General features: G+C 68.0%; 6 protein-coding genes and 1 long non-coding RNA gene across 85 annotated transcripts; 2 read left to right on the top strand and 5 right to left on the bottom strand.

The window, feature by feature from the left end:
• Nucleotides 1–22,173: 22,173 nt before the first annotated feature.
• On the top strand, nucleotides 22,174–24,480 carry LOC127486901 (uncharacterized). Its single transcript, XR_007913452.2, has 5 exons — nucleotides 22,174–23,182; nucleotides 23,274–23,394; nucleotides 23,483–23,617; nucleotides 23,701–23,826; nucleotides 23,918–24,480. It is a non-coding gene; the product is annotated as an uncharacterized lncRNA (long non-coding RNA).
• Nucleotides 24,481–47,447: 22,967 nt separating this feature from the next.
• Nucleotides 47,448–52,766, bottom strand: MRPL23 (mitochondrial ribosomal protein L23). 2 transcript variants are annotated; one of them, XM_070058393.1, is made up of 5 exons: nucleotides 52,643–52,766; nucleotides 51,146–51,268; nucleotides 50,665–50,747; nucleotides 50,007–50,080; nucleotides 47,448–47,656 (listed from the first exon to the last, which is right to left on the bottom strand). In XM_070058393.1, the coding sequence occupies exons 1-5, from the start codon at nucleotides 52,657–52,659 to the stop codon at nucleotides 47,495–47,497; spliced, it is 459 nt and encodes a 152-aa protein (XP_069914494.1). In that variant the 5' UTR covers nucleotides 52,660–52,766; the 3' UTR covers nucleotides 47,448–47,494. The 2 variants fall into 2 exon arrangements, with proteins under 2 accessions (XP_069914494.1, XP_069914515.1); XM_070058414.1 differs by lacking the exon at nucleotides 52,643–52,766 and adding an exon at nucleotides 52,212–52,282.
• Nucleotides 52,767–62,039: 9,273 nt separating this feature from the next.
• TNNT3 (troponin T3, fast skeletal type) lies at nucleotides 62,040–76,279 on the bottom strand. Of its 48 annotated transcripts, none has more exons than XM_070047340.1 (17): nucleotides 76,106–76,279; nucleotides 74,165–74,203; nucleotides 74,025–74,038; nucleotides 73,611–73,628; nucleotides 72,566–72,583; nucleotides 72,437–72,466; nucleotides 71,647–71,667; nucleotides 71,412–71,426; nucleotides 69,694–69,712; nucleotides 67,727–67,772; nucleotides 65,449–65,565; nucleotides 65,293–65,370; nucleotides 64,959–65,072; nucleotides 64,748–64,857; nucleotides 64,577–64,667; nucleotides 63,256–63,296; nucleotides 62,040–62,280 (listed from the first exon to the last, which is right to left on the bottom strand). In XM_070047340.1, the coding sequence occupies exons 2-17, from the start codon at nucleotides 74,179–74,181 to the stop codon at nucleotides 62,226–62,228; spliced, it is 804 nt and encodes a 267-aa protein (XP_069903441.1). In that variant the 5' UTR covers nucleotides 74,182–74,203; nucleotides 76,106–76,279; the 3' UTR covers nucleotides 62,040–62,225.
• Nucleotides 76,280–77,676: 1,397 nt separating this feature from the next.
• PRR33 (proline rich 33) lies at nucleotides 77,677–83,025 on the top strand. The gene is made up of 2 exons (XM_070059663.1): nucleotides 77,677–77,746; nucleotides 81,016–83,025. The coding sequence occupies exon 2, from the start codon at nucleotides 81,029–81,031 to the stop codon at nucleotides 82,313–82,315; it is 1,287 nt and encodes a 428-aa protein (XP_069915764.1). The 5' UTR covers nucleotides 77,677–77,746; nucleotides 81,016–81,028; the 3' UTR covers nucleotides 82,316–83,025.
• Nucleotides 79,855–109,893, bottom strand: LSP1 (lymphocyte specific protein 1). 25 transcript variants are annotated; one of them, XM_070059230.1, is made up of 12 exons: nucleotides 99,741–99,947; nucleotides 94,930–95,003; nucleotides 89,239–89,352; nucleotides 87,536–87,691; nucleotides 85,890–86,022; nucleotides 85,535–85,621; nucleotides 85,246–85,289; nucleotides 85,005–85,086; nucleotides 84,009–84,143; nucleotides 83,656–83,733; nucleotides 83,427–83,529; nucleotides 79,855–80,268 (listed from the first exon to the last, which is right to left on the bottom strand). In XM_070059230.1, exons 1-11 carry the CDS (start codon nucleotides 99,804–99,806, stop codon nucleotides 83,440–83,442), a joined length of 1,059 nt encoding a protein of 352 aa, XP_069915331.1. In that variant the 5' UTR covers nucleotides 99,807–99,947; the 3' UTR covers nucleotides 79,855–80,268; nucleotides 83,427–83,439. The 25 variants fall into 25 exon arrangements, with proteins under 25 accessions (XP_069915331.1, XP_069915391.1, XP_069915416.1 ...); XM_070059290.1 differs by lacking the exons at nucleotides 94,930–95,003; nucleotides 99,741–99,947 and adding an exon at nucleotides 109,735–109,893; XM_070059315.1 differs by lacking the exons at nucleotides 94,930–95,003; nucleotides 99,741–99,947 and adding an exon at nucleotides 109,735–109,892 and having other exon boundaries at nucleotides 85,005–85,083.
• A 5,764-nt stretch (nucleotides 109,894–115,657) lies between these two features.
• TNNI2 (troponin I2, fast skeletal type) lies at nucleotides 115,658–118,025 on the bottom strand. 5 transcript variants are annotated; one of them, NM_001082783.1, is given in 8 exon segments: nucleotides 115,659–115,835; nucleotides 115,927–116,103; nucleotides 116,204–116,293; nucleotides 116,376–116,504; nucleotides 116,597–116,638; nucleotides 117,015–117,021; nucleotides 117,211–117,240; nucleotides 117,770–117,821. In NM_001082783.1, coding segments are annotated over 7 exon segments (549 nt in total). In that variant the 5' UTR covers nucleotides 117,219–117,240; nucleotides 117,770–117,821; the 3' UTR covers nucleotides 115,659–115,739.
• Nucleotides 118,026–118,854: 829 nt separating this feature from the next.
• SYT8 (synaptotagmin 8) lies at nucleotides 118,855–129,456 on the bottom strand. Of its 3 annotated transcripts, none has more exons than XM_070059762.1 (9): nucleotides 129,176–129,456; nucleotides 120,793–120,900; nucleotides 120,519–120,688; nucleotides 120,197–120,286; nucleotides 119,961–120,119; nucleotides 119,708–119,875; nucleotides 119,510–119,615; nucleotides 119,280–119,413; nucleotides 118,855–119,154 (listed from the first exon to the last, which is right to left on the bottom strand). In XM_070059762.1, the coding sequence occupies exons 2-9, from the start codon at nucleotides 120,887–120,889 to the stop codon at nucleotides 118,921–118,923; spliced, it is 1,158 nt and encodes a 385-aa protein (XP_069915863.1). In that variant the 5' UTR covers nucleotides 120,890–120,900; nucleotides 129,176–129,456; the 3' UTR covers nucleotides 118,855–118,920. The 3 variants fall into 3 exon arrangements, with proteins under 3 accessions (XP_069915863.1, XP_069915801.1, XP_069915831.1); XM_070059700.1 differs by lacking the exon at nucleotides 129,176–129,456 and adding an exon at nucleotides 123,053–127,846 and having other exon boundaries at nucleotides 120,793–120,904; XM_070059730.1 differs by lacking the exons at nucleotides 118,855–119,154; nucleotides 119,280–119,413; nucleotides 129,176–129,456 and adding an exon at nucleotides 123,053–127,869 and having other exon boundaries at nucleotides 119,510–119,637; nucleotides 120,793–120,904.
• Nucleotides 129,457–133,126: the final 3,670 nt, after the last annotated feature.

Below are 133,126 nucleotides of genomic sequence, written 5' to 3' on the forward strand. Positions count from 1 at the left end.
GCCTCGTGCGGGCAGAGGGGCTGCGTGCATGCTCTCTGCTCATCTCAGGCCTCCCTTCCCGCACAGGATGATGGGAGCCCAGCCGGGTGCCGTTTCCGAACCGAACTTCAAAATGGGGTTCTGTACTTGGGAACCCCGAGACTGAGGTGCCACCCCCTCCTCCCCCATCGCCGGGGCCCTCACAGTCCCCAGCAGCCGAGCCTCCCAGCCCGGGCTGCCAGGGCCTCCTGGTGCCCCTGCTGCCAGCTCTGCACGTGCCGACCGTGCCGGGAGCAGCGCCCCCTAAATCACCGCCCGGCCCCTCCACAAAGCCGCACTGTTCCGAGGGCTCGGACTGGGCCTCAGCGCCCTGCGGAGGCCCTGGCAGAGCGGTGGCTCCCGGGGAAGCCGTTCATCACCCGGAGGCCCCGGCCTGCCCGCCGCCGTCCTTGGCCAGGACTGTGTTCACCGCCGCGGCCAGCGCGCTCTCCCCGCCGGGCTCGCTGGCCCTGGAGGGATCCCACCCCTCGTCCCCCACACGGAACCCCAGGGACCAGGGGTTCGGAGCCGGGGTTGGGGTGGGGAGTTCCACATTAAGAAATCCCCAGAGGCGAGCCGCCCACGTGCGTGAGGCCCACGGTCACTCCCCGGCAGGGCCCCCGCCGGGGGCCTCCTGGTGCATTTCGAATGAGGGTTTATTGACACAGCTTTTCAGGAGCACAGACACGGGTCCAGTGTGCCCCTGTCTGGGGCCCGGCTGCTGACACACTGGGCCGCTTCAGTGGCCGCCAGGGCAGCCGCTCCAGATGGGCACCGCTGGCCACGCGGCCGCTTCCTGGTGGGACGTGTGTGGGCGCCACGCGTTCCTGGGCCCGTGGGGCTGCAGGGCGCTCGGGGTGTCCAGGCAGGCCGGCTGGACGCAGCACGACTCGGAGGCTCGGGCTCGCTCTCCTCCAAAGCTCATGGCCGAGAAGGACGCTCGCTGTCCCCCTGGGCCTCAGGGCCTGCCTGGTGGCTGCCCACAGCCACGGCGAGCGCCCTGCAGACGGGGCCCCGAGGGCCGGCCAGCTCTGCCCGCCGGCACACGGGTCCTCTCGGCTCCTCAACTCTGGCTTCTGCCTCTAGGAAACCTGCTGTCCACAGCTCCAGAGCGAGCGGCCAGACCCTGCAGGCCAGAGAGACTTCAGCCCCACGGCTGCCCCACTGCACACAGGGGAAGTCGCTGGCCCCTGGTTCCCACTGTGCCCGGTGGGGGAGGGCAGGGGTGGGGGCTCCGGTGGCCCTGGCTCTGTTATTTGGGGAGGGGCTCCAGCGAGGGCCCGGGAGAGCTGTCCCTCGGCACCTGGGCTCTCGGCAGTGGTCAGGCATTCTCAGCCCCGACCAGGGTGTCTGCCCCAGAGGGCACAGCCCTCGGCAGGAGCCCCGCACTCCACAGCGGCTGGCTCCGTCTCGCCCACCCCCCTCCTCCCTGGGTGGGGCGGGGAGGGTCTGCCGTGGGACCTCGCTGGACGCTCTGGGTGCCAGGGACAGACGCGGAGGAAAGGCAGCGGCCTGCCTGCCACACGTCACTCCCTGCACATCAGCGGCTCAGCTCATCCCGTGCCAGCCCCACCTGTCAGCGAAACCACGGAGTCTGACTGACTGTGCCCCCACCCCCCCGCAGACCCCAGGCTGGGCCCCCGCGGCAGAGGTGGGAACCCTGAGGGGGAAGGTGGGGAGGGCACAAGGACAGGGAGGAATGCTGCAGCCACCTGTGCCCATGCCCGGGGGAGGGGCCGGCTCCTGGGACCCTCCCAGAAGGCTCTGGGGAGGCCATGAAAGCGGGGATGGAGGGGGGCCTTGAAACTGCCCAGGGGCTGAATTGGTGAGCTCATGGCAGAAAGGGCAGCTGGCTGGGCCGGAGCTGACCTCTTCGCCCCCCTCCTCGTCGCCCTTTTTGGGGTCTCGGAGCGCCTGGCTGGCGCCTGCCCCGGCAGAATGTCTACATTCCTTCCTGTTTGGGAAGAGGACGGGGGACCAACAGCGGGCCCCAAAATAGCTGCTGTCCTGCTGCCCACGTGCCTGTGCAGACGGCTGTGCTGACTGGCTTCTGTCAGTGGGCACAGGTGGCCCTGCCACGGACAGGCCCAGAAAAGGCCGGCGGCCTCCCCCAGTGCACACGTGACAGGGCAGAGCGGGCGCCGGGGGTCGGCACCAGGCCCAGGCGGGGCTGCCGTGGGTGACTGGTCCAAGGCAGTGCAGAAGGCAGGGGCATGCCAGTCAGAGGGGACAAGGAGCAGGGGAGAGGGGCACCGGGGCAGGGAGCAGGGGGAGCTGCATCCCCCGGCAGCCTCCTCCTGGCCCCGAGCCACCGAGGGTACCGGGTGGCCCCGTCAGCGGGAGGAGCCCCCAGCTTGCAGGAGCATCCCCCCAAGGCCCACGCCATCACAGTGCCACCCAGCACCCCTTCTCCTCTGGCCCGAAGCCCGAGGCATCACAGCCCGGCTGCCTGCCCCCTTCCCGGCCACCTCGGAGGCCTGTGCCCTTCTGGGGTCTCGCGGGGCTCCGCCCTCCCAGCTGTCCCGGTGCCCACATTCCTGCCTCTCTGGGAAGAGGCTCCAAGACTCCGAGGATGAAAATAGCCCTGCCCTGAAGGGGCCTTGCACGGTGAGGTCCCCTGCTCCCTCTGCCTGGGCCGGGGGGCTCGGGGAGTGGAAAGGACGTGCGTGGTGGGCGGGCGTCCCGTGCGCGCCAGGTTTCTCTCCCAGAGGCCCTGCCCGCGCGCACGCTCGCCTGCTAAAGTTTCGCACTTTCAACTGCTTCCCCCTTCCCGTGTTTGCTGTCCTTGGTCCGGCCCGGGTGGCCTGGGAGCCGGCTCCTCCGAAGACGCTTCCTGGACGCCTGGCAGCGTTCTCCCGGGGCCCCGCTCCCAGCCCAGCGCCATGCCCACAGGGACGGTGGATGCAGAGGCCCCAGGCTGCGGCGGGGACTGGGGCTGGGACCACGGCACCTGCCCTCTGCCGCAGACAGACACGCTGTGGTGTCAGGGCGGCCAGCGGCTGTGAGGCCTTCCGCCTGGCACTGCCCTCGGGCAAGCCCACCGCCCACTCTGGGCCTGTTTCCGCATGTGTCGAGTGCAGCAGTGAGACTGGACCCACTTGGTGCGGCAGGAAGGCCTACTGGCCGCAGGTCCGGGTCTGGACCGGCCACCAGTGCCTCCCTCCTAAGTACCTGCCACCCCCCACTGCCCATCCCACCAAGCCAATGCCTTCGGCCAGTGCTCAGCCCCACCCTGTTCTCCCACCAGCGCTCTGGAAGGCCCCCCGGGGGGGCACACAGGAAACACTGGCAGGAACCTGTGCCTTGGATGGGCTGGGCCCTCCCTACCCACCAGTGCCAGCAAACCAGCACCTGGCCCTGCGCTGACCGGCCGTGGTGGCGGCAGGGACGGCCCCGGCCAGCCGGGCTTCAGGGCCGTGGCAGGGGGAGGGGCTGTGCTGCTAGGGTCTCAGCTGGGACTCCCAGCATGCACCTAAGAGCAGAAGGTGGCCCCGAGGAGCCCGGGGCACTGGAGTGGGGAGGAGGGTCAGAGCGCCGGAGACCCCTGGGGCTTTTCTCGTCCTCTCTGCCTGTCTGCACGGCACAGGGTGGGCGGGCGGAACAGCGGGGGAGAGGACAGGAGACGTGAGCACGCCCCACGCACAGGGGTGGCCGTCCGCTGCGTGTGCACCCACCCAGGCGCCCCGGCCGGCAGCCCCTGGAGGCCAGGGAGGCCTGCGTCCCCACTCCACCAAAATCGTCAAAAAGGAGAAAGGCAAGCGCAGTGCATCCCACAGGCACCGCTGGTCCACACGCGTGGGAAAGCCGACTCGGGGCACCACACAGCCCCACGTGGCACACCCACACTGGTGCACGCCCACGTGGCACTCACATGGTGCACGCCCACGTGGCACTCACATGGTGCACAGTCACGTGGCACACTCACATGGTGCATGCCCACGTGGCACGCTCACACTGGTGCTTGGCCCCACCTGGCGTGGCACACTCACACTGACAGTCTCACTGTCAGTTTGTGGCTCAGGTCTCCGTGGCTGTCCTGTGTGTATTTGGTGACTCGAGCCCTGGAGCAGGCACCCAGCGAGTCCAGCTGTTTCTCCAACCCCACCTGCTACAAGGCTGCTGTCCATGGGACGGCCCCTGGCCACCTGCAGTGTTTGCTCTGACGAGAACTGAAGCCCCATCAGCCTCGTGTCAGGCTCTGGAGCACGTGAGGCCGGGGCGATCTAGAGCATGCCCAGTGCCGGTCTGCGACGGCCAGGGGGGGTCTGAGCCGAGTCCCCCAGGGGTCTGCGACGGCCAGGGGGGGTCTGAGCCGAGTCCCCCAGGGGTCTGCGGACGGCCAGGGGGGGTCTGAGCCGAGTCCCCCAGGGGTCTGCGACGGCCAGGGGGGGTCTGAGCCGAGTCCCCCAGGGGTCTGCGGACGGCCAGAGGGGGTCTGAGCCGAGTCCCCCAGGACAGGACTCGGGGCAGGACAGCCTGATGCAGAGGGGTCAACCACCCTCCCAGGGCCTCCCCCAACTCGGGTCGGGGAGGAAAGACTTGGGGGTAGGCAGCTCTGTCCCAAGGCCTCCCAGTGTGCGCAGCCTGGAGCCAGGGCAGGCGTGAGGCGATGGGAGCCGGGTGGCGGCCGCAGGAGGGAGAGGAAGGGGCCACAGCCGAGCTGGACGACGGCCAGCACAGCCAGCACAGCCTCGGCCAGCCCCTCCCTCCCAGCGCCCCCAGCTCATGGCAGCCCCCTGTGGGGGGCTCCCCCGATCCCCCACCATGTGGACCCCCAGCCTTTGCCCAACCTGGGCACTGAGAGGCAGACCCCGGGCCACTCCGGGACCCCCACCATGAATCCGCATGACAGATGCCTCATGTCCGGCTTCTGAGCCCCGGGACCTTCCTGGCTCAGCAGCCCACGGGGAGGTGGGGGTGGCCGGTCCTAAAGCACCTGACTGGACAAGGCAGCTGAGAGACAGGCTGGGCACCAAGGCCCTGTGTCCAGCAGGCGGGCCATGGAGAGCCCCCACCCAGCAGTCCCAAGGTTGCCCGGAGCGCGCCCTGGGGTATGGGCAGGGGGAGAAAGGCCTGCGGCCACGGGACAGAGGTGCGTGCAGTGCCTGAAGTGGGCAGGGAGGCCATGGAGAGACCCCTGGGCAGCCCCGAGCCCTCGGCGAGGCGGGAGGGAGGCAATCGCCAGGCAGCACCGGTGGCTCCCGACCGGGCCAGGAGCGGACAGCCAACGGCGGGTCTTCCCCGAGAGCCTCGTCGGGGCCCCGCACCCGTGGGGAGCAGGACGGGAACGCGCACGCAGGACACACGCGCATGCGCACAGAGGGCCTCGCTCGGGCACCCAGGCAGCTGCCCGGGCCCCGAAGCCCCCAGGGGCCGCCTTGGACCTGTCGCTCGGGCTGCGGGGCCGGCGCCTACCGTTCTCCAGGGTGGGATTAGGGAACGGCGCATTCCAGCGGGTGTTCTCCGAGCGCTGAGGACTCCTAGTGGGAAATTTACCTTAAAAGGGGATGGGTGTCCTGGAGGGGCCACTTCTGCGAGATGGAGCATGTTGGGGAGAAGGGAAAACAAGACTTAATCCCCGCCGCCTCCCGAGCCGAGCCCCGGCCTGCGGGCGCCCCCGCCCCTGTGGTGGTCCGGGGTGGGGTGGGGGGCTCCTGGCCAGGGCTGCCCCCTGCGTGTCAGGCGGGAGACCGAGGCCTGGGGGCGAGGGCAGGGCAAAGGCCCGCAGCTCCCGCGGGTGCAGCCGTGCCCGCCGTGGGGGGCGTCCCTGGGTGGGCTCCCCGCTCCCCGCGCGCGCCATCATTACCGGGAGCCATTTATAGGGTGCGCTCTGTACACGCTCGCACTTTATAAGCCCTTTTATTAGTCGTAAAAGGCGGCAGGAGGGGAGACGCGGGCGTGCTGGGGTTGGGGCCTGCTCCGAGAGCCCCAGCGCCGCCCTGGGCCTCCAGGGCTCGGGCGTGGCTGGGGGGCGAGGGGGGCCCAGGACCCTGTGCTTTGGGGCTTTAAAGGGGGTATGAGGGTCCGAGCTGCGTACGGAGGGGTTCCCGGCTCTCTGAGCCTTCTTCAAACGTCACGCTACACCTCACCTCCCTCTGCCTCCCCCACGCCCCGGGGTGCATGCCCGGGAAGCCCCCCAGGCCTCCCCAGAGCTAAGCCCTCGAACCCCTCTCCCCAGCCCCGTGGGGCCCCTCCTCAGCCCGGGAAGGTGCCCCGTCCCTGCCCCCAGGGCCGCTCCCCCCAAACAGCCCTCAGTCGGCTGGTGCCCAGCTGCCCGGCTTCTCGTGTGTTGGGGGGCTGTGGGGAGAGGCAGGGAGGCCAGGGCAGGCCAGTGCGAAGGCTCTTCCAGAAGCTGCTGGCCGGGCACTCGAGGCAAACTCTAAATCCTGAGCCCCAAGACAGGCCCGTGGGGGAGCCCCCTCCCCACGGCTCGCCAGCGGCCCTCCTGGGCTTGGGGGCGCTGCCCACTTTGTCCCAGCGGGAGGGAGTGACTGCCCTGGCCTGGAACCGGGGGCCTGGAGTGCACAGGGGAGGGTGTCGACCCCAGCGCCAGGCTGGAGCCCCAGGCCCGGCCTCTCGGGGGTCTCCGTGGACCCTGTTCCTGAAAGGGCCGAATGGGGAGGGGGATCCTGAAGACACAGCCCTAAGGGCTGCTGGGCCTCCCCTCCCATCTGGGGGGCCAGGGCCTCCCCTGGAGCGGGGGCGGGAGGTCCGAGTCTTGGTGTCTGCCCAGAGGCGCCCGGCGGGCGGCCCCCCTTCCCCGACCCGAGGTTCCTGCAGGCCGAGGCGCGGCCTCCCCCGCCAGCGTGGAAAGTTGGCCCTAATCAATAAGGCCGCCCGCTGAATAAATCACTCTCGGGGCTTAGCGCTGTGTTTTTGCAACGGCTACAACCATAATATTAATAACAATGCCCCTCAGAAACCTGGCTGGGAGCAGGGGCCACGCTGGCGTCCTCCGCCCACCCACCCGGCCCTGCGGCCACAGCGGCCCGTCTGGCCGTTCGGGCAGCCTGGGGGGCTCAGACCCAGGCCCACCCAGGCAGAGCCGGGACCTGCCTGCCCCGCCCCAGGACGCCCGTGTGTGTGCAGGGGGATGGGGCAGCCTAGGAGGGCCGGGATGCCCCGGCCAGGGTGGGGCAGGGGAGACAGTGAGGCCAGCGGCGGGAGCCGAGCGTTCACGGCGGCGGGGACAGAGGAGATGGGGAAATGGAGGCAGAGAGGGAGCAGGGGACCGGGCCGGCGCACAGGGCTGGGGGCAGATTCACCCCCCCCACACACACACACCCCACCACCACCGCCATTTCTCTGGAGTCCGTCCTGCCCCCAGCCCCCGACCACCCAGTCCACCCCGTAAGGGCCTGAAAACAGCAGTGGCGCCATCTTGGATGGGCTGCCCCACGGGGCGGCCACTGTGGGCCCAGCAGGCAGGGGTGCAGCAGAGCCGACCTGGGCCCAGGGACCCCGGCCCCAGCCGAGCCGGAAGACGGCCCTGGGTGGGGGGAGCCTGCCCCCGACACACAGAAGCCCCTCCACCCCCAGTTAAAAGGGTTGATCTTCCGGAAGACCCCCTGAGGAGGCGGGGGCGAGGGACAGCAGGGAGGCAGCAGCTCTGGCCCAGTGAGGGGGGGCCCAAGGGGGCAACTCCAGAGTCCCACTCCCGCTGCCTGCCCCTCGCCGGGGGAGAGGGTGGCCCCCGGAGTGGGCAGCTCCTGGAGACATCAAAGGCTCCCTGGGGTTCACGGAGGTCAGAGGGGAAAGGTTGCGGCCCTTGCCCTCCGTCTGACCTCAGCCCCTGGAAGGGAGAAGGGGCTGAGGGAAGATGGGCCGCAGCCGGCACAGCCCCTCGGCCCCCGCTCCCCTTCCTGGACAGAGAGGCCCGGGTCTCCGCACGCGTGCGCGGCTGCGCCCCTCCCGTTCTCTCTCTCTCTCTCTCTCTCTTTCTTTCTTTCTTTCTTTCTTTCTTTTTTTGCAAAAGCAATAGAAAACAAGCACCATCCCCGGCCCCCTCCAGCCCCTTACCTCCCACCCCCAAAATAAACCCAGGACTGCGGCTGCCCCCCCCCCCCGCAGCGAGAAAGCCGGCGTGGCTACAGCCCTCAGTGCAACGCGAAAAATAAATTCTTTGTGTTATGACTGCAGGGGAGGAGGGGGAGAGGGAGAGGAGGGGATGGGGGGCAGAGAGGAGGGCGAGGGGAGGGGGGAGGGGAGGAGGGAGGCACGAGGCAAAGAGAGGTTTTGTTGTTTTCTCATTTGTCCAGGACCCTTTGGCCTGGGCACCGAGGTGCTGAGCCAGCCGCGGCCCTGGGGCCCGCCACGGCCTAGGGCAGAGATGGGCTGGTGGAGGAGGAGGAGGAGGAAGGAGGACCACATGTGGAGCAGGGCAAGAGGCCCCAGGGACCCAGCGCCCCCCCACGGCGAGGGGCACGTGGACCACGCTGGGGGCAGGGACGAGGACACGGAGCCCCCGACTGGGCTGCTCCAGGGTCTCGTGGCCTGGGCTCCCTCCTTCCTTGGCACCGCTGAGGCCTGAGATGGGAGGGAAGAGGCCCCCGCAGGCTTGGCCCCATGCGCGTGGGGCGTCTGCAGCGCCCAGGTCACACCACAGGGCTGGGGAACTGGAGCGGCCCCTACAGAGCACAGCCGAGGGCTACTTGTCCAGGGTGGGAGCCGGGGCTCCGTAGCCTGAGGTGTTTCCCCAGAGCCACAGCACCCCCACGGGCCCGCAGGGGCCCCCCGGAGGAGCATCCGGGCACCCGCAGTAGAGTTCATGCATTCTGGGAGCCCAGGGGTCTCGGCTGCCCCCAGATGCCCCAGGAGGTCTCCCAGCAGGGGCCAGGCCTCGGGTTCCAGCACAGAGAGCCCGCCTCTGTCAACAGCCCTGCACCACGAGGACCTGGCTCCGGCCCGCCCGGCCCGCCCCCGGCCCAGGATGGCTCCCGGAACCCCACGCTCCGCCAGACCTCTTGGTCCAGCACCATCTAGAGGGACAGGGAGACCTAACCCCCACGAGGGCCTCCCAGGCCTGACCCCAAGCGCCCCTAGCCAGCCGGAAGACCCCAGGCAGCCTAGGGTCTCGGGAGGCTCTGTGAGAGTTGCTGGGGAGGCCGGGGTGGTGGGAGGTGGGCGCCAGACCCACCGCCCACGTCCGTTGCGGGCACTTCTGCAAAGCGGAGACCACACGGGAGGGGACGCCCCTGGGCTGCGTGGCTGTGGGCATGCCAGTCCCCAGGTGGGGGGAGGGGCGGGGCCGCTTCCTCCACAGCCAAGGCCGCGGCCCTCTGGGGGTCCCAGCCAGGATGGGGCAGGTGCTGTGGCCTCGCGTGACTTGTCCCGTCCACGCCCTGCCATCACCCAGCCAGAGGTTGTTGCTGACGGCAGCCCTGGCCCAGAGGCGAGCTCGGGCGGGGGTGTGAATCCCAGCCCTGCCCCCTCCTTGTGGCTAAACCATGGATCATTAAAGGGCTGGATCCCCTACCTACCCACCCAGGGCTCTGCCCAGGCCAGGGGGTCCCGGCGGTGTCCGGCATCCCAGAGCAGGCAGGGAGAACGCGGGCCTGCGTGTGGAGTTGAAGCCTGGAGGGGTGTAGTCGGCCACCCCCAGAGCCCGGCTCGGAATGAGCAGGGCAGCTGTGCCCACGGAGGGCGGGGGGGGGGGTGTCTCACTGGTCAGACGGAAGGAGCAGGCAGAGGTGTGGGGGGAAACTGAGGCTGCCGTGGTCGGCGCAGGCCGCGGGGACGAAGCCACACCTGGGGTGGCCCCGTCTCACAGCCCAGCCAGCCGGCTGCTCCCAGGCCACTGTCCTGGGCTTGCAGACGGCGGCATCTCCCTGTGTGTGTCCAAGTCCACCCTTCTCCTCACAGGACCCCCAGTGCTACCGGGTGAGGGCCACCGACATCAGTCGCCTGCCAAGGTCCTGGTGTTGGGGCTTCCGGTGTGGGTGTGGGGCCCATGGGTCAGCCCAGGACAACCTGGAGAAGGAGGGAGCCTGAGGACACCAGGAAGAGAGCAGGGGCCCCAGGGAGGGTTGGCTGCGGGCACCGGGGTCCTTGGCCCCGTGACGGTGGGAACGAGGCTGGGGCCCAGGTGTGCCGGGCAGCGAGCACGCGAGCACGAGGCGCTCCTTCCTGTCCAGGCCCCACGAGGGAGGCCCAGGGATGAGAAGCCAGGAGGAAGGGGAGACGGAGCCTGGAGCTGGGCTGAGCTGTTGGACGCCAGTGTGGGAAGCGGCCTGGCCAGAGCGGATGTGAGGGGGACCCGGGAGAGGAGGCTGGGGGCTGCACGTGCAGAGAGACGTGGCCCGTCCACCGGATCCCGCCGGCCTCGGGGACCTGGGGCCCTGCCGGCCAGGTGGGGCCCCGGCCAGGGAGCGACAGGAACTGGGGAGCTGTGTGCAAAGCTGGGGCGCCCCGGGGAGGGCTCCCCAGCGGGGCTCCAGGTGTCGGGAAGGAGGTGCGCAAACAGGCGCTTTCTCCAAAATGGCCCCGCCATGAAGGAAGAGCCCTTGGACTCGGCAGTGGGCCCCGGGGGCCACGGTGCAGGGTGCCCTGGCAGGGACGGCGGGGCCACGCACCGCGGCCTCTGGGATGTCCTTCTGCCCCTCCCTTCCTTCCTCTTCCTCACACCCTGGACGCCCCCTTGGTGCAGGACAGAGGGCACCAGCCAGGGTCAAGGTCTGGACAGACCAGGCCACAAGGACGGTGAACTCCCGGTTCAGCTGGCCCCAGAGCTGCGCTCCCGGGCACTGCCTGTGCTGTGCCCGCGGCTGACAGACAGACACTGGGGCAGGCAGGGAGGCAGTGACTTATCCCACCTGCCCTTCTGGGCGGTCACCACCCGGCGTCAGCTCAGGGTGTGGGGGCCTAGCTCAGGCTGGGAGAGGGCCCAGCTCAGGGTAGGTGGGCTCAGCTCAGGGTGTGGGACCCAGCTCAGGGTAGGTGGGCTCAGCTCAGGATAGGGGGGACCCAGCTCAGAGTGGGGGCTCAGCTCAGGGTGGGGGCCCAGCTCAGGGTGGGGGCTCAGCTCAGGGTGGGGCCCAGCTCAGGGTAGGGGCTCAGCTCTGGGGGGCCCAGCTCAGGGTGGGGGCTCAGCTCTGGGGGGCCCAGCTCAGAGCGGGGGGCCCAGGCACCTGCAATGTCGAGGCCACACGCACCTGAGGCTACGGCAGTGCCCATGGTCTCCCACCAGCCGTGCCCAGGTGCCGGTGAACATGACTTCCGGGTGTTCAGGGCGCCGAGCTCCCAGGCAGGGCCCCAGGAGTTCAGCGAGAACAGCCTCATCTCCAGGTCAGGGGCCGGTGCGGCCCACCCACCCCCAGGACTAGGGAGGGGACCCCGTGGCAGGAGAACACCAGGCCGCAGCCCGCGGCTCCAAGGCCAGGCTGCCGTGCTGCCCAGGGGGGCCCTGTGCGCCGTGGGCCTGCTTGGCACAGACTGTGGGAAGGGAGGCAGGCAGGGCCCCGGATCCCGGTGACCCCGTATAAGTAAGGAGGGTGGCAGGGAGGGGCTCAGCCTGGGGTGATACAGCCCCCCCCCCGGCTCCCTGGTCCAGGCCCCCCATGTGCGGCTCAGTCTTCTGGAATGTCTGTGGCTGGAACTGCCAAGGAGAATGGACAGGGCCCAGGAGCAGGGGCCCAGGCAGGTGGCCGGCGGCCCCCATGGACACGGCTGGGGAGGTTTGGTCAGCCCACGCCTCAGCACTGTGGCCAGCGGCCAGGCCTCTGGCCCATCTGTGCGGGCCCCTCTTGGAGGGCCTGTGCTGCTGAGATGGCTGAAATATTTGTTTTCCAAGGATTAACTTCCAGATGATTCGGGAAGGGGCCAGGAGCAATCCACGGGGCTGCGGGAAGGAGGCCCCTGTCCCCTCTTGAGTCCGGGCCAGGAAGCCGGCCCCCAGCCCTGGGAAGGGCAGGCCGCGCTCGGCTCGCTTCCCCACATCGCTCCATCCGCTCCTTCCACCCGCTCAGCGACTCGGCTCGGGCTCCTGCCACGGGCGAGGCCTGCGGGCAGGCCCTAACCACCCCCGACCCCTCGTCAAGCGCCCAAGTGCCAGCCCTGTGCGCAGTTCTGCCCAGGGCACCCCTCTCCCTCCTGGTGACGCTTTGTGCCCCCGGGTCTCTCCTGCAGCACTGGCAGAGGCTGGGGCGCCCCCCCCCCCGCCAGGTCCTGCCTTCTAGACGGGTCTGCCACCTTTGCTGCATCAGGACACCAGTGCTCCGCGGGGGTCTCTGAGAACAGAGAGCACCGAGAATGAGAGTGAGACACAGCCAGAGAATGGGCCGGGACAGCAGAGGCCAAGGCACCTGCAGGTTCTGGGCTTGGAGCTGGAAGTGGCAGCCGTAGGCCGCCCCAACCGACACCCCACAAAGCAGGAGCCCCGCGCTTATCCCTGGGGAGATGGCTCAAGGCTGTGGCCCCAAGCAGCCTTTGAAGCCACAGGCCCAGATGTGGCCCCTTGCGGTGGGGCAGGGCAGAGGTGGAGGCCCTGGGGCAGGAGAGGCTGGCGGATGGGCGGGGTGTGCCGTGGAGCGGAGAGGCAGGTGTGGGAACCAAGCTCACCAAACCCCATGGCTGCCGAGGATGGCTGGGGCCGCCAGCACCCTGACCTCCCCACAGGTCAGTGCTGGGGTCTGGTGCTCAGCGGCAGAAGCCGGAGCGGAGGGTGGGAGGATGAGCCAGGCCGGCCCTCCCTCGGGGGCCCTGCTGCTGCGGGACACTGTGTGGGCCACATGTGGGGCCTGCCATGCCGGCCACTCTGCTGCCCTGACTCTGAGCGGTGTTGAGAACGCTCATGCGGCTGGCACAGGGCTCCCACCCTGCCTGTCGCTGGCTGCCCACTTCCCCGGGCCAGCACTGTGACTGCCGATGCAGGGGACCCTGCAGGGCTCACGCGTCTCCCCACTGGGCACCTGGAAGGTGGCTGGGGACGTCCTGGGCAGCAGAGCCGGTGAGTGATCCTGTGGGCAAGAGGCCATGCGTGGCCATCCTCGGATTGGAGGGGCCACAGGGAGCCCCCCTGCTGTCTCTTGGGTTCTGGGTGGGGCCCACGGCCAGCAGAGGTGGCTGCAGGGAAAGATGGGTGAGAATGGGGGCAGCATGAGGCATCGGGGGACCTTGGAGATTTCTGGATCTGTGTCTCGCCACTTTGCACTGGTCGAAAGATGCCCCCTAAATCACGTCTCCCTGGGACTGGTGCTGTGGCCTGCGTCGGAGGACACCACACGCCCATCCAGTAAAGGAGAAAGGGTGCGGCTGTAGTCGGGGCGGGCGGGGGCTTTGGATGTGGAGCCCCAGACACGGGAAGAGCTTGGGGGGGAGACTGTCCCCTGGAGCCCGCTGTGTCCCCGCCACTCCTGGAACAGGGACGTGGGAGCTGTGTTCCTGCCGGCCAGGCAGCTGGGTCTGTGAGGCGCTGTCACGGGAGGGAGGGGGGCAGGAAGCCAGTGGGCAGCTCCAGGGCCCAAGCAGGGGAGCCAGGCCTGGTAGTGCCTGGGGGGGGCAAGGGTGACGCCCCCATGGCACAGCTTCTGCTCACACTGACTTCAGAGGCCCAGGGCCGCTCCCCACCCCCGGGCGGCCATGCAGTGCAGATGGCACTGAGAGGCAGGGCTCTGGGGACAAGGTGCACAGGGCTGCTTCCTCCCACAGTCCAAGCTCTGGCATGTGGATCACATCATTGACTTGTGCCCAGGGGGCGGCACCATGTGCACCCAGGGGATGGCCCCCAGCGAGAGGCCAGTGCCCAGGAGGAGACGGGGGGTGTCAGGTTGGTGGAGGGGAGTACTCACTGGCGGAGGGTACAGGGGTGCAGACTCGCAAGTGGGAGGGGGTTAACACAGAGAGGAGGCCAGGACCTGGGCAGAGAGGAGTGCTATATAGAGACTATACCAGGATGCTGATGACACCAATGGGGGTTAGTCATGGATGGGGTTAGGACCCTGTGGAGGTCACCACTGGGTAGAGGTGTATACAGTGGAGGTTAGTACTGGGTAGAGGTGGAGGTGTATACAGTGGAGGTTACTACTGGGTGGAGGTAGAGGTGTATACAGTGAGGTCAGTGCCGGGTGAAGGTGGAGGTGTACACAGTGGAGGTTACTACTGGGTGGAGGTGGAGGTGTATACAGTGGAGGTTACTACTGGGTAGAGGTGGAGGTGTATACAGTGGAGGTCAGTGCCAGGTGGAGGTGGAGGTGTATACAGTGGAGGTTACAACTGGGTGGAGGTGGAGGTGTATACAGTGGAGGTTACAACTGGGTGGAGGTGGAGGTGTATACAGTGGAAGTTACAACTGGGTGGAGGTGGAGGTGTATACAGTGGAGGTTACAACTGGGTGGGGGTGGAGGTGTATACAGTGGAGGTTACTACTGGGTGGAGGTGGAGGTGTATACAGTGGAGGTTACAACTGGGTGGAGGTGGAGGTGTATACAGTGGAAGTTACAACTGGGTGGGGGTGGAGGTGTATACAGTGGAGGTTACTACTGGGTGGGGGTGGAGGTGTATACAGTGGAGGTCAGTGCCGGGTAGGGTGGAGGTCTATACAGTGAGGTCAGTGCCGGGTTGGGGTGGAGGTGTATACAGTGGAGGTCAGTGCGGATGGGGGTGGAGGTGTATACAGTGGAGGTCAGTGCCGGGTGGGGGTGGGGGTGGAGGTGTATACAGTGGAGGTCAGTGCAGGTGGAGGTGTATACAGTGGAGGTCAGTGCTGGGTGGAGGTGGAGGTGTATACAGTGAGGGCAGTGTGGGTGGAGGTGGAGGTGTATACAGTAGAGGTCAGTGCAGGTGGAGGTGTATACAGTGGAGGTCAGTGCTGGGTGGAGGTGGAGGTGTATACAGTGGAGGTCAGTGCCGGGTGGAGGTGGAGGTGTATACAGTGGAGGTCAGTGCCGGGTGGAGGTGGAGGTGTATACAGTGGAGGTCAGTGCAGGTGGAGGTGGAGGTGTATACAGTGGAGGTCAGTGCTGGGTGGAGGTAGAGGTGTATACAGTGGAGGTCAGTGCCGGGTGGAGGTGGAGGTGTATACAGTGGAGGTCAGTGCAGGTGGAGGTGGAGGTGTATACAGTGGAGGTCAGTGCCAGGTGGAGGTGGAGGTGTATACAGTGGAGATAAGTGCTGGGTGGGGGTGGAGGTGTATACAGTGAGGGCAGTGCCAGGTGGGGGTGGAGGTGTATACAGTGGAGGTCAGTGCGGGTGGAGGTGGAGGTGTATACAGTGGAGATCAGTGCTGGCTGGGGGTGGAGGTGTATACAGTGGAGGTCAGTGCCAGGTGGAGGTGGAGGTGTATACAGTGGAGGTCAGTGCCAGGTGGAGGTGGAGGTGTATACAGTGGAGGTCAGTGCAGGTGGAGGTGGAGGTGTATACAGTGGAGGTCAGTGCCAGGTGGAGGTGGAGGTGTATACAGTGGAGGTCAGTGCTGGGTGGGGGTGGAGGTGTATACAGTGAGGGCAGTGCCAGGTGGGGGTGGAGGTGTATACAGTGGAGGTCAGTGCGGGTGGAGGTGGAGGTGTACACAGTGGAGGTTACAACTGGGTGGAGGTGGAGGTGTATACAGTGGAGGTCAGTGCTGGGTGGAGGTGGAGGTGGAGGTGTATACAGTGAGGGCAGTGCTTGGTGGGGGTGGAGGTGTATACAGTGGAGGTCAGTGCTGGGTGGGGGTGGAGGTGTATACAGTGAGGGCAGTGCCAGGTGGAGGTGGAGGTGTATACAGTGGAGGTCAGTGCGGGTGGAGGTGGAGGTGGAGGTGTATACAGTGAGGGCAGTGCCAGGTGGAGGTGGAGGTGTATACAGTGGAGGTCAGTGCTGGGTGGGGGTGGAGGTGTATACAGTGAGGGCAGTGCCAGGTGGAGGTGGAGGTGTATACAGTGGAGGTCAGTGCGGGTGGAGGTGGAGGTGTATACAGTGGAGGTCAGTGCCGGGTGGAGGTGGAGGTGTATACAGTGGAGGTCAGTGCGGGTGGAGGTGGAGGTGTATACAGTGAGGGCAGTGCTGGGTGGGGGTGGAGGTGTATACAGTGGAGGTCAGTGCCGGGTGGAGGTGGAGGTGTATACAGTGAGGGCAGTGCTGGGTGGGGGTGGAGGTGTATACAGTGAGGTCAGTTCCGGGTTGGGGTGGAGGTGTATACAGTGGAGGTCAGTGCTGGGTGGAGGTGGAGGTGGAGGTGTATACAGTGAGGGCAGTGCTGGGTGGAGGTGGAGGTGGAGGTGTATACAGTGAGGGCAGTGCTGGGTGGAGGTGGAGGTGTATACAGTGGAGGTCAGTGCCGGGTGGAGGTCGAGGTGTATACAGTGAGGTCAGTTCCGGGTTGGGGTGGAGGTGTATACAGTGGAGGTCAGTGCGGGTGGAGGTGGAGGTGTATACAGTGAGGGCAGTGCTGGGTGGGGGTGGAGGTGTATACAGTGGAGGTCAGTGCGGGTGGAGGTGGAGGTGTATACAGTGGAGGTCAGTGCCGGGTGGAGGTCGAGGTGTATACAGTGGAGGTCAGTGCGGGTGGAGGTGGAGGTGTATACAGTGAGGGCAGTGCTGGGTGGAGGTGGAGGTGTATACAGTGGAGGTCAGTGCCGGGTGGAGGTGGAGGTGTATACAGTGGAGGTCAGTGCCAGGTGGAGGTGGAGGTGTATACAGTGGAGGTCAGTGCGGGTGGAGGTGGAGGTGTATACAGTGAGGGCAGTGCTGGGTGGGGGTGGAGGTGTATACAGTGGAGGGCAGTTCCAGGTGGAGGTGGAGGTGTATACAGTGGAGGTCAGTGCCGGGTGGAGGTGGAGGTGGAGGTGTATACAGTGAGGGCAGTGCGGGTGAGGGTGGAGGTGTATACAGTGGAGGTCAGTGCCGGGTTGGGGTGGAGGTGTATACAGTGAGGGCAGTGCAGGTGGAGGTGGAGGTGTATACAGTGGAAGTCAGTGCGGGTGGAGGTGGAGGTGTATACAGTGGAGGTTACTACCGGGTGGGGGTGGAGGTTACTACTGGGTGGGGGTGGAGGTGTATACAGTGGAGGGCAGTGCCGGGTTGGGGTGGAGGTGTATACAGTGGAGGTTACTACTGGGTGGGGGTGGAGGTGTATACAGTGAGGTCAGTGCGGGTGGGGGTGGAGGTGTATACAGTGAGGTCAGTTCCGGGTGAGGGTGGAGGTGTATACAGTGGAGGTTACTACTGGGTGGGGGTGGAGGTGTATACAGTGACGGCAGTGCCGGGTTGGGGTGGAGGTGTATACAGTGGAGGGCAGTGCCGGCTGGGGGTGCAGGTGTATACAGTGGAGGTCAGTGCGGGTGGGGGTGGAGGTGTATACAGTGAGTCCAGTTCCGGGTGAGGGTGGAGGTGTATACAGTGGAGGTTACTACTGGGTTGGGGTGGAGGTGTATACAGTGAGGTCAGTGCGGGTGGGGGTGGAGGTGTATACAGTGGAGGTTACTACTGGGTGGGGGTGGAGATGTATACAGTGAGGGCAGTGCCGGCTGGGGGTGGAGGTGTATACAGTGGAGGTTACTACTGGGTGGGGGTGGAGGTGTATACAGTGAGATCAGTGCCGAGTGGAGGTGGAGGTGTATACAGTGGAGGGCAGTGCCGGCTGGGGGTGCAGGTGTATACAGTGGAGGTTACTACTGGGTGGGGGTGGAGGTGTATACAGTGAGGGCAGTGCCGGGTGGGGGTGGAGGTGTATACAGTGGAGGGCAGTGCCGGCTGGGGGTGGAGGTGTATACAGTGGAGGTTACTACTGGGTGGGGGTGGAGGTGTATACAGTGAGGGCAGTGCCGGCTGGGGGTGGAGGTGTATACAGTGGAGGTTACTACTGGGTGGGGGTGGAGGTGTATACAGTGAGGGCAGTGCAGGGTGGGGGTGCAGGTGTATACAGTGGAGGTTACTACAGGGTGAGTGTGGAGGTGTATACAGTGGAGGTTACTACTGGGTTGGGGTGGAGGTGTATACAGTGCAGGGCAGTGCCGGGTGGGGGTGGAGGTGTATACAGTGGAGGTTACTACTGGGTGGGGGTGGAGGTGTATACAGTGGAGGTTACTACTGGGTTGGGGTGGAGGTGTGTACAGTGGAGGGCAGTGCCGGGTTGGGGTGGAGGTGTATACAGTGGAGGTTACGACTGGGTGGGGGTGGAGGTGTATACAGTGGAGGTTACTACTGGGTTGGGGTGGAGGTGTATACAGTGGAGGTTACGACTGGGTGGGGGTGGAGGTGTATACAGTGGAGGTTACTACTGGGTTGGGGTGGAGGTGTGTACAGTGCAGGGCAGTGCCGGGTGGGGGTGGAGGTGTATACAGTGGAGGTTACTACTGGGTGGGGGTGGAGGTGTATACAGTGGAGGTTACTACTGGGTGGGGGTGGAGGTGTATACAGTGAGGGCAGTGCCGGCTGGGTGTAGCACCTCTGCATCCTGGGCTTGGACAGGCCCGTCCTGTCTGGGTCCGCCCGGCCCGGGCTGGCCGTGTGGGGAGAGGCGAGGGCTGGCCCTGTGGGCGCTGGCGTGCGTCCTCCTGGCCTGGCCTGCACAGTGGGGGTGTGCATGGGGCGGAGGGGCTGGGCACGGGGGCCAGGCCTGCAGGCTGCCCTGTGGAGGTGACCGTGGCTCTCTGCTGACCCTGCTGCTGGACACACACTGACGTCCCACTCACCGTCGCCCTGACCCAGCCCTGGACGCCCCAGGCTCCCTCCCTCGTGCGTCCTGACCTGGTCTTACTCCAGGCCGTCTCTGTGACCTGGGTCTTGTTCCCTGCGGAGCCCTAGGCTCTGTGCACCCACAACGGGGTCCCAGGCCACTGTCCTGCTGGGTCACCCCCGGTCCCTGCACCAAGATCATGAGACCCTACCCTAGGGCCCCCAAAGCCCAGCCCACCACACAGCCCCTCCTCGGAAAACATCCCGGTTGGCTGCCAGCAGGTGCCCGGCCCCTGAAGCCCCTCCCTCCACTCTGCCCCATGGACTTGCAAATGCTCCCTGCGGGGTGCCCAGCTTCCAGCCTGCTCAGGCCCAGCTGGGAATTTCCCAGGGAACTGGGGAGCAGGGAGATGCCCCTCAAGCCCCCGGAGCGCTCGGCTCCAGGCCTGGAGCACCAGCACGGTGCTGTCACCCATGTGGACCCCAAGGAGCAGCCCCCAGTGAAGGGGCACCAGGCGCTGCCCAGGAGTAAAAGCCTTGGCCAAGGCTCCGGAGCCCTGAGCACTAGGAGAGACTGCGAGGTGTCCCCTTGATCTAGGGACGAGCAGAACCAGGACCTCAGGGGACCTGAGCCCAGGGTCCAGAGGGAGCCCTGCGCAGGGGTCCTGGGGTCTGCCGTGCCGGGGAGCACGGCTGGGGTCTCCCTCTTCGGTCTCGGCGGCGTGGACCCCAGTGAGCCCGGCTCGCCCTGGCAGTGGCACGGAGTCGGTCGCGGGTGTCGGACGCAGAAGGGACCGCGAGATGGCAGCACAGACCCGCACATCCTGGCTGCCCAAAGACGGCAGGGGCTGGGGTTCGCCCGTGGCCGTGGCCGCGGCCCGGGTCTCCGAGACGTGATTCCGCAGGGGTCCACGGGGGTCGTGGCGGGTGGGGGTCGCTCTGGGGATCCAGCCCCCGTCACCACCCCATAAGCCCCCAAGTTGCACTGGGGAAGCTGAGAGACGGCAGAAGTTGGGGAGCATCAGGGTCCCAGAGCCTTGGGGTCAGAGGGCGCCCACGGGGTCGTGGCAGGCATGGGAGCACGAGGGGTCTCTGGGGTCTTCCGTTTCGGTCTGGAGGTTCGCCCCGCGGCAGCGCGGCGGCAATGTGGTTCTGGTGTTGGGAACAGCAGTGGCCGCAGGGCGGCAGTGCAGATGCTCACGCGGCAGCTCCGAGATGGCCGAGGCCGGGGTTTGCCGGCAGCAAGGACCGGGTCGCGGCGGCAAGGACCCTGTCGCCGCGCCAAGTGCCGCGGTGGTTCACGCAGCCATCAGGGGTGGGACACGTGTGCTTTTCTAGGGTCTCTGCCTTCGGTTTCGGGCCCCCAAATCAGAAAACCCGCATCAGCCCCGGGATGGCGTGGGTTCCTTTGCGGGTGTTGGGGGCTGCAGCACAGACCTACACGACACAGCCCGCAGGCGGCCCACAGCTGCGGCCAGGGTTCGCCCACAGCCAGGTTCCAGGTCACGCAGCCCGGGCGTCCCGTGGTTCCTGAGGGTCGCTCAAGGTGAGCCACACCAGGTTTCCAGCTTGGGCCACGGGTCCGCTCGGCACGAGTCCGCCGTCAGTATTTCTGCGTGGGGCTCGGGTCACACCTCGGGGCACCGTGACCGCGGCAGCACTGCTCTGACCCGAGCCGCAACCACCGACCACCGCCGGGACAGCCTCCCCAGTTCCCAGCCAGCCGCGGAGCCCTGGAAGTGGCTGGGGCGGGTCCTTGGGGTTAACAGCTCCCCTTCAGCTCAGGGTTTGAGATGCTAATGTGGGGCTTTGAGGTGCTAAAGAGCTGAGTGGTTGCCTGAGCGCAGGCCGGAGAGCCTGGGGGTCCCTGCGTGGTCCTCTGAGACCGTCACACCCGCCCTACGTGTGTGTGTGTGTGTGTGTGTGCTAGTGTGTACAGGTACATGTGCCAGTGGTGCCCAGGAGCCACACTTGGGTGCGGGACAAAGTGGGTGCCCCAAGGGACTTGAGCCCAGGGTCCAGAGGGAGCCCTGCGCAGGGGTCCTGGGGTCTGCCGTGCCAGGGAGCGCCGCTGGGGTCTCCCTCTTCGGTCTCGGCGGTGTGGACCCCAGCGAGCCCGGCTCGCCCCGGCAGTGGCACGGAGTCGGTCGCGGGTGTCGGATGCAGAAGGGACCGCGAGATGGCAGCACAGACCCGCACATCCTGGCTGCCCAAAGACGGCAGGGGCTGGGGTTCGCCCGTGGCCGTGGCCGCGGCCCGGGTCTCCGAGACGTGATTCCGCAGGGGTCCACGGGGGTCGTGGTGGGTGGGGCTCGTTCTGGGGAACCAGCCCCAGCTGCCGCCCTGATAGGCCCCTGAGCTGCACTGGGGAAGCTGGGGAGACGGCAAAGGATGTTGGGGTGCAGCAGGGTCCCCATGCCTTGTGTGATGGTGACCGCGGCTCTGAGGGACCCCTGCCCGCGGGATCTCGGCAGGCAGAGGAGCACAGAGGCCACCGCGCCTAGCGCAGGAGCGTCTCCGCGGCCGCCCCCTTTGACCACGGTGCCGACCGCTCGGCGAGCCCGCGTCCGGGTTTAATGGACTGCAGTGACCGCGAGGCGGCAGCACAGACTCGCACGTGGCAGCCAGATTCCAGCTGCCAAGGTTGAGCGTGGGGTCCTTCTGCATCCTAGTCGAGAATCTAACCACGGTTAAGTCTGGAGTTTGCCTTTGACCACCTTGGGGTCCGTGCTCGGTGGGCGTTATGGGGCAGGGGGTCCCGGGAGGAGCTGCAGCCCCTCTTGCTTGAGGCCCTTGCCATGGGGGCTGCCGGTAGCTCCAGGTCCCCCAGCCCTGGGGTTCCTGCCATGCCCACCCACTAGTGCCTCCGCCACAGCACCCGAACCCCAGACTTGGTGGGAACAGCGGAGGCTGGCGCGGCCGGGACGGCGGGGGAACTGGTAGCTCACCGGACTTTGTTCCACCCCTGACTCAGCGGTGCCCCAGGCGAGCCGCGTACAGAGAGGGAGAGGGGTGGAGGGACCCGGGACGCGGGGTGGGGGCTCCTGGAAGACACCAGACAGACGGGACCCAGGACAGGAGCCGGCCGCCCGGCTGCGGGGGCTCCAGCACCCCCAGCGCCCCCGTCGGCCCAGGTTGAGCGCTCCAACCCCCTGCCATGGGAACCCTACAGCAACCGCGAACTCCAGCCCGGACTCCTCACCGGGGACCAGGTGCACGCCCAGCACTGGCTTGGTGCGCTGGGGGTGGGAGTTCTCGACCCACGGGGGGGTTTTGGGGACAATGCCAAGTCCTGTCTGAGGGATGCCAAGGGAGGGGTGCGGGGTGAGAGGGACGTGCGCTGGAACGGTCGGGGCGGAGGTGGGCCCTGCGGGGGCCCCCCGGCATGACCCTACTCTGATTGGCTGGCAGGGCAGGGGCGGGAATTCTGGGCGGGGCCATCCCAGTTAGAAAAAGCCCGGGCTAGGGCCCGAAGAGCAGGGTGTGGGAGGGGGGTGGGTGGGTGGGTTGGGGGGTTACGGGGGAAACTGGGGAAGATGGGGAGCAGGAGGAGAGTGGTGGAGTGTGGGAGGAGGAGGGCTGGCTCGGGCAAGAGTGGCGAGGAGCCGGAGGGAAGAGAGAGGGGCCCGAGCTAGCGGAGAGGAAGGGGGTGCCATCCATTCATCCCGGTCACTTTTTGGTTTCAGGACGTGGCAGCTGGTCGGACAGGGGGAGTCGTCGGGCAGGGTGCACGCCGGAGGCCTGGGGCAGCGGAGGTGTAGCCGGCAGCGTGGGCAGGTGAGTCCCTTCCCTCCCCGGCCCTGGCGCCCGGGCCTCCGCAGCCAGGAGGTTTCGCAGCGTGAGGGCCGGCGAGGAGAAGCGGCTGGCCTCCCGGCGGAGCAGGACAGAGCGCAGGAGAGCGAGCGCAGGTGACATCTTCTCGGGGGGAGCCGAGACGGGGCGAGGCCGGGGGGGGCCCTGTGGGCCCGTCCCGGGAGGAAGGGACATTGCAGGAGGGCAGGGCAGAGAGCGGGCTGGGCTGCCAGCACGGCGCAGGGAGCGCAGGGCGGATCCCAGCAGGTGTGGGGACACCCCAGGCCCCGGCGGGACAGGACGAGGGGGGAGGGCACAGGACACTAGACAGATGGGTCGCCAGCTACCACCACATCTCACCCACCGCAACCCACTTAGAAGCAGGTACAGGAGACGCCCTGGCTGGGCATTCCCAGGCCCGCGCCGGGGCGTCGAGGGCTGGAGAGCGGAGAAGAGGGGCAGTGCAGCGGCGTGGCAGAGAGGAGGTGGCCGCGTGGCACTGCAGCCCAGGGGCTGAGAGGGGAGGGCCCACAGTATATGCCCTCCCCGCTCAGCCACGGGCGCTGGCACGACAGACAGTACCAGGGGAGTCAAGGGCACAGGCGAGGCCAGGCTAGGCGAGACGGGCGAGGTGGCGTGTGTGAGCACTTTCAGGGGGGAGGTGGGGCGCAGGCAGGGGCAAGGAGCGGGGCGCTGGCCTCCAGAGCCCGCGGCCAAGGCGGGCCTTGCGGGCAGCGACGGAGCAGTGATCGGCGCCTCTGCGTTCCCGGTGGAGACCACGGTGAGTGCCTGTCCCGCCCGCCCCCGCAGTCACCTGCTCCTGGTCTGCCTCCGCCCCGCCCAGCCAGCACCTCCTCCATTCTCCCCTGCAGCGAGGGGGAGCTGTGCCCGCCGGCCACGGGAGGCTCGGACGCCAGGTGCAGGCGAGCCGAGGGACATGACATGGTCCGGTGTGACGGTGAGGACAGAGGGGCTGGCCGTGCGGCCTTCCAGGTGAGTGTGCGCCTGTGCCCGGGTGTGCAGGGTGTGTGGCCCCGCCCTGGCCACCTGGCTGAGCCCGTCCCTCCCATGTGTTGCCCAGAACATCCTCGGGGGCACCGCGGGGGAGCTGCCATCAGGAGCGAGTCTCTGTCCCTTCCGTCGCCCAAGGAGCTGACACACACACACACATACCCACTACTGCTGCTCTCTGGACCCTTGGAACTCTCAGAGAAAGGTGAGGCGCCCTCCTGCCACACTGGGCGGGGCCTGGGGACACCCACCGCTCCCCCGTGACCTCGAGACCCCCCCAAACTGCAGAAATGGTGCTGCCCAGCTCAAGTCTGGGCCCTCGAACCCGGGGACTCGTGAGTCCGTCCTGTTGTGAATCAAGAAGACTTTGCCTTTGGAACCTCGACACAGCCTTGCTCAGGAGTCAGCTCCCAGGTGAGCGCCGGCCCCGCCCATGCCTGTACCCCCACCCCCGCCCGGCTCTGCCGCGAGCCTTGTCAAGCCTAAGCCTTGTCTCTCTCCGCAGGTGACGCCCAAGGAAGGAGACCTCGCCCACACTGCCATCAGCAGCAGCAGCAACGCCCCCACCCCTCGCCCCCTGCCACTCCACCTGCGCAGCCACCCTGCGGCATCCGGGTGCTCCCGGAGCTGGGCCCTCCGCGGGGTGGCCCCCACCGCCTCCCTCCTTTCTTTCTTCTTCTCTCTCTCTCTCTCTCTCTGCCTGAGTGTTTGCCCTCCCATTGCCTGAGAGACTCGGAGCACCCCTGACTCCGCCCCCCATCCCCTCCACGTTTATTTTGCACTAAGTCGTCGGCACTGGTCTGGAGTCGGCGGCGGCCCTGAGTCTCTCGCGCGCGTGTGCGAGCCCTTGGCCAGCCCGGCCCCGGCACCTGCCTATCCGCCCATCTCTGTCCGGGGTCCTGGGCGCTGGCCGTGTGTCTGAGGCCTCGCCCCCACCTCGCCTGGCCTGGGTGCTCCCGCCCAGCGGAGCTGCCTTAGAAGACCCACAAGGCCCCTCTCGCCCTGTGCCCCTCCCCACCAGGGCCCCAGCAGGAGCCCTGGCCTCATCAATAAACACAGTTCCGGCAATTCGTCTCAGGGACGCCTGAGTCCCGTGTCTTCTTGGCTTCGGATGGGGTGGGAGGGGGCACACAGACAGATCTGGGGGCAGCGGGGTGGGGGGAGTCGACAGCAGGCCCCATGTGGGGATCTCTGGGATGAGTGGGGGGCGGGTGGCATCTTTGGCGATGAAAGGGGTCGGTGAAACTCAAGATCACTTCGTGGGGAGTGGGCATAAAATGGTGGGGGGGACACACGGGACAGCGTCGGCCACGCCACACCAGGAGAACCACGTGGCCTCAGCCTCCCCCTCTGGCCAGTACCTTGTCCTGTTCAGGAGCCCCCTCCCCCACTCCCCACCACCCCGCAGCTCTGGGGCTGAGCCCAGGCAGACCCTCCCCTCACTGTCGGGACCCCCACCCCACCCCCAGCTCTGGGGCTGAGCCCAGGCAGACCCTCCCTCACTGTGCTGGGACCCCCACCCCACCCCCAGCTCTGGGGCTGAGCCCTCACAGACCCTCCCCTCACTGTGCTGGGACCCCCACCCCACCCCCAGCTCTGGGGCTGAGCCCTCACAGACCCTCCCCTCACTGTGCTGGGACCCCCACCCCACTCCCAGCTCTGGGGCTGAGCCCAGGCAGACCCTCCCCTCACTGTCGGGACCCCCACCCCACCCCCAGCTCTGGGGCTGAGCCCAGGCAGACCCTCCCCTCACTGTGCTGGGACCCCCACCCCACTCCCAGCTCTGGGGCTGAGCCCAGGCAGACCCTCCCCTCACTGTGCTGGGACCCCCACCCCACCCCCAGCTCTGGGGCTGAGCCCTCACAGACCCTCCCCTCACTGTGCTGGGACCCCCACCCCACTCCCAGCTCTGGGGCTGAGCCCACACAGACCCTCCCCTCACTGTCGGGACCCCCACCCCAGCCCAGCTCTGGGGCTGAGCCCAGGCAGACCCTCTCCTCACTGTGCTATGGGTAGGAGTGGGGGCCAAACAGAGAGGCAGGGATAGGCACAGGGGTCGGGGCAAGGATGGCCTGGGGGCGAGGGGGGCAGAGGTCGGGGTGAGGAAGGCGCAGAGGGGCTGAGCCGGGAGAGGTGGCAGGGGAGTCTGGGACAGAGGGGTCCTCGCTGGGGTCTTGCTCTGGGGCGCACGTGCAGTGCCCTGTGGACTCGTGGCTCCTCCACAAGAGATAGCAGCCGGCCCGAGGCCAGAGCCCATTCCAGGCCCTGACCTCTGGGTGCTCAGCGGTGCAGACCCCTGGAACCAACATGGAGGGGAAGGCAGGGTTTGGGGGAATGAGGCTGACGCCCTGCCTGGGCGCCCCACTGCCCTGTCCCCTTCCCCAGAGCTCAGAGCAGTCAGGGAGGTGCCTGGACAGAGGGCCGAGACCCCACCCCACGGGCGAGTGAGTGAGGGCCTCAGTCCCTGGGCCCCTCCCCCTCCGCACAGGCCCTAGGGTCTGCTGGGAATGCAGGCTGCTCCCTGGGAAGGCCTCCACCTCCCTGACCCCGGCCCCGGTGATTCTCCCAAGTGGGGGTCTGGCCGCAGGATGAGGCTGCCATCTATTAGGTGTCGAGAGTTGGGTCTATAAATGGCCTTTATTATAAACATCCGACCCTCTGCAGGGAACATCAAAGCCGGCTCCCCAGGGGGTGGCCCGAGGGGGCCCGAGGGCGGAGGGCGTGGGAGCAGGCTCGGCAGGGAACGGGCCGGGAGCAGCGGGCGCCCTGAGCTGGGCCTGCTGGGACTCCAGTCCCACTGCACGCTGTCACTCTGGGGCTTCCACCTGGGGAGCGGGACAAAGCCGGGCGAGCAGAGGACCGGCCGGGAGTGCCGGCTGAGGCCCCGCTCGGCCCGCCCTGGGTGTGACCGTACCCCAGGAACGCAGTGCCTGCACCTCTCTTGGGCCTCCCCCCATAGAGCAGTGCTGAGGGCCTCCCGGGGCGGGGGTGGGGGCACAGCTCCTGCCAGCAGGTGCAGGGGCAGGGTCCCCCCAGTCCCCCTCCCGGGGTGGGGTGGGGGCCGTGTTTACCTTTGGCCCAGCTTCCTGCCTTTCAGAAGAGGGGCTTAGGGAGGCTCCAGGACAGGCTCGGACCCCACCCAAAGCTGCTGTGCAGCCCTCAGGCTCACTCCCAGAGCCGGCTCGCTGTGGGGGAGGGGCGGCCGGCGGCCCAGGGGCCTGGAGATCTGGGAGAGAGGCTGGGGGGGACCAGCTCAGCGGCCTCCCCCACCCCGTGAGGGGTCTACGCCAGGCCCCACCCCACCCCGTGTCCCCAGTTACTGTTACGTGGGGGGAAGCTGCATCAGTGTTGCCACGTCTCCACGTGTGTGTCTGACAGTGTCTCCGTGTGTGAGTGCGTGTCTCTGTGTGTCTGCGTGTGAGTCCATGCGTGTGTCCACATGTGATTGTGTGTGAGCATGTCTCTGTATGTCTCCACGTGTGACAGTGTCTCCGTGTGCGAGCACGCCCCCCGGGCACCTGTGAGCAGCTCAGTGTGCCCAGCCGTGTGCTCCTGTGGCCAGGCCTGTGGCTGATGCTGGCCCCAGGTGTGGCCATGGCCATGTGGGGCCCATGGCCCCTGCAGTGTGGACCTCTGAGCCTGGGGGGTGGGCCTTCCTGGCAGGATTTAGCGACCCTGGGCAGGGATTAGGGGCTGCCTAGGTGGGGGTGGGGCGGGGACATATGTCACCCCATGGGGTGAGGACAGAAAATCCCAATACCACAAAGGAAACAAATCCCTTAAAGGAGCAAAGGTGACATGCGGTCTGGCCAGAGTCCGCCCCGCAGGTCTGGAACCAAACAGGGCTGGGGTGTTGCCCCCCCCCACCGGCGCTCCCGGGCCTCCCGCAGCTTCCTACTCTGCAGAGCCTTGACGGGGGACCCCAGCACCCCAGCACCGCGGCCCCAGCCGCCCGTCAGGCCGAGGGGCACCTGGCCAGTCTTAGAGCAGGCGGGTGTGGGAGACCCCCTGCTAGCCCGGTGAGCCCGAGCCCCCGGCGGGGCCCCGCAGGAGGGGGCAGGGGGCCTCGGGAGGAGCGGGGCCTCTGCTCTTCCTGCCCCTGGCCACTCTTCCCCGCTCTCCCCTCTCCCCTCGGCTCCCCAGCCTGCTCCTGGTGACACTGTTGGCCCCTGGCCAGGGCTGGCGGGGGGCCCCCTTCCAGGAAGCCCACCTGCGGGCGGCCTGCTGGGAAGGGGCCTGCTCTCCTGGTTTCCTGGAAGCAGGCCTGCGGGTCTCTGTTCCTTGTCAGCACCGTGCTCGCAGAGAAAGCACACACTGGCCCCCTTGTCCTCCCGGGCCGGCCCCATCTCCCCACACCTGGCTGGGCGCGGGCGGGCAGCGGGGCGCCAGGGCAGGCTCCGGCCCCCGCCTGCTGCCCGCGGCCTCTGCCAGGCACGTGCCGAGGCCCCGGACGGCGGGCCGGGCTCTGCGCAGACCCCCGGGGAGCGGGATGGGCGGGGCTGTGGGGTGGGCGGCTGCAGGCCCCTGCTGCCTGCCTGGAGGTTTCCCAGGGGGCTCCTGGGGTCTGGGGTGCAGAAGGCCCACGGGTGGGCAGGTGTGAAGACTCCCTGGAAGGCAGACGGCCTGGAACCAGAAATAAGGGGAGGGGGACGCAGGATGGCGGGGAGGCGGGGCTCAGCCTGACAGAGGCCTGCTGCGTTCAGCAGCCAGGGCGGGGGGCACCCACGGACAGAGGGGCCGCAGGGGTCAGGACTGGGGGTGGGGGCCTGGGGAGGCGGTGGCAGGCCCATCTCCGCCCTCCCCCAGCCGCCTGCCTGCCTGCCTGCCGGGAAGACTGGTTTATTCAGGTGGCACTGGGAGCCGCCACGTGCAGGCAGAGCCCCCGGCGGCCCCCATTGGCTGCCCGTGACATCACCGCGTTGACACCCCACCCGCAAGGTCTGCGGGGGTTTATGGAGTGGGACCCGACCCCACCCCGGCCCACACACTAGCCCACTGTTTGGGGGTCTGGGGGGAGGCCGCGCCACAGTGCCCTGGCGCCACTGGCTTTTCCACCCGCCCCTAAGAGCCCCGGCACGGCGGCGGCTCCAACAGCGGAGCCTGGGGGCTGTGGGCCTGGCCTCTGCCTCCACCGTCTGAGTCCACGGCCTTGAGGACTCGGTGGCTCTGGGGGGCCCCTCCCCTCGGGACCTTGGAGAAGCCCCCTCTGACCTCCCCTCTGGCGCTGCTCTGGGCCGTGGGTCAGCAGCAGGACAGGGAGGGTGGCCGTGGTGGCAGTGACACTCCCGGGGGCAGGAGGATCCTGCAGGAGGCTAGGGGGGGCCCTCGGGGGGGCTCTCGGGGTGACTGGGGCCTCCCTGAGCCCCACAGGTCCCTCCAGAAGTGCCTGGCTTCCAGCTGCAAGGGTGCAGCAGGCAGAGCAAGCGCTGGGGGCCTGGAGCTGGCCCCAGCGGACGGAGGGGGGCCTCGCTCCCCCTCCCCACGACCTCTGACCCTCGTCACGCTGGGGGGTCTGATTTTAGGCCTTTGCCTCCCCTCTCCGTGGAGGCTTCTGGCTCCCAGCGGGAGGCCGTCTGGTTTCTGGGACCGACTTTCAGCGCACAGGAAAGCCAGGGAGACCCCAGCCTGCGGGGTGGGTGGCAGGAGGGGAGAGCGGAGAGGCTGGCCCTGCCTCCTCCTCCACTCCACGTCCATCAGCCCGTCACCCAGTGAACAGCGTCCGTGGCCCTCGCAGGGCCCGAGCAGAATGGGGGAACTGCCACCAGCAGCCCCAGGCCCCCCCAGCTCCCTTGTCCCCATCCCCACCCTGGGTGAACGGCCTCCCAGGGCCTGGGGCAGAGGGCATGTGTGCCAAGAGCAGCCCTCGGGGGACACTGCTGTTTGCAGTTCGCGGATGTGAGGAGATAAAGAGGCTGTTTTCCCAGCAGGCGCGGAGCCAGCAGGGGGCTGTGGGGCCGGGGGTCAAGGCTCTGGGGCCTCTCTGGGGCCGTGGACTCCCCTCCTGTCCCGCCCCTGCGCTGAGCACGAGCTGAGCAGCTGCACAGCACCCCCCCGCCCCTGCACCCCGCCCCGCCCCTGCGCCCGCTGAGCTTCGTCGCCCCAGCCTCTCCTGGGTGAGCGGAGAGGGTCCTGCTGTCTCCATCCCCCAACCCAACCATAGCCCCTGTCCCTGTGTCCTGTGGCTCAGCCCCTGCCCAAAAGGGCCCTGGGCTACAGCCGGGCCGATGGTGGGGAGGGGCCTAGAATGCCAGAATTGAGGGTTACTCACACACGTGCCACGGCGAACACGCATGGGGGACCTGTGTGGCTGGTGGGCGTGGCCTGGGGACATGGTTTCAGGTATCCCATACCCACCTGCTCAGCCCACGCTTGGGGTCCTAGAGTGAGGCCCCCCACTTGCCCCTCTGGGCCTCCCTCCGTGGGGAGGAAACAGTCCAGCGGTGGACACGGCCAGGGAGCCTGCAGCCGGCCCCAGGGGGAGGCCCCAGGGAGCACCGAGTGCCCACTGCCTCTGCTCACCCAGGGGCTGATGCCCACCAGGGCCCCCAGGGCGGAGGGTCTGTGCGCCCTGTCCACTCCCTCCTCTGAGCAGCTGCTACGGCCGCTGCCTGGACTCCTGGGGTCAGCCCCGTGGTGGGCTCCCTGGGGTCTTCTGGAGAAAGGTGGGGCTGCCTCCCTGCTGCCCTGGGGGCTAGAGCCCCCTGCCAGGGGAGTCTGGGGTGGGGGCCGCACGGGGCAGGGGGCCACAGTTGGTTCCAGTGCAGCTGCCCCAACCACCCCCCCCCAAGTCTGCCCCAGAATGGAGGGTGGGGGTGGAGGGAGGAGGAGAGGAGGAGAGGCCGAGGGTGCTGGGGCCGGCGCAGGAGAATGACGCTGGTGGAATGGCCAGCAGCTTCGTCCCCAGGCCCTTGGGCACTGAAAAGCTGTGTTCCAGGGCCCGCGCTGGGCGCAGCGGCTAAGCCATGGCCCGCAACGCCGAGAGCCAGTAAGAACGCTGGTCTGAGTCCCGGCCGCTCCTCTTCCCCTCCAGCTCCGCTGTGGCCTGGGAAAGCAGCAGAAGATGGCCCAAGTGCCTGGGCCCCTGTGCCCACGTGGGAGACCCAGAAAAATCTCCCGGTTCCTGGCTTTGGCCTGGCCCAGCTCCAGCCGCTCTGGCCATGTAGGGAGTGAACCAGCAGATGGAACATCTCTCTGTCTCTCTGTCTTCCCCTCTGCCTTTCAATTAAATAAATAAATCTTTTCTTAAAAAAAAAAAAAAAAAAAAAAGCTGAGATTCCAGAGCCCTCCGCTGCCTCCGCGCAGCAGGGAGCAGCCCTGGGCCTGGCCGGGCCCCTGTGTCTCTCTCTTAGCCTCAGGCCACGGCAGGCACCTATCCCGGGCTGGGAGTGCCCCAGGAGCCTCGTGGGGGCCTAGGTGGGAGGCGCCAGCCCCAGCAGCCTCGGGAAGCACTGTGGCTGTGCAGACCAAGGGCAGAAGCAGGCCCCAAAGCCGGGCACTGGGGCACCGTGGTGTCCAGTGGCCGGGAAGGGGTATGCTCTGGCCTCCCCGCACCAGACACAGGGACCTGGGAGGCAAAGCTGCGTCTGGACGCAAGCCCTGACATAGTGGACACACAGCGGCCTCAGGCAGGCTGCTCCTCGCTCCTGCTGACCACGGGGAGCCCGAGAACCCCGGGAAGGGCAGCCCCTCCCAAGGGGCAACCCCCTCCCAGGTGGAGACCGTGGGCCCAGATGAGTGAGGGAGGCGGGATCCCGGGCAGGGAGACCCCAGCCCACAAAGCCGCCGTCCTTCCTCCCACCTGGCATGGCCCGGGCGTGCACAGGGCAGGTGGGGTGGAGCCATCCCTGCGAGTGGACACCACGGGCACCACCGTCCAAGCTTCAGGCAGGGGCTTGGGTTCTGCACACCCCAACACCCCCTCCCCAGACACGCCCCAGGTCCTGGGCCACAGGCTATGTGGGAGCCACGGCCCACCCTGGGGTGGGGACACTGCAGGGGCAGGGGGAGGACGGGCCAGGGGCAGTGCCACGTGGCAGGGGACTATTGGCACCGTGGGGCAGGAGGAGGAGGGACCGCACTGGCTATGGGCTCCCCAGGAACCCCACAAGGCTTGTGTGTGTGTGTCCTGCCTCTCCACGGTTCTGGGGTGGCCACTGGGGTGGGGGCCTGGGGGACGCCGGTCTGGCCACGTGGCGTGGCCTGCTCGGGAAGGTCAGAGGCCGCTCTGACCCGGAAGAGCCCCTGGCCACCTGGGCGACTGCAGGCAGGCCCCGTCCCCGCCTGCTGCCCTCCGGGAGACTCGGTCAATCATAGCTCTGTTTATTTTCCAGTGACATTTCTTAAGAAAAACAGCCTCCCCTCAACGCTTGACCCTGCGTCTGGAATGCGCGAGGCAAACAGCTGTCCCCTGGCCAGACCCTGCACGGCCCCCCGCGGGGGGCAGGGCCGGGGGTCATGCAGCGGGGACACTGGCCGGCCGGGGTCTCCCCAGTGGGGTGCCCGCAGTCCGCAGCCCCGCTCGGCCAGGGCCACACACGCACGCACGCACACGGGGTGGCTGGTTTTGGCCGGCCGGGCCCGGCGCCCTGGCGCGTGCTTTCTGAGGACCCTTGCGGCCATGCGTGTGCCGCGCAGTGGGCAGCTTTCGCGCCTCTGGCGGGCTGGGCTCCCGGCCACCCCGGGCTCCCGGCCACCCCAACCCTCCTCCGGGCGCCCTCCTTCCAGGAGGCGTTCCGCGGCCACTCAGAACCCACAAGGGGCTGCCCCCAGCCCCAGCCCAACCCAGGGGACACCGAGGGTCCCAGGCCTTGTGTCCGCAGGCCCTGCGGGTGGAGGCTGGATGGCCCCTGCCCTAGGCCACTTCCAGGAGGCCTGACCCCCGGCCACGTGCGAGGTGGCCCTTGCTCCCGCCTGGCGGGCAGTGAGCCCCTGTGTGCCCCCCATGGCCTGAGGCTGGCCGGGGCCCTCTGATTGGGTGTCTGGACATCAGCAGGCCTCCCTGGGGCCACACCTGACCCAGGCCCTGACCTAGCCCCTGAGCCTGGTTTCCAAATCTCACTGCTGCTTTCTCGACCCCTGTGACCCCTCCGCTGACCCCGGGGGTACCCTGGGGCTTCCTGGAAGAGGCTCCTGTTTGCCCACGGTGGGGCTGCTGGCTGTAGCAAGGCCAATCACAGGAGGTGCACAGAGCTCCCAGCCAGCCCCTCCCCTGGGGTCCCAGCCTCTCCGCTCCCCCGCAGGCAGGCAGCCCCTCCCCCACCCCCCAAAGGACCTGGCCCTGGGACCCTAAAGCTGCCCCGGGATAAGGATGAGCTGCGAGGGTGGGCGGGGGTGCTCCCATGCCCCCCTCCCTGCTTCCTGTGCCCCAGCCCACAAAGCACTAAAGGCCCCAGGCCCCGCACATCAAAGGCCCAGGAAGCGCTTGTGTGGAATTAAGTGTAAACCTCCAGGCATGTGGCTTGCATTTCCAACACTGCTACAGCTTGCTCTGCAGCAGGACAGGCGGTGGAGGCTGGGAACCCACCACCTCTGGCAGGGCGCCCCCGGGGCCCCACGCGGCAGCCTGAGCCTGGGAACTGCAGGCGCCAAACGCTGGCCTGTCCAGCTACAGCGGCCAGGGGGCTGTGCACGGCAAGCCCATGCAGAGTCCCCCAGCTGGGGTGGGGGAGCCCGAGGGACTGTAGCCCAAGCCCAGTGGGGGCCCTCTCCTCAGCCCGGGCAGGTGCCAAGAGCCCCCAGATGGCAGGAAGCAAGGCCCGAGCCACACTTCCCAGGCACCACTCAGAAGGTTCCAGGGGTGGGGTGGGCAGATCGATGGGGCCGCAGGAGGAGGCCCCCAGGAGTCAATGACCCGGGGCCTCGTCGTGGGCCTCGTGTCTGCAGAGCTGGCCGAGCAAAGACCAGCAGCCGGGGGTCAGGGCCGCGCCGCGGCCCCACGCCTCTCCCCACAGCTCTGCTGCCGGGGCTCCCCGCTCTAGGACCCCCGAGGCGGCCCCCCACTCTGGCCAAGGCTGCCCCGGGGACACTGGCAGGGCCCCACTCTTCCCAGCATGGGCAGCATGGGGCTCTGCCTCCAGGGGGTTGAACCTGGAGCTGGATAGGGAGCTGCAGGCAGCTGAGACCCCCACCCCACCCCCACCCTCAGTCTGGCCTCCCAGGGTACCGACTGACGTCAGCACAGCCCTGAAGGAGGAGGGGGCGTCCGCCTCCCTGGGGAAGGCCCTGAGACCCCAGGAGAGGGGCAGATAAGCGAGGGAACATTGGGGCCTGGGTAGGGCTTGCCCCTTGGCCCACGGGCGGGCAGGGGCGGGAGGAGGGGAGGCCCCTGGCCCCTCCGTGGGAACGGCCGCCACCATCAGTCTCGGAGGGCTTAGCCTGGAGGGACCGGGCTCCAAGAAGCAGACACACAGCTGCCGGCCCCCTCCCCGAGGGAAGCCCCCCACTGCCCGCTACCACCCTTGCTCCCGACCCTCGCCAAATGGAGATTCGGGGGCCCCTGAGATGGGGCTGTGCGGGAAGTGGCCGGGGGGCTTTGCAAGGGGCCTTCGGCGCCAAGGACCCCCACCCGGGAGCTCATGGCGTCCTCCCAAGCCCCCTCTGCAGGGTGGGAGGCCTGACGAGGTAGCCAGCAAGCTGTGGGGGAGGGGCTAGGTTCTGGGGCTAGACTAGAGGGTGGTGGGAGCGGGGAACAGGCTGACGGATGGGGACAGCTGCCGGCCCTTGCGCGGACGGGCCTCCTTCTCACGCCGGAGCCCCCCGGCTGCCCCATCAGTCACGGCCCACCCAGGACCGTGCCGAAGGCATCCACATCCCACATCCCTAATCCTCCCGCCCTTCTTCCAGAGAGTCCAGGCGTTCGGCACATTTTCCGAATTCTCAGGCCGTTGCTGTTCCCTCCTCAAATCCCTCGCTGCCCCCCACAGCCCCCCCCCTGCCATGGGAAACGCTGCCGCCGCCCGTGTCCAGGCTCCGGCCCGGGGCGGGCCCGGGAGCAGCTGGCCGTGCCCGGGCAGCTGGGAGGCACGGGGCTGCCAAGGGGCAGAGCCGGGATTACGGGGGCGTCATGGGACAGCCACCAGGCGGCTACCCAGAGTTTCTGGGGGCCCCAGGGAGGCCCTGGGAAGATGCACACGGGACTCCCAGCTGGACACAGGCCCCGCCCAAAGCGTCCATCTGCCCATGCCCCAGCCCCCTGGCTCCAAGCATGGGTGCCAACGTGTCCAGCCAGGGTCCTGCCCGAGGAGCCCTAGGCCAAGGCTACAGGGGTTCTGCAGGGTGGGCTAGGTGCCGGCTGTGGTCCCACGCCCCCACCTCGGCGTGCCTGGGTGCCTGGGAGGCCGAGGCTGAGGCAGAGACAAACTCCAGGCCCCACTGCTGTGGCCTAAGTGGTCATGCGGGCCTGGCCTGCAGGGGGAGGGCAGGTGGACTGCTGATAACAGGGGCTTTCTCTGCCTGGCCGGCAGTGGGGGGTTGGACCCCTCCTCCTCCCCCATCCCAATCAGCGCCTAATTGCGCAACTGGTGCTTTATCGGCTGCCTTCCCGCAGTTATCCTCAGATCTCAGCGCAGCTCCGCCTTTGCTCCCGCCCACCCCCCACCCGGCCTCCCCTGCGGGCCCCTGCCTGGCCGTGGGGCTCTGCTGGCTGCTGTTTGGGGGGGGTCTCACTTCCTTGCCTCTCCTCTCCTCTCTGTAGCAGTAAAGCAACATGGCTGGGGGAGCCACGTGGCCGCCTTTGCCCTGCTGGGCGTCCCTCTGCCTCCACTGTGCCAGGCCCACAGCAGCCTGGGCTGTCCATGGCCTGCACCCTCTCCCTCAGAGCCCTGTGCTGGCCACAGTCAGCCACCCACTCTGTGACGGGCGGGGGCCGGGAAGCTGGAGGCCTCAGGCCAGGGCGGGGAGAGGGGGCAGGTGAGGGACCACCAGAGAGGCCTTGAGGTCCTGAGCCCCCTCCTGAGAGCTGGCCGGAAGTACACAGCCCGGCCCCCCTGGCCTGGCCCTTCCCACGGCCCCCCGGAGGTAAAGCACACCTCATGTAAGGGTCACCGGGTTGCTCGTGTTTGTGTGTGGACGTGGACACACAGGGCAAGCAGCTCCCTGCAAGCCACAAGGCACGGACGCCCCCACGGGAAGCAGCAGGCAGCGCGGCGCGGGCAGGACCGAGGGCCAGGCGGGGCTGGTCCCAGGTGACCGGCTGCCCGAGCCCGGGGCCTCGCCGCCCCACTGCCCACCTGCCGGCTGAGGGGCCCGCACAGCTCTGACAGCAGAGATGGTTTCACCTCCCAGCCTCTGGTTGTCATTAGCCACTGCCGGTGGGAGGCAGGCCGGGTGGGCAGGCTCAGCCCGCAGCCAGAGGATGGAGGCGCACGTGGGGCCACCTGGGCCTCATTAGCCCGGAGTGGGGAGAGGGGAGGAGGAAGGGCCCGCCCCAGGCTGGGGAGCCCCACCCCCTCTCCAAGCTGCACTGGGGACGTGCTCCGGGCCCACCCAGGGCCCTGGGGCCCTCTGCGGCAGAGGAGGCCGGAAGGAAGGGTGGGGGCTCAGAGCCCTGTCCTCCTGGTCCCCAAACTGCCCCTAATTCTGATAGGCACCCAGGAAGGAGCCCCCCGCTCTGCCCCAGCCGCTGCCCAGTCCAGCCTCCCAGGAGCTGCCGACAGTGACAGCCCCCAAGCAGAGGGCGCAGCTGCCCCGGCCGGCACCCAGAGCCCCCCGCGTCCCAGCCGCACCCTCAGATCCCAGGGTAGGGGGGGCGGCTCAGGTCTGGATCAGGTCTGCAGGGTGTGCCTGGCTCGAAGCTGCCCCCCCCAAACCAACAAGCTGAGGCCGGCAAGGGAGGCCCTGGGGTCCACACCCAAGCCCTAGGACCCCGCCTTGAGGGTCCCCACACCCATCGGTAGACCCGGTGGCCCGGCTGCAGGCGGAATGTGCCAGATGGCTCCTGGGAGAGGCAGAGGGCGGGCGGGGCCGGGCGGGGCTGACCTGAGCAGGGGACACGGGGCCTCTGGCAGCATCACCTCAGTGCTCGGCCCCATTGGGCAAATCTGCACTAAATGAGGCGCAAACCGGCGCCAAGGGAACAGGGATGTGTGCTTCCTTCTTAATCCCCTTGGCCGGGCGTTTCCGGGCCTGGACAGCTTGTTGGAGGGGAAGGCTGCCCAAGGGCATACGGGCACCCGCCCGGGACGCCCCGGCAGTGACCAATCCCCGGCCGGCCGGGTGCGTGCCCCGCACCCCGCGCCTTTCCCCAGCCTGCTGGTGGGGGAGCGGCCACTGTGGGTCCCCGAGGCGAGACGCTTGAGGATGGGCTGCGTCTGCGGCTGAAGGCGCACGAGGCAGGGATGGAGGACACCTTCGCCGTCCCTGCGGCCCAGCCTTGGAAAGTACCCCCCGCCCCCAGGCCCCCCGGCAGGGACCTGGACACCACGGGCAGGAGCCTGGCACGGCCACCACCGGGCTGGGGACAGGTCAGTTCCAAGGCATCCAAGCTGCAGCTCTGGGGGTGAAGACGGCAAGTCCTCCAAGATCGGCCCGGGCCCGACCCCCGGGGAGCCCCAGGACTGCCCACGATGGCCAGGCGGGAGGCGGCCCCCACACAGGAGGTGGCAGCAGGGAACCCACATCCTCACCTGGGAATGGCCACCAGCTGGGACCTGGTGCTCTGAGGCTCCTGCTGGGGCACCAGGAACTGCCCCTCAAGCCCACCGCCGGCCTCCACGGGGGTCCTGAGGCCCCTCCGACCTGGCTCCCCCCTCCCGGGGCACAGGAAGGCTGACGTGCTCACGGGCAGGGAGCCCCGACTTGGGGAACCGCTAGCCCAGGGAGTCGAGGTCCCCACAGACCTCGGCTGGGAGCTGGGTGCCTCCCGCTCCCCATCCCCGCCCCCTCCTGCCCCTCCATCTTGAGATCAACAGCGCCTAACACTTTTCTGGGGCTTCCTCCGGACGGGGGACAGGGAGCCCGGGGGCCCGGGGGAACCTGCAGGGAGCAGACCTGGGCCCGAGCGTCCTGCTCTCTGGCCACTCAGGCCACTCGGCCCGGCCGGGGGTCGAAGCCCCCAGTGGTGCCGGGCAGTGCTGCCCTGGACCTCCAGACCCTGAGCCCTGCCCAGGGCTCCCGAGCCGAGAGCAGCCCACGCCCGGTCGCTCTCCACACGTCCACGGCCCCCACCCCGGGAGGCCCTCCATCCCCCCCCACCCCGAACATTCTGCTTGCTTCCTGGACCCTCCTTACACAGTGATGGGCAGAAGGCAAGCTCAGGATCAGAGGGACTCTGGGCCCGCGGAGATGGTGCCCTGGGGACTTGGCCAGGGGCGTGGGCGTTGCGGGGGGCATGGGGAGCCCAGTGGGAAAACCCGGCTGGGATGGCCTGGAAGCAGGCAGGCCAGGGCGTGGCTGGACGGTGAGTGGTACCCTGGGGTCCGGAGCTCTGCGTGTGGCCACACCCCCGACTGCTGCGGGAGAGATGCTCCCTCCTGCCCTGGAGTCCCCGTGGGCAGTGCTGCCTCCTTCACGGAGCGGCCCCGGGGTTCCCTGTGTCCTGTGAGCCCCCAGCAGGAGTGGACCGTGGGCCTGCCGCTGGCCCGTGTGCACAGCCGACCCGACGCCCGCGCCAGGACCACCGGGATCTTACTTGAGCACGAGGGGGATCCCGCCGGCCAGTCCTCCGGTCCAGCCCTCTGGGGCCGTGGCCACCCTCCTGCCCGGCCCGCAAGGGCTCTGGCCATTTTGCTCCTCGCTGGGTTGTGCAGGAGGCAGGGCAGAGAGGGAAGAGGTGTCCCCAGGGGCAGGGTGGACAGGCTGCAGCACGCAGGGCCCGTGGGGAGGGCAGTGTGGCCGTGCCCCTGGCACCCGGGGCCCGCCGGCCCTGCTGGCCTTGGCCGGCTCCCCCCGCCCCCGCCCTGCCGGTGTGTGCCCTGCACCCGCTGGCCTGAAGCTGCCTGCTGTGTGTGGCGTTCGCAGAAACTGCTGACCCCCTGATCAGGCCCTGCAGGTCAGGCTGGGCCCGGAGGGACAGGAAGGAAGATGGAGCCCCCGCGCCCTGCCCGGCCCCAGGCACTGGCCATCCATCTCCTGTTTCCAGGGCACCCGGGGACGGCCTGGCCTGCACGCCTGCTGCTGAGCTTCGGGCCTCACTGGGAGGACGGGGAGACGTCCAGCCGCCGGCCGCGTGGCTTTGTCACCCCCCTGGGGGGCCGTGGACAGCCCATCCCTCTTGGGAGCAGAGGAGATGGCTTCTGGACCGAGCTGCAGGGCCCTGTGCAGCTCTGGCCGGCGGAGAGCAGGAAGGAGCTGAGATCGGGGCAGGCTGGGCCTCCCCTCCACGGTTCGCCCCTAGGGTGATTCTGTCCAGCGTCCCCACACCCACCCTCCAAGCTGTGCACCTGCCGTGGGCTGCGGTTGCAGGGCCCGAGAAGATCATAGCTGGGGGGCGGGGGGCTTGACCTGAGCCCAGTGATCCCCCCAGGAAGGGGTCATGAGACAGAGGAGAGGGGCCCTGGCTGGGGAACAGGACTGCGGGTGACCCCTGGGAGCCGAGCAAGGCCCAGGGTGGCCTGAACAGTGCAAGGTGGGGACTGGGAGGGAGGAGAGGTGGGAGGTGGGGCTGGAGGGTCACTCCCTGCCCCAGCCCTGGGGGGTGGGGGGGAGGGAGGGGCAGTGTCCAGGCAAGGGTCCAGGGAAGATGAGGCCAGTAACTGGGGGGACTCTGGGCCACGGGCCTCAGGGGATGGGGCATCCCGCTGGGCTGCAAGGGAGGCCAGTGGCCCCGGGGCACTGGGCTGGGGTGAGCACCACGGCTGCCCCGCCCCCGCCTCCCCACCCTCCCGCAACTCCCGCTGGATTTCATCAGGTGCCACCGAAACCTGGCTGTGACATAATGAGGCAGGCAGGGGTCGGCGGGGTGACCTCCGGTGGCCCCAAATCAAAATGACCCGGCAAACAGGCCCGGACCCTTCAATTAGGAAGAAACACAAAGAGCAGGGTTTTCCCACCGCCCGCCGCACGCAGGGCCCGAGCTGAGGGCCCCCGCGCACACCACACGGAGGGTCCCCGGCCCCCCTGGCCCGGCCCCTCGGGGAGAGTGGGGGCCGGCACGGCGCCGGCCAGCGGAACAAAGGATGGGGCTGGCGGGGGGTGGGGAGGAGCAGCCGCACCAGCCGGCAGAGGGACCCCCACGTGGCCAGGGCAGCAGACTGCACGGCTCCTCTGCCCCCTCCCCTCCAGGTGTTATGGGAGGGGGGAATACTTTTGCAACTGCGGGCTGGGAATCTCAGCTAGAACATCTAGTGTCAGAAACCCAGATAAGACACAGCCCTGGGGTGGGGAGGGAGGGAGCGGAGCCCTCCCCCCAGCAGGAAGCAGCCGGCTGGGGGAGGTGCACTGCTCACTCCTGAGAGGCCCTGGCGGCCCAGTCTGAGGGTTCTGGAAGGGCGGGGCGGGGGGCGGCGTGCCCTTCTGGGTGCCCTGGGCTGCCCGGCCTGGACGCCGCTGTGCCCGGGGCTCAGGTTCCCGAAGATGCCTCGGCTTGCTGACCCCTGGTTCAGTGCCCGATTTAGGCTCCCGCAGGGCTCAGGTTTCGGACAGCTAAGCCGGAACAGACGCCTTGGCCATCACCGCAGGCGACCCTTGTCCGGCTGCCACCTGGTCCCACAGCGCCACCCTGGGTTGAGGTTTGGGCATGTCCCACCCTGGCCTGGGCTTGGCTGTGGGTCCAGGCTGAGGCCACACCGGGGCTGTGGGCATTGAGGATTCGGGGCTGCCCAGGCGGCCCAGGTGCCGGCATCGGGCGGTGGGGGGGACGGCGGGCAGAGGACCTCAGCACTCACTCTCCCCTGCACCCCCGGTGAGAGCCCAAGCTGTCCAGGCCAGAAGGCCCCGGGCGAGGGCAGTGCAGGTCCCCCGGGGGCAAGGCTGCTCGTGTGCAAGACCCTGTGCTCTGGGACCCCCTCTCGGGTGGGGGTGGTAGGCAGGTGCCCCTTCAGGGACTCGGCCTGGTTTCGGTCAAGAGGCCCATCGGACAGAGCCTGAGGCCAGCGTCCAGTCGTCCAGCCGTGCTCCTCGACCGCCCCCACCAGGCGGCCGGGCCACAGCGCTTCCCCCAGAGACCGCCTGGCTGGGACCCTGCCTGCCACCCTCCGCTAGCCTCAGGCCCTGGCGTCCGATGGCGGGGTCTCCTTAACGGACAGGGCTGTTTGTGCTGTGTGCCCAGGAGCACCCGGACGCCGTTCCCACACCCCCCTGAGCTCCTGGGGGACCCCAAGACCTGGCACGCTGGCCCCAGTCCGTGGGGGTGGGCAGAGCTGGCGGGGCACCAGCCTTGGGCTGCTTCTCCCAAACCTGGCAGTGCCCCCCTCGTTCCAGGCCCCGGGAGGTGGCCCCTCTGTTGTGGTCTGTTTGCCTGCCCCTCCCGCCCGTTGCCCCGGTGAGGGACTCACACCTGGGAGGTGACTCAGTGTGCCGGGTGCGTGCGCCGTGTGGCCTGCAGTAGCACCCGGCCGCCTCCCAGGACTCTGGAGCCTCGGGCCAGCCCCAGCCCTCGGCAGGAATGTTCCATGAGCCTGGGGGCAAGCATGGGACCCCACGTGTCGGGCAGAGCCCGCCAGGCTGGCGCCTGCCTCTCCTCCTGCTCACCCTAGTCCTGGGGTCCTCCGGAGCCCTGTCTCCCTCGTTCCCGGCCCGCTGTGCCCCTCCACACCTTGGGGTGCTCCCCCCACTGGCCCCTGATCCAGGTCCCACTGCACACAGAGGGGGCCCCGGGGTGGGGAGAAGTGGGTGAGGACGTCGGCCCAGGGAGGGGACGTGGGTGACCGGCTCAGCTTGGGCGGCAGAGACGGACAGGCCGGCCCGCCGACCCCTTCCCAGCCCCCTTGCTTGGGGGTCTTCTAGCTGAGGGTCAGAGGCCTCAGGGCAGCAGCCCCCAGGAAAATCCAAGGTCGGCCGACTTCAGAAGCTGCCGAGTGCCCGGGGCCAGCTTGAGTGACGGGGACACCTGTGCCCTCTGCACACAGCGGCTCCTATTCCGGCCGATGGCGTCGCGGATGAAGGCATTCCTGGTGCCCCTCCTGGCGCCCCCCCAACCCAGCAGCTGTCGGCTGCCCTCACCCGGCACAAGTGGCCGTGTTCCGCCAAAGCCCCTCTGAGGCTCGGAACACATAGTTTCCCCATTATGTCCCCGCGGAGGGGCCTGGCGGATTCAGCTGGGGGAGGCCCGGGGGCCGTTCTGGGAGGCGAGGACGGGCGGCAGCTGCTCCTAACCCTGCGGGCCTCCTCCGGGGCCGCCTGCCCGCCTGTTATTTTTAGGAGTTCTCTTCTAGAGCGCGTGAGGCCCCACCGCCACCAGGTCGTCCCAGGTCCTGGGACACCGCGTGCGCCGCCCGCTTCTAGGCTGGGGGCTGGGGGCCCAGCTCCCCTGATGCCGGGGTCCCGGCTGCCTCCAGCTTCCCAGCAGGGAGCCGGTGGTCCTCCCTGGAGTCCCCACATCCCCATCCTCTGGGCCGCCACAAGACTGGGCTCAGCACTGCCACCCAGGGCCCCACAGCTGTTGGGGGGAGATCTTGCGGGAACCCAGGAGGGCAAGGAGGGCGCACACCTGGACGGTGGCTTTTTCCATCGTGCTGCGGGAGACCTTGGCCCAGAGCCTGCAGGCTGACAACAGGGGAGCCAGCAGGACCCCCAGGGGGCAGGGCCAGCACCGTGCACCCTGCATCGGCGTCCTGGCCAGGGACAAGACTGCATGAGAGGTAGCCATGGGTCCGGAGCCTGGTGCTGGTGAATTGTGAGCACCCGAGGGGAGTGAGACGCCACCGGGGTCCCAGCTGGGCCCTGATGGGGCGGCAGCAGCTGCCCACAGGCACAGGGAAGTCGCTGGCATCTCGGGGCCTGGGCGGGCCGGCCACGCCACCTCCTGGCCAGGCCAGGGCCAGCACACAGGGCCAGCGGTGGTGCCACCACGGAGGAACCAGGGTTCCTTCCTCTGGGCCTGGACTTCTGGTGCCCTAGCCCGGCTACACTCCGCCCCACTGTGGCTGTGTGGGGGACAGAGAGGCCAAGCAGTGCCAAGGAGAGGGGGTGTGGCTGCTGGGATCCTGATCTGACACCCCCAAGAACACAGGGCTCCCCCCGTCGGCCTGGCCTTCTGTGTCCCCCCCACCGCCGCCCCAGGCCCCCAGCACCACGGCCTCCATGTCCTGAGAAAAGATAAGCCTCAGACAAGGCTCCATGCTCGCAAGGCTGCAAGCTCAGGGTGGACACCAGGACCCTGGACCTCCGGCCCCGGGCCATACCCCACAGTCCTTCCTGCCTCAGGGTGACGGCCGGACACGGGCAGGGTCTGCACCGCCCCCGGCCCCTGGGGAAGTCCGCTGCCCTGGCAGGCCGCCCTTCCCACTGCCTCCTCGGCCGTGGCTGTGGCAACAGAGCCGTGAGGGCCACCACACGGGGACTGGCAGCCCCTGGGGTTCACAGGAAGTGGGCGGGGCTGTAGCCCCGGCTGGAGCTGAAGGGGAGCTGCCGTCTGGGAGGGCCCTTTCCCCAGGGATACCCCTCATTCACTCACACATGCACATTTGCACACGCAGACACCACGTGACATGTGCACATGCCTGCACACATGTGTGCACGTACACTCATACCCGCGTGCATGCACACCGGTGGGAAATGGCCGGCCCCTCCCCCTCGGGCAGCAGGCATGGGGTTTTATGAGGGCTACAAATCAGACATCACACACTTTGTGGCTGACACGGGTTTATAAGAATCACTGAGGGCCCTGTCCCAGAGGGAAGCGGGCACGGCGCGTCCAGCCGCTGCCGACAGGACCGGGATGCGGGCTGAGCACCCCCTGCCCTGCCCCCACCGCAGGGACGGGCTGCACCCAGGGACTCAGGGATGGGGGCGCAGCAGGCAAGGAGAGAGCAGGGGACCCCCTCCCGGCCAGGCAGCCGGCGCAGCTCCGAGATGCACCTCGCAGGCACCTCCTCCTGCCCGGCACGTGGCACCCCTCCCCAGCCCCCACTCCAACACCCCCTAGCAGACACGGGGCTCGGGGGCCCGGCACACAGAACCTTGGCCATCCAGGCCTGTGGGGGCACCCACACTTGGAGAGGGAGACAGCACTGCCCGCCACGTGGGCAGAGAAGGGACAGGCCCGGCTTGCCCGCCAGGGTCCAGACCAGGCCTCATCCTAGGGCCCTCTTGGGGGAGCCCTGAGCAGTGGCGGGCACGGTGCAGTGCCAGGGCACGGTGCAGTGCCAGGTGGCATGGACAGCAAGACAGGGGAGCCTGCTGGGACCCGCTGGCCCTGCCCTCCCAGGGACGTGGATGCCACGGCCGCCTCTGTCCTTGCACAAGGGTCGGCTGCAGGCGCCAGGGTCTTGCTTCTGGGACACGCGCCTGGGACCCTCCTCACCCGCCTCCAGAAGTCCCCGCGGAGGGCCAGGGGAGGGGACAGCCCCTTCACTGCCCGCGTCCCTCGGTGATGGAGGGGGCAGGGTGGCTCTGTCTCGGGCGCGCTCACTTGCGCACGTAGGCAGTGCAGCCCCAGGGAGCCCCCCGGGGGCCCCCGCGTCTGGCGAGGCAGAGCCAGGGCAGTGCAGACGTGCAGAGGAGGCCCAGGGATGGGAGCAGAGCACAGCCAGGCCTGGCCGTCCCCGGCGGTCACAGAGCCAGGGCCCCAGCGTCTGCAGAGCCCGAGGCCAATCAAAGCCAGATGTGGCTGCATCCCGCACGCTGATGCCTTGGACCGGGAAAAGCCTTATTGACAAAGAAATAACGCAGTGATCTGGGGGGATTGGTGCTGGGGATGATCTCAGGCGGGGTGGGGGCGGCAGACGCAGATGCTGAACAGGACTCAGGCGCTGGCCTCCAAGGCCGGGGCCTCGCGGGGTGCAGCTCCCGGGAGCAGAGGAGCCCCGGACACCTCGTTCCCCTCCCCCAGGGTGCAGCTGGGACACAGCGAGGGGGGCTGGTGGGGAGGGAACACGGCCTGAGGCGGTGGCTGTGCCACTGTTGGTGCAAAGATGGTGCAGGTATCCTAGCCACAGACGCGAGGACAGCCGAGGGACGGAGCGAGCCCGGGCCAGCACCCCTTCCTCTCTCGGCACGGAGGCTGCCCCCAGGCCCTGTTAAGGCCTTGGCAGCCTGCTCTGCCCACCCCAGTCATGCTGCAGACTGCCCCCCCACCTGGGGGTACCCCGTCTTCTGGCGTCCGTGTTCCCTGTGACAGGCAGGAGCAGCCCAGCACGGCCCAGAGTGGGGGGCAGCCGGGGCGCGCCCGGGCGGAGGGGGACCGGCACAGTGGGACCCTCTGCATCACGGAACATTCCTCGGCCCTAGAAAGGGAACCCTGAGAGCATGTCATAAAGGGCCACGTGTCACAGGGCTGCGGCCACCGGGAAGATACAGGACAGGGACCAAGGACAGAATTCTGCACTCTGGAACCGCACTGAGCCACGGGGTCGCCCACGTTACGTGGGAGTCCTGTGCGGCACAGAGAAGGAAGCCCCGCTGCCGCTGACCCGGGGGCGCCCAGTCCTCTCCCCAGCGCCACCTGCCCCAAGCCTCCTGTCCGGGAGGAGCAGCCAATGGGCAGATGCGCAGCGGCTACTCAGCCGGCCTCCCCTCCACCAAGCCATGGCCGGGGTTGGCGGATCACTGGTCACCGGCCACAGAGGACACGGACGCTAGACATGGATGCTAGAAGATGGGGTCCCCCCAGGTGCGGGGCTGCCTCCAGCAAGGGGGTGAGGAGAGCAGGGTGTCCAGGCCCCGGGCCCTCCAAGCTTGGGCCCCTGTGGCTTGTTCCCTGGCCATGGCCTCCAAGGCCAGGGCCACAAAGGAGAGCCAGGTCCCAGATGGTGGCTGGCCAGCGGGGTTCCCCTCCCCCAGGGCACCCCGACTCTTAGCTGGAGCTGCTGGGGTCCAGCGTGTCCACCATGGGCCAGGGAGCACGTGGGCAGGCCTGGGGCAGAGGGGTGGCCCCTGCCAGCACCTCACCTTCCCTCTGGCACAGTGAATGGGCGACCCCTGCCCAACGACCAGTCGACCCTCAGCCCAACAGGAGGCGGCCCCCGGGGGCAGGAGTAGGGGTGAAGGCAAAGGCCCCCCACCACGCCGGGGGGGCCCGGGACCATGGGGGCCAGGCCGCTGCTGTCAGAGATGGGAGAACCCAGACTGGTGGGGCCCCTGGGACTGGGCCCGCTTCCAAGGTCCCCGAGCAGCCAGCATCCTGCAAGCCCCTCCCTCCCCGGCCAGGCCTTCTTTGTGCCGCTGTGAGCAGAGCTCCATGGGAGCTGGAGGGGGTGCCCTGGGGGCCCCCCCGGATTGGACAGAGCCCTAAGGCGTCGTGGGGTGCTGTGTGTGTTGGCTGTGGCCGGGGTCGCTCCCTGAGAGGTGAGAGCGGCCACTGTCCACTCCCTCTCTCCTCCCTGTCACTCACCCCCTCTCCTGTCTCACCCCCACTCTGCATGCTTGCAGGGGGGACCACAAGGTCCCCTCTTGAGGCCCCGCTCCCAGCCGGCCCCTTTCCGGGGCCAGCAGGAGAAATGAAAGGGCCACTCCTGAGGCTGCTCCCAGCGCTCCTGCCCAGACGGCCCCAAAGCACGCGGGCCCAAACTGCCCGGAGCTGGGGTTGCCCGCTGCACCCCCGGGGAGCTGCCTGGACCCGGGACTGGGGGTGCGGCGGCTTGCCACCCCTCCCCCAGCCTGGCCCTGGTGGGGAGGAAGGGCCTGGTGTGGGGGACGCTGGGGCTGCCACGCGTACAGCACAGGCTGGGGTGGGGGCTGGGCCGGGGGCGGGGTCTCCAGGCAGAGCCAGCCAGAGGAGGAGTGGGCTGTCGGGGCCCTGATGGACTGCGACCTTGGCTGCACCGCCCAGTGCCCCTGAGGCCCAGAGGATGAAGCACGGCCCTCCCCCCACTGCGGGGGGGGGGGGGAGGGTCCCGGGGCTTCAGGGCCCCATGAATTATTTCTCTAAGGAAAGCAGTCGCCGCCATTTCTCCGGCTCCACTTCCTGACCCTCCCTCCCTTTAAGTCAACAGTGGAGGGGGAGCTGGCCCGGCCTCCACCCTCCAGCCCAGGGTGTCTTGCGGGCTCCTGTCTCCTCCGAGAGACCCCTGGGGGGCTGCCCCACAGAGGAAAGGGCCAGTCCCTGAAGCAGGACCCCCACCACCAACCCTGAGGCTGCTGGTCCTGGGGTATGTGCCCCCCGGCCCCGGGCCCAGGGGTGCAAGGCCTGTCCCGAGCACCCAGCTGGGTTTCTTTGCTCCCTCCCAGATCTCTAAACCAGGCCCCTCAATCTCAAACCCACTCCGGGACGCATGCAAACACGGGTAGACACACAGCCTCCTGTGTCCCCTGTGACACATCTGTGTCCACGCGCGGCCCCGCCGTCCGCACACCGGAGTCCCCCCACACCGCCTGTTCCCAGGGACCGTGTGCAAACCATGGTTGCATCAGAAGGGCCCGCCACACCTGGGTAGCCCCTGCAGGGCCAGCTGCACCCAACGGACGTAGCCTGGGCCCAGCACCCCCGAAGACGCACCCCGGCACCGAGAGCCACCTCAGCCACTGGGTGCCCAACGGGGCAGGGCTGGGGCTGCGGCCTGTGTCGACCCAGAGATGAGAGCCTGCTGGGGTCTGCCAGGCGGCTCTGCCCAGGACCGTCCTCACACAGACCCCGATGTGTCACCGTGCTCTGGCCGGGGTCGGGGCGCCAAGGACAGGCATACGTGGGGCCCTGGGGACGGCACTGCCGCGTGGGGCCTGGGCCGGGCGGGAAGCGAGGGCAGAGGGTCCGGAAGGTGCGTGTGCAGTGGGCTGCACGTCCCAGGCCTGCCGGCCCGGCCAACTCCAGGGCCCCGTCCCCTGAGCAGCCCGCCCTCTCCCCGCTGCAGCCCCTCCTCAGACCCCTCCCGCCAGCCGACCTGGGGATCCCCTCCCTGAGCCGGTCGGGGGCCGGAGGGCATCGCCTTCCCCTGCTGGAAGGGGGCTCCCAGGCTCGGCGTGTGCCTGGGCCCCGCGCGTGGCAGGAAACCGACTCCTCCTGGTTCCAGTACGACTTTTATTTGAGCTGCCCCTGGGGTGTGTGTCCCTGTCACAGGCTGAACCAGCCGGGAACCCCACCACGCCGGGGGTCGGCGCTCAGCCGCTGCCGCTCGGCCTGCAGGAGGTGGTGCCGGGCGTCCTCAGGGCCGTCCTGGGGGCCCTGCTCCTTCACGGGGAACAGGTCGGGAAAGGTGAAGCGCTGTCCGTGGGCCTGCGAGAGGGAGCAAGGGGACTCCGGCTCAGGCCCCCGGCCCCAGCCCCTCACGCGGGAGGGAGGTGAGGCCGGAGTCCCCGGGCAGGGTCCCTGCCTGGAAAGTCAACACGCAGCTTTTATCCAGCGGGGAAGCCACTTCCTGGGGACAATGCCCCCTTTCAGGGGAATTATCTCCTTCAAGCCACATCTGCACCGGGCCTGGGCTCATTAAAAGTGGCCCAGCAAAGGGCCCATTCACCAGAGCCCGGCAGCCCAGCCGGGCTTGGGGCAGCAGCGAGGCGCGGGGAAACACGCAAACAGCGTCTGGTGCCATGCTAGAACTTTCCATCCAAACACCGAGCGGCCTCCACCCACATGAAAGGCGGCCCTCCTCCCCGTGCGGAACTTGGCACATGAGACAGAGCGCACAGAGCAGCGTACACGCACACAGTCTATAAATCAAGGCTGGCTTTGCAAATTAGCTCTCGCTGCGAGCTCAGCGCGGCCAAGTCCCGCCCGGGGCCCCCGAGCCTGTGGGCCGGGGAGGGATCCCGCCCGGGGGTGGGGGTGGGGGTCGGGGGGCCCAGGCAGACTCAGGGGTGCCACCGCAACCTGCCAGCAGCGCTGGGGGCGCCCGGACCCCCGGCTCGGGAAGACCCTCCCGAGGAAAAGCGGCACCGTGCACTTGGCTCCGCAGACCCCGGGTTTGGGCAGGAGCCAGGTGTGACGTGGGGCGGCCCCGGCCCCGAGCACGGAGGCCCAGGACTCGGGCTGGCCGAGCCACGTCGCGCGGGGCGACCGGGAGGGGAACCCCAGAACTGACACTGTGGAAGGCGAGCACGCAGGCGGCTGGGGGTGTGGGGCTCCCCCGGGGAGGACGGGGCAGAGACTTCCTGCCGGCCGGCCGCCTCGCTCTGCACACGAGCCCTCATGGCCGCACGCGGCTGGCGGCCCGCTCACTCGATGCGCCTGCTGCTACGTGGGTGACCCGGCGCTGGCTCACGGGAGGCGGCAGGGACAGGACAGCGGCTCCCACAGGTGGCAGGGGCTGAGCACCCCTACTCTGCTCCCCTGCCCTGGGCAGGCGCCTGCGGGGCTTGGGGGTCCCCGCCGGGGCGGGGTGGGGGAGCGCAGCCCTCTCAGCCTGCACTTCTGGAAGCGGGGGCGGTGCCCACCAGGGCCGGGGGACTCCCAGCTGCCCGCCCACCCCAGGGAGGGCGCGCCGGCCCCCCGGGAACGACGTGAGGGCTCGGGTGACTGACAAGCCACGTGTAACCATAGCTCGCCTCCGAGGGGAGGCGCGGGGCCGCCGACCGCGTGCCCGACAGAGACAGATGGGCCTGCCCGCGGGCACACAGACGCCTTTATAAGGACAAGGCAGCCTGCTCCACCTGGATTGGCTGCCTGCGCGCATGGAGGCCCCAGGCCCCGGTCACGGCGGCAACCGTGCCTGTCAGTCAGGAAAGGTGCCCGCGCCCTGCTCCCCTGCACCCTGCCTGAGGCCCGGGACAGGCCGGGCGGGGCGTTCCTAAGAGCGCTACTGCCACCTCGCGGCCCGGGCAGCCACGAGCGCAGGGAAGGCAGGAAGCGCCCCCGCCCCCACGGTGTGGGTTCCAAGACCCTCCCAGGGGGGCCTCCCAGGGGTGGGGGTGGGGGCTCCGCAGAGCTCAGGGACCCCGCGGCAGGGCCGGCTCTGTGCCTCTGGGGCCCGGGAGGGCGCGAAAAGGGACGAGAGAGAAACCCGTCTGGTTCCGCAGGGGCTGAGCGCACCATCTCCCCGGACAAAGCCCGCCTTCTGAGGAGTCAGAGGCCAGGCGGGGGAGGGGGCCACGAGGCAGCTAGAATCTGGGCCACAGCCCTCCCCAGTGCACAGCGCTGCACCCCAGCCCCCCACAGGCCACAGCCCCCAGTGCACAGCGCTGCACCCCAGCCCCCAACAGGCCAGAGCCCTCCCCAGTGCACAGCGCTGCACCCCAGCCCCCCACAGGCCACAGCCCCCAGTGCACAGCGCTGCACCCCAGCCCCCCACAGGCCACAGCCCCCAGTGCACAGCGCTGGACCCCAGCCCCCCACAGGCCAGAGCCCCCAGTGCACAGCACTGCACCCCAGCCCCCACCCGCAGGGCTGGACTTGGGGGACCAGTCCCCCTCTGTGGTGGCGTCTGCCCGCAAGATGTGGCGCTGAGCTTGGGTGCCTGGAGCCGGTCCAAGGCGTCTCGCGCGGCACGTGGGGGCCGGCAGTGCTGGACGCTGCTTTCTGTCAGCCCAAGCCCACCAGGCACATCCAGGCCGCCAGGAAGTCCCGAGGCCCCCGCCCCCGCAGCGCCGCAGCAGCCCCCTGGCTCCCCCGCCGGCCGGGCCCCGCTCACCAGCTGCACGTAGGCCACCTTGTAGTCCGGCTTCTTCAGCCGCACGTTCCTGTGGTCTCTCTTCCTGTTGGAGCCTGCGGGGAAGTGCGGGGGACCTCACCCCAGCTCCCAGCAGGGGCCCCTCCACCCCCACGCCCAGCCCCCACCTGGGAGCAGCGCCCCCACCACCCCTGACAGCCTCACGGCCCAAGGCCGCCAAAAAACACGGCTTTGTTAAAAGATAACACATTTTTTCAAAAGCATTTAGAAAAGAAAGAAAAGTTAAAAACGAGTATCTTTGTTAAAAAATCGGTGTCTAACTGACCAAGGCAACTTCTCCGGGGTTGGGCCCTGAATTCGAGCCCCCGCAGGGCAGGCCCAGGCCCAGGAGGCCCTGCGGGGACACTGGCCAGACCAGGCGGGGAAGCCCCTGGGACCCCCGTGCGCCCCGCAGACACCTGGGAGGCAGAGCCGGCTCAAGCAGCCCCCACGCAGGACGGAGCCCGGCTGCTGCAGGCTTGTGGGGCGTGAACCACTGGGTGGGAGACCCCCTCCGCCTTCCAAATAAAATAACACAAATTCAGAAAAAAGCCAGAGGGCAAGCGAGGGGAGGGAGAGGGGTGTCGGGGGCACAGAGGGGTTCTGCTGCCCAGCCTCGGCCCGGGCGCCTGCCACTCACCGTGCTGCACCCGCGTCCGCACGGCGGCCACCGGCACCTTGTAGATGCTCTGCAGGTAGTTCCTGAGGTCCACCCTGGTCATCCTGGGGAGGCACGGGCAGGGAACGGGCTCTGGAGTGGGGCACGCACGGACACGCCCCCCCCCCGGCTCCACCCGCTGGACACTGGGCCCCCCGGCCGTCTCCTCCACACACTCAGGCTCGGGGCGGCAGAGGGGTTCTCACTCGCCAGGGTCCCTGGCTGCCCGGCGCCCGGCTGGCCCTGGAGCCGAGCACTGGCGCCCGGGGTTAGCCTAGGCTCCCCGGGTCAGCACCATGGCTGCCTGGCAGTGAGCTCAGAACCTGAGAGGCCACTGTCTCGGGCGGTTCCGCCAGTGGCTCCCGAGCCCCGGCCCCGGGGAAACTCAAGACCAGAGCGAGCCGGGGCGCCCACCAGCAGCACCGGGCTCTGGGCAGGAGGGGCCCCGGCGGGCAGGCCTTACTCCATGGGGATCCGGAACTGCACGGTGTCCTCGGGCTGGGCCGTGCCAGGCCGCACCAGCTGGATGAAGAAGTTGGTTCGGAAGATGCGGAGCTGGGGGCCCCCCAGCTGGTACAGGGGGTACCTGCGCAGATTGGGGTCCCAGTCACACACAGAACCGGGACTCCACACCCAATGGGCCCGCCCGGCCCAACCCAGCGTGGGTCTGGGGGCAAAGGGGCCACGGACCCCCAGGCAGGGCCAACAGTGACCTATGAGACAGGCGGGGACCCCACGCACAGGCTCCCTTGTGGGTGGGGGGCCCTTGCACAGCGCAGGCTGAGCTGGGCAGGTGGCGAAAGCAGTGTCCCCTCCCAGGCCAAGGCCGCTGGCCGCTAGGGCAGGCGCCCGGGAAGCAGCGTCTGAGAGCCTGGGCAAGGCAGGTGGGGTGGCGTGGGCACATGGGGACCGAGCTGGGGCCCTGCACGCGGCCAGTTCTGGGCCAGCACCCAGCACCATGTTGGGGGGAGCACGGACGCTGCACTGAGCCTCGGGGCCGCCACGAAGGCCACCGGCTTCTAAAGGGAAGACGAGGCAGGCGTGGGGCCCCAGGGGCCGGGCTGGCCGTCCTGAGCCTGGGGTGTTGACTGCGCCGGGCAGCCCAGCTAGGACCAGGGACGCTGGCCAGGCGGACACCGCAGGCTGGCCCCCGCCCCGGCCCCGCGAACTCTGGGGCTGCGCTGCAGGCTGGGCGGTGGGCAGTGGAGAAGCAAGGGCGGCTTTGAGTGGGGGAGGGGCCCTGTCTCACCCCCTCCCCCCAGGTCGGGCCGCCCTTGGACCCCTGGTGACTGACTGTGGCTCTGCACATGGACAGTGTGGGGACCCGCCCCGTGCCGGCGGGAAAGGGGGTGCAGCTGCGTGCACAGACCTCGGCTCCCCATCTAACGCCGAGGGGGGCGGGCCTGCAGGCCCGAGGCCGGTGGGGGAGGGCGTGGACTGCAGGCCCGCCCCCCACCCGCTCCAAACCCCGAGGCCCACGGGGGACCCCTCCCCGCCGTCCGGAGGCCCGGCACGTGTGGCTGGCCCACCCTGCCCCGCTGGGGTCGCCCTGCGCGCCCTGGCCACCTCCAGAGGCCTTCCAGCCGCAAATGGCTCCTCACTTCCGGCCCCCACCCCAAACCGGGCCCCACAGGGGCTCACGCACTTCCCACCCTGGCCCGCGGCACGCGAGGGGCTGCAGGGGCGCCCGGGCCTCGGCAGGGGGAAGCCGCGCGGGGGTCCCCAGGTTGCCCCCCCGCCAGGGGCCCCTCCGACCCTTCTTCACTCGGGGCTGCCCCCAGCCACCCGGGAAGCCCCGGCCCCCCGCCAGGGCTCGCAGGCGGCCCCGCCGGCCTCGGGAGGGGCCGAGGCCACGCGCCCCGCGGCCGTGCGCGCCCCAGGCCCGGCCCCGGCCCCCAGCGCGGCGGCGACCCCGGCCGAGCCTCCCCGGCCCCGCCCCCGCGCGCGGACCCCCACTCACAGCACGTTCCGCGCCATGGAGCCGCACCGCTTCCGGGCCGGCAGCGGAAGGAGCGGCTCCCGGCCGGCGCGGTCGCGCGCGGACAGCGCCCCCTGGCCGCAGGAGGCCGCAGCCGGCCCGCGCACGCACGCACTGCCCCTCCGCGGCGGGCACCGCGCCTCGCATGCCCACCACGCGCGGGGGGACCCCGCCGTCGTCCGCACTCCGGGGCCCTGTCTTCCACGACACACTACCGCACGAGGGGTCGCCGCGCCCCCTGGCTTCGGACGGCTCAGGGCCTCGGTGGGAGCAGCGCCCACCCCCAGCCCGAGACCTTGGGGCTTGTGGGCGTGGGGTGGCCGAGGGGTGTCCACGGCCGGGGTCAGATGCCCTCTCTCCCCTGGCCTGGGCTGCTTGCCCCTCCCTCCCCTCCCTGCCCGTCCAGCCGCCCCCGACACGCCAGGCCTGTCCACGCAGCCCCTGGTGGCCTCTACTGCTGCCAGGGCCCGGGAGGAGGCTGGGTGCTCCGGCGCACCTGACTTCTCCCACGCGCCGGCGTGTGCCCTGGGGAGCCCCGTTGCGCCCGTGAAGTCTGCCATGGGGCTGGGGACGTGGAGCCAAAGGACCCTCGCAACCAGGGCGGGGAGACCGGGCCAGGGCGGGCTGGGCCTGGGGCTCTGAGACTGTAGTGCCCCCCTTAGGGGTGCACGTGATGATGGCTGGGACCCCCGGGGGTCCATCCTGTAGAGGGAGCAGCTGCTGGCAGCAAGAGACCCGCCTGGCTGGGGTGGCTGGGTCCATGCCTTGGGGGCTGAGCCACACCCGGCCAGGGCCCCAGGAGAGCTGGGGGGCTTGGGAGGGGCGTGGGGGTCCCAGGAGGGCGCCACGTTGCAGCCCGCGGGTGTGAACTTCGGCCTCAAGCTGGGCCGTACCTGGAGCAGGGCGGAGTCTGCGCAGGGGGCTGGGGGCTGGAGGGAGCAGGCTCAGCTGCCAGGTTCTCTGACGGCCCCACCGGAACCGGCCTGGCCCCCAGGTGGGCAGGGTCTCGCCCCCCACCCCCACCCCGTTCTCCACCCGGCACACCCTGCCGTCCGCCCGTCTTTGGCGGTTGGCATAGAGGAAGCCCAGATGGATTTGAATCCGCCTGAACCGCGGACGATTTTGTTTCTTCTCCGTTTCTGTAACAGACGTTTTATTTATTTAATTTTTTTCCCTCGGAATGATTGGAGGCTGACTGATGGAAAACAGAGTTCCCAGAGCCCCCTCCCCGTCCCCTCCCCGGGCCTCAGAGCTTGTGCCCGTGCGGTGCCCCGTGTCTGTCGCCGTGTCGCTGCCACCACACCCCAGCTCAGCCCTCCTGTGGCAACCAGTGACCCGGGCGCCATCGGCACAGTTTTGCCTCTTCCGAGGGGGACCCCCACGGGGTCCCCCAGCCACTGGCCTCGCCGGGCGGGCCCTGTGCACGAAGCCTCCTCCCGGCCTCGGGGAGGCCCCAGGGAGAAAGGGGAACGGGGTCCCCCGTTTGTGTCCTCGGCCCACCAGGTGCCACGCAGGCAGGTGGTGATGCACACTGTGCCACAGACGCCGCGTGTGGACCCGAATTTCCAGCTCACTTGGGCCACACCTGGGGTCAGGACGTCTGGGTCCTATTGTCAGAGGGGCGTGGTCATGGCTTTCGGCCAGGAGTGACAGCTGCCAGCAGCCGTGATGACCCTGTGCCGTCCTAATGGGCACGCAGTTCCTAAGTGCCGGCACAGGCGCTCATGGGTCAGGATCTGCAGGGCCCAGATGGTTCTGGTGGATGAGGGACGGGTTAGAGGGTCACGGACACGGGGGGCTGCACAGTGCCCTCATTCATTCATTCATTCAATCATTCATTCATTCACCCCGTCGATACCCAGCGGGCCAGCGTCCTCCACAGTGAAGCAAGGCCAGGACTCCCGGGTGCAGGGGGGGCATTGGAAGTCTTGGGGGACAGCAGGCCCCCGGGCCCTGGGCAGCAGGGACACCACGGGCCCCTGGGCCCCCTTCTCTCTCACGGCATCAGAGGAGGGTGGGCTCTCAGGAGCAGGGTGCGGGGCGGGGAGGGCCCCGGGGCCTCCTGCTGCCTGGCCCGGACTGCAGGGGCAGGGGCAGGGGCAGGAGGGACCCCGCCCACTGCAGGTTTGCGGCTCAGGGAGGCAGGCCCTGCTGCCACCAGGCCTCCGTGTCCTAGCCCGGACCTGGCACAGGCCTCCAAGGGGGCAGGGGGCGCCCTTCCGGCTTGGTGCTGGGTGAATGGCAGGGGACGCCTGACTCAGGCCGGGCAGGGCGGGGAGGCCGTCCCGTCCTCCTGCCCAGCACGATGGTGGCCTGGGGGCCTCGTGTCTCTGAGCGCATGTAGCCACCGGGCCTGGTGGGGTGGCAGTGGCTGGACACGGGGACAGAGCGTCTGCGGGGTCTCCCTTGGACACAGGCAGCTGCTGCTGCTCCCCAAGTGTCCGCAATACCAGGGCTGGGCCAGGGTGAAGCTGGGAGCCAGGGGCTCCACTGTGTCTCCCACGTGGGTGGCAGGGACCCAAACACTTGAGCTGGCACCTGCTGCCTCCCGGGATGCGTTAGCAGGAAGCAGCGTAGCCGGGACTTGAGCCAGCGCTCCTGGAGGGGAGTGGGTGTCCCACGGTGGGCTTGGTGCCCGCCCCGGGATGCCCTGCTTAGGGGCATAGCTCGGGCACACTGCACTTCAGCCGCCCATCATTGCTTCTGCTTGGGGTGGGAGTGAGGCCAGCCCTCGGGACGCCTGCATCTCATATCGGAATCCCTGGGTTCGAGGCCTGGCTCTGCTCACTGCACCCTGGGAGGCTCAAGTGCTGGGGCCCCTGCCACCCACGTGGGGGACCCAGGTGAAGCTCCTGGCTCCTGGATTCGCCCGGCCCAGCTCTGGCTGTGGCTGGCATTTGGGGAGTGAACCATTGGGTGGAGGATCTCTCTGTGTCTCTCTGCCTTTCGTGTAAGTAAACAGAAAGGGCCACGCTCACATGGAAATCTCTGAAGGACAGAGGCCGACCTGCGACATGCCCGGGGCCACGGGGCAGGGCTGGGCCTGGCTTTCGCAGGCCCTGCCGGGCCCTCGCGTCACACGCGGCCGGCCTGCATGGGCCTGAATGTGGCCAGCGGGTGGTACGCTCAGTCCCTGCTTCAGCCTCGCCTGTGGGCCCGAGGGCTGCCCGGGACTCGACCCTCCATGCCTGACGTTCGAGATTCCAATCTGTCCCCTGCCGTGGAGGTTTGCGGGCCGCCCTTGGCTGCTCTGCGTCAGCTCTTGACCAAACACTAAGACTGTTTCTCCCGGTCAGGGCCCCGTCTCCCGACCTGTTTGCCCTTCCTGGGCTGTGTGCGTCCAGTGTCATGGCTACAATAGTTCTGCCCAGTGTAAGCTACAAAGCCCCCTTGGTTCTTAAGTTTGATGTGTAGACCGGGACCCTTGTGGGGTGCATTTTTGTAAGCCGTGGTGAGGTAGGACCCGGGTTTGTTGGGTTCTGGGGCTTTGGTTTTGCTTGGCTGGTGACTGGGATTTTGTCAGCAGTCAGTGGTCTGCACTGGCAGTGTTCTGCTTTGCAGCATCAGCGACCTGTTCTGGCTGCCCTAGCTCTGGCCCTGGGTGGCAATGCTGCGAGGATTTCTTTCCCAGGGCCGGGCTCTCAGGAGGGAGCAGGGACGAATTCCATGAACAGAGCTGGTCCTTGGGAACAGCAGACGCAAGGGACTCACAGGCAGCCTCCGGGAGGGGGGCGGGGGGGCGGAAGCTTTGCAGGCTGAAAAGAAGACATTTATGGGCGCCCTCTGATGCCCCCGTTGATTGATCTCAGGGCCTGGAGGCAGGGGCTGGCGTCAGCAGCTGGGTGCGGGCGCCCGGGCCGGGGGGCCGAGTTCCGGGCAGAGCATCTTACGTGGATTGTTGATGTCCTCAAGAATGTCGAAAACAAACTGCTTACGTGTGGAGCCCAGGGCATGTGGAGGTCGGAAAGGAATGTCCCTGGACGGTCCGCGGGCCCTGGGAAAGTCCTTATCTCGGACGGGCAGGCCTGGGCCGACCCCGTTTACTGCTTCCCGGCTCCAGCTCTGTCTGGCGCAGCGCGGGCAGCTGGCTCAGCACAGTCACAGGGATTGGGGGGCGGACAGCTTAGCAACGGTCACGCACGCAGCTTCTCGGACCCATGGCGTCTGCTGGGCTCGCGGCCGAACTGTGCTTTGGACCCTGCTAGGGTACTGGCCTTGGGTGGCTCAGCCGCCCAGCGGCGGCCCCCACCTCTGGGTCCCCTGCCCCCTTCTTTTTACGGGTTCCGTTGCGTGACATGGCTGTGCTTGCGTGCGTCAGCAGCCCCCGTCTTCCTTTCCGACCCGTCCGCCTGTTGCTCCTTTTTTGAGCCTAATTGCAGGAGCAGCAGCCTCCAGGACAACACCGGGTGGGAGTGGGGACAGCAGGCGCCCCGGGCTCCTTCCTGTGCCCCTGGGAACGCAGGGTTCCCGCTGCCACCGTGGGCCCTTTACGAGGTCCGGGAGGGGCCCCATGTCCCTAGCTTGATGAAGACTTTCCTTCCTTCGTCAGTGGTGCACACTGTTATTTTTCTGTGTGGAGTCGCCCGTGCCTCCTTTTGTTCTTGGTTCACTGGGTGACGACGCTGCGGTCACCCAAGCAGCCAGGGTGCCGGCCAGGCCCTGTGCTGCCGGCCTGGGCTCTGACTGCTCCCAGCGGCTCTCAGCTCTGCCCTGGGCTCTGACTGCTCCCAGCGGCTCTCAGCTCTGCCCGCGTGTTTGTGAGGGAGCCGGGTCTGCACTTGGGCTGTGTTGCCTCCGATTCTGGTGTCAGGGTGCTCTGGGCCCGGGCCGGGCCACGTCCCCTCCTCCTCGCTGCTTGAGGAGTTTGCTGTGTCAGGGGGAACCCAGGTGGGCCTGGAGCTCGCTCCGTGGGAAGTCGCCGCTGCCCTCTCGACCCCTGGCAGACACGGGCTTATCCAGCTTAGCTGACCCCGTGGGATTCTGACCGCTTCTAGAAGTGTCCATTTCCGCTAACTTGTCAGACTTGATGTGCATGGCGCTCCTTCATTCTTCTGCAGGCTCCGGAATCCGCCGTGCCACCTCCCTGTTTCCTGGCTTTGCTCACGTCTGCCCTGTTTTGCTGGGATTTGCAGCCAGTTATGGCTTTTTTTTTTTTTTTTAAATATGTGTTCTGTTATTTTCTGTGCCCCCAGATTCTGCTTGATCTTCAGGGTGCCTCGTCTCGTCCTCTGGGTGCAGCCCCCTCCTCTCTGATGCCCTTGGGGTGAGGGGCTCCCCTGTGTGCTTTCTGATCCCGGGCTCTGGGGGTGCTGGGTCCCCAGGGCTCCCCAATGCCCGTGCTGCTGTCTCTCAGTTGACAATGCTGCCCCATCTCCTTTTTCACTTTTCTTTGACTTGTGGCTTATTTATATGTTTTTTAAAAAGATTTATTTATTTGAAAGGCAGAGTTACAGAGAGAGAGAAAGACAGAGATCTTCCACCCACTGATTCACTCCCTGAATGGCTGCAACGTCAGAGCTGGGCCCTTCTGAAGCCAGGAGCCAGGTGCTTCCTCCTGGTCTCCCATGCGGGTGCAGGGCCCAAGCACTTGGGCCATCCTCCACTGCTTTCCCAAGCCACAGCAGAGAGCTGGAGAGGAATGTGGGGCAGCCGGGACTTGAACCGGCGCCCACGTGGGACGCTGGAGTCACAGGCAGAGGCGCAGCCGACTCCATCACAGCGCCAGCCACTCGTGCCTTATTTAAAAGTGTGCTATTTGTATCCCAAGTGCTTGGGTTTTCCGGGGATCCTTCTGTGGTCCCCATTAGCGATTTATCATCTAATCCCGGCACAGCCAAGACACCCGCTGTGTGATCCCTTTCAGCTTACGAGGACTGCTCTGACTGCCCTGGCCCGTGCTCCGTCCGTGTCGGGCCGTGTCCCCGAGCCCTTGAGGGACGGGCAGTGCTGGGACGTGTGGACTGGCAGCACCGTGCCCGCTCACCGTCTCGCTGCTGGCCCTCGGCTGCGGCCCTGACAGCTGGGAGAGAGGGGGCGGCCTCTTCCCGGCTCCCTCGTGAGGTCCCGGTGTCGGGGGGAGCTGATGCCTGCGCCCCCGTCGCTCTCTGGCTTTGTTTTTGACAGAAAAGTGTTCTTTGCACACTGAGCTCCCTAATGCTCCGGAGTGGACTTGGGGTTTGGTGCGGAGACCCCTGCATCCCATCTGCTCGGCTTCCCCCACCCCCAACACCGCCGCCGGGACCCCAGACTCAGGCTGCAGGGCTGGGGGGGGGAGCGCTGAGGGAGCTGGGGAAACTTTGCTCCAGGCTGGGGTCTTGGCTTCTGCAGGCCGCTGGCTTGGGCCACCGTGGGGGCCGGGGCTGCCCATGCTGGGCCCGCCGGGAGCCCGGGGACCAGGTAAGTGGGGGTCCTTTGCATTCCCTGAGCCCTCCTGCCTACGACCTCTGCTCTGCAGATTCGAGATCCTCCCCCAGCCCCAGTCACCCCCACCGGGTTTTTTGATTGAAAACTGATTATTGTTCAGCGTCAAACTCTCTACTCCCAAAACACACTGTGTGCTTTATTTTATTTATTTTCCTTTTTAAAATCTTATCTCTGCCTCCCTCATCCAGGTTCGTCATTTTCTCCACAGCCCACGCATTTCTCTGTATGCAGAAGGGGCCCAGCGGCACGGGCTTGGAACGTTCTCTGCACAGGAGACGTGCCGGGGACGCAGGGCCCCACCCCCGCCCTGCCAGGCACGATGTCTTCTTTGTGTCACTCACAGCTCCGGCTAAGATCTCAGTTTATCCCTAGCTCAGCAGGCCCAGGCCGGAGCGCTGCGACACCTCCGGTTCCCGTGGCCGCCTTGGCCTCTTGTGGCCTTCAGCTCGCCCAGTCCTGCTTTGTCTCCTGGCCGGCTGTTGGTGGGAAATAATAAAACACACTGATTTACAGGATGTCTTGTGCCTCTGGCTGCCTTCCTGGGCTCCCTCGCTCTTTCTGAAGCCTCTCCCGCCGGCCCCCCCGGGACCCCAGGAATGCGCGCGGGGGACCCCTCCTCTGCAAAAGTTATACATCTCGTTTCCGTCTGACGTCCCCTGCATTGTCCTGGGCTTCCAGACGAGGGCCGAGCGGTAATGGCAAAAGCAGGCGGCCGCGCTGGCTTCCCCGGCCGGGGCTGCGGGGCCCGCGTTCCCGGGGCCGCACTGATAATGGAAGGGCTTATTTATAGTTCTCCGCAGTTCCTCCGCTTTTGTTCTGTGTTTTCCAGGGCTGAGAGCTGCCTGGTAGCAGGGACCCTTCCCCCTCGCCGGCAGCCATGGCCCGGCTGAGATAAACCACAAAGGGCAGAGAACAGCGGGAAGGGCCCCCGCCCACATACCGCAGGCCGGGTGGGGGTGGGGGGCTCGCAGGGGACCCCTGCCCCGGCCTGCGATGCGCCTTTGAAATGTGGAATCCTGAGAGATGTTTGCGTGAGCAGCCGCCAGCTGTTTCTCCTGCCGCAGCCTCACGGCTGGGGGCTGGGGGCTGGGGGCTGGGGTCTCAACCGCGTGCAACCCACCTATGAGCACACCACACGGGGCCCTGGGGTGTCTGGAGTTTCCCTGATGTTGTCACAGTCACCAACAGTGATCTGCCCGCAGCAGGGGAGCCGCCAGGCTGAGGGGTGGCCCTCTGCGTTGCTGACCAGGGACGGCCAGGCTCCAGCTGAGCCGTGGGCTCCTGCGGCACCACTGCCCCCTAATGTCTTGGGACGTCCCGTGCTTGGTTTTTGTTTTCAAAGATTTATTTAGTTGAAAGGTAGAGTTACAAAGAGAGACAGAGAGGTTTTCCATCCGCTGGTTCACTCCCCAAAGGGCCCCAGCAGCCGGAGCTGGGCCAGGCCAAAGCCAGGAGCCAGGAGCTTCTTCCTGGTCTCCCACGCGGGTGCAGGGGCCCAAGGACCTGGGCCGTCCCTCCACCGCTTTCCCAGGCGAGAGCAGGGAGCTGGGTTGGAAGTGGAGCAGCCGGGACTGGAACCTGCACCCGTGTGGGGTGCTGGCGCTGCAGGCCACGGCTTTACTCGCTGCGCCCCAGCGCCGGCCCCTGCCCCGTGGTTTGGACGCACGGTGGAGGCTCATGCCTGCTTGCAGTGAGTGGTCAAGGTCACCCAGTGTTGCAATCCAGAACAAGTGCCGCCTTTGCTCTAGTTTTGGCTGCCAGGTTGCGGCCATTGTGGAGTCGGGGCCCCTGGGGTCTGGATTTGCCAGGCAAGGTTTCTCCATGCCTGGCTGCGGCTCCCACACTCCGCTGCCCTGCTCAGGGCGCCTCCCGGGCGGCCCAGGGTGCGGGTTCCTCTGAAGGGGGTCACCGGGGAAGGCGGTCACGTGCACCACTTTCAAGCCACCCTTTAAACTGCGTGAGCAGCGGGCAGGTGCGCACTCCCGCGACCTCAGCCCCCCACCTTCCTCCGTCCAGGGCCGTGTGCGCGGCCACAGACGGCGCTGGCCGGACGCCCCCGCCCCCGCCCGCTCGCTGGTGCCCGGAGAGGACGTCCTTCCTCGCCCCACCGCCCTTTCTGCTTTGCTCATCTGACTTCTTGTAAACTTTCGCTTCCCCTCCAGGTCCTTCCCGCCCTTGCTGACCACTCGCACTGGGCCTGTGCGTCCGCTTGGCCCCTCTGGAATTTCTGATTCTGCTGACCCAGATGCCCTGTGAGGCCAGGTTTCGGTCAGGCCTCCCGGTGAGCATCTGATTAGGGGCCTCGGCCTCCCCCAGCGCCCGGGGGACATCTGGTCACCCAGGCCTGTTCTCAGCAGGAATCCTGCTGGGGCAGTCCGGCCAGAACCCCACCCGCCGCCCTGGCCTTTCCTCCTGTGTTTCCTTGCTCTCCATTCCCGACCCCCTCCCTCCCCTTTCTGCCTTCCTCAGGGCCGGGGTCGCCATCCCCTCAGCGGGGTCCACGCCTGGGGACGGCACTGCTGTGTGCGTCGGGGTGCACAGGGGCAGGCACTGCTGGCGCAGGGACCTCGGCCCCTCGGCCCCTCGGCCCCTGGCCTGGGGAGCGGGGTCTCCTCCCCAGAGCCGTCAGTGCCTGCGGGTTGTTCTGTGACTCGCATTCCCCGCGCGTCTGCCCGGTCAGGTCAGGCCCTTGGCCCTAGGGGCAGCGGAGCCCTTCAGAACTGCGTCTCATGATGCCTGCGTCCTGGCCCAGGGCCCCACCTGTCTCAGGGCGTCTCCCTCACCCCTCCCTGCAGAGCCCCGGGCAGGGCGTCAAGGCCCAGTGTGCACGTACGCAGCCTGGCAGGTGGACGCGCCCCGGCCTGTCCCGGGCTGTCTCCTGATGCTGCACTGAGGTGGCCCCTAGCCCCCTCGCCCGTCTCGCCCTGGCCCCCTTGCAACAGAGCACACGGCGGGCGGAAGGGGTCTCAGCTTTATTTGCAGATCCCAGGGGGTGGGGACAGCAGGGACAGAGACGTAGGGGGGCACAGAGGTGGCCCCTAAACCCTCAGGATCACCACGGAGCCCCAGCAGGAGCCAGGGCGTGGGCCTGGGAGTGCGAAGGGGCGAGGGTCTCTGCCGCCGGAGGGTCTCAGCGGCCGCTTCACTTCCAGCGCCCGCCGACCTTGCCCTTGGCCGTGGTGCCAGCCTTCTTGCTGCTGTAAGTGGGAAGCGAGTCGTTCTTGAGAGCCGGGGTCGGGCCGAGCCCTGGCCCCAGCCCCAGCCCCACAGACCCTCTGCCCTAACAGCCTGGGCCCCTCCGGCTGTGCTCCCGGCGAGGGCCCGGCCCGGCGCCCGACTTCCTTGGCACACAGCTGGCTCCTGTGCAAGCTGCGTGGACTCACCTGCGCCTGGGCTGGCGGGCGCGCACCTGGATGGTTAGTGTGGTTAGGAGCGAGGGCCGGCGCAGCGAGCTGGGGCCCCTCCCTGCCCTGTCTTGCCGCGGCCACTGCCTTCCCCGCCACACTGGCCTGCTCGGGTCTGCGGCTCAGGCCCGAGAACCAGGCGGTGGCTGCGAGGGGAGCGTTAGCCCTGGACACGGACAGGGGCTCAGCAAGGCCTCCGGGCAGCCGAGGCCAAGCTTTTCCACGCATGCTCTTGCACACGCATGCACGCATGCACACACACACACACACACACACAACTCTCCAAGGGACCTGTTCCAACCCCTGACCTGCACAGCAGGGACCTGGGGCAGGGCGGGGCTGTGGGGACACCGTGACCAGGGAGCTGGTCCCTGGGAGTGGCAATGGAGAGAGAACCCCTAGAACACAGCACCCCCAAGTAGCCCTGGAGCTACGGAGCTCCTGGGGCGGAGACGGCCCACGGGACATTGGTGGCTGGCACAGCCGTGGGGTGGACCTGCTGGGGGGGGGGGCTCCGGCCCTTGTCACAGGACCACTGTCCCGCCCCCTCGTCCTGACGCCCCAGCCTGGGCCCTCCTGCGTACAGGTGAGGAAGGAGACTGCTGGCCCCAGGGCACGGGGTGGTGATGGAGGGGTGGTTAGTCTTTGTTACCGCCCTGCTGAGGGCCGGCCGCACTGGCCCTCTCCTGGGCCCCAAATGGCCGGGCCGCGGGTGGGCAGGCGGCGGCCAGCCCCGTGGGCAAGCCAGGGGTGGGCCAGGCTACTCACTGCTTCTGGGCCTGGTCGATGCGGCTCCTAAGGTTGGTGATCTGCAAAGGACACAGGACTCACTGTGGCTGGGCCGGGCCTGGCGTGCGCCCGGGAGCCCGCGGGGTCCTCACGGCGGCCACGCAGCCTCCTGTGCTGGCCCGAGGGCCGGCCGCTCCCTCTCGGACTCCTGGCTCCTCGCGCGGGGGCTCGAGGCTCCGACTGATGCTGGTCTGCACTGGCCCCGCTCCCACACAGCCGCTCAGGAGCCAGCCCTTACCTTGCAGCCTGGACGTGGGGCGGGGGCCTGGGGTGGGCCCCTCCTTCCAGCCCGGACCCCCTGCTGGCCGCTGAATCAGGGCCACCCCAGGGAGGGGGCTCCCCTGCCCCTCGTCCCAGGGCTCCCTCCTGCTGCCTCGCTGGCTGCCACCAAGGGCATCGGGCCTCGGGGGCCAGCGCGGCAGGCAGAAGGGACCCCTGGGCATAGAGTGGGGGGGGGGGACAAGGGTCCAGCGGGCTGCGGCCCCCGCCGCCAGCGTCCTTGGTGACCTGAGATTTTGCCATGCAGTGCACACCGCGAGCCGGCCCGGCGCGGGCCTGGCTACTTACAACTTGGCCAGCATCTCCACCCTGGCCCGGACATTCATGATCTACAAAGACCAAGACGGTTACGGGGCTGGGCCCCTCCGTGCTCAGGGACAGCAGGGGCCCTGGGAGTGCATCTGGGGGCAGGGGTCCCTGACGCAGAGGGGACGCTGGGCCTGCCCCGTGGAGGGCCTGGAGGGTGGGCGGTGCAGCCCCGCCAGGGCACAGCTGCGGGGGTGTGGCCCTCCTGCAAGTGCTCAGGTGACGAACCTGGGGCACAGACCAGGGGCCACAGCCGGCAGCCACCGGGCGGCCCCGACCAGGGGCTCCCGGGAGACTCCCTGCTTAAAGAGGCCGAGCACCTGCCCTGTGAGTGAGGAGACCCCCGTCCCACCCAGGCGGCGCCAGTGGCCATGTGCGGGGGTCGCCAAGACTGCACCTGCCTTGCAGCCCTGCAGGCCTTCCCCAGCCGCAGGTGTGGGTGGGTGTCACCCGCCTGGCTCGGTGGCTTCAGGAAGTGCATCCCGAGATGGCTCTGCCAGCCCGCACCCTCGCGTCCCTTCCCCGCCCCCAGGACCCAGGAACTGGCGGCAGCGGGCGGGGGTGGGCGCTGGGCGGCTGGGAACAGCTGACCAGGCCTTCCCAGGCCCAGGTGCCCCGCGCAGGGGCGGATCCGGAGGGTGACGGGGCGGTGGCCCCGGCTGGCGGGGGGGGGACGGGGCTGGAGCAGCCCAGGGCCAGAGGGGCCTGGACTCACGTCGTATTTCTGGCGTTTCAGCTTCTCCCCAAACTCGAACTTGTCGGTCTCGAGCTGGTACAGGGTGTCCCAGAGCTCCTTGGCCTTGTCCCTGGGGAGGAGGGAGAGGGGCGTTGGGCTGGCCGGGCGGCGGGGGCGGCCGGGGCAGGGGAGGCCGGCGCGGGCGCGCACCTCAGCTTCTCGTCGCTCAGGTGGTCGATGTTTAGCGGCTTGCGCCTCTCGGCCAGGATCTTCTTCTTCATCTCTCGGGCCGTCTGCTTCTTGCCTCTCTTCTGGTCGGCCTGGGAGGGGACAGGGCCGCAGCGGGGCCGGGTCTCAGGGGGGGCCGGCGGCACCAGTGAGGCCTGAGGGCGCTGCCCCCGGACCTGAGCGCCCGGCTCACCTTGGCCAGGTAGCTGCTGTAGTTGGCGCCCATGGAGGACAGCGCCTTCTTCTTCTTCAGGTCCTCCTCGGCCCTCCTCTTAGCGTCCTCCTCCTCCCTCCGGGCCTTCTCCTCCTGTGGAGACCCCCGCGCCCCAAGACCCTCAGGGCTGCACCTGCCTGGGTTTAGAACTTTCTGGAAGGAGGCTCGGGGGGGGGGTGGAGGGGACTGCAAGGCGGGGACCCTTAGCCAGAGGCCCCGAGCAGGGCCTGGGCGGAAGGCGGGGGCGCCCTTCCTGGGGGCTGGCGGAAGCAGGGGAGCCCCGTCCTGGGCTGGGGCCCGGGGGCCGCCTCACCGCCAGTCTGTTCTGCCGCTCCCGCTCCTTCTCGGCCCGGATCCTCTGCTGCTCCGCTCTCTCGGCCCGGCGCTTCTCCTGAGGCCACACGGGGGTCAGCCGGGCCCCGCCGCCCCCCCACCCCCCGCAGCGCCAGGGCTGGGGGCTGCCACTCACGATCCTCTCCTTGAGGGCCACCAGCTCCTCCTCCTCCTTCTTGCGGGCCTCGAAGTGGCTGTCGATGAGCGCCTGCAGCTCCATGAGGTCCTTGTTCTGCCGCTTCTTCTGGATGTCCTGTGGGCGGGAGTGGTCAGCCCGCCATCCACCCACGGAGAGGCCCCGGCCCTGCAGCCGCCTGCAAACTAAGACTGGCAGGGGGACTTTGGCCCCCCGCTGCCGCCCTCCCAGCCACTCAGGGTGAGCCGGGCCCTGTGCAGCCATGAGGTCAGCAGCATCCCTGGCCTCATCGTCCCCCCAGAGGCCCCACACGGACCTGGCGGAAGGCAGACCGGAGAGGGCACATGGGTGTGTCAGCAGAGGTGGAAGGGCGGAGGTGGGCGGACGGATGGACAGGTGGACGGATGGACAGGTGGACGGGTGGACAGGTGGACGAGTGGACAGGTGGATGGATGGACGGGTGGATGGATGGACAGGTGGACGGGTGGACGGATGGGCAGGGGGACGGGTGGACATATGGACAGGTGGACAAGCGGATGGGTGGACGGATGGACGGGTGGACGAGTGGACAGGTGGACGGATGGACAGGTGGACAGATGGACGGGTGGACAAGTGGACAGGTGGACGGATGGACAGGTGGACAGGTGGACGGGTGGATGGGTGGATGGATGGACAGGTGGATGGATGGACAGGTGGACAGGTGGACGGGTAGACGGGTGGACGGGTGGATGGGTGGACGGATGGACAGGTGGACGGGTGGACGGATGGACAGGTGGACGAGTGGATGGGTTGTGAATGAAGGCGTGGGCAGATGGAGGGATGGATGAGGTGGCTGGATGAGTGGATGGGTGGATATGTGGCTGGACTGTGGATGAGTACGTGGGTGGGTGGATTGTGGACTGTAAAAGAATCGATAGATGGATGAGTGGATGGATGGATGTATGGATGGGTGGGTGGAAGGATGGATGAGTAGATGGATGGATGGGTGGGTGGAGGGATGGATGGGTGGGTGGAGGGAGGGATGGGTGGATGGATGGAGGGATGGATGGGTGGGTGGAGGGATGAGTGGGTGGAGGGAGGGATGGATGAGTGGGTGGAGGGATGGGTGGGTGGGTGGAGGGAGGGATGAGTGGGTGGAGGGAGGGATGGATGAGTGGGTGGGTGGAGGGATGGATGGGTGGGTGGAGGGATGGATGGGTGGGTGGAGGGATGAGTGGGTGGAGGGAGGGATGGGTGGGTGGGTGGAGGGATGGATGGGTGGAGGTATGGATGGATGAGTAGGTGGAGGGAGGGATGGATGAGTGGGTGGAGGGATGGATGAGTGGGTGGAGGGATGGGTGGGTGGGTGGAGGGATGGATGAGTGAGTGGAGGGATGGATGGATGGATGGGTGGAGGGATGAGTGGGTGGAGGGAGGGATGGATGAGTGGGTGGAGGGATGGGTGGGTGGGTGGAGGGAGGGATGGGTGGGTGGAGAGATGGGTGGGTGGAGGGAGGGATGGATGAGTGGGTGGAGGGATGGGTGGGTGGGTGGAGGGATGGATGGGTGGGTGGAGAGATGGGTGGGTGGGTGGAGGGATGGATGGGTGGGTGGAGAGATGGGTGGGTGGGTGGAGGGATGGATGGATGGGTGGAGAGATGGGTGGGTGGAGGGAGAGATGGATGAGTGGGTGGAGGGATGGATGGGTGGAGAGATGGGTGGGTGGAGGGAGGGATGGATGAGTGGGTGGAGAGATGGGTGGGTGGGTGGAGAGATGGGTGGGTGGGTGGAGGGATGGATGAGTGGGTGGAGGGATGGGTGTGTGGGTGGAGGGAGGGATGAGTGGGTGGAGGGATGGGTGGGTGGGTGGAGGGAGGGATGAGTGGGTGGAGGGATGGATGGGTGGGTGGGTGGGTGGAGGGAGGGATGGGTGGGTGGGTGGAGGGAGGGATGAGTGGGTGGGTGGAGGGATGGGTGGGTGGGTGGGTGGAGGGATGGGTGGGTGGGTGGAGGGAGGGATGCATCGATGATGGGTGGGTTGTGGGCGGGTGGATGGAGGATGGAGGGATGGGTGGGTTAATGGCTGGATCGTGGGTGGATGATGGATGGAGGAGAAGGAAGGGGCTGTCTATTCTTAGGAGAGTTTCCTCTGATCCGGGAATGAATTATGGCAGAGCTGCCTGGAGCCGGGACCACCCAGCTCTGCCTTCCTAAGAGGGGGAGGCCTCCTGAGGCCGTGCCTGGAGCCTGGGGGTGGGGCCTGCGGGTGGCCAGCACATCGATCTGGGTGCAAACTTACATCGAAGTCTACTTTCTCTCCTTCCGGGATCTTAGGAGCAGTGAGTCTGCAGGAGAGAGGAGGTGGGGGTGCTGGTGAGCAGGTTGGCCTGCCCCGGCCTGCCCCAGACCCAGGCTGGCGCCAGCACCCTCACGCTTGGCCTGAACCTCGCCCTTAGCAGATGGATAGCCCTGCGTCCCGAGAGCCTGGCCCCTCGGGAGGATCTCAGCCGTTTTACTTTCCTGGGGACCTGGCCATTGCCGGGCCCGCCTCACCCTGGGCCCGTTCAGGCGGGCACCCCCGGTTTCTTCCCCAACACCAGCGGCCAGGTGGACCAAGGAGGCCTCCCGGGCCAGGGCGGCACTGGCCCCGTGCCCGAGAAACGCACACTGCTCTGCGGAGCCGTCGGCAGCCTCTCCCCAGCCTTTTTTTCTGGGGGCCCGGAGGAGGGCGGGGAGGTGGCTAGGAGGAAAGTGCTTTGAAGAGGAAGCAAGCCCCCACCCCAATCCATTCCAGATGGAGCCAGGAGTGAGCGACAGCGAGAGTTCCTTAAAAAGAAGCCGAGGCAGAGAGCGGGGTGCAGCGTGGGTCAAACGGGGCAGCACAGGAGGTCCCTGGGAGGGAGGGAGACCAGATGCCGGCACGCAAATGAGAAACGGATGCTTGCGGAAGCATCGTGCGTCCGAGGAAAAAAAAAACCAGCGGCCCAGACCGGGAAAAGCGCTTTCCCCAAACCCCGGGAAGACTTGGTGCCCGCGTGCAAACCGAGGAGTAAGAGAGCAGGGCGAGAGCGAGGGGCTCGGCCCACGGACAAAGCCGAGGCAGGACTGCGGGGCCGGCGGCCATCAGGGCGGGCGCGCCTGTGGCCCTGGAGGGCAGGGGGTGGCACGGCAGCCCAGCCAGCCGTGGGGAAGGCAGCCCAGCGGTGGGGGCCCCGCGCCCCCAGGCCGGCCGCGCGCTCTGCCCGGGTAATTCCAGTTCTGGGAACGCAGCCTAAGGCAACAGCCCTCAAGAGGGAAGAGACCTTGCCCTTGGCGTTATTTATGATCGTAAAATATTAGGGCAAGCCCGGGAGAGGTTAGCAAAATGCCGGTTTGTCCAATTGATGGAATATTATGTGGCCATTCAAAATATTTAAGGAGACTATGTGAAAACATGGAAAAATACTTATGAATAGTGCTAAGTTTTAAAAAAGCAGATCTCGAGGTCATATACACAGCATGGTGTTTGAAAAACACACAGGGTTGAAGTCTGTTTTCCAAGCCCGACGCATGGAAAAAGAGCCGGGAGAAAGGAGGCCTTCTTCATGTCCCCCGCCGCCACGGCGGCCGGCCCTGGGCGCAGACGCACAGGCGAGCTTTTTAACGTTTTTTTCTTCGTTTGATTTTCACGTATTTTCCAAATTTCCCTTAATGAGGTGTTTTATTTTCATAATGAAAACACAAACAATTTTTCTAAAATGAGAAAATATCTTGGGAGCCGGCCCCACGTTCTGTAAAGTGCAAACGCGGCGGCCGCTCTCCCAGGAGCCCCTGGGGCGCACCAGCCGGGGCCCCCAGGTCCTTCCCACAACCGGCACCAGGGGAAGCTGCGTTCCAAAATCCATCTCTGAGAGACCCCCGAGAAGGGGCTCAGGGGCCCCCCCGAGAGCCCCCACCCCACCCAGGCAGCTCCTTCCATGTTCACTTGCACACTCAGAGCCCTGCCTGGGAGACCCCCACCCCTACCACCAGTACTGGGGCTCACGGAGTGGGGTCCAGAGAGGCAACACCTCCGACCTCTCCTCTGCTCCCGCCTCTTCCTTCCTCCCGCTGACACCCACCCTGCTGGACCCCTCCTCGCTTTGGCTGTAGCCTCCTCTCGCAGGAAGCCCTCCTGGCTTGCCCTGGGCCTCCCCAGTCAGTGTTCTGGGCCACCTCAGCATCACCCGTCCTGTACCCCTGGGCTTCTCCCCTCGCACCCCAGCCCTGGGCCACGCTGGTACTCACTTGGGTCTTGGCTTCTCTTCTGGAGACCCCAACGATGCGGCATGGGGAGGGGGAGAGAGAGAGCAGGTGAGAGACGGGCGGGGGGCTGCAGGTGGGGGCCTACTGGGTTCCCACCCGCGGGGCCGCCTGCCTCTTCAGCTGAGCCCACCCTTTCCCTCCGGGGCCTCGAGAAACAAGAGGGTCTTGTCTCACTCCAGGGTCACAGGAGAGGGGCTTGGGGTGGAGACACAGAGGGGCAAGGAACACAGGAAAGACGAGGGAAGGGGGCGGGGGGGCCAAGGCGCACGCGGGCGAAGCGGCGAGGCCAGGCCGCAGAGCAGGGGGCAGAGCCGGCCGGCCGCGACGGGGACAGCGGGCTCTCACCTTCCTCCTCCTCCTCCCGCACGTCCTCGAGGGCGTCTTCGTGGCGCGAGGCACAAGCGCACGTGCGAGAGAAAAGCCGCGGCTGCGGGCAGCGTCCGGCCACGCGAGCAGAGCAGCGGGCGCCCCCCTCCCCTGCCCCGTGCCCAGGCCTGGCCCCAGGAGCGCCCCTGGCCCGGGCTGGCGACTTCTGTCTGGGGACAGGGTGGGCGCAGCTGGGTGCCAATGAGGACCCCCGCTCGGGATGGCCTGGCTGTGAATGGCGGGGTCTCAGGGCCCTGGCTGGCAGTGCCCCAGCGAGTCTGAGACCACCTCCACCTCCTGCAACACGGGGCCCAGCCTCCGCCCTGGACCATGCCTAAGACCCTGACCCCTGCCTTCAAGGTCCTTCCATCCGGGGGCAGCCCCGAGGCCACGCCTAGACAGCCTCTCTCCCCCAAGCCCAGGCCAGCTCCATGTACGGCCTCGGCTTTCTCTCCCCTCTAACTCTGAGGAGGCCGGGCCAGGCCTCTGTGGACCACGGCTCCACAGCTCCTCCAGGCCTGCACACTGCCTGGGCTGACCCTGCCGCTGTCCACGGGTGCCGCTTCCTTGGACAGGGCCATCCACGCCCTGGGTTCCCTGGGGAGGTCCCGGCCTGGCCCGGCCCGGCCCGGGCACAGCTGGGGGCTGTGGCTGGCCACTGTCCATGCACACACAATGCTCTCACCCTCGGGGGGAACTCAGGCCCAGTGGGGAGGACCCTTGCTGCCTCGGGGACTGCGGCTGTGCCCACAGGGGGCTAATAGCCCTGCACCAGGGCCCCTGACTGGACTCTGCCTTCCCTCTGCCCAGCAGCCCCCGCCCCGGGGCCCCCCCATGCCCGCCTGGGTGTGTCTGGCAGGAGAGATGCAGGGCCTGAAGCACTGGGCGTTTGCACGCATGCCCTCGGCCACACCGGGTCCCCAGCGTCCCGCCCCGGCCTCAGCCTGACCTGCTGCCTCTCCCCCCGGCCCTGCACTGCCCTGCGGCCTCACCCGCTCTGCTCCCCTCCTCTGGTCTGGTCCGGAGCCAGGTGGAGGCCACCTGCCCTCTTCGCCCCCTCTGCTCCTCCCCACCCCCACCCTGGCAGACCCCGAGGGTCCCAACGGATACCCTGGCCTCAGCACTGCCCGTCCTGCTCCTTCCGCCTCCCTGCTGCTGCCCAGGAGGGGCCCTGCTGCTCCCGGCTCCGACTGCTCCCTGCCAGGGGCACAGAGCCTGCCCGTGCCAGCCAGGCGCCCTGGGCCATTGCTCCAGGCTGCACCGTCCCACTCTGTGTCCAGTCCAGAGGCTTCACGGGGGGAGGGGGAACAGGTGCATGCAGTGGGGGGGCCTACCTTCGTGGACTTCCTCTGTGGAGCAGTACCATGGAGGGCAGAGAGAGAGAGAGAACCAGGAGTGAGCAGGCCGAGTGGGGAGAGTGGGGGAGGGAAGGGGGGGAGGGCGGAGGGGCGGGGTCCGAGCAGAGCCAGGCTGTGAGTAGGTTACGCGGCCCTTGTTCCTTCTTGCCCGGCTCCTGCACGCGCCCCCGTGGCCATGCGTGCCACGTGGCGGGGGAGGCGCGTCACATACCTGGTACATGAACTTCGGGGGCTAAGGAGGGCCGTGGAACAAGAGGCCAAACCGCGGGTCAGAGGTCAAAGGAGAGGGATCCGAGGTTAATGGAAACAACCAGGTGCCCCTCCAGCCCAGGAGGGGTGGGAGGTGTGCAGGAAGCGAGCAGAAACCGGTCAGAACCAGCCTGGGTGTCCCCGCCCCCCGCCGTCCCAGCCACCACATCCCCAAGGCCTGAGGTCCACAGAGACTTGAGTTCCTCTCGCTGCCTCGGGGTAACCAGGGCCAGGGTGCCGGGGTGCCGGCTCCCGCCTTCCCCAGCCCCGCCGCACCATGGGCCGAGCAAGGCTGCCTCGTCGGCTCCCTACTCCCTGCCGTCCCTCTGGACACACCCCCTTCCTTTGCTCAGCCTCGGAGGAGCTGGGAGCCCCTGGGGCAGAGGGCAGCTCTGTTCACCCTCCTGTCTACACCCCAAGCAGTCCACAGTGAGGGTGGCACCTGGCCTGGGGCCCCGGGCTGGCCAAGGGTTCGGCCACCAACGTGGGGACCCTGGGATGGAGGGCTCAGCCCACACCCGGCCCATGGTCTTCCCACTGCAACCTGGGCAGATGATGGCCCCAGGGAGTGGCCGGGCCCCGGGGTCCCACACCCTTTCTGGTGAAGCATCGGCTGCGGTTAGTGGGTTACGTGGGGCCACATGTGGGGGCCCCTTGGCTGGCTGGGCCTCGCTGTCCCCCTGCCCCCACCCCGCGAGGCTCCAGCCAGGCCCCGGGCCCCACATGGGGACCAGAAGTCCTGTGTCTCGTACCTGGCTCATGGACTTCTGCAGGGCTGGGAGCTGGGGCGTGCAGGGCGGGAGGAGAGAGGAGAGGTTAGAGGAGGCGGCTGCTGTGGGGGGAGGTGGGCTCAGGGCCGGGCCGGGCTGGGCCCCACTTACCTTCCTCCTGGGCCTCTTCTGAGCAGGGGGGAAGCCCGGCAGCAGGAGGAGGTGGAGAGAGAGAGAGAGAGGCGACAAGGACAGGTGTTAGGGAGGGGGCTGAGAGCCTGCCTCCTGGAGAGGGAGCCCGAGGGGCCCCCGGCCCGAGCAGGAGGGCCCACAGGGGCTCCCACCAGAGGGTCCCCGACGCGGCCTGGGGTATGGGACCCGAGTGTCCCTGTGGGGGCCTGGCCTCCCCCCACCCCGACGGAGGTGTGGGGCACCCAGAGGCTCTGGCTGAGGCGCCCGCTGCAGACGGCTGCATTGTGGCCCTGGCCCAGGGCTCGGGGGCCCGCCTGGGGCGGCTCAGCCTCCTGGGGCCTGGAGAGCTGTGGCCGGCCCCAGGGGGCCTTGGAGGACACCTGCTGCTGTCTACCTTTTTGGAAGAAAAAAAGTGCTTTGCTCACGCTGTTAGGGCAGCCAAGTGTTTTCAAAATCTTTTCACAACATAGCACCCAGCACTCCACGGAGGACGGCCCTGCCTGGTACAGGCACGGGCGCTCTGGGCTTAAGTGGGTGCCGGGGCTGGGAGAGCTCCCGGGCACGACTGAGCCGCAGGCCGGGAGGGTCTCAGCTTCCAGCCCAGGTCACAGCACCGGGCAGCGGTGGGACAGGGACATAGAGACAGAGACACAGAGACAGAGGGGCAGGGGGACAGGGAGGGAGAGAGACCCTCCCGCCCAAGCCCTTGGTGTTAATGAGTGAGAATCTTAGTGACCAAGTCCCAGCCCCCCGCACACACCATGGACACACAAGGATGAGTGCATTGCAGCCCAGGGAAGAGGAGAGGTTAACGGCGCTGGAGACTTAATTAACGATCGAGTCGTGAATCGTTAATCTCATGATTGCATCATTAATCGTTAATCCCGTTAACGATTGATGATGATCATTGGTGAAGGGTTAATGGTGAGGAAGGCGGCGGCTAACGGCCCAGCCCGAGGAGGAGCGGGCGGGGAGGGGCTCCGCTAGGAGGGGAGGGGGAGGGGCCTGCGGCTGCCGGGGTTACCTTCCTCTTCATACTGCTCTGTATTGGGGTGGAACAAAAGAGAGGGCCATGTTAGCCGGGGCCGGTCCCCACGGGAGGAGGACCAAGGACCAGCAAGTTCCATCCCTGGACAGGCCAGGGATGGCTGCCGGGGCCCTCGGGCTGCAGGAGGAAGTGGGGAGGGGTCGGCTGGCCAGCGGTGGTGGAGGGGGATGAAGCCAGGAGGTGGAGCTGACCCTCTGTCTCTTCTGCCACGCCGGCGTCCACGCGTTTGCAGGGCGAGCAGGTGGAAGGGGGTGTGTTGTGGGAGGGGAGCCCGGAGCCCACTTTTGGAAACGTGGCCAGGCTAGGGGTCCCCAGGGGGCAAGTGCTGTCCACAACCAAGCCCTCCCCAAGGGTGCAGCTCTAGAGAGAGGGAGTAGTGGACACACTCACCCTCAACGTGTTCACTGCAGGAGAGAGAGAGAGAGAGAGAGAGAGAGAGGCTGGGTAAGGCAGCTTGCCGGGGACGCTGGTCCTCGGGTCTCTGCAGAGGCTGAGGCCGGAGGGGAGGGACGCTGGCTGGGGGTACTCACACTTCCTCGTCAGACATGGTGGCTGCTGGCTGCCGGCTGCTGCTGTGGAGACAGGGCCCACGGGGTGGAGGCTTAGAGCTGCTCCCCTGGAGGTGGAGGGGAGGCCCTGGAGGGGGTTGCAGCGGGCAGGGGTGCAGGTCCACTCTGCCTGGGCAGGTCCACCCCATGCTCTCGGGGAGGCCTCATCAGGCCGCTCCCAGCCCTCTGCACCCCACATTCTGGTCCCCGGCCTGCAGCGGGGGGCCCGGGAGCTCCAGGAGGAGCCAGAGGGGGTGGCTCCATCCAGGGCCTGTCCTGCTGCTGGGGGTGCTGGGGGCGCCCTGATGGAAGCTGACACCTGCTTCTTGGGGGCCTCTCTCCAGTGGGCCACTCTTCCAAAGCCACAGGGTGTGGCCATGGCTCTGTTCTCTTGTCCCCTTCTCCACCACACCTGGAGGCTGAAGCCCGAGCTCTGTGCTGCTCCCAGCCCAGAGCCCTTGGGGGAGGCCCATGTGTGCCCCTGGGGACCGGGTGGGCGGAGCCCCAGCTCTCCCAGGCCCTACAGATGCTCTTGTATTTGTCACCATCTACAGGAAGCCCCCGGTGGGGGCAGGCAGGCGTCCCCCATCTGGGGGCGCTGGTGCGGGGTCCGCTGGCGCCCGGGACCAGCCGGCTGCCCCACACGCCTGCACCGTGTCGGCCGGGGTTTGGCCAGATGAGCTCCGTCACGGCATCTCACAGCCCACAGGCAAACCTGGGCTCTATAACTCCCCCCACCCCCAGCGTGGTCTCAGGTGGGAGCTGCCCTCCAAGCCCCCAGGACGACCAGGCCACGTAGAGGCTACAGCCCGCTCTTCCCTGCATCCCGCCCAGTCCCCCCACTGGCTGCTGCCATGTTGACTCATCCAGGGGCCCCTCTGGGGGGGTAGTGAGGGGCTGCAGGGCCTGTGGGGGGGTAGCACCTGTCGGCCCCCGGAGGGTGCCAGGGCTGGGTTATTTATAAGGCGCCAGCAGCAGCTGAGATGTCCAGAAATAGCAAGATGCCTCCACCCGAAACCCAAGACGGTGGGGTGGTGCCCCGCCCCCAGCCCTCCCCACTCCGGCCCTGCAAGGTGCCCCCAGAGGCCCTCGCAGCGGGAGAGTGCCAAAGTCCACTTTCCAAGCAGGGAAATCGAGGCTCCTGCCCACCCCGGGGTGCTGTTCCCTGCACTGGCATTTGGGCGGGAGTCCAGCTTCGGCTCTGCCTGCAGGGTGGGGTTGGAGGGCGAGGTCTGGCTCCTTGGGCCCAGAAACCATTCTTCCTCCTGCCACTCACCTGCTGTGGGACATGGCCACGCCCCTCGGCCGTCTCCCCACCCCATCAAAGTCACCTCCCCCCAGCCTCCGGTGGGCGAGGGTGCCCAGGCGCTGACCTCAGCAGGGTAGGAGGGGTGGGCGGGGTTCCTGCTGAACACCTGCTCCCCCCAGCCACGGGCCAGGTGGGACAGGAGCCCAGCACCCTTCCTCCCTCTGTCCGGCTGGCAGCCTGGCCACTTGCACCCTGACCTCCACCGCTGGGGCACGGCGAGGTGGAGGTGAGAACGGCAGTGTTGGAGGCCAGGGCCACGCAGGGGCCAGAGCTATGCGCACTCCCTGTCGGCTCCTGGGAGCGCCCCTGGGGAGGCCATGGGGCGCTGGGCAGCTCCCTTCGCGGGTGCTCCGCCTCTCCCACTCCCTGCTGCCCCTGGCTGTGGCCTCCAGGTAACCCTCACCCTGGGCCTCCTCAGGAAACCTCGGCCCCAGCCGGCCTCCCTCCCACCGCCGTCTGGCGCAGAGAGCGACAGGTGTGGGGCCAGCCCCTCAGGCTCAGGCCTCCCTTTGCCAACCCCGAGCCCCAGAGTGCCCCCCGAGTGCCAGGTGGCCTGGCCCCTGCAGGAGGCCCCGTCTGCCCCTGCCTGGCGGGCGGCTGTCGCCGGTACCCACCTACGGGTTGATCTGAGAAGGTCTGAGCTCCCTGTCGGTGGGACGGGCTGCAGGCACTGCCTGGGCCTCCGGCCCTCATGTTATAGGGACACCTGATCTTCCCCATCAGCCCATTGGCCAGCGGCGGGGTAGCCGGGCGTGGGCAGGGGCAGGGGCTGTGCCATGCAGGCCCCTTACCAAGTATAGGAAAGGATGGAGGAGGCCTGGAGGAGGCGGCAAGGTCCCCCCCCCCCGAAGTGTCAGCTTCTATTTTTACCTCCAGCAGCCGACTTGGTCTTGATGGACGGGGCGGGGGTGGGGGGGGGCGGAGGAGGGTGCTGGGTGGCCCAGGGGACAGAGCCCAGGGCTCTCCTTGGGTCAGGTCACCCTGGGGACCCCCAGAGCAGGGCCCCCCTCCCTGAGAGGTGTCCCACGGGAGTGGACATTTTACCCGGAGAAGGGTCTGCCCAGTGGGGGCTCCATCACATCCAGGGCCCCCGCCTCTCCGTCAAAGGAGCAGCTTTGTGTCCCGGGGACCCCTGGGGACAGAGGACCCTGCGTCCTCAGCCCTGTGGTGTCGGAGCCCTGCTTCGAGGCTGGGCTGCTGCGTGGGTGGGCGCAGGGCAGCAGGCAGGAGGGGTGCCAGGCAGCGGGCTCTGCAGTGCTCCCCACGGCCGCTGCCCCCCCTCCCCCCGCTGCCGCTGCAAGGCCAGGGCCAAGCCTCTGCTGTCTGCCTGGGGGCGCCCGGTGTGGGGATCTAGACCTTGGTAGGCGCAGAGCAGGGGGACGCTCAGGGTGGACAGACGTTCCCTGGTGCCAGCCGAGCCTGGGCTGTTCTCCATCCAGGCTCCCAGGTCGGGGAAATCGAGGCCCTGAGTGGCGGGAGCGGAGCCCTCCCAGGGTCTGCAGGTGGGCACAGCCATGGGGTTGGGAGAGCTGCCCAATCCAGGACTCACGTCGGGGTCCGCAGGGCCAGTGCCTGTGGCTGGTGAGGCCCAGGAGGCAGGCGAGGGCCCTGTGTTGGATGAGGGATGAGGGATGGCCCCAGATTCCTTGAGGCCCCGTGGGAGGCTCTGCGGGGCCTCACCTGAACCCCCCGTGCTAGAGATAAGCCGGGGCTGGGGCAGGTGGGTCCACCTCGCCCCTCTGCAAAGTCTCCCGAGGTTGGTGCCCTGGGCCCCCTGCACCAGCCCTCATCCTCAGATGGCCGAGGGTGGGTGACCCGCGCCCCTGGTCACCTTGGACTGGCTCTCTGCCCCCCAGGGTCCTCTGTGGAGCCACTGCACCAAGGCCCTGAGCGGCTCCTAGTCCTGGGGAGCCAACAGCACCCCCAGGTCGCTCCCCAGGCTCAGCCACCAGGACCTTCAGCGCATGGCCAGGTGCCCGTGTCGGGGCAGGCACTGGGGACTCAGGGAGGTCTTTGGGGCGTGCCCGCCCTTGGGGGCACCAGGGGCCCTGCAGTGACCCTGCTTGGCCAGCAGGGGAGGGTAGCTGCCCGCTCAATGGGCCTCGGCCTTGGCAGGTGCCGTCCTGTGAGGTCAGAGGGACGGGCAGGTTTTATTTTGGGTCTGGGCGACCTCTCCCTCGGGGCACGGGGCCTGAGGTGCAGCAGGACGGTATAGAGCGGGCACCACGGGACCGGCCACGACAGGCCTTCAACAGGTAACCTCACCCCGGTCCCACCTGACCCGGAGGGGGCAGGGCGGGGACCTCCCCGCGGGGGCAGAGAGGTGACTGGAGACTGTCTGAAGTGCAGGCCAGGGACGGGGTGGCCCAGCTGGCTGGGCTGGGGACTGCCTTCCGCCTGGAGCTGGGCTGCGCTGGGCCTGGCCCCACGGCAGGGTCGGGGCTGAGGACACTTCTGGAGGTGGACCCAGAGCTGCGCTCAGGAGGCAGGGAGGTGGCAGTAGGAGGGTGAATGGCCTGAGTGCAAGGGTGGCCCCCAGGGTGGCCCCCAGGGTGTCCCTCGCTGTGGGTTCCTGCCCCCAGGGCACGTGGCTGGGGGCGCCAGAGCCCACAGGACCCCAAGTCTTCCCTGGGTGCCCCGAGCTGACCCAAGTGTCTGAGCGGGCCCAGCCTGCCCACCCCTCCCCCCCGGCTCGTGCCCTGCCAGGCCCAGGATAGGAGCCGCTGACGCAGCACTGTGGACTGAGCCACCCCAGCCACGAGGCCGCTGCCCCCATGCCCGCATGCCCCCTGGGTCTTGCAGGTTCGTTGATTTTTGTCTGCAGACATTGTAGGTGCTGCGTGGGCAGAGGACCCGCGAGCCCCTGGGCCTGGGGAGCCTCTGGGAAGCAGGAGTGGACATCCTTGCGGCCACGGGGTGGGTACCGCACCCAGAACCCGAGCTGGGCCACGGCCGGGCCACGGTCAGGAGGGGCAGACCTGGCCCAGTGGCAGTGGGACCACCCGCGCTCAGTGTCTGGCGCCGGCCGTGGCCTGTGGCTGCTCTGCCTCTTGTCCTTGGCCACCACGCCACCCGGGTTGGCCAGGAAGACAAGGAGCCTTGTGGGGGAGCCCCCAGCTGGGCAGACCATGGCCTGGATGCTCTGTCAGCAGAGGGGTGTGGCAGAAAGCCATGCCAGCTCCCCACACATGTGGCCGTGGCTCTGGGGGCCATGCCAGCTCCCCACACGCATGGCCGTGGCTCTGGGGGCTGTGCCAGCTCCCCACATGTGCGGCCGTGACTCTGGGGGCCATGGCAGCTCCCCGCACCTGTAACCGTGGCTCTGGGGGCTGTGCCAGCTCCCCACATGTGTGGCCGTGACTCTGGGGGCCGTGCCAGCTCCACACACACGTGGCCATGGCTCTGGGGGCCGTGCCAGCTCCCCACACGTGTGGCCGTGGCTCTGGGGGTCGTGCCAGCACCCCACATGTGTGGCCGTGACTCTGGGGGCCATGGCAGCTCCCCGCACCTGTAACCGTGGCTCTGGGGGCTGTGCCAGCTCCCCACACGCATAGCCGTGGCTCTGGGGGCCGTGCCAGCTCCCCACACGCGTGACCGTGGCCCTGGGGTGTGGCCGTCCTGCGCTGTCCACGCTTGCGCAGCAGAGTGTGACTGAGGCCTCTAGCGAGCAGCTGAGTGGCACAGACCATCAGACGCCAGGGCCCCAGCCCCAACGGCCCCGCCGAGCAGGAAGCAGGGGCAGCAGCCCCGTCTCCCACCCCCACGCACCACGTCCCTTCCCACGTCCTCCACCTCCTTCCTCTTCTTTCCTTCTTCCCCTCTGCCTCCATCACCCAACTGTCCACACGTCTTCATCTCTCACCTGTCCATCCACCCGTCCACCCATCCACCCACCCACGCACCCACTCATCTGCACGCCCATCCACCCATCCACACACACACACACACACACACACACACCCGTCCATCCCTCTGCCTGTTCATCCGTCCACCCATCCACGTACCCATCCATAATTTACCCAGGCATCCACCCATCCACCCACCAACGCTGCACTGGCTAGGTCCGCAGTGCTGGGATGGAGGCTGACCCCACGGTGGCTCTTGCCGTCAGGGGGCACAAACCAGGGTGTAGCTCCCAGGAGCACGCGGCCTCAGGTGCTGGGAGGCTGCGCCATGACAGCGGGAGGCCAGGCCCCAGCCGCGTGTGCGCCTGACTGAGGCGAGCACGCCTGAGATCCTGCAGGAGGCCACAGGACGGGACAGAGGGCCTGGACCTCAGGCCACCGGGCGCTGGGCGGGGGCGGGGTGGCCTGGCCGCTCCCCCACCCCTCCTGGAGCAGTGAGTGTGGGCGGAGCCAGCGCATGGGGATACAGGGGTCGTTTTATTATGCAGGACACAGGCAGGCGGGGGCTGCAGCGGGGAGGGGGGAGGGAGGGACGTGGCGGCCTGAGCTCCTGGCGCAGGTGTTGTGGCTGTCGATCTGGGCGTCACCTCGCGGGTGCCCCGGGGTCCGAGTCGGCGTCCACCTTCCCTGGGAGCTCTTGCCTCTTGGTGGGTGGCGGGCCCTTTAGCCAGGGCTCAGGGGTCTCTGTTTCAGCCCTGGGCTGTGAGAGGCAGGGCTGCTGGGTCACACAGAGCGAGAGCAGCGAGGCTGGGGTAGGCCTGGGAGCAAAAGGCGAGTTGGAGGGCCAAGGCTGTGCCGCGTTGGCAACAGGAGGCGCCGTCTGAGCTAGGGCGGGGGAGGGCACAGCCACCTGTACCTGCAGGCCAGGGTACCTGAAACACAGGCGGGGGTGCAGGCCCGTGAGGCCGGGCTGAGGACGGGCCCCAGCCCTGCCGGCCGCCGGGCCCAGCCGCCTGCTCCCCCTGCACGCCCCTGGCCTCTCTGGCTCACCCTCTTCCCCCTGTCGGGAGCAGGCCCCCAGCCTCAGCCGCCACCTCGGAGATCTGCTCCCTGGGCCGGGTCTGGGGCCCTGCGGTGGGTGGGGGAGGCTGCCCTCCACTTGCCCCCTGCTGCCTGCCAGCCTGGCCGACCCCCGGGGCCAGGCCCGCTGGAAGGCAGCCCAGGGAGGCCTCCTCTGGGCCCTTCCCCCAGCACACAGCTTGCTCTGCGGCAGCCGGGGGGCCTCCCTCCTCTCCAAGCCAAACCCCCCGGGCTCGGCCCCAACGCCATTTGTCAATGTCCTTGCAAACACGTGGCGCCCAGAAACGCAGGCGGCTTGGCCAGGACCACCCCGGCCAGAAGGGCTGTGGGGGGGTCCCGTTCAGCAGAGCTCAGCGAAAAACGGCTCCCACCTTCCGGCCCGGGCACCGCCGCGGAGGCCCCCTGGCCGCCGGCCCTGGCCGCTGGCTCCCTCGGACAGGCGCGCCTGCGGTCGGCCCCGAGACTGCGCGGCGCCCCTCACGTGTCTGCGGGCGGCCGGCTCTTCCTGCCCGCGGCCACGGCCCCCGGCAGCCAGCCAGGCTCAGGCCTCCCACCTGGGCTCGGGTCCACCCCTGACCAGACCCCTCTATCCCTCCCAGTCCAGGCTGCGCCATGTTCATCTCGGCCACGTCGGTGTCCCTGGAGGCGGGCGGCGCCGGCGCCCAGGGGCCACCCGGACCCCCGCCGCCCCTGCTACCCAAGCCCGGCAAGGATAATGTCCGGCTCCAGAAACTGCTGCGCAGGGCGGCCCGCCGAAGGACCGCGGCGCCAGGGCCGCCCGCCGCGCCCTTGGCCTTCCGCGCCTCGCTGTCCCCCGTGAGCGAGGCCAGCCACGACCCGCCGGAGACCGCAGCCCCGGTCCCCGCCGCGCCCCGCTCCCCGCACACGCCCGTGGTCCCGCACGCCGCCTCACCCCCGCACAGGCCCGCGTTCTCCTTCCGCCTCAGCGCGCATGCAACTCCGGCTGCCCCCACCCGAGAACCCGCCCGCGCCCCCATCGGCTTTGCCTCTGTGCCGGCCCCCACCGCGGGAGGAACCCATGTCACACATGTGCACCTGCGGCTGTCCCCGAACCTGCACACCGGGACCCCTGAGCCCCCCAGGATGGCCCCAGGAGGGGGCCCCAACGGCAGGGACCAAGACACAAGCCCTCTCAAGCCCCCGCCACTGATTCCAGTGGCTCACATCCGTCCGCTGCCCACGGGAGTCCCAGCAGCCAGTCCCCAGCCCGAGGAGCCACCTGTAGCAAGGCCGCCGTCCAGCTTCCAGGCCACAGTGCCCAGAGAAGGTGGCACCAGGGTTGTGGTGCCCATAGCCCCCACCTACCGCTCACCCTGCAGCCCGGCTATGGCCCCCGAGGCTGTGAACACCCAGGATGCCCCAGGGGCTGGCCCTGCCCCAGAAGCGGGACGGGTGTCCACGCCCCCCCGGGTCTCGCCCCCTCCGGGCCCCCAACCAAGCCCCCAACCGAGCCCTGTCCCCAGGATTGCACCCAAGCCCCAGGTCAGCGGGTGGACGCGCCTGAAGAAGCAGCTGATGGAAGAGACGGAGGAGCCCCGGTTTCCGGAGCCCAAGCTGGAGCCCAGCCTGGGACCCCCGCAGCAGGAGGCGCCCGCCCCAGCCGGCCCTCGGCCCCCAGCCTCCCGGGCCTCCCGGATGTGGGACGCGGTGCTGTACCGCATGTCCGTGGCTGAGTCCCGCAGCCACCCCGGGGGGCCCGAGGGCGGGCAGCGGCCCCTGTCTGGCCTCTCTCGCCTGCCTTTCCTGTGCAGGCCTAGATTCGACGCCCGGAAGCTGCGGGAGGCGGCCCGGCCCCCTCCCTCACTCCACACCATCCCGGGGCTGCCCCGGCAACCCATGAACTTCAACCGGACGGCTACCGGCTGGAAGCTCCCGTGAGGGGGCGATGGCCGCCAGGGCCCAGGACCAGGCGTGGACAGAGGGGCACTGCAGGGGGAGGTGGTGGTCGGGGAGGAGGGTCCAGGTGGAGAGGAGGAGGATGGTGGCTGGAGGAGGAGGTGGCTGCAAGGACAGAGCGGGGTCTGCGCGGAGGGTCTGTGGGGGGCTGACGGGGCCATCTTGGGGAGGGGTCTCCTGGGGGCAGAGGGCAGGGTCAGCTCGAGCCTCTGCTGCCCTGCAGAGCTAGGGGACCGGCCTCCTGTTCCTTGGAGGGTAGGACTCAGGCCCTGGTGCTGTTGCCTGTGGCCACAGCATGGCTGCCTGGCAGGCGGTGGGGAGTCAGATTCCCCCCATCCCGGGGCCAGGGTGTGCAGCACGGAGACCCCAGGCCTGGGTGGGCGTGAGCAGGGCTATGAGGAGGAAGTGGTGGGCAGGCTGATCCTAGAGACCCAGCTCCGGCGCATCGGGGGCTGCAGGCCGAGGGGCAGAGTGGGGGTCCACTGAGGGGAGCGGGCGCAGGCGACCAGACGTGCCTCGGCCGGGGACGGGCCGCGTGCTCAGCGCCAGGGCTGGGACCACAGCAGGGCCTGGGGGAGCAGCCCCCAGTGTGCAAGGCTCCCAGCTTTGCGACGCTGTCAGCCGCGGGCAGGGGAAGGAAGCGGGGGCTGTGGGTCTGGGGCCCTGGCACTAATAAACACAGCTGACCTACAGGGCCGCCACTTCCTGTCTTCACCAAGGGCTGGGGCTGGGGACGTGCGGAGCCCCACGCGGCCCTGAGCCGGGGAGGGGCCCAAGCTGGGGCGGGAGACTCCGAGACCGGGTCCTGTCCCTTTGGAGACTCTGGGTCCCTGCGATCTTGGTGGGGATGCCAAGTTCCGGAGGCTCCGTGCCTGCCCCCACTCCCCTAAGGTGCCCGGCTGACTGGGAGGACGCCCCAGGGAGCCGTGGGTGTCCCTGTGTGGGGCCCTGGCTGGCCCTGCCGAGATGGATGCGGGTTCCCGTGTGGGGTGAGGTGAGGGGGTCGGGCTGTGGGCCTCCGGGCTCCCTGTGCAGCCCCTCACCCGGTGGAGTGGGCCCGTGCACCCCACCACTCCCCCGGCCCTGCACTCACCGGGGACGGCGGCCTAAGGGGCTGCGCCCTCGTCCACCAGCACCTTCTCGTACTTTCCGTGCCCAGTCGCCACGAACTTGTACCTCTTCCCAGACGGGGTGCTCTGCCGGGGAGGGGCCGAGAGCGAAGGTGAGAGTGGCCGGCGGAAGGTGCCGCTGCCCCCAGGAGGCCCTCCCGGTGACACAGGGCAGCCCCCCCGCGCCCCCACCCAGCTGCATTCAGACCCCACCTTCAGTGTAGACGAGGTCTTGGAGCCTTCCTTCTGCTCCCAGAAACTCCTCTTGCTCATGTCTCCAGCCACAATGTCCTGGGTGCAAAGGACAGGGCCGTCATGGGGCGCTGGGCGCTGGGCTGTGCGGGAGACCCCAGGGGAAGAGGCGCTACCTGTGGCCACTCAGCTGCTGCCGCCCGGCCCCCTCCACGCCGACGAGAAGGGCCAGGCCAGCCCCTCCAGCTGGCCAGCGCTCTGCCCACCCTCACCTCGTCCCTGACGGCCCCACACTTGCGGTAGCACGGGCGCGCCTTGTAGCTCGAGCCCACTCTGTCCCCCCGGGCCCAGCCCTGCCCTGGCAGGGGCCCTACCTTGCAGGAGGTGGCCTTGGCTGCAGACTGAGCCTGCACCTCGCCTGTCTCCCAGCGACTCTTGGTGCTGGCCACGGCCATGCTGGGCAGCTCTATGGAGGTCTGACGGGCTAGCCTGGGGGTCCGGCCAGCAGTCTGCAGGAAGACAGGGCTGGGTGGCTTTGGTGGCAGGCCACCGTGGGACACGGGGGAGCCTGTGAGGACAGTGCAGGTGCTTTCCCAAGCTGGGGCCAGGCCGAGTACCCCACACGGCCTCCTGCCTTTGTCTGCCCTTACAGGGCACACTCGTGGCATCCCAGCCAGGGGCTCCTGGCACGGGGCTGGAGGAACCTGGGCTGGATGAGGGGCACTGAATGGCTAGAGGGGTGTCGGCTGGGTGGAGGAGGGTAGGGGTGAGGGGTGTCGGCTGGGTGGAGGAGGGTAGGGGTGAGGGGTGTCGGCTGGGTGGAGGAGGGTAGGGGTGAGGGGTGTTGGCTGGGTGGAGGAGGGTAGGGGTGAGGGGTGTCGGCTGCATAGCAATGCAGGCGGAATAGAGGGGCATTGGCCGCGTGCAGGAGTGGGCGTTGAGTAGATGGGTGCGCAGTGCTGGAATGAGTCGGTGTGGGGCAGTGAGTGGACGGAGGGCACCGCTCGGAGGGGCCTGGGCTGGCAGGGAGCCTGGCAGCGGGATGAAGGGCCGCTGCCCGGCCGAGAGGGTCCTGGCTGGCTGGGGCCGTGTCGGGGGCACGGGCAGAGGTGGGCTGCGGGAGTGGGCCGATGGAGCAGCGTGGATGGGGTGATGTGTGTGGGTGAAGCATTGCTTGATGGAGTGAGCCCCGATGGAGGGGACGGGGACTGGTTGGCTGCAGGGGCGTGGGAGGGGTGTTTGGTGGAAGGGAGACCCTGGGGAGCCAGGGGGCCGTGACTGGATGGGAGGTGGGTGTTGGCCAGATGGAAGGCTCTGTCAGGTGGCGCGAGTGCGGACGGGGAGGAGCAGCACAGGGGCCCCGGGCGTACCTCCACGGCCTGGGTGTACTGCTCCAGCCGCTCGTCAATCCTGGCGACGGGCAAGGTGGGCTGGGCCTTCTTCGGGCTGCTGCTGGAGGGGCAAGGGGCAAGCCTCATGTCCCCCGAGTCCTCCCGTGTGCCCCGAGTGCGCCCCGAGCCTGTCCTGGATCCCGCCCAGGTGCCCTCCCTCGCACTGCCCCCCACCCCTCCCTGGAGAAGGTTGTGCTCTGGGCTTGGAGTGCCGTCCAACCTCTTCTCCACGGAGCGGCTCAGGGACTCCGTCCTGTCGACGAGCTGTGGGCGGAGGGAGCACAGAGGCGTTGGGGGGAGAGGAACCAGAGCAAGGCTGTCGCCCCCTCTCCCCAGCGCTCCCCGTTCTCATGCCCCGGGGGGTCCTGAGTGCTGGGCCCTGGTGGGGGGTGGGGGAGCAGCGGGGCAGCACGCAGCACAGGCCCCTGTCCTCCCAGGGCCGACTCGCAGGCTGAGCTGGGCCACAGAGCTGGGAGGGGGCAGGGGAGCAGGCCCTGGACTTGACCTACTTTGCCGGTGGGGCTCAGGGGCGGTGAGCGCGGCTCGTCGGGTGCCTCTGCAGGCGAGGGGCTGGGCGTCCGGGGCTGCTGACCCTCCTGATGGTGGCAGTGAGAGCCCATGCTGACCCGGGGCCACCTCTTGGGGCCCTCCTGCCCGGCCCGGGGTCTGTGGGAGTGGAAGCTTTCCCACCCTGGGCCCCAGCTCCTGGCTGGCCTGGGCCCGGCCGGGCTCCGGAAGCCCCAGCCTCAGGGGAGCATCCCCTGATCACGGGGCAAGGATTTGCTCAGGGGCCTCCGGCCTCACCCTCCCACCCCCACCCCAGAAAGGGGCTGCAGAGCCCAGAGCCCAGGGCACAGCGGTCACCTCTGCCCCGTCAGCCTCCGCCACCCCTGCGTTGCACGGGCGCGTGTCCCCTGGGCCCGGCCCCTGCTGGCTCAGACACAGCCCCTCCAGGTGGTCCTTGGCTTGGTTCACTTCGCCACCGTCCTGCAGGGGCCTAGTGGGTGGAGAGGGAGGCAGAGTTCACACGGGGCCGTGAGACGGCTTGGTCCCTTTCCCAAGCCTCGATTTCCCAACTCTCAATGGAGGCAATCAGACCAGCCGAGTGCCGTGGGGTCCTGGGACCCCAGCCTCTCTGGGCCTCTGCGTTGAGGCTGGAGACCCCTCCCGAACAGCGGCCACTGCCCCGACCTCCCCGGGCAGCTCTCTGCAGACCAAGAGGCACAGACCCAGAGGCAGGCTGCAGCCCCCAGGCCCGCCCCAGGCTGTGTTGTTCCCCGGGCCGCTGGCCTTGCTCACTGTGGGGGCACGGGGCTCGGTGGGAGTGAGTGAGGGTCTGTGGGCGTTCGGGGGTAGGTGGGCTGGGGCCGAGGCCGGGGCAGTGCGGGGAGGGGCAGACCTCCGGCCTCGGGCGGGGAGCCCTGCCTCTGAGCGGGGCTGAGATGGAGAGGAGGCTGGGATTCTGGCATTTTCCAGGGTTTCAGGCTTCTCGGTGCCTGTGCCAGCCAAGACCCAGGCCCAGCCCGCCCAAGGTGGGCCGGGGTCGGAGCCAGCGGCAGCCACATGGGCAGGCCCAGCATGGCTGGGGGTGGGGAGTGGAGGCGGGAGAGCCAGGCTCACGCAGTGTCAAAGTGCCCCCTGCTGTCTTTCGGGAGCAGCGCAGGGCTCCGGGCTCAGGGAGGCCAGCGGTGGAGGGGGCGACTCAGGGAGTTGGGGGGTGGTGGGGAGGGGGCTGCCCTGCTCAGAAACGCTGGGCATGGGGGTCCCTCGAGGGCAGGAGGGGAAACTGGAGCCCGGGCCCCCAAAAAGCCGTTGGCTCTGGAGGAGTGGAGCTGCTTGTAGGGTGTGGAGGGGAAGACTTGGCCAGCGCTCCGGGCCGGCTTAGGGGCCTCTGAGAGGCCCGGAGGCCCCCAGATCAGCGAGGGGCTGCGGCCCCCTCCAGGCCGAGGGGGCCCCTGAGCTCCCAGCCCAGCACGCCAGAGCAAGGCTGCGACCCCCACTGCCGGGCCCACAGGCCTGGGAGCGCGGCTCTCTCGTGAGAGGGGGGTGTGTGGGCTGTGTCAAGGTGAGGCCCCTCCCCCACCCCGGCCGCCAGGTTCAGACAGCACGCACGTCCACACATCTGGAAAGCGTGTCCCCCTGCCGGCCCGCGGCCTGCACATCTGGAAATACCTGCTCCCCTCCGTGGGAATGGAGTCCAGCCAGCCCCGAGGGAGGAAGGGGCGGGCGGCCGGGGGCTGTGGGCCTCCATGACGTAAGTGGGCTGCAGCTGCGGGCTGGCGTGGCCGGGGGCCCTGGGGAGCCCAGGAATGAGGCTTCCTCACTGCCCCCCCCCCGCAGCCCCCTCGCCGGCCGCCCTGCAGTCTAGCTCTCTTCCTCCCTTCCCTCCCTCTGCCCCTGTCACGGCCGCGGGGACGTTTTGGGGGGCTGGCTGGGGAGGGGGCGTGCAGGCCGTGGCTCAGACGCAGGAGGGGAGCCCCTGCCCAGACGCCGAGCCCACCCCCACTTGCCTGCTCTCCTGCTCCCGCTCTGGGCTCTCGCCCTGAGCAGGGTCCCCGCTGTCCGAGCTCCCCCAGGACTGCTGCCGCTGCTCGGGCCTCTGGGACCAGTCGCTGAAGCCCTCGTCCTCGTCCGGCTCTGGGGCCTGCAGGGGCTTCAGGCCGGGGCTGAAAGTGCGGGAGATCGGGCTGGGTCCTGCATGGGGCTCACTGACCAAGCCCCCCGCCCCATGCCCCTCGCCAGGACCCTGGGCTCCGGGTGGGAGACCTCGTCGGCCTCAGAGGTGGCTCTGCGGGCAGGGCCGTGTCTCTGTTGAGACTGGAGAGCCCCTGAGGACAGACCTGTGCCTCCCCTATCAGCCCAAGACTCTCTGAGGGTGGACATGAACCTCCTCCATCAGTCTAAGGCTTCCTGAAGGCAGGGCTGTGACTTCCATCCGTCTGGGGCCCCCTGAGGGCCTCCTCCATCAGTTCAGGGCTACCCGAGGGCAGGGCTGTGCCTCCTCCATCATTCTGGGTCTCTGTAAGAGTAGTGTTGTGCCTCCACCATCAGCCTGACTCCCTGAGAACAGAGCTGTGCCTCCTCCATCAGTCTGGGGTTCCCTGAGGACATGGCTGTACATTCTCAGTTGGTCTAGGGCTTCCTAATAGTAGGGCTGTGCCTCCTCCATCGCTCTAGGGCTCCCCAAGATAGGACTATGCCTCTCCCATCCATCTAGGGCTCCCTAGGAGCAGGGTTGTGCCTCCACCATTAGTCTGGGGCTCCCTGAGGGCAGGGCTGTGCCTCCTCCATCAGTCTGGGTCTCTGTAAGAGTAGCATTGTGCCTCCACCATCAGTCCAGTGCTGCCTAGGAGCAGGGCCGTGCCTCTGCCATCATCCTGCCTCTCTGAGAGCGATGCTGTGCCTCCCCCATCTGTCTGGGGCTCCCTGAGGGTGAGGCTGTGCCTCCTCCAGGAGTCTAGGGTTTCCCAAGGGTAGGACTATACCTCTCCCATCAATCTAGGGCTCCCTAGGAGCAGGGTTCTGCCTCCACCATTAGTCTGGGGCTCCCTGAGGGCGGAGCTGTGCCTCCTCCAGCAGTCTGGGGAGAACACGCCTGTACCCCCCGTCTGGCTGGGGTCCCAAGGCTGCCCCGGCCTCCTGGGTGCCCGCACGGCTCGGGGCAGGCTGGGCTGTGCAGGGCTCCGAGGCTGGGCGCCCGTGGGCCAAGCAGAGGCCGTGACCGCTGCAGCGCCCTGCCCCGCCCCAAGCTGCTGACTTGAGAAAATGGAACAGAGTGGGGCCTGGGGGAAGGGGAGCATTATTGGAAAAACAGCCCAGCCCAGCCGCGGGGGCCCCCTGGGCCCAGGGAGGAAACGCGGCGGCCCGTGGCCGCCAACTTGGACGTGGCGCCCGTGAGTCACTGGCAGTGGGGAGCTCGGGCCCCTCAGCTGGGGTCAGCGGCCGTCCAAGTACAGGCTGGGACCACGTCGCCATCCAGAGCCCGAGTCAGGGACCTGGGCGGGCGGGCGGGGCCTGGTGGTCGCTCTGCTCTGCGGCCCCTCCCGGAAGCATGCAGTGGTCAGGGTCACCAGGGCTGCTGACCAGCTCTGAGCACACCCCCACGCCCACCCTGCGCTGGCTCGGGCCCCCTCGACCCCATCCTGTTGCTGGGACCCCTCTCTGCACAGGCATGGGGCCGCAGGAAGTGGGGGTCGCGGCCCGGGGGGCTTACGGGATCTCCTGCTCCGGGGCCTGGCCGGCTGCGCGGTGGTCCTGGGCCTGCAGCTGCTGCAGGGGCTCACGGGCAGTTTCCTCCTCATCCTCTGCACCCCACTGAGTGGTGAGCCTGGGGGCACAGGGCGGCAGTCAGGCCCCAGCAGGGACAAGGGGCCACCTGCACCCCAACAGGCTTGCTGGGGCCACGTGCTGAGGACGGAGGACAACCCCTGCCCCTGCCCCTAGGCCTCAGTTTACCCATCTCCAAAACAGAGGCCATGTGAGACGGGTGGGAGGGCGGCCTCTGGCCCCAGGGGGTGGTCCCAGGGTGACCCAGATGGAGGCCTGAGGAAGCCCCGCACCCCGTGGACACGAGGACAGCATGGCTGCTAGCGGTACAGGGAGAGCTGACCTTGGCCAGCCGAGCCCTAGCAGCCTGGGCTGGGGGCATTGCGGCCAGTGGGGAGGGGGCAGCCGGGCTGAGAAGAGCAGCCCCCCCATCCTTAGCTTAGATGAAAACCAGGCACTTGCCCCTCACTCACAGGGCCCTGGGGCGGGGGGCCGTACAGCACCCCCACCCTTAGCTCAGCGCCTCGTGGACACTCCCTGGGCCATTTCAGAGACGGGAAGACCGAGGCAACAGCCCCGACTGGGCACAGCCATCCTTAGACCTGACCCAACTCGTCCACTGCTGCCCGTCACCCAGAGCCAGAGCCCAGGGCTAGGGTCTCTCCACCACAGGGTCTCCTCTCCGGCCCGTGTCCGCCGCATGACCCCGCGGCTGGCTCCCCGCCGGGCCTCCAGCCCCCTGGCCAGGCCGTGTTGCAACACACGATCTGTCTCTCTCTCTCGGGTCTCCCCTAAGCCTCACAGATGAAAACCAGGCGTCCTCACGGGCCCGAGGCCAAGGGCTGGCTCCCCCACTGCTGCCACGTGGGGCTCCAGCTGCAGGGCCTCCGCTTCTACCTCCGCACCCCCACCCCCAGCCCTACCCCCAACCGAGTCTACAGCCTGGGCCCAGGACGGCAGACCCTCCCTCCTGTTCTCGTGCCCCTGCCCCGCGCACAGGGAGAAGCGGGGCTTCCTGCGTGTGCAGCCCTCGGCTGGGCTGGGGGCCGTGGGGCCAGGGAGGCAGAGCTGGGGGGCTCCTGGGGCTGCAGCTGAGGCCTGCGGGCAGGGCCGTGCCCCCTGCGTGCGCCCGCAGCCTGCCAAGCGCAGGGACCCTCTTCGGAGGGGCTGACCTGGCCACTCTGCTCCCCAGACTGAGTCTCTGTGTGTCTGCACCCACGCGTGTCTAAGTCTGCAGAAGTCCTGGAGTGTGCACACGCGTGTGTGCAGCTACCCAGAGGGCCATGGGCTCCCTGTGGGGGCTCCCTCCTGCTCCTGGTACCCCAGGGGCCTTGGTAAGCAGCAAAGAGCACTGAGACCCCAGCTCACACCCAACACACGAGCCCACGAGGGAGCCGGGGCCCGGCCCCAGAGCACACACATGTGCACACGGGCAGGAGCAGGCACAGCCGGCTCACACCCGCCCACATGCGCCCGTGTGCATTCGCGCCCGCACCCACACATGCACACACACGCCTCTGATGTGTGTTCATACATGCTCACGCTGTCTCTCGTGAGTTCACACACACGCACACATGTTCTGTCACACAGACACATGCACACACACATGTGCACGTTTCTCACACACTCACACATGTGCTCACACGCGGGCTGAAGCACGTGTGCTCACGGTGCCTCTCACACATGTCCATGTGTGCTTGTACACACCTCACACACAATTTACACGCTCTCACACACGTGCACACACACGACTTGCTGTCACACACACTCGCAACACCCACCCCACACACATGTGCATACAGCAGTCACACACACTGACACACGTGTTCATACACAGATGCCCCGTGCATGAGCAGACCACCCTGTGGGGCTGGGGCCTCCTACTCGGCCCCAGCCTGGGGCACGGCCTCCGGGACCCCCGGCCGCCTGCCTCTGCTGGGGGGACCAGCCCAGCTCCCAGCCCCATGGGCAGTTCAGCGGCCCCTCTGCCAAGGACGTGGGGGACAGGGCCGGGGGTCTCCTGGTGCTCCCCCCTCAAGTGCCACGCAGAGCAGCAGCCCGCGGGGCCCCCAGCTGCTGACCCAGCAGCCTGGGGACCAGGCGGCCTCTGGCCCCGTCCCTGCCTCCTCCCTCCCTGCCTGCCCCAGGATGTGAGTCATGGGCCCCCTCCCCATGACCTCACCCCCTCACTATTCCACAGCTGGGCCCCGTTCTGGGAACTGAAAGGGGGGCGGCTCTCCTGGGGTGGGGTGGGGGCCTCTGGCCTGGGAAAGGCGCCCCCCGGCCAGCGGCCCAGACCCCTTGGCGCGCGCGGCGGCGCTGTCAGGCTCTGGCCCGCCGGCCGGCGCAGCTGTGGGGGATTTGCTGTCCCTGTGCAAATGCAATTAGGCCGTTTCCTGTGTCTGCTCTGGCTCCCGCAGCCCGGGGCCAGCCCGAGGGGCCGGCTGGGGGCCGTGTGCCCCGCGCCCTCACAGGCCTGGGGCCCGCCCCGGGGCCCGTTCCCACGCAGGGACGCCACGCAGACCCCAGCCCGGCTCCTGCGCCCTGCACCCCAGGCCCTCCAAAGCGAGGGGTGGGCGTCCTGGGCTGGCCCCCGCGGTGCGGGGCGGGGGAGGGGGCTCCACAAGGGGCTGCAGCCCTCAGTCCCGTCCCAACCCTGCCCCCGACTGGCGGCGTCTGCAAAGGCCCCTGCCCGGCAGCTCAGCTCCAAGGCGGCGGGTGGGGGGTGGCAGGCGGCACGGGGCCCCACCAGCCGCCATGGTCTCGGTCCCGGGGGGTGCCAGCCGCCCCTGGGTTCTCACGCACCGTGGCTGGGGAGGACACTTGTCCCTCAAGGGCCCGCAAGGCCCAGGGCAGGGGAGGAAAGATGGCGTCTCCCAGAGGGGAGAGGCCCAGCAGCCCGCAATCCCAGCACGAGGAGGGCAGAGCGTGGGCTCTGGGGGAGCTGGGGCAGTGGCTCTGCCCCATGGCTCTGGGCACCACCCAAGAAGGGCCACCAGGCCCAGGGTTGCACAGGGCAGGAGTCCTAGCTCTGGGGAGGGGGCAGCCCAGGGAGGGGCCACAGGTGCGGCTCTGCCCTGGTGGGCACCTCGGGGGCACCGTGTGGGCAGGCCAGCGGCGGGGGGTGGGGGGAGGGCAGAGCCCTGGGGATGGCTGGATGCCCACGGACAAGACCCCAGCCCCGCTGCCCAGGGAGCTGCCTGCGCGGGCAGAGCTGACCTAGAATTCAGATCCCAAGGAGGAGCAAGAAAAGTGGGGCTGGGGCCGAGGTGAGAGGAGGGGTCCCTGTGGCCCGGGGGACCCGGCAGGCCCTCGCCGGGTCAGGAGCAAGCCCTGGCTGTGCTGGGGAGGCAGTGCAGCCGGAGGGGTGGGACCTAGGGGCACGGAGCAGGCTCAGGGCAGAACAGAGGGGAACCGACCGGCTGGCCGTGGGGCACGGGGACAGGGACAGCGGCAGCCCAGCACTGCCCTGGGTCCATCCGTGTGAGAGGCAGAGTGTGGGTCTCGGACTTGGGGGAGACATCGGGACCGGCCTGGGCGCCGCTGCCCTCGGGGAGGGGACAGGGAGCTGGCTCAGCAGGAGGCCGCCTACCCTGGGGGGGGATGACCTCGGAGAGACCCTTAGGGCGGCAACCTGTCAGGCTCAGAGGTGACCAAGGGCAGCTGGGTTGGGGACAAAGGAAGCTGTGGCCTTGGCCAGCGTCACCCCAGCCCCAGGGCGCCTCCCCGGCTCAGCGGTGCTCCCTAGGTTGGTGGCAGACATGTGGGGGGCACAAGAACGGGAGTCCCCATCGCCTCACCCCCAGCCTCTGGCCGCCTGCACACTCAGGCAGTCCCTGGGCCTTGGACTGCGTGGGCCGCCCTGTGGGAGGTACTCAGCCCTGCCTGGAATGCAAGAGGTGCTGCCACGTGGCACACGGGGCTGGGGCAGACTGTGGGGGTGGCTGGGACTGCCCCTGGGGGGACCAGGATGAGGCCACACCCAGGAGGAGGGGGTAGCGTGGAGGCCAGAATCCTGGGGCTCCTGGGGGGCTAGCTCGACCTGGAGAAGCAGGGGCGGGGCTCTGGGGGACGTAGGCCCGAGGTAACCAGTGGGGAGACCCCAGCCTTGGCCTCCATCCAGCTGGGAAAGGAGGCGGCCGCCCTCACCAGCCGGATAAGAGCTGAGACCCTCAGAGAGCAGGACCAGCTTTTGGGATCACATCTGGGAGGGCTCCCCAGAGGAGGGGGGCACTTGGGCCCAGTCAGCAGCTGGCTTCACTCAGAGCCACGGGGCACAGATGGGGGTGGGGGGTGGGGAGTGCTGCCTGCAGGGGTGGGGGGTGGCCTGCGCCTTCAGGACACCCAGCCCCGTCCCCCGGGTAAGAGGAAGTGGCTGGGGAGGGAAGCCCTGCCGAGGCTGAGCCGCCCCCGCCCCATCCCGCGGGGAGGAGGCGCTGTGTGACCTGGGCAGGCGGTCATCCCCCAGGTAGAGGGACAGCAGCATGGTCAGGAAGCTTCGCGCCCCCTCCTCGCCCCCAGCCCCATCTGCACAACACAAGAGACCCCCCCACACCCATCTTCCTCTGTGGGGCCATGCCTGGGGGGTCTCGTTGAGGGGCCTCCACCCAGAACCCCCAAAGCCAAGACCCCTCTAGGGCTGCGTCTTGCAGTCCATACCCCCCAGCCCCACTGCCCAGAGCTCAGCCGCCGAGGGGCCGCCAGGGGAGCAGCCGCCCCTGCCCAGGCCCCTCCCCTGTCCCTGGCTGGATCTGCCGTCCCTCCTCCCGCCCCTGCTGGCTCATGCAGACAGCCGCCGCCATCACCGGGGGCCCTGGCCCACCACGGGGCCCCTCACCCCACCTGAACCTCCCAGGGCAAGGGGCCCGCGGGCCCCGCCCACCAGCTCCCTTGCCACTCAGCCCTGTCCTGCTTGTATAGCCGTGCCCCGGGTCTCTCCAATGGGGAGGGGGCTCTTACTGACATCCCAGCGTCTCCAGGGGCTCCAGGCCGGCCTGCCAGGGCCCTGTGCCGTCCCTCCTTTCCTGGCACCTGATCTCCCCAGGTGCTGGGGACCCACCCTCGGGGGAACGTTCCGGCCTGCCCTGACGCACCCACCCAGGGGGGCCCCTCTTCCCAGGGAGGGAGGGACCAGCAGGAAGTCTGCTCTGAGCACAGCTGTGTGGCACCTGGAGTCGCAGTGGGCGGGTCCAGGCCGGGGCCCAGGGGAAGGGCCCCCCCCACTTCTCGGCTGCAGCCCTCGGCAGCACACCCCTCCTCCACCCGCCCCACCTGAGCGAGGTATCTGGGGCGAGGTCAGGATACCCCACCTCCTGCAGCCTGCATCCCCACATCCAGGCCCAAGCCCACTCCCCCAGCCCCCATCTGTCTGCCTGCCGCCCTCCAGGGTTCGCGCCCACTCTGCGGATGGGCAGGGGCCCACGCGTGGAGGCCCCAGAACCTGCCTCATGGGAGCGCCCAGCGCCCCAGGCCCCAGCCCCTCGAAGATCCCGCGTTTGATCAGAAAATGGAGACGCCCCAACCTTGCTGGCGCAAGGCTTCCTGGGGCTCCTCAGAGGCGGGGCCTGGCCCCGTCTGTCCTGCCCTGCGCCTGCTGTCCCACTGACCAGCCTGTCACCTCCCCAGACTGCTGCCCTACCTCTCGTGATGTGCTCCGTGGCAGCCTCCTCGCCGGGGGCCGCGGCTCCTCTGCCCCCTGCGGCTCAGGTCGGCCTGCCCGGGGCGGGGGCCGGGGTCGCAGGTCAGGGCTGCCCAGCACTGCTGCTCCTCCCCCCACACCCCGCTCCTGCGAGTCCCTGCCCCCAAAGCCAGGGCGACGGGGCGAGGGGGTGCCACCGACAGCACTCCGGGAGAGCCGGTGGCTCCCTCGGCTGAGCTGCTCTGCCGAGCCTGGCCGTGCTCCCGACGCAAGGCTTGGCACGCGCCCTGACACGCGACGGTGCTGGCGCCGGCTCGAGGCTCTGCCATCCTCCGCTCTCTCCTTCCTGGCCGGTCGTCCCCAGATCCGCCTCACACCCGCCAGCCCTGCTCACGGCCGCTGCCCTGCGCTGCCTCCCTGCGTGCAGCCACGCGCTCAGACCCGGCTGCCCACCTGGGGCCTGGCAGATCTGCCTGGCATCCCACTGCCTGTCCAGCTCCTGGCCGCCGCCAGGACAGCCCCTGGCCCCAGACACAGAAGGGACGTCTCTGCCTCCGGCTCTGAGCAGCCGGCACCCACTGATGCCCCCCCCAACCCCCGCCATTCCTGGGCATCCGGCGGAGCCCCGGGTACCCGGCCCGGTCGCCAGCCCCTCCTCTGTGGCTCCCTTCAGGGTCCAGTGGGGCGGTCACTTTGGGGAGCCAGGGAGCCGGTGGCCAAACAGAGATCTGGGGCTCTGCACCGGGCTGGCCCTCCCCCAACTGATGCTGCAGACCCCTGCCCATGCCCTGAGACCCCTGCCCACCACTGAGCCTGGGGAGAGGGGGAAAAGGCCAGCCGCCATGGGCTGTGGGAGACCCAGGTGGACGTCTGGCTGTCACAGCTGAGGTCCACGGCTCTGCCTGGTCCTCTGCCTGTGACCCATGGCACCGGCGCCTGGATGGTGGCAGCACGACCCGCAGCACCGAGGACAAGCACACCGAGGCTCCCAGCCACCCACCCCTGGGAACTGGGCACAGGAGATCAGGTTGGGGCCCCTGGGGAAGTCTGGGGGCCCCCGGCCAGGGCCAGACCTCCCACCGCCACCCAGGGCAGGGCCCTTGCTGCCGCCTCCCGGTCTCCTGGGGTCTCTGCCTCCTTCCTCCCCTTTCTTTACAGCCCTGGCACAGGGTCAGGTGGTGCCACCTCCGCTCCTTTGGGTGCCCTTCCCGGCCTGGGGTCCCAGTCCCCATCTGAGAGGGGACACGGGAGGTGCAGACCCCTACGTCCTACGTCCAGTTACGACAGCCACGGCAGCCCCCCACCCCCCGCCCAGGTCTCTGCCTGTCGGTCTCTTGGCCACTTCCTGGTGGCCTTCTCTCCCACCCGGCCCGGCCCTGCCCCGCCCTGCTCCCATCCCCGCCACCTCGCCATCTCCCCTTCTCCCTGGAGGGGCGCAGCCCCAGCCCCACACCCCCCCCCCCACCTCCACAAGGGTCCTCCCTGCTGGTCGCAGCCACGCTTCCTCCCGGGGACACACGTCCTGCACACCCCACCCCGGGGGTCTGCCATGCAGCGCCCTCTCCCGGACCCCGGCTCCACCGCTGCGCCCACCTGTGCTCTGCCGGCCTTCACGCTCAGCGCCGAGCTGCTGGAGCCGGACACGGTGCCTGGTGAGGCTGGGCCCCTCCAGCCGTCCTGGGAGGCCCAGGTGCCACCCTGGGGCTCCGGCAGGGGCGTGGGTGGCAGGCAAGTCCCCAGGTGCCCGCGGCACCCTGGCTGCCGCTGGCTCCCGATCTGCCCAGCTCTGATTCGTCAGCTGGGACTGCAGCCTGGACCTCAGCCCTCGGTGCTCCGGCCCTGACGCCCTGCCCAGGAGGCTGGACCGCTCGGTCCCCGTGCCCCCTGCTGCCTGCTCGGCCGGGCTCCCGGGCTCTGGCCGACAGACCACCCGGGCCCTCGGCAGTGCCACCCGCCAGACGCTCGGCCCTGCCAGGGCGGGGGCCACCCCACCCTCGGGATCTCGGGTCTTGGGGGGAGGGGGCTGGGGGAGCCACGCCCCTTTGGACAGTGTGGTTTGGAGGCCTGGTTTCCCCAGCCCCTCCGGGGCCAGGCCAGCAGGCTGCCAGCCCTGGCTCCTACCGGCCACACCAGAGTCCCCCCAGCCTCCCAGCCTAGGCTGCTTCTCCCCGGGAGGCCGGCACGTGCCTCGCGTCCGCAGGCAGTCAGGTGCCCAGCGGGGCTCGTGCTGCCCGAGAGGCCTCGGCTGGAAGGCGCCATAAGGATGCCAGCCAGGGTGGACCCTCGGCCCGGCCTCTCTGCCCTGGGTCAGGCTGCGAGGTACCCCCACTCCCTGCAGACGCCAGCTTCCCCCACCCCCCGCCCTGGCAGACCGCTAGGAGTGGGGGCCGCCACTGGAGGGGCAGCGTGCTGAGGCCCCCTGACCACCCCCCGCCCACGGGCCTGGCCCGAGGTGGGCCTGGGGAGAGCCCTGGCTCACACATGGGTGGGCAGGAGGCCGGGAGGATGGGGGTCACAGTGCTGGGAGGAGACAGGGCTTGGCACGGGGCTGGGGGAGGGGCGTCGCCAGCCTGAAGCCTGCGCAGCCTGGAGGAAGTGGAGTCTGGGTGCCGCCGAGCCCCCGCAGACACCACTTGGAAGGAAGGGGCGGGCCGGGGACGACACTCTCCCGCTGGCTCCAACCACAGATTTTAATGAGCTCCAACTGGATCCAATTGACACCCAGCCGCCACCGGTGCCAGCTCGCCCCTCCCCAGCTTGCCACAGCAGACACAGCGCCTGCCTGTGCAGCCCCCTCCCCCCGCCAGCCCTGCACCCTTAGGCTTCCCCGGGGCGGAGAGGGTTCTGGGGCAAAGCTGGTCCCACCCTCTGCTGTGTGGCCGTGGATTAGTCACTCAGCCTCTCTGAGCTGGGCTTCTCATCTGTCACTCGGGGACAGGCGCCTGTCTGCTGGGCTGGGCCGTGGGACAGTCAGGTTCTTTAGAGACAGGAGCCACGGCCACAGCAGTAGGGGCATCACTGTCCCAGGAGCAGCAAGGCCCGTGCCTGTGCATGTGTGGGCAGGGCGTGTGCCCCGAGTGCACCCTGCCATTCTCAGCGGCCCACCCCCTCCTCCATGCCAGAGTTGCCAGGGTGCTTAAAGGGACAGTCCCTTCGCCCCGCCTACCTCCTGCCCAGGTCCTTGGCTCCACACTCCACCAGGCAGGTCTCTGAGCGGCCCCGCTCGTCTGGGCAGTAGCCCAGTGGCAGGATTGGACATGTGGCCAAAGCCACAGCCAGACGATGCTCGTGGCCAGGCCTCTCCAGCGCGTCCTGCCGCCCGCTCCCAGGCCTTCATCTTAAATAGTGCAGGTGGCCTGAGGGATGGGTCCTAGGTGCTGCACAACTCCCAGGCCACAGAGCTCCCTGGGGGACAAGAGGCTCCCCTGGGGACACATCCCAGCCGGGCTCCTTGTCCTGGGGACCTGAGGCAGGCACGAGGCCTCTGCACAGGTGTGTGTGTGTGTGTGTGTGTGTGTGTGTGTGTGTGTGTAGGGTTTCCCGGTCACCTGGGAAGGTCCAAGTGAAGCCCAAGAACAGGCGACCCCAGGGGTCCAGGGCCCGGGTGCAAGGGGGCCTGCCAGGAGGGTCCACCTCCAGCCCTGGCTCTGGCACTGACCCTGCAGCGGCACGGAGGTGGGGACGGGACAGAGCTCTCTCGCTTGCTCGCTCGCTCGCTCGCTCTATGTCGGCACAGACCCAGCAAGCTGGAGCTGGGGCAACCGGGCTGCCCCCACACCCCAGCTCTCCCATGTTGCGGTACCATGAAGACCCTGAGAGTCCAGCTCCGCCCGCCTGGGCCTGGGGTCCGGCCCCTGTGCCCCGCGCCGGGCTGGCACAGGAGGCAGGGAGAAGCCAAGGCAGACTTCTTGAAGGAAGTGCAGACTGGGGAGCCTTACGGGCCTGGAAGCGCGGGGGAGGAGGAAGGGCACTGCAGACTGCCCCGAGAGAAGCCATCAGGGACCACGCTCGGGGCAGCGCCCCCGGCCCTGAGCTTGCCAGGCAGGTGTCACCACGCCACGACTTCAGAGAGGACGCTGCCCTGGGCTGGGGCCCCAGCACTGACCGCAGCCGCGCCGTGCCAAGCGCTGGCTGGCGGTCGCGCTTGGAGGTCCAAAGCAAAGCCTTGGCTGGGTGGTGCCCCGGGGGGCCAGCAGGACCCCGGGGAGCGCGCAGGTGGGAGGGGAGGAAGGGGCGGCGGCGCGGGCGTCGTGCGGCCGCCGCGCGCTCGCGCGCACGTGCGCGCAGGGGCCTGGCGCAGCGCGGCGCGCCCCGGGACCTACCTGAGGAGCTCGCGCAGGCTCTGGCTGCTCGCGCTCCTCCTCGGCAGCGCCGCGCCGTTCATGCCGCCGCCCGCCGCGACCTGGCCTGACCCCGGCCCTGGGAACGCTTCAGAGCCTCCTGGCTGCTGGCGCCGCCGCCCGCACCCCCTTCCCCGGCTGCCTGTGCGCTCTGCTCCGGGCCCGCCAGCCCCTGCCTCTGACGCCCCCTCCCCGGAGCCCCCGCAGCCCGCCCCTGCCTATCTCCGCGACCTTCCGGCCGCCCCGTCTCAGCCCCCTGCCCCCGGGGAGGGGGTCTGCGGCCGCCCCCAGCCCCGCGCCCTGCCTGCGGGTCCTGCGACTCTGGGGCTCTCCTCCCTATGCCTCCCACAGCTGCTTCCCTTTTGTTCCCCCAGCCCCCTCCCCCGCCCCCCTCGGCCTCCCCCTGCTTCCCAGGCTAGTAAAGCTGTCAGAGGCAAGCCCTCCCCGCTGCCGCACCGCACCGCACCGCACCTCCATGGGCAGCACGGAGGCCGCTTCTGCCTCGCCCCTCGGGCCGCTCGCGGGTCCCCTGTCCATGGGCTCTGGGTGCCGGGCCTCCCTGTGCCCGGGCCTGCTGCCCTCTGCCCTGGCCGGGCCTGGCCCTGTGGGCCTCCTCCTAGGGTCCGGCCCCCCTGGACCTGCCTGCCCCCCTCTGCCCGGTGACCCGCAGCCCCTGGCTCCTCTCTGCCTCCTCCAGGTCTCTGCCTGTCTCCCTCGCCTGCCCGAGCGCCGGCTCTCCCCGCATCCTTCCTCTCCCCTCCCTCCTCGCTCTCTCCTCCCTGCTTCCCCTCCCTCCCGGGTCTCATTTTCCCTTTGTTTATTCCCAGCCTGGGCTCTGGTTATCACCTCCAGGGGGAGTCGGGCACCCCAGGAATCCCTTCTGGTCCCCAAATGGGGAGGCCGCTGCCCTCCCCGACGCCCCGCGGATGGCGCTCAGAGCACCAAGCCACTAACGCGGCAGCTGCCCTGGGCGCCGGGAGCCATGCTTCGGAGATGCGGTCAGCGGGCACCAGAGCGGGCCGGTGCCCTCGCCAGCCAGCCCCCCTTGCCCGGTCCCCTGGCCAGTGCCCAGAGGGAGCCCAGCCCATTGTTTTCCTGGTTGGGCTTAGTCGCCGTGACTCACTGAGGCTGGTGGCTGGACACGGGGAGGGACCCGACCCGTTCACGGGAGTCGCCACGGGCTGGCCCGGGGCGAGCGGTTCTACTTACAACCAGCAGCCAGGTCCGCTCGCCAACGCTCACAGCCACCCCCAGAGACAGACGCCGCCACCGTACCCGGGTCCTGGATCTGGACACTGAGGCGGGCCAGCAGCGCTGGCATCCACAGTCCCGGAGCCGAAGCCAGAGCCAGTTCTGCCGACCAGTGGCCACGGGGGCCAGCGCCTCCCTACGTGCAGCCGGCCAGCCCCCCTGCTGCCCGCGTCCCCGCGTCCCAGGGCACTGGCCCCTTCGACATCCTGAGCTAGTAGGACCCTCGCTAGGCCGGGCAGGCAGGGCCACGGAGACACCTGGGAAACACTGAATCCACCGAGGGTGGGTTTGTAACCGAGGGACAGGCACTCGGACGTGCGAGTGAATCACGGCGGGAAGGAGGTGTGTGCCGGGAGAATTCCACGTGGGTCATCGCTCGGGTCAGCGGTGACTCAGGCAGTGGGGAAGTCGGGACCCCCAGCCCACACACAGGCCAGGCTGGGTCCCACGCTGTCGCCCCACCCCCGAGCCCCGGAACGTCAAGGGCACGGCATCCGGCGGTGCCCACTGCGCTCAGCCAGCGTCCACAGGCAGGGCCGGGGGGCAGAGAGGGAGCAGGCTGAGCCGACCTCGGGCTGCCCGCCGCCCCCGGCCCCTCCCTGGGAAGCCAGCCTGGGCCTCCTTTGCGTCTCCACTCGCCTGTCTCCTCCCAGTCTCTGAAATGTGGCCAAGGCGTGTTTTGGTTCTGAGGAAGGAAGACTCTTCCCACGGGGGCGACAGCTGCCTTGGGATGGGGGGAGTTCCCTGTCGCTAGAGGACGGCCATCTGCGGAGGAGCTGGTGGTGGGAGGCGGCCGCAGCCGCTCTTCCAAGGCAGAAGCCAAGAGCCACGGTGCTGCAAAGGACACCTCCCTTTATGGACAATAGGGCAGAATCCTTTATGTCCCCTCTATCACGTGTGCATCCACCCATCCACCCACCCGCGCAAACACTCTCCCCACCCACCCACTCATCCCATTTACCCACCACTCGTATCTCCATCCATTATTCATGCAGCCACACACCCACCCATCCACACATCCACCCATCCACACATCCACCCACCCACACATCCATCCACCCACTCACTCTCCCCACCCATCCACCCGTCCATCCGCTCATTCACTCATTTGTCAACCACTCATCTCTATCCATCCATCATCCATCCTTCCATCCACCCATCCACACATCCACCCATGCACCCACCCATTCATCCTCTATAGACAAATATCTGTTTTTCCATGGGTCGTTTGTAAATACCTCATTTTCTCAACACATATATCCATCCAACTATCTATAAGGACATAAGCTCCCCTTTCAATCACTCCATTTGAGCATACATAAATTATATATATTTATATGTATACACACACCCATGATCATCCATCTCTACATTTCTTCATTGAGTAAGTATCCATCCATCTGCCAATCCATCCATCTATCTACCCATTTAAATGTCTTGGTAGGTATACAACAGCCATATGTATTCAGTAAAACATCCATCATTTGTTTGCATTTTTAAAATTTATTTATTTGAGAGGTAGAGTTACAGACAGTGAGAGAGAGACAGAGAGAAAGGTCTTCCTTCCATTGGTTCACTCTCTAAATGGTCATTATGGCCGGCACTGCACCGATCTGAAGCCAGGAGCCAGGTGCTTCCTGCTGGTCTCCCATGAGGGTGCAGGGGCCCAAGCATTTGGGCCATCCCCCACTGCCTTCCCGGGTCACAGCAGAGAGCTGGACTGGAAGAGGAGCAACCGGGACTAGAACCCGGCACCCATATGGGATGCCAGCGCCGCAGGTGGAGGATTAACCAAGTGACCCATGGCGCCAGCCCCAGACATCCATCATTTGGAGCACAATGACCACTCATCACCTCTTAGTCCCCTCATCTGTCTGTTCACCCACCAACTTGAATGTCTATTTGAGCTACTGGCCCACCAATGAGCCGACACATTCTCTGTCTCCAAATAGCTTTCTGTCCTTGCTTTCATCCATCCGTCCACATATTCTGCTGCTTAGGATACCGTTAGTACGTCATTCACCTGTGTGGCTGTATTAAATTCCATTCACGTATGTGGCTGTATTAAATTCCATTCACGTATGTGGCTCTATTAAATTCCAGGCACTTTTAAGGTTTTGGGGATTCAGCACTAATAAAGACCCTACTCTCATGATGCTGAAACCTTAGCAGGAAAAATAAGTAAACACTACCTATTGGAATTATCGGATGGTGGTAGACACAGCAGAAAATACGAACCAGAGAAAGGGCGTACGGTGCTCTGGAGGAAACGAGGATTTATATACGATAGTCCAGAAAGCCTTGTGGAAAGAAACTAAAGAAATAGAGGGTGGGGGGAGGGGAGGGGAGGGGAGGGGGGAGAGGAGAGAGGAGGAGAGCAGAGCAGAGCAGAGCAGAGGGCTGCGTATGGTGGCAGGAAGTGTCCCGCTGGGATGAGAACGCAAGACCCCTGGTTTAGGGTTGTCTGTTCTCCCACCTGCTTTTCAATAGTTCATTTGGCACCAAGTCATCCTCTGTTGGTTCATTATTCCACTGATTTTTTCCCATCCATCTCGTTATAGTCATCCATCTGCCCACCTATCCACCTATCCGTTATTCTTAAGCAACCATATGTCCACCTCTCTTGATATCATTCTGTTAAGTCCAGTCATTTACCTGTCCACACTCCATGCATCTGCTTATCTATGTTTTATCCTGTGTGCCCATTACCAATTCATCTCATCTTCTGTTTATGCCATCCATCCATCTCTCTGTCCATCCATCCATCCATCTCTCTGTCCATCCATCCATCCGTCTGTCCGTCCATCTCTCTGTCCATCCGTCTGTCCATCCATCCATCCGTCCATCCATCTCTCCGTCCATCCGTCTGTCCATCCATCCGTCCATCCATCTCTCCGTCCATCCGTCTGTCCATCCATCCATCCGTCCATCCATCTCTCCGTCCATCCGTCCATCCATCTATCCATCCATCCGTCCATCCCTCTGTCCATCCATCCATCCATCTGTCTGTCCATCCCTCCGTCCGTCCATCCATCCATCCCTCTTTTGGTATACCTGTTCCTTCATCTATCTGGGGTTTTATGGTCAGTTGGTATATACAGACAGGTACAGCACAGTTGAGTATATAAATATAATCGTGGTTAAATATATGAATATAGGGTCCAGTGCTGTGGCATAGTGAGTAGTGAGTAAAGCTGCCACCTGCAGTGCTGGCATCCCACATGGGTGGTGGTTTGAGTCCCAGCTGCTCTACTTCCGATCCAGCTCTCTGCTGTGGCCTGGGAAAGCAGTAGAAGATGATCCAAGTGCTTGAACCCCTGTGCCCATGTGGGAGACCTGGAAGAAGCTCCTGGCTCCTGGCTTTAGATCAACCCAACTCTGGCCCTTGTGGCCCATTTTGGGAGTGAACCAGAAGGTAGAAGACCTCTCTCTCTCTCTCTCTCTCTCTCTCTGCCTCTGCTGCTCTGTAACTCTGCCTTTCCAATAAATAAATAAATCTTTAAGAATATGAATATAATATGTTCAACTGATTAAAGTCACCACCCTTTTTGATAGGTTACTATCTGTACCATAACTATTGTTAAATATTTTCAGTATCCCATCTACATTCATCCATCCGTGCATCCATTAAAATGTACATATATACAGGTGTGTGTGTGTGTGTGTATTATTTTGCCTATCTATCTATTTATCCCCCATTCACCCATTCACACACCCAGTTCCACGTTCCTTCCTGTGTCCCTTGGCTGATGAACCCATGCACTGTCCATGGATCCATTCATGAAATTTTCTTTGTGTCCGTCATCACTTATGCATCTGTTCATACATTAGAACATCCTTCTGTCCTGTTTTCCTTCCAACCAGCCATCGCACACATCTATCCATCTACCGCCCATTCTTTAATTTATCCATCCATTGATACATCCACCCATACAATCATATATTCATCTATCCACCTATCAAAACACCCATCAATCCATTCATTCAGCCTTCCATCCACCCCGACATCTATCCATCATTCCTTCATCCACTCATTGAGACATTCATCCATTTATCTACCCATCCAAACATCCATCAGTCCATCCACTCATCCATCCATCCATCCATAAACCTATCCAAACATTAATTCATCCATCCATTAATCCATCCACCCAATGCCCATACATGCATTCATCCGTCCAAGCATGCAAACATCCATCCATTCATAAACCTATCCAAAAATCCATCCATCCAACATATATCCATCCACTCATCCATCCAAGCATGCGTAACACCAATCCTTACATCCACACTTCCAAACATCTATTCATTCATCCTTCCATTGACCTTTCATTCATCTGTCCACCCAAGTTCATCCATCCCTCCAACCACCCAACTATTCTGCCACCCATCTAAACTTCCCTGCATCCCTCCCAACACCCATGCATCCAAACACCCATCCATCCATCCATCATCTATCCAAACACCCATCCATCCATCATCTATCCAAACACCCATCCATCCATCATCTATCCAAACACCCATCCATCCATCATCTATCCGCCCATCCACTGACTCATCCAGTCGTCACCCGCCCATCCAGTCATCCCTCCATACAACCAGTCCATTTATTCTTCCATCCATCCACCCATCCATGCATCCGTCCACCCACCCATCCACCATGCACGTGTCCTTCTACCCAGCCATCCATCCTCCTACCCAGCCGCTCACAAACATCCTACCACACATCCATCCATCCTTCCACTCATTCCTCCGAATGTGCACCCATCTCTTCTGCTTCCCTTCCTTCCTTCCTTCCAAATAGCCATCCACCCACCCATCTTTCTCCCTCCCCTCCCCTCTCCCTTTCCCCCTCCCCTCCCCTTCCCTTCTTTCCTTTCATCCACCCACTCCCCCATCCATCCGTCCACTCCCCCATCCATCCTTCCTCCCTCCCTCCCCTTCTCTTCCTTCCAAATACCTGTCCATCCATCCATGCACCCATCCAGCTGTTCCTGCTTCCTGCTTTTTTATCTGCTTTTCCATTGACTCATACTTTTCTCCGTCATTAATTCTTCTTTTATTTTCCTTTTATGTCTGCTCTATGCCTAAGATGCACTTTATAAACTCACGGCCCAAGGAGACAGCCGAACGTCATGGCCCAGGAGTTGGGTATTGCAGTGGAAAGGGAGCAGGGACTGGAAAGGTGTCCCTGTCCACACATTCATGAGCCCGGGACACACACGTCCCGCCACGCATGTGCTCACAGAAGCAGTTTTCAGGGAGAGGCACAGTGAGCGGTGAGAGCGAGTGTGGGGCTGGTTCTCGTTTACAGAGAAGGCAACCTCCACATGCTGAGGGCACTCCTCTGTCCCCTGTGTCCCTCTGCCCAAGCGAGCACCTCTGACAAAGGAAGAGTGGATCGGGGTCCTGGGTGGAGGTGAAGTCTGGACTTTGGCAGGGGCTGGGGTTAGGAGAAAAGCTAAAAGATTCTTTCCAGACCCTTCTGGAATAGAAAGGCTACCCTTGTCCATCTCACGTCCATTGCTTTTGTCGTGTGGTTCTCGGGAGGCAGCCTTGGCTCACCTCTGAATCCACACCATTGAAAGAGTAGGTCGAACCCAAGAAAGAGGGTCGTAGACACGTTTGGTGGGGTGCTCTTCCCCCATCATGGGAAGGGGTGGGGTCCCCATCTGCCTGTGTGGGTACCAGCTGGGCAAGCCAAGGCTCTGGGGGGGGGGTTTGGGTGAAGCACCCATTGTGCCCTCAGCAGGCAGGGCTTGACACACAGGGGCCCTTCCTGGCTGTGTGTGCGCACAGCGCATGTGCACACAGAGGCACAGGGGGCGCCTCCCTCCGCACCCAGTAGCCAAGGAAACCAGGGGGGGTGTGTGTGTGTCAAGCTGTGCAGGTGTGAGGGCTGACCCTGTGTGCACCCCACACACAGCTCCCCAAGGCCTCTCTATCCGTCTGGGGGAGATGATGGCTCCAAGGGGGCAGAGGCCACGCCTGCTTCCCGGGCAGCCCTTCCCTGGCACCCTGCAGGTCACAGTCACCCTCCCCCACTGACTCACCATTTCCAAACTTGGAGGCAGGGGATGGCGTCGGCACAGGGCTGGCCAGGCCCCAAGAAAGGGCCCAGGGTGCTCCCCCTCCACCTTCCCTCGGCTCCCCCACACCCCCTTATCTGCCTGTGTCTGGCACCAGCAGGGCTGCGCTGGGCTGGGCGGGGCTGGGAGGTTGATTCCCTCGACCCCCTAATCCCCTCTCTCGGGGTCCTGAGCGTGGGGGGGCCTGCAGAGGCACCCCCCCCCCGCCCCGCCCCAGGGCTCAGCTAGCGTCATCACAGAGGCCCAGTTCTGTTTCAGGGGCACCTAGGAGCTGCGTTGCTGGTTGCTAGGTGGCCCCAAGGGGAGCCCCTGAGGAGAGGGGTCCCCGAAGCCCAAGGGCTGGGGGTGGGGCTGGGCTGGCGAGAAGCTGAGGTTTCATTCTACGAAGCTTTGGAGAAGCAGTCCCGCCAGCCAGCAAAGTCCCATTTCTGCTGCTGCCTGGCCAAGGATGCCCTGTGTGCACCCCAGCCCGACCCCACTGGTGGCAGGGGAGGGAGCGCTGGGGAAACTGAGGCCTCTGGGGGGCGGGGCCACTCGTCCCAGAAGGTCCCTGTCCAGGGGACAGTGGTCGGTGCTTGACGTGCCTGGGGCGCTGCAGCTGTGACCCCACGCCCACCCCCAGCTGGGCTGGGGACTCTGAGGCCGCACCACTGCCCCAGTCCCTGGCCGTCAGCAGTGCCCTCATGTGGCCCAGGATGTGTGCGAGGGCCTAGGGAGGAGAAGGCATCCCGCGTGGCAGGGGTGCAGGCCTGCGGTGGCCCCGAGCGAGGTGGGGCGTCCACTCCTCTGGGGGGTCCGGGTGGGGGCAGCAGAGAGCTGCCCACTGTTGGCCGTGCTCAGCACCCCCGGCCCCTGGGAAATTTCTGGGCGCCCACCCCGGACCTGGAGAGATGAGGGGAGGAGGCCCATGGGGGTGCTGGGGTCCGAACGAGCTCCCAGGTAGGGTTGGGAGGGGGCCTCAGGCCTCGGCCCCCAGTTCTCCCACCCTCAGTAGTCGGAACCTGGGCCCCGGGTCGGGGCCTGCACCTGACTCGCCTGGGCTCGGAGCGCTCCCTTCCTGCAGGGGGCACCGTGGAGTCGGGCTTCTGGGAGCTGGGAGGCTCTGTCCTGGGCCCGGCAGCCGCCTCAGCCCCCCTCCCCCTGCAGAGTGTGCGACTCCCAGGGCTGGGGGCCGTGGCCGGGAGAGACCCTGCCCAGGCTGGTCTGTCCAGCCAGCAGGAAGCCACGGGAAAGGACAGGGCCAACCACAGTGGCGGGGCCATCCTTGGGGGCTGGGCAGGCATTTGGAGCGGGCAGCATGGCTTGGAGTCTACCAGGGCTGGGGTCACAGCCAGGCGGGGGCCGGGTCCGCCCCAGTGAGCACAAGGACCCCTGCCGGGCCAGTGTTGCAGGGGTGCGGGAGGAGCACAGAAGGGAGGGGCCCCTTCCGTGTGGCCAGGGAGCCAGGCAGTCTCAGCGGCTCGGGGCACTGCCAAGCCCTGAGGGCCAAGGACATGCCCGTGACCCAGCCGACGGCCACCCGGGCAGGGAGCGAGCGCCCCAGAGTGGTGGTGCAGCAGCTGCTCAGCGTACCCACAGGGGAGGGCAGCCAGGGCCCCTCCCCGGAGGCCTGGCCTGGGTGTCTGTGGGGCGGGGCTACTCCCCGGTTTTGGGGTCTAGTCCTGCCTTGGTCTCCTAAAACCCTGGTGACCAGGAGTTTCCAGCCTCCCGCAGGCGGAGCGGGGCAGGAGGGGGAGACGGTGCCCGCAGGCTGACTCTGCCCAGCCCTGGCCTTCCTGGGGACTCCCAGGTGGGGGCTCCCCGGCTACATCTCCTGTGCCTGGGCACCGGGACTTCTCTGGACAGGAAAGTCCCCGGTTCCCTTCTCGCTGTGTGACGCAAAACCGTGCCCCAGTCTGGTCTCAGTTTCATTCTGAAAGGTGGGCGTCCGGTCCGCCCTGTACTTGTGTTCAGCGCCCCGCCCCCGCCCCCCCCCCCCCGGCTCTGCGGCCTCTCCAATGGCCCCGGCACAGGTGCAGCCTCAGGCACCCAATCCGCTCGGCGACACCCCGGGACCAGCCATGCCTGCCAGGGCGACAGCTGGGAGGGGGTGGCCAAGGAAGGGGCCGAGGAGCAAGGCGGGGGCGCCCAGCCAGGACGTTCCTGCTGTGCCCTTCTATGGGCATGAGGTGGCCACAAGGAGCAGAGAGCAGCGCCGGGCACAGTGCTGACGTGAGGGACACAGCTGTCGCCCCTCCGCCCCAGCGCGTGTTCTTGCTGGTGCCCCGCCCGGCCAGGGTGTCCTCCGGCCACTCGCACAGCAAGGACGTCCATCCTAGGGGGCCAGGCCCCATGGAGCCCCCCAGGGGCAGGCAGCATGACCTCCACAGCCCCCACGCAGCCCTTGGCCACCACTGGCCCCGCCACTGCTGCACCTCTGCCTCCACTCCTGGCACCCGGCGCCCTGGGTCAGGGGCTCGGCACGGATGCTGGGGCGCCGCTGACCCCGGCCTCCCTGGTCCCCCACGCTCTGCCCTCTCGGCCGTCATAGGCCCCTGACCAGCAGTGTTGGGGTGGGGCCAGCACCCAAGGAGACGGTCACCTGGCGGCCTCGAGCCGGCCTCTGGGTGTAGCATGTGGGCGTCTCTCCCTCTGAGCTGGGCCCAGCTCTGTCAGAGGCCTGGCCTCTGACGGCCGTCCCCTTGGGGACTCTGGGCACCAGGCCTGAGTGAGGCGCTCGGTGTATCCATGGGGCACAGCTGCCCGAGAGGACCTACAGCCCTGGGCGACCCCACCCAGCCAGCAGCCAACCGAGCACCTGGGCGGCCACAGGCACCGGCAGGGCAGCAGCTGGGGGCTGCGGGGGGGGTGGCTCGAGGCAGGGCAGCCCCTCAGGGTGGGTGCCCAGGGTTCTGGCCCCACCCTCTGCCTGCCCACGGCCCACAGCCCAGGCCGCATCGTCCATGCCCCTGTCTCGTCCTGGAACCCACAAGCTTACGGGGGAGCCCAGGCTCCCCCAGGGGACCAGGCTGCAGAGGCAGACGAAAGAGACACCCATCCCCGCGGTGACAAGGGGGTCCCGGGAAGACTCTGCCCACCCCCCGCACTCCCTCCCCCGCACGCCGCCCGCGGCCGTGCGCCCTCACCCAGCCGTCTCCTCCTCCGGCAGGTCCTCTCGCTCCTCGGAGCCCGGGGCGCTGGGAGCCTGCGCCATGGCCGGGGTCCTGCTGGGTGTGCGTGCGTGTGAGCTGCGGCTCTAGGTGCTTCCTGGGGTGGCGGCCCCGGGCCCCCTGAGCTGGGTTTCACTTCCGCCTTCCGGCTGCAGGTTGAGGTTTGTGCTGGGGGTGCTGGGTTTTACTCTGTTGCTGCAAGAAGAGGAAAGAAAAAAAAAAAAAACCAAGAAACCCAACCACGGGCCAGGAAGTGTGAAGCAAGTGGCAAGGGCCAGAGGTGACGGGGCAGGGGGCGCATCCCACAGCCCCGCCCGGCGCCCCACGCGCCCCCTGGGGCCCCGCCCACTGGCCGGCACCACCGGCTGGGTCCCCACCAGGCTTCAGCCTCCTCGCTGGAGCTCCCCGCTTCTCAGCCACCGCCTCCAGCACCCGCCTGGGCCACACGCCTCACGTGGGGCCGCCCACATACTGTCTTCTATAATAGGATTCATGGACTGCTGCGTTTGAAAGGCAGACCAAGAGGTCAGAGAGAGAGGGAGAGAGAGGTCTTCCATCCACTGGCTCACTCCCCAGATGCTGCACCGGTCAGGGCTGGGCCAGGCTGAAGCCAGGGGCCAGGAGCTTCCTCCAGGTCTCCCATGTGGATGCAGGGGCCCAAGCACTTGGGCCATCCTCCACTGCCCTCCCGGGCCACAACAGAGAGCTGGATGGGAAGTGGAGCAGCCGGGACTCGAACCGGTGCCCATGTGGGCTGCAGGTGCTGCGCAGTGCAGCCCGGGTCTCCTGCACCCCACAGTCCCACGTTCTTGCTCTTCCTGGCTGTTGGGCGGCAGCCTCCTCTCTGTCCCTCCTCCTGCACCCGCTTCCTCTCACCCTCTGTCCCCTGGGCTGGTAGGACCACAGGCTCCGAGGTGGGGACAGAGGGACTATCCAGGCTGCTGGGACGGCCACACAGGGACCCGGGTCCGTGAGCAGTGCTGAGCGGCTATGGGAGGGGCCAGACAGCAAAGCTGGGGTACAGATGCGATCTGTGGGGGTGCTGGGGCTGCGCCTTCCCCTCCTCGGCGGGACGAGGGCTGCTCAGGGCCCCGCCTCTGGCCTGCAGTGAGGTCAGGCCCCAGCTCCTGGCCAGGAACTGGAGGGCCCTCCCCACAAGAGGCAGTGGGGGGCAGGGTCCCTGCCGTCTGCCTCCTGCTGCCTACAGGGGCCTGAGAGAAATGTGAATGCGGGGCCTTGGCCCAGCTCAGCAACAGAGGGGCCAGAGGAGGCGCCTGGGCGGCTCTGCAGGACCGCAGTGGCCAGTGGCCGCTGAAACCCCCGGGAGGGGAGCTCGGACCCCAGATGCAGCAGCGCTGGGAGGCGGCGCCCTGACCGGCTCTGTGCCTGCGCTCGGGCTGCAGGGCATCATGGGAGAACCGGCTGTCTCTCCGGCGTTTAACAGAAAAGCGGCGTCTGAACACATTTTTTTTTTTTTTGACAGATGGAGTTGGACAGTGAAAGAGAGAGACAGAGAAAAAGGTCTTCCTTTGCCATTGGTTCACCCTCCAATGGCCGCTACGGCCGGCACTGCGCTGATCCGAAGCCAGGAGCCAGGTGCTTTTCCTGGTCTCCCATGGGGTGCAGGGCCCAAGCACCTGGGCCATCCTCCACTGCACTCCCTGGCCACAGCAGAGAGCTGGACTGGAAGAGGGGCAACCGGGACAGAATCCGGCGCCCCGACCGGGACTAGAACCCGGTGTGCCGGCACCGCAGGCGGAGGATTAGCCTAGTGAGCCGCGGCGCTGGCCCTCTGAACACATTTTCTAACAAGTACAAAATCTGATGTTTCAATAGAGGATCATTGGGCAACCAGAACCCTCACACACACGCACACAGACACACGCACGTACACACATGCACACACACACAGACACAAGCACATATACACACATACATGCACATACACATAGACACACATACATATGCACATACAGACACACACACACACACACGCTCAAGCTCTCCAAGTGGCCTGGTGGAGGCTCCTCCTGGGCGGGCTGGACTGGAAATGAAACCTCACAGTGAGCCCAGGGCTTTCCCCCACCTCACCAGTCCTCACTCCCACCTCCGACCTCCGGTGCAGACGGCTTCACAGAGCCCTGGGGGGGAGGGATGGGGGGAGAGAGAGAGAGAGAGGGAGAGAGAGCAAGCTCATCTGCTGTTTCTCTCCCCAGATGCCTGCAATGGCTGGCCCTGGGTGGGGCAGAACCAGGAGCCGGGAGCTGCAGCCGGGTCTCCCGTACCGGCAGCAGGGGCCCAGCACTGAGCCCTCACGCCTGCCCCCAGGGTGTGCACCGGCTGGGAGCTGGGCTCAGGAGCCCCGAGGCCTTGGAGGCAGGAGGCCGAGTTGCAGCTGCCGCCCGTCCCCACACCGTCCTGGCCTGTGGGGCTCCGGCTCGCTCTCTCCGTGCCTGGCACCCCTACAATGCTGCCCAGACAGGACGCGCCTGGTTCAAGTCCTGGCTCCTCCACTGCCAATCGCCCTGGGCAGCAGCAGGTGCCGGCCGTGCTGCTGCTGCTCTGTCCCCCGGGGACGACCCCAGCCCAAGGCCCTCCCCAGAGGCTGAGCAGAGGTGGGGCCTCAGAGCCAGGGGCCCTGCAAACCTCCGTTCTCCAGACTTCCCGTCCAAGTGTCCGGCGACGGTGACAGAGCATGGACTGAGGCCTGTGCCTGCCCTGACCCACCCCTTGACCCCGCCTGGCGTGGACGAGGCGGGCACAGGGTCTAGGTGGATCCAGCCTGGGGAAGGGGTGTCTCCCCTCCAGCTTTCCCACCCCCCAGGCCTGGGGCACAGCCTGGTTCCTCCTGTTGGGGCTGAGTCGTGTCCCTCACCGTGGTTCTGCTTGGAATCAGGGTCACTTTGGACCTACTCTGTCTGCAGGTCATCCAGGTGGGTGTCCAGGGGGCAGCCAGGCCTCAGGCCAAGAGTCGTGCGTGCCCCGTGCATCTCCAGGGCCTCCAGGGCTTAGGTGCATGGGTCCCATGGGGAAGGCCCAGCTACAGTGACAGCCGGGGACTGATGGGTGCCGTGGGGGGAACGGAAGAGAGAGTTGGACAGTGGTCAGGCCAGTAAGGACAGTGACGGCATCTAAGCAGTAGAAGAGGGGCCCGGAGGTGGGAGCAGGGTTAGCCAAGGAGGCAGGGACCCCGCACCTGGGGCTGCGATGGACGGACACGAGTCCCCAAGGCGGAGCGACAGGGATGGGGTGTGAGGCTCTGGGGCCTGCGGGGCTGGAGGTGAGGCCCAGATGGTGGGGCTGGGCTGGACACCCCTGGGCACCTGGCCCAGCCCTCCATGGTCCTGGGGTGGTGCTGCTGGGGGCAGCTGGGGGCCAGGGGATCCCGGGCGGACAGAGGAGTGGGCTCTGGAGAAGAGAGGCGGGGGTGGTTGGTAGCAGGGACCTCGAGGTGGACTTTGCAAGGGTGCGACAGGGTGGGGGTCCTGGGAGGAGGACACTGTCTTCGTGGGCCAGGCGGTCCCCAGGCCTGAGGCGTGGAGTCAGGGCAGGGTCACTGGCCATGAGAGGGAGGGGGAGGAGGAGGTGGGGGGGACAGGGACGAGGGGAGGGGGACTCCAGGTTACTGAAGAGCTCAAGAGCCCAGGAGCTGGGGCAGCCTGTGCCCACCCCCACCCCCGACTGGTCACCGCCTGTCACCGCTCGCTTTGTCCCTCGCTCTCTGCCTGCCTCTCTCAGCCTCTGTGTCTCTCTCCGTCTCTCTGTCCAGGCCTCTCCCTCTGCCGTCTCCTCCCTCCACTCCCCAGGACTTCACAGCTCTTCTCCCCGACACTACAGGCGACACCTCGACACTGCACGTGACACCCCGACACAGCAGGTGACACCCCGACACGTCAGGTGACACCCGAAACTGCACGTGACACCCCAACATGGCAGGTGACACCCCGACATGTAGGCGTCACCCTGACACTGCAGGTGCCACCCCAACACTGCAGGCGCCACCCCGACACTACAGGTGACACCCCGACCCTACAGGCACCACCCCGACACACCCCTGCCCTCTGTCCCCATGACCTCCTTTAGCTTTATCTCGTCCCTGCTCCGACCACTGGCACCTTTCTGGAGGAACGGGGTGCTCCGGCCAACCTGTGCACTTCCCGCCCAGCCTGGGCAGCGCCGGCGCCTCCGAGGAGCCCGGGGCGCCCTGGCCGGGGATGGTGGCAGAGGCCCAGCTCTGCACGCCAGGTACCCCCACCCCCAGGGTGTCAGAGCAGCTCAGGCGCCCGGCACACATAGCCCGAAACACTGCACAGGTCACACCTGCTGCCCAGCTCACCTGCGCCCTCGCCGGCGTCCAGCAGCCTCGATTTCCAGAGCAAGGCCCTGGGGGCTCCCTCCCCCCTCCTCCTCCTGGGCACTGCGAGGGTCACCTGGGGCCCCTTGTGGCTGCGGCCTCCTCCCCAGACCCTGGCCTCACCCACATCCCCTCTGTCCCACCCAGCAGGTGCACCCAGGCCTCACTGCCCACAACGTCCCAATCAGCTGTCCGCAGCTCCCTGTGTGTCCCCCAGGACTTCCAGGGCCCCAGACCCAGCAGCCCCAAAGCAAAGCCCCTCCTCCCCTCAAACCTCCTGCTTCTCTGGGCTCTACCACCGGCCTCCACCCCTGCCTCTCCCCCCCCAGGGGACCATGGTGCGCCCGCCTCACTGCCCCCTCCAGCTGAGCCCCTCACGGCTTGTTATCCAGAGATCTTTCTAGAATGCAGGCCGACACCCTGACAGTCAGGGCCCCTGACGGCCCTCCCGACAGCTCGGGGGGGGGCGTGGCAGGAGCAGGCAGGGAGTGAACCTGCCAGGGCGGCCTGGCTTTGATGGGCATGGGCCTCTAGCACTTCATTCATTCCCTCATTCATTTGTTCAGTTCGCTGCACAATGTCACCAGCACCCACAAACCCGCCCAGGAGCCCACAGGTGAGCCCATTCCCCAAAACTGACATCAGCCTAGGGGCTCCCGCCGCTCTGCCTGCTTGGACCCCCACCCCGGACCCTCACAGCTGCGCAAGGGGCTCCCCAGAGGCTCAGGGCAGGGACTCCCCAGGCCTGTGGGGGCTCTGCTGCAGGCAGGGGCAGAGCAGATCCCTGGGCTGGGTGGGGCGGCTGGCGGCACTGGTATCAGGCCCTGGAGGGGCCCAAGGCCGACCGGGCCAGTGCCGGGGCTCCAGTGGGCAAGGCAGGAGCCCTCCCTGGGCACGGCCACCGTGCTGGACCCAGCTGCGTGATCGCACAGAGGGGCCGGGGCAGTTCCCGTGGGGACCGCGCTGGACGGCAAGCAGGGGCCTGGGGCCCTGGCCGAGTGCGATGAGACAGGAGTGTGCTCAGCCGTGCAGCCACCCTGGCATGGCCGCCAGTCTCAGGCGTGGGAGCACCTGAGGTCAGAGGTCGAGAGCGCCCCACCCCGGCCCAACTCCAAGGCCACGCCCTGAGACGGCCCAGGTCTCCACGCCCTCGTGCGTGGTGGGGAGGGCCCCAGATGAGAGTCCTGGCTGCAGGCACTGGGCAGCCCCTCGGCCCCCTACTCAGGAACACGGGGCCCCCAGAACAAGGCGGCCGGGGCTGCCCAGGGCACCACCTGGACTCCCACAGGGGCGGGGTCTCTGCGGGCCAGTGCAGGGCCTTCTTCGGATGACCCCTGAAGGGCCGGAGGGGTTCACGCGGGGACCCCTGCTCAGACACCCGTGCCCTCTCCCCGGCCCTGTGGTGTTGTTGGGGGCGTCCACGGGGAGCCTGGGACCATGCCCCACCCCCGGAAGCAGCCCCCACTCTGCAGGGTCCCGCGAGGTGGGGAGGGAGGCTGCAGACGAGCGGGGGTGGGCTGGGGCAGAAGCTGACCAGAGCAGACATGGGGGCGGGACTCCTTTATTGAGCACTGCGAGGAGGCGGGGGGACCCCCGGAGCCCCCTCCCCAGCCCCGGCGTGGGCGGCCTAGGACTCGGACTCGAACATCTTCTTGCGGCCCTCCATGCCCGACTTCTCCTCGATGTTCTTCCTCCAGTCGCCCACGTCGCGCAGGTCCCGCTCCTGGGGGCAGGTGGGCAGGCAGGCAGGTGCGGTGGGAGAGGGCTGGACCAGCGCCCGCCCCGCCCCGCCCGCCCGCCCGCGCGGCGCTCACCTTCTCCGTGTCCTCCTTCTTCACCTGCTTCAGGTTGGCCCGCAGGTCCATGCACACCTTGTGCTTGGAGCCCAGCAGGGCCTTGAGCATGGCGTCAGCCGACATGCGCACACGCCGCAGCGGGGGCCTCTTGAACTTGCCCCGCAGGTCGAACAGCTTCTGGTTCATGTCCTCCAGCTGCGGGCGGGCGTGGGCGGGCGTGGGTGGGCGCAGGTGGGCGGCTGCGCCCCGCCCGGCCCGGCCCCCGCGCCCCTCCCGCCCCCTCCCCGGCCCTCACCTCCTTGCTGCTCTTCTGCACCTTGATCTCCATGTCATACTTCTCCTCCTCGGCCGCGTCGATCTTGGCGTGCAGCTGCTTGCACAGCTCCTGGGGGCGGGCGGCGCGCGTGGGTGGGCGGCCGGCCCCCGCGGGAGCCCCGCCCATCGGGCCGCCGCGCGGGGGTCCCTACCTGCACCTCGGCCATGGAGCCAGGGAGGCTCAGGGGCGGGCAGTGCTCCGCCAGGTAGTTCTGCTTCTCGGCCTCGCGGCGGCCCTCCTCCTTCTCCAGCTCGGTGGCCGCGATCTGCAGCATCACGCTCTGCAGGGGCGCGGGGAGGGGGGCGGTGAGCCTGCGTCCTGCGCAGAGACCCCCCGCGGGCCGCCCCACCCCCTCCCAGGACCCCCTCCTACCTTCAGGTGCTGCCGCCGGGCCGTGATGGCCCTGTTGCGTTTCTGCAGGGGAGAACGGGGGTCAGGGCCGGGCCCGGGGGACCCCACACCCTTCCCGCCCGGGGCCCTGCTCCAGGGGCACGGGGCTGCATGGTGGGTGCCATTGGGCTGGATGGACCGGGCTGGGGGAGGGGGAGGCCGGGTGCAGAGGTCAGAAAGAAGAAGTGAGGAGGCCCCGTCTGCACTTCCCTCGCCCCACGAGGCCCCCAGCAGCCACTTCCTCTTTCATCAGCATCTGGGGGTGGGGGGGCTGGGGCGGGGTGTGTGTGTGCTGGGCGTCTCCTCTGGGCCTCCAGGGCCCTGCAGCCCTGACCCCTGAGCGGCCCCGAGGGTGACAGGGGCGCGGAGCCCCCACACTTCTGGTCCCTAAGGTACTCACCTCTTCACTGCGCAGGAGGAAGAGGGGAGAAGAGAGAGAGGTTAGGTTGCGGCTGGGGGAGCGGTGGCAGGTATGACAGGGCAGGTGGGGAGGGGGCGGTGGCTGAGGAGGGCAGGGGAGTTGCTGGGGGGGCCGGGACCCCCGCAGGGCGAGGGGAAGGCGGGGTGGGGGGGACCCCGGGCTGGGCACCACTTACTCTCCCATGCTGAGGTTTGGAGCTCAGAGCCTGTGGGGACAGAAAGAGGGGTCAGGGCCTGGCGCCGCCCGACACCAGCCTGGCAGGGCTGGGGGGCACAGGCCTCATACTCCCACTCCCAAGGGGTGATGTCTCAGGACTCCCGCCCACCCTGGGGCGAGGACTGGCTCCCAGAATGCCCTGGGCAGGGCCTGAGGCGCTGCAGCTGTCCCGCAGGAGGGACGGGCCAGCGCAGGTGGCTGCCCGGACTCCTGGTTATTTTTAACTCTGCTCCTTTGGCATGCGGGAGGACCCTCCCCGGTGTGGCTCCGGGCGCAGGCCCTGGGGTCGTGGGACCCATCCATTGCCCTCCCGGGGGTCCTGAGCGTGCAGGCCTGGTCCCCTGCCGCCGGTGCAGGCCCCCGGCCCGGTCCGCGCCATCTCCCCCGGCAGCTGCCCCTGCTCCGCTCTCCTGGCTCTTCGGCAGCCCCAGCCCCAGGCCCCCTGCCCCGGGAAGCCCTGCGGGCCGCTCACGGGGCAGCACCCTGTCCACGGGCCTCGAAGCCGGGCCCAGCCTCACCTAACGTCGGGGACCAGGACTGGGAGCGAGGTCGTGCTGGCCGTGGCAAGTTGGGATGGTGGGCCCCCGCGAGGCTATAAATGCCCTCCCCCGGGCTGGGCCCCTGCTCAGAAAGGAGACAGCGTCTTCCCTAGACCAATGGGGGCACACGGAGCCCAGAGACCTCCCCACGGCCCAGCCCAGGCCGCCGCCGGCCGCGTGCTGCTGGCCCATCCAAGAAGTCTTGGGTATGCGTGTGGGGGGAGCCACTCGGGTTGTTCTATTTAGGGCTCGGTGACGGGGTCGAGATGCCTTCTTGATCCTTGCAAGGAGCCCGAGAGGACAGTGGCCCGGGACCGCGGCGGCCGGGGACCGCAGCGGCCGGCTCTGCCCGTGGGCCTCGGGGCTCCCCGCGAAGCCTTGGCCCAGCGGTGTGAAACTCTGCTCCTAATGGCCCCCCAGCCTCCCGCAGCCAGGCCCACCCCCCACCGGCCCCTGCCGTGTCCTGGAGCAGGGCCAAGGCCCACGCTGGCCACATCCACCTTCTCCTGCAGGCTAAGGCCCGGACCTCCAAGCAGCCCCAGGCAGGGAGCCGCATGGGCCTGTGTCCCCGCCGCCGGGGAGCGGGTGCCCTGGAGATGCGCGCACGGTGGGGGGGGGGGGCTCCCAGCCTGCGCCCGCCCAGCCCGCGGGCCCCTTCACGGGGGCAGAACGGCACCGCCGCCCGGGAACCTCTGTGTGACCCGAGGGGCTCCAGGCTGCCTGGCTGCCCGGGCAGGCCCCGCCCTGCTGGGGCCCCGTGCTTGGCCCCCGGGGCAGGATCAGCGGCACATTGACGAGGGAGGATTTGGGGGCGCTGAACTTTTCCAGATGCTCGGGGATTAGGAGCACATCCGGGCTGGGGCTGGGCCCCCAAAGGCCCCTGAACGTTGCAAAGATGTCTGCTGCCCCCTGCTGCTCACGCGCGGGAGGCAGAGGGGACACCCCTCCCTCCGCGGCCGCCACCCAGGCCCCCTCCCCTCCCCACCTCCTCCCCGTCCTTGAGGAGGGCAGAGCGGTGTGTCCCCCACCACCGTGTCCCCACAGGGCAGAAGCAGGACACAAAGGAGAGAGAGAAGGCATTTATTTGGGGGGTCCCCACGCAGGGCGGAGCGGCCGAGCGCCCACAGCGCTCAGAAGTGAGGCACGGGCAGGCGCAGGCGAGGCTGTAGGCCCAGGGCCCGGTCCACCTCCCGGGCGGGCTGCAGCCGGTGCCACTGGGCCACGGGCCGCCGGGCGTGGGCCAGCATGTCGGCCCAGTGCTGCAGCGGCTGGCCAGAGGCCCGGGCACTCAGCAGCACCTTGCCCACCGGCTCCATCCGGGCCTGCGGGCCCCGGGCCCAGACGGCCAGCACCAGGTCTACACTCTGGGCGGAGCAGGGCAGCGGGTCCATGGAGGAGCGAGAGAGACAGAGAAAGGAGACAGCGAGCGAGCCTGGTCAGCCGGGCCGTGCGAGGCTGCAGCCCGCCCTGCCCCTGCCATGCGGCCCACCTGGATCTGGCTGAGCGGCACGGGGAAGGAGAAGGCCTCGTTGAAATAGGGCGCGGCCGTGCCGCTCCGGGCCGAGGTCTTCCTCCTCTTCCACTTCCTCCGGTTCAGGACGAGCTGGACCTTCACGAAGCTCTCTGTGTGGGCGAGAGGGCGCCCCGAGGCTGAGGGCCGGGCGCAGGGACCCCAGCCCTCCTTCCACTGTGGTGGGGGCGGGGCAGCCTGGCTCTCACCTGCCAGCGCGGGGCTCAGGCCTCGGGCCTCCAGCACCACCACGGTCAGCTGGCCCGAGCCGGGCACGTAGCGGAGGGAGCAGCACAGCTCCCCGACCTGCTCAGGCTGGGGCGGCGAGGGAGAGGGGCTTCAATCGGGCTGAGCCGCCGCCCGCCTCCCCCGCCCCCGCTCCGGGCGCCAGTTGGTCAGGGCCTCACCTCGGCGCTGCCCGGCGGGCCCAGCTGGTGCCAGCGCTCCAAGACGTGCTGCAGGTCCTCGCTGCCCAGGGGCAGGAGGAGCTCGCCCAGCGGCTCGTGCTCCGAGAAGCGCCTGAAGTTGAAAAGCTGCACCCGCACGGAGGCGCGGGGCAGCTCGGCCCGGGGGACCTGAGGGCGGCGGGCAGGGCCGTGAGCCGGGCGCTGCTGGCCCGGCCCTGCCCGCCCGGCCCCGGCCGGCTGGGCGCAGACTCACGTGGAAGCAACAGGTTTCGTCAAACACGGGGCACGGCGTGTCGTGGTGCACCCTCGTCTCGTGCCTGTGTCCGGGCTGCGTGGAGACGCTGGCGCGGGCGTAGCAGTCCACCGTGCCCGCGGCCTTCAGGGCGGCCGCCTGCCTCAGCCCCACCTTGAGCTGGGAGCCGGCGGGGTGGGCTCAGCCGAGGGGCTCCCCGGGGCCGGCCCCGCCCCCCGCCGCCGCCGGGTGCCCACCTCCTGGGCCGCAGGGTCATACTCCAGGGAGAGCTGCAGGCGTCCCCACGGCTGCAGGCCCGACTCCAGGTCGTCCACTTCCGGCTGCACCTGCGGTGGACAGGGTTCCACCCTGTGGGTCCAGGCTCTCGCCTCCCGCCCAGGCCACCAGAGGGCTCAGCCACGCGAGGCCGGCCAGACCCACCCGGGCACCGGCTGACTCCCGCACCCCCGCTCGGACCACCCTGGGGGGTGGGCTCGCCCTTGGCCTGTGCCTGAGCTGCCCCACGCCCACCCTGGCGGTCACCCTCTCCGGATGGAGCAGGCCGGGGCCGCCGCTCACCGGGTGGGTGGTGGTGGTGCTGCGGGCACTGCCCAGGCCCACGGCCTCCTTGTCTCCCGGCTTCTTCCTGCGGCGCTGGCGGCGGCGGCAGCAGCACACGGCGCAGACGATGCAGGAGAGGACGAGGGCTCCCGCAGCGAGAGCGAGGACCACGAGTGCCCAGCGGGGCCCTGGGAGCACCGAGGGCCGAGGTGCGTCTGCGGGCGGCCACGGCCACCCCCGGCCCCGCCCGGCCCGGCCCGGCCACACTCCCCCTGGGGGTCCTGCCACTCACAGTGGATCCTGGACACGAGGTCTGGAATGAGCCCCGGCAGCGCCGTGGTGGTGCCAGCTGTGGCCGGGGCACCGGGGGTCTCCGTGGGCTGCCCCATCCTCCCACCAGCTGTCTTGGAGGAAATGGCCAGGGGGGCCAGGTCACAGAGGGGAGTGACCCGCTGCCACATCTGCCGGGCAGCCTGCGTGGCCAGGGACGAGGGGAGGGAGGGGCTTGGCCTCGGCCAGAGTATGTCAGCCTGGAGGCACGGGCCGGCCCTGGCCAGCACCCCCAGTCCCAGTCCCAGCCCCAGCCAAGCAGGCCCGGCCCATGCAGCCAGTCCCCGGAATCCCCCACAGAGCGACCCCCACTACCCCTTCCAGGAAGTCCCCTCCCTCCCTGCCTGCCCGCCCCAGGCCCTGGGCCCTGCCTGGGGTTGGGTGAGGGGGATGTCTCAGCTTAGCAGGGGCCCTAGGCCCCACCAGAGCACGTCGGGGCAGGCACAGGCGGACATGTGGAGGCCCAGGCCTAGGCCCAGGCAACCTGGGATGTGGGGTCGGGGGCTGGTGGGGTCATGGGGGAGGGGAGCCGACCACTGCGGGAGGGAGTGGGAGCTGGTTTGAGCAGGCCCCCACTGAGGGCTGAGGGTGTGTTCCCGGCAGGGGGGCTGGGCCAGCAGCTCCTGGGGACAAGGGCAAGGTGGGGGCAGCAGGGCCAGGGAGCGGCCAGGACATTCCTAGGCAGCTGACTCAGGCTGCCCAGGCTCGCCTGCGCCTCCACGCCCGCCTGGGCCCCTCCCAGCACCCCACCTGCCCAGGGCCTGGGGTGGGAGTGAATCTGTCAGGGCTGCCCCCCGTCCCGCCAACGCTGGCCCACAGAGAGGCCTCAGCTCCTAGCAGGGGGCTGGGGGCCGCGGTGACCCCTGGCCTGGGGCAGCGCTCAGCCCACCTCCTGCAGCAGCCAGCGGCCTCTGCGCCTGGCCCCAGGAGTCTGCGACGCCTCAGGGGCCCAGCGCAGGCCACCCCCTCCAGGAGGGCCCAGACCCCCCACACACAATGGGTGGGACAGAGAGGGACCCCAAGCAATGGCAGAGACACCCCTCCTCGGGCTCGGCTCCCAGCCTTCCAGGGCCTCAGTGTTCAGGGGAGGGGGCTGAGCCCAGAGCCCCAAACACTTGCAGACCACACCCCAGGGGTCCCGGCTCCTGCGCCCCTGTGTGGTCGGCGAGGAGGCCCAGGCCTGGTGGGCTCCCTGAATGAGGAGCATGTGGGGGACAGGAAAGGGACACACAGCCTGGGGCCAGCTTCCAGGGCTGCCCCTGCGCACGGGGTCTGGTTTAATGCCCGCCGTGGCTCACTTTCCCTCTGTGTTGGGAAGCCCCACCTTCTGTCCTGCCCCCTGTCCCGTGGCTGCCAGGGCCCCCGTCATGGCAGCAGAGGGGTGAGGGTCACACAGGGCCGGGCCTGCGCATCTGTGGGGATCCGCCACTGTGGCTGAGCCTCGGCATCGGTCAGCACGGGCTCGGCCTGGGCACGCCTGTGCACATACCTCGTCTCTGGGGGTCTGAGAACCGGCAACGCAGGCCTGGCCGGCTTCCTGAGCCAGCCTCGTGCAGGTGTCCCGCTTGGATGACCCAGGAATGGCAAAGGCCAGCCCAGGGGGGCGGATCCCCTGGCCTGGAGAGGCCCAGGTCCCTCAGGACCACCAGGTCCCTGCGGTGGTGAAGGTTCAGGCCCACACGCGGCCACCAGGTGGCGCTGTCTGCCCCGCTACTCCCACCATGGGGCAGCGTCCATCCTGCAGGGTCCACGCCCAGGAGCCCAGTGCAACAGACCCCGAAGAGGCCACACGCGGGTGCCGAGAGACGTGCAGGCTCCCCTGCCCCATCCCAGGGACTCTGGCTGGGGCAGCCGGGGGCAGCCGGGGGCAGCCGGTCTTGCTGGGCGAAGCCCTCCCTGGGAGTCGGTGCAGTTTGCTCAGGAAAAGAAGCCCTGAAGGGGGCAGCCCCCCCGCACCCGTCCCTCCCCACCCCATTCTGCTTGCCCTTCAACACCTGTGTGAGCCCCACCACCTCCAGGGAGCCCTCCAGGGCCCCCCCCCCGGCCCCAGGGCCTGCCGACAGTGCCTAGGGCCGGGTTCTGCCTGGTGTGCCGGCATCCGGGAGCCCTGGCGTCCACAGGCAGGGGTGGCTGGGCCCCAGAGCTGCCGCTTCTACCTGGACTTGTTGGCCCACAGGTGTCCAGGGCCACTCCCCGGAAAGGGGTGACCACCCAGGCCTCACCTGATGCCCACTCCTCCTGCGGTCAGCCCCAGGCTGTCCTCTCGGGCCCCGGGTCCCCTGTGGCCAGTCCACCTGTGGGACAGCACTGCCTCTGGTGACTGGCAGGGGGTGTGGGAGGCCGGGCTGCGGGCAGCCCCACCTCACGGCCGGAAGCCGGGCAAGTCCCCGGGGAGGAGGTCCCTCCCGAGGGCCGGGGCTCCCTCCGAGTGTCACCAGGCTGTGTGTGAGGGGTGACAGTCTGTCTGGCTGGCCCACAGGAGGGGCCGCGGGGGGATCTCTCTCTGGGCAGACGCCCTGCGGCTGCTGCCCGAGGGACCGGGCCAGGGACAGTGGGCAGCGGGCAGGGTGGCCGCGGGACTGCTGTAGGCGGTGCAGGGCATACTCCTCCAGGGGCCTCGCCGGCTCCTGGGGACCACTCTGCCTGTGGCCGTGTGGCCACCTGGGCTGGCCCAGCCCCTGGCGCTCCTGGTCTCCCGTGAGCAGCGTCCCAGCCGTGCGGCCCATGGGCGAGGGAGCCCGGAGCTCCTGCTGCAGCCTGTGCTCGGGGCCTGTGCTGCGCGGGGGCCCACAGGGCCTGCCCCCAAGCAGAGCCCCTCTCTCTTGCCCAGCCGGTCACTGCGGGTCCCTCCCCAGGCCAGGGTGCCCGCTTATCTGCTGCTGGCGGCCGGCTGGTTAATGCTTAACGGCAGAACCTGTCTCACCACCTCCAGAGGAGGCCGCCCAGATTCTGAGGATGCTTTGGGGGCCCCCTGCAGGCGCGCTCGTGGGGACCCCTGCTGCTCCCCAGTGGCTCCAGGCGCCCACAGCAGGGGCTGCTGCTCCCTGCCACGCGGGGCAGGAGGCCGCGTGCCTCTGCACGCAGCTGCCGGAGGCTGTGTGGGGGCTTTGTTCCTCCCGGGGAAGAGGGCGCCTCTGTGGCACCACCGCCTCGGGGGGTCCAGGCAGGAAGGAGAAAACCAACAGGACTGCAGCCCCAGGCCAGCCCCGCGGCCCCGAGCCGGCGGCTTGGCTGCCGACCGCCCCGCGGAGACCCTGGCGGGGCTCCTGGCCCCTCGCTTCCTCTGAGGTCGCCTGGGGGATGCTTGAGGTTGGAACACGGGGCCAGCAGGGCGGGGGCCGGCGCGAGGGGCTGGCGCAGAAGAGCCAGGCGTGCTGGGTCAGCATGTGCACACACTGCCCACGCTGACCTCGTCGTGACCCCGCCCGGGAGACCCCCACGGCTGGAGGGGGAGAGGGCTGAGGGCGGGCACGTGCTGGCAGCAAGTCCTGTGCGGGTCCCAGCCGTGCCTGCCCGCCTGGGTCTCCGGGCTTGTGAGCCCCGCTCCTGGGAGTGTCTGTGCTGTCCCTGGAAATCTGGGGACACAGCCCTGTGTGTGTTCCCGGCAGCCCCAGCTCAGAGCACGTGGCTTCCCTGGGAGCCCCACTGATGGCAGCTCCCAAGGGACTCAGGGGCCAGCGGCCAGGGCCTCACCTTCCACGTCCCAGCCCAGGCCACCCCCGCCTGGCCCCAGCGGCCGTGTCCACCCGGAACACCCCGGGACTTTCTCCATCTCCTGAGAATACCTGGGGAACACACCCAGTTGGTGGGGACCTGGGCAGGGTCTCCCCACATACATGAGCCAGGGGTAGAGGGTGTCCTACAGCGCTCAGGGCTCCTGGACAGCTCCCGGATGCCTGCTCCCCAAGCCAGGGCCGCTGAGCGCCTGCACAGACGTGCGGCAGGTTGGCCTGTGCCGGGCCCTCGGCCTGCAGCTGCTCCTGGTTCCCGTGGTTTTGCTGTGCCAGGCCGCCTCACGGCTGTGAGTGTCCCATTCATCCCTGTGTGCGCTCTCTGTGCCGCTCATTCCATGGCACAGCTGGTGTCCGGGTCTGGCCCTGACCTGTCACAGCCGCCTCCACCCAGTCACCCCAAGGGGTCCCTGCAGATCGGGAGGGGGGTCTGCTCCCCGAACACTGCCAGTCACAACCCTGCACACGGTCTCTCAGGGTATGAGCCGTCACTCAGGGTGTGAGCTGAGCTGTCACTCAGGGTGTGAGCTGTGCTGTCACTCAGGGTGTGAGCCGTCACTCAGGGTGTAGCCATCACTCAGGGTGTAGCCATCACTCAGGGTGTGAGCCCCCTGAACCCCATCAGTTGGAGCCTCAGGGCCCCACATGTGGTTGTCTGGGGATCTGAGTCTCTGCTCATTCGCTGATTTCTGGGGTCTGTACCCATTCCTTGGAGAGTCCCATGGCTTCTGGTCATCCTTGCTGTCTGTGTTGTGGCTGCCGGGCTCAACTGTGCATGTGAACAGCCAGCTTGTAACCCAGCCACCGGAACCCCGCAGGCCCACACAGCCCTGTCCCGTGTGGCTCTGCTCCGTGTCCTGCTCCTGGCTCCAGCTGCCCCTACAGCAGTGCTCCTAACACAGGCAGCACACGTGTGTCCTGGGCTCCCCAAGGAGCATGGGGACTCTGCACACGTGTGTTCTGGGCCCTGGGGAGTGTGAGGACTCTGCACATGTGTGTCCTGGGCCTGGGGAGCACAAGGACTCTGCACATGTGTTCCTGGGTCCCCTAGGGAGCGTGGGGACTCTGCACACGTGTTCCTGGGTCCCCTTGGGAGTGTGGGGACTCTGCAGACGTGTGTCTTTGGCCTTGGGGAGCGTGGGGACTCTGCACATATGTTCCTGGGTCCCCTGGGGAGTGTGGGGACTCTGCAGACGTGTGTCTTTGGTCTTGGGGAGTGTGGGGACTCTGCACACGTGTGTCCTGGGCTCTGGGGAGCACGTGACTCTGCACACGTGTGTCCTGGGCTCTGGGGAGCACATGATTCTGCACACGTGTGTCCTGGGCTCTAGGGAGCACGTGACTCTGCACATGCCCTGGGGAGCATGGGGACTCTGCACACATGTTCCTGGGTCCCCTGGGGAGTGTGGGACTCTGCACACGTGTGTCCTGGGGCCTGGGGAGTATGGGGACTCTGCACACGTGTTCCTGGGTCCCCTGGGGAGTTTGAGGACTCTGCACATGTGTGTCCTGGGGCCTGGGGAGTGGGGGGACTCTGCACACGTGTGTCCTGGGCTCTGGGGAGCACGTGACTCTGCACACGTGTGTCCTGGGGCCTGGGGAGTGTGGGGACTCTGCACACGTGTGCCAAGGTGCGTCTGTTCCTGCGGGTAGACAGAGGATCTCTTGTTTCCCTGAAGGCCCCGCTGAGGACCTGTTCCCTGCACCTGCTGAAGCGAGCTCCCGTGTGGGTGCCCCTGCTCCCGCGTCCTGGGACCTGGGCAGTCCGGATCCTCCTTGCGGAACATCCGGGTCCCAGGACCTCAGCTGCCAGCCCCACAGGCCACTGCCCACTCTCCAGGGTCCCAGGCTGCTCCCCCAGCCCCTGAGCAGCTGCGTGTGCATCCAGCCGACGCTGGGTCTGGCGTCACAGTGCGAGTCCCTCGCCTCTCTTCCTTGTCCACTGAGGGTCTGGACAGCTTGTCTCTCGCACACAGGGGCCCTTGGCAGCCTTCTCCTCTCAGCTCATCTCTCCCATGAGCCCCTGACCGCTGGGCTCCAGATCCAAATTCCACTGCAGCTGCACGGTGAGCCACAGCCGCTGGAGTCCTTTCCCGCCTGCACGCCGGGTCTCTGCCCTGTCCCTGCACGGCGCCGGGGCGGCTGCTGCCCGCACTGACCATGGGCCTTCGGTGCCCCTTCCCTGGAGGCCCCAAGCCACCCGTCTCAGCGGCACCTGAGCGGGGTGGGGACCCACTGACCCACGACCCTGGGTGCGTTGCCCTCCCTGACCCATTGCCTCTGTGCAGGTCCAGATGCACAGGACAGCTGGGTGCCTGGGGCAGGCTCCCCTGGCGAGCCTGAGTATTGGGGTGCTCTGCTCCCCACTGCCGGGGTTCCTTGGACACGTGTGCCCCTGCCACGGGCCTCCCGGGCCTCATGTAGGCCCACCTGGTCGGGGCCGCGGGCGGGCAGGCCCGAGCCGTGTGCGTCTTTGGCCGCCCCGAGCCCATTCAGGGGTGTCTGGGCCCGCGTGTGTGAGCCCATTCATTCTTGTCTCGCGGCACAGGGCCGTCTGCACCCCGTCCGCCCACGTCTCAGAGACAGGCTGTGCGCTGTGGCCCCGTTCCCGGAACGCCTGCCGGGCAGCCAGCAGCACATTCCGGGGTTTGGCAGGGAGCCAACGCAAACCCCGGGCCTCGCTGGCGCTAGGCAGCGCGGGAACCGGGTGGGGGGCGGGCGGGAGACGTGGCGGGGCGGGGGGACCCTGTGATCGAAGCCCGTCCAAAGCACACAGTGTCCGCCCGCCAGGGGCACGGCGGGGTGGGCGGCACGTCCCGGACGGGCTGCCAGCAGCAGTGGCTGAGTGCGCAGGGTGGGCGGAATATTCCAGACCCCTCCGCCCTGGCTGCCGCTTCCTGCCTGGGCCGCCCCACTGCCCACCCACTGGCTGCCGGGCCTCAGCTTGGGCGGGGGCGGGCTGTGGGGTGCCACCTCTGATGCCGCAGACCCCTGGCCAGGAGTCTCGGCGCTGAGCCCTCCCTTGGGGAAGCAGCCGGTGAGGCCCCCCGCGGAGCTGGAGCGTAGAGGGGAACGTGCGTGTGGCCCCCCTCCCCCCACCGGGGGCCGCCTGATGTCACACAGCCCCCTCCCTGGCTGTGCGCTAGGGGCTGACCCAGCTCTGTGGCTGTCACAGGGCAGCCCCCCGGCCCCGTCCTCTGGGTGTGAGGGGAGCTGGCCGCACCCTGGGTGAGGGGCTGCTCTGAGCCCTCTGGTGGTCTCGGTCTCTCCCTCTCCCTGGCCTGGGTGCTCCATGGGGCCACTGCCCCCCAACCCCAAGCCCCCCCCCCAGGTCAGGGGCTGCCCAGAGACAGCTCCCAGGGCTTCTGGGAAGACAGACAAGGCGCCCTTTCAGACATGGGCAGGCCCCGTGGGCGGCCCAAGCCCTGATGCCCAGCTGGAAGGGCCGGTCCAGCCAAAGCCCCAGGGGAACAGCCTCGCCACGTGGGGACCCCAGCGGAGGCGGCGGTAACTCACGCCTGTCCAGGGCTGCAGCCACTGGGCTCGGGCACCCACAGGCTCAAGCCTGAAGCCTGAAGTTGTCCGGGCCCAAGGGGAGGGGTCTGCAGGTGACAGGGCAGTGACCCCAAGCTGTGTCCCAGCTGCTCCAGGGCCAGCCCCGCATGTGTCCCCCTCCCCTGGCCCCTCTCAGTCTCCCTGGGCTCACCCCAGGGCAGCGGCTGGGCCTGGGGGCATGCACAGCCCAAGGTCAGTGGGGGCAGGCCCTGCCGGGCAGAGGTGACCAAGCAGGGAGCAATCAGCCGGGTTCCAAGCTCCCCCTGCCGACCGCTGGCCGCGCCTGGAGGCGGCCTGACCTCCGGCTCCCGCCCGACCCCTGCTCCTGCCTGCCAGCCCAGCCCGGCTCCGCCTGTGCCTGCTCAGCCCCGGCGGCCCCAGCAGGCATTCGGGCGCCCCCTTCCGTACGCAGGTGTCCTGTGGCCTGACCCTGTCTGTCTGTCTGGGACCCCTGGCCCCCCACGAGGAGCCTCTGCGAGCGAGCCAGCCTCTGCCCCGGGAGTCAGAGCCCCTAGCCCTCCTCCCCGAGACCCTCTCCCACCCAGCCAGGCTGGCCGGATCCAGGAGACCTGGGCACAGCAGAGGATTGGGCCACCCCCCAGGCCCCAGCCAGGGTGCCCCCGGCTGCATTCCTGACCAGAGGGCATCAAAGGCACCGCAGAGCCACCCCAGCAGCTGGGGGAGGCAGCGGGAGCCCGGCCCCCGTCAGCCCCAGGAAAGCAGAGTCAGGGTGGGGGGTGGGGAGCAGGTGCAGCAGGAGGAACAGAGAAGGGGGCAGGCAGAGGGGAAGAGGCAGCCTGCAGCTGCCCAGGGCGCCAGCACCGCAGCCCCTGCTGCGCCCCAGCCTCCTCCTCGCGGCAGGTACAGGTGCCTCTCCTCACCTGTGTGGCACGTTTCCCTGCAACACTCACGCAGGGACGTGCACACGCACTCACACGCGCACACACACGCACACGCATGCGCTCCCTCTCTCCTCTCAGAAAGCTGAGGCCCCAGTGTCCTCGTGGAGTCCCCCCCACCCCACCCCCCTGCCCTGGCGGCGGCCCCGGCCTCACGAACCTGCCCTGGGAGAAAGGGGTCCCAGCTCCCCAGAGACCACCAGCTCCGAGTGGTGTGCAGAGACGCAGCGGCTGTGCCTGAGCCCCGTGAGCCGACTCGGGCAGGCCGGGGCCCCCGTGGGCGCTGGCTGGGCTGCCTGGTGCTTTTGGGCCGTGTTCGGCTGGAGCCCAGGGTCTCACCGCCTCCAGCCCTGCTCCTGACCACTGGCCGCGGCCTTGTGTTCCAGACAGAGCACATGGGGTTCCACGGTGGCCAGGGCCTGGTCCAGAACCAAACCCAGCCTTGTCCAGCTGGGTGAGGAGGAGGCCTGGCCGCCGCCCTTCCCGGCACCCCTGCCCAGCCCCACCCAGCTCGCTGCCTGTCCGTCCTGCATCGGAGGCACCTTGGCCCCCGCCACCTCGGCAGGGCAGCTCCTGGAAGGCGGGCGCAGGGCTGGGAGCGTCTGGTGCGTCGGTGTCCCCCCGAGGGCCAGGAGCCCACCTGACCCGAGGAAACGCTGCTCCTCCCGGCAGCCCCTTGCTTGCATTCCTGGGTGACCTGGCCAAGGGCTCCACTCCCTGTTTCTGCCCTTTGGGGAATGGCCTCCGTCTCAGGGCGCCATCCGTGCCCAGGGAAGCGAGGGCACGGGGCAGGGGCGAGAATGCGGGCCAGCCATCGTCCCCTGCCTGCCCTGGGCATCCTCCTGGGGTCCCAGGCCCGTGGGTGGCAGCAGGGGGAGCTCTGCTGCTGCCTCAGGCCTGGAGTGACTGCATGGTGACATCCGTCACCTCTGCTGGTGGCCAGGGGCCGGCCCTGCCCCGATTGCTCTCAGGCACCCCGCCAGCCTCGTGTCCCGCCGAGCACCACCCCCGAGTCGGAGACCGTGTGTGGGGGCTGGGGCGAGCTGCGTGGGCCTGCCGGGCCCCCGCCCACCTCCGCATGCTGTGACAGCTCCTGGGTTTCTGGGTCGCTCACCACTGCCTCTCCCAGCTGGGCATCTGTCCGGCCTCGAGGGGCCCGTGGGTCCCGGAGAGGCGTCTTGGGCTGTCCGCTGGGCTCTGAGCAGGGCGGGGACCCCTCCGCACCTCGGCTCCCCTCCACCACTGCGGGCGGTACCAGTGCCCGCCTCCGAGGGCGGCCAGGAGAACCATGGATTCCCAGGTGGGCAGTGCCGAGAGCAGAGACTGGGGAGTGAAGGCACGTTCTGAGCATGTCCTCACTGCTGCCCGTGTGTCCTGTGTCACCTCTTGGTCTCTGTGAGCCCACCCATCAGTTCTCTCCACCCGACCGCCACCCACTCCTCCACCCACCCTCCTGTCCACCCTCCTGTCCACCCACCCTCCTGTCTACCCACTCCTCCACCCACCCTCCTGTCCCCCCACCTCCTGTCCACCCACTCCTCCATCCACCCTCCTGTCCCCCCACCTCCTGTCCACCCACTCCTCCACCCACCCTCCTGTCCCCCCACCCTCCTGTCACCCACCCTCCTGTCACCCACCCTCCTGTCCACCCTCCTGTCCCCCCACCCTCCTGTCCACCCACTCCTCCATCCACCCTCCTGCCCCCCCACCTCCTGTCCACCCTCCTGTCCCCCCACCCTCCTGTCCCCCCACCCTCCTGTCCGCCCACCCTCCTGTCCACCCTCCTGTCCCCCCACCCTCCTGTCCACCCACTCCTCCACCCACCCTCCTGTCCCCCCACCCTCCTATTCTCCCACCCTCCTGTCCCCCCACCCTCCTGTCCACCCACTCCTCCACCCACCCTCCTGTCCACCCATCCACTCCTCCATCTTCCCTCCTGTCCCCCCACCTCCTGTCCACCCACTCCTCCACCCACCCTCCTGTTCTCCCACCCTCCTGTCCCCCACCCTCCGGTCCACCCTCCCTCCCTCCCTCTCTCCAGTGTCCGGGTCCACGTTGCTGGAGACCTTAGGCCCAGAGGATTTGCCCGAGGCCACAGGAGTGGGGCACAGGAGCCTGCGCACAGGCTTTGCCGGCCAGGGGCTACTTGTGGCCGTGAGCACAGCCAGGCAGTTTCCCCAGAGCTCTGCCCTCGGCACAGGGCCCCCGAAGCCACTGCGTTCACTGCTCCGCCTGTGGCCTTGCTGGTCACACCTCATCAGCTCCAGGGGCCCTGGAGCCCGGGGACACAGCCGGGGCAGCCGAGCAGGGAGGAGAGGGAGCTGCGGTGCCAAGAACCTCCAGGCAGCCGAGCAGTCCACGCTGGCAGAACGGAGTGGACGGGCTGTGGGATGCAGACGCCCCCCACCCCTGACCCCGGGCGGCCCCCACCAAGCTCTGAGAGCATCGCTGGCCTGGCCCGGGCTGCTCCAGGGAACCAGGGAGGAGTCCAGTGCATGTCCCTGCAGGGGTCAGCGCAGGACAGGGCACGCGGGCTCCCAGCGGCGGTGCCCACCCTGGGCCCCAGCCCTGCACGAAAGGGGGCTCGGTGGGAGGTGCCGAGAGCCCCTGAGGTCCAGCTCGGCCTATGCGAAAGCAAAGCCCCACCCCCAGCGCATCAGCAGATGCGGGCGTGGAGGGTTCCAGGCTCCAGGAGCGCAGAGGCGGCTGGGGCGGCTGGGGAGGCGGTGCCGGCCCCTGCGCTGGGAGGGGCGTCCCCGGCGCTGCTGCACGGGGTCCACGCGCACCTGCTGCTGAAGGCTCAGGAAATGCCTTCCGGTGTCGGCCTTCCGGTGTCGGCCGAGCCCAGGTCAGACGGGGCGGGAGCGAGGCCCCTGGCTGGGTTCGGAGCCCTGGAGTCAGGTGCTCGGCCAGCCAGGCCCGCAGGTGGGGGAAAGCCCGGGAGCTGAGCGGTGAGGGGCGGGGTCCCAAGGCTACTGTGATCCACCCGACATCTGCGGGGGCCCCGGGGTCCGGGGGAACTGCGGGGTCTCTGTGTGAGTCCCCTCTGCCCTGGGCTAGCTGGCCTGGCCGTCACTGGAAGAGAATGGCCGTGCTCCCGCGGGCAGAATTTCGTCCATACGGAAGCGCAGAGCACACGGCGACCCCACCTGGACCCCAGCCCACCCCGCCCCCCACAGGAGCCCCGACTTCCCGCAGGTCACCCGCCCGCCTCGTCCTCTGCCGGCCCCTCTGTCCTCGGGGCTCCAACAGCGGGGACTCTCTTGAAAGGAAGCCCCCGGCACCCACAGCCACACACTCCTGAGCGCAGCATTAGCTCTACAAAAGGCTCAGGGGTGCCCAGGTGTCCCCCAAGGGGCTCTCGCAGACGGTGGCGCCAGCTCCCCGCCACACTCGCTGCCTTGCCGGCCCCTGAGCCCCTCTTGACTCATAGGTGGTCCCGGGATGGGGATGGGCGTTCGGCAAGATGCCACCCAGGAGCCCGCTTCCCACGTGGGCTGCGGCAGACCCCGGAGGAGGTGGTGACGCTGGAGAAGTTGAGTTCCTGCCTCCTACGTGGGAGATTCAGCTGAGGTCCCGCGCCGCCCCAGCTTGGTGGGCGTTTGCCAGGTGAACCAGGGGACGGTGCTCTCCCTGCCTCTGTCTGAATTCCTGCCGCTTTTTTATTGTGAAGAAGCGAGGTGTGGCCGACGCCTGCAGCTCCCGGATGGCGCCCCTGCCGGGTGCCAGGTGCTCTTCCGGGCGCCAGATCTCTCCTGAGACCTCAGACCTGGTGGGTTCATGGCCGGGTCTCAGCGTGAGCGGGAAAGGGGGCGTGCTCTCCGTCTCTCGCCCTGCGGTGTGGGTGGCCCAGCCAGTGGGTTTCGGTGTGGCCTAGAACCTTCCATGGCCCGGATCCCCAGGAGCTCCGGTCTTAGCAGCTGCTGGTGACGCTTCCGGCAGCTCAGCAGCCGCCTGTGCACACACAGTTTGATGGACGGCGTCACCCGTGCGTGTGTTACGTCCTAGAACCAAAGCCTGCTGCTGGCCAGTCGGCCCCTGGACCTGAGTCACGGGAGTGGAGGCTTCGCCGGTTAAGGGTCCAGGAGGTGGGAGGCTCTGCCTCCCCGCT

Source organism: Oryctolagus cuniculus, chromosome 1, assembly GCF_964237555.1.
Source record: "Oryctolagus cuniculus chromosome 1, mOryCun1.1, whole genome shotgun sequence".
In the NCBI taxonomy this organism is placed as follows: domain Eukaryota; kingdom Metazoa; phylum Chordata; class Mammalia; order Lagomorpha; family Leporidae; genus Oryctolagus; species Oryctolagus cuniculus.

Excerpts from the sequence above, each read along its gene's own strand:
- MRPL23 (XM_070058393.1), bottom strand. Across the intron at positions 50,748-51,145 it reads CAGTTCCGGATCCCCATGGA|GATGACCAGGGTGGACCTCA; the intron begins GTAAGGCCTGCC and ends GTGCCTCCCCAG. Across the intron at positions 47,657-50,006 it reads AGGTGGCCTACGTGCAGCTG|GCCCACGGACAGCGCTTCAC; the intron begins GTGAGCGGGGCC and ends TCCCTCTCGCAG.
- TNNT3 (XM_070047340.1), bottom strand. Across the intron at positions 65,371-65,448 it reads TGGCCCTCAAGGAGAGGATC|GAGAAGCGCCGGGCCGAGAG; the intron begins GTGAGTGGCAGC and ends GTGTGGCCTCAG. Across the intron at positions 65,073-65,292 it reads AGCGGCAGAACAGACTGGCG|GAGGAGAAGGCCCGGAGGGA; the intron begins GTGAGGCGGCCC and ends GGGTCTCCACAG.
- PRR33 (XM_070059663.1), top strand. The coding sequence starts at position 81,029 with ATGTTCATCTCGGCCACGTCGGTGTCCCTGGAGGCGGGCGGCGCCGGC.
- LSP1 (XM_070058458.1), bottom strand. The coding sequence starts at position 94,624 with ATGTGGGGATGCAGGCTGCAGGAGGTGGGGTATCCTGACCTCGCCCCA. Across the intron at positions 87,692-89,238 it reads GCCCCGGAGCAGGAGATCCC|CCCCGGCCTGAAGCCCCTGC; the intron begins GTAAGCCCCCCG and ends CCGCACTTTCAG. Across the intron at positions 83,530-83,655 it reads AGACCTCGTCTACACTGAAG|AGCACCCCGTCTGGGAAGAG; the intron begins GTGGGGTCTGAA and ends CCTCCCCGGCAG.
- TNNI2 (XM_070072261.1), bottom strand. The coding sequence starts at position 116,498 with ATGCTGCAGATCGCGGCCACCGAGCTGGAGAAGGAGGAGGGCCGCCGC. Across the intron at positions 116,294-116,375 it reads GCTCCATGGCCGAGGTGCAG|GAGCTGTGCAAGCAGCTGCA; the intron begins GTAGGGACCCCC and ends GCCCGCCCCCAG. Across the intron at positions 115,836-115,926 it reads AGAAGGAGGACACGGAGAAG|GAGCGGGACCTGCGCGACGT; the intron begins GTGAGCGCCGCG and ends ACCTGCCCCCAG.
- SYT8 (XM_070059700.1), bottom strand. The coding sequence starts at position 123,556 with ATGGGCCGCACGGCTGGGACGCTGCTCACGGGAGACCAGGAGCGCCAG. Across the intron at positions 120,905-123,052 it reads GCAGGAGGAGTGGGCATCAG|ACAGCTGGTGGGAGGATGGG; the intron begins GTGAGGCCTGGG and ends ATTTCCTCCAAG. Across the intron at positions 120,689-120,792 it reads CCTCGTGTCCAGGATCCACT|GGCCCCGCTGGGCACTCGTG; the intron begins GTGAGTGGCAGG and ends CGGTGCTCCCAG.